Source organism: Nelumbo nucifera, chromosome 1 (genome assembly GCF_055504915.1).
Source record: "Nelumbo nucifera cultivar China Antique chromosome 1, China Antique-T2T, whole genome shotgun sequence".
NCBI classification, from domain to species: Eukaryota; Viridiplantae; Streptophyta; class Magnoliopsida; order Proteales; family Nelumbonaceae; genus Nelumbo; species Nelumbo nucifera.
Genome location: NC_142649.1, coordinates 125,637,407 through 125,775,024, shown reverse-complemented (window position 1 = coordinate 125,775,024; position 137,618 = coordinate 125,637,407). Strand labels below are relative to the sequence as shown.

The 137,618-nt window shown below is 36.9% G+C and overlaps 2 protein-coding genes, 1 non-coding gene and 5 pseudogenes across 8 annotated transcripts; 3 read left to right on the top strand and 5 right to left on the bottom strand.

Annotated features, from left to right (window-relative positions):
- Positions 1-29,486: 29,486 nt before the first annotated feature.
- On the bottom strand, positions 29,487-30,457 carry LOC148803788 (protein MALE DISCOVERER 1-like). Its single transcript, XM_088897846.1, has 4 exons — positions 30,433-30,457; positions 30,079-30,269; positions 29,843-29,975; positions 29,487-29,698 (listed from the first exon to the last, which is right to left on the bottom strand). Exons 1-4 carry the CDS (start codon positions 30,455-30,457, stop codon positions 29,487-29,489), a joined length of 561 nt encoding a protein of 186 aa, XP_088753972.1.
- A 437-nt stretch (positions 30,458-30,894) lies between these two features.
- Positions 30,895-48,368, bottom strand: LOC148803787 (protein MALE DISCOVERER 2-like; annotated as a pseudogene).
- A 2,114-nt stretch (positions 48,369-50,482) lies between these two features.
- LOC104609802 (protein MALE DISCOVERER 2-like) lies at positions 50,483-53,706 on the bottom strand (annotated as a pseudogene).
- Positions 53,707-56,639: 2,933 nt separating this feature from the next.
- LOC148803785 (phospholipase A1-IIdelta-like) lies at positions 56,640-81,296 on the top strand (annotated as a pseudogene).
- Positions 64,650-64,756, top strand: LOC148803786 (small nucleolar RNA R71). The gene has a single exon (XR_016081650.1). It is a non-coding gene; the product is annotated as a small nucleolar RNA R71 (small nucleolar RNA).
- A 673-nt stretch (positions 81,297-81,969) lies between the features above and the next one.
- Positions 81,970-88,724, bottom strand: LOC109115594 (protein MALE DISCOVERER 2-like; annotated as a pseudogene).
- A 456-nt stretch (positions 88,725-89,180) lies between these two features.
- LOC104609801 (phospholipase A1-IIdelta pseudogene) lies at positions 89,181-94,708 on the top strand (annotated as a pseudogene).
- Positions 94,709-95,292: 584 nt separating this feature from the next.
- LOC104609769 (protein MALE DISCOVERER 1-like) lies at positions 95,293-106,275 on the bottom strand. 6 transcript variants are annotated; one of them, XM_010276152.3, is made up of 15 exons: positions 105,913-106,275; positions 105,308-105,727; positions 105,094-105,226; positions 104,900-104,971; positions 99,563-99,706; positions 99,323-99,466; positions 98,963-99,058; positions 98,708-98,769; positions 98,152-98,613; positions 97,888-98,078; positions 97,652-97,784; positions 97,350-97,507; positions 97,077-97,265; positions 96,677-96,961; positions 95,293-95,538 (listed from the first exon to the last, which is right to left on the bottom strand). In XM_010276152.3, exons 2-14 carry the CDS (start codon positions 105,414-105,416, stop codon positions 96,701-96,703), a joined length of 2,154 nt encoding a protein of 717 aa, XP_010274454.1. In that variant the 5' UTR covers positions 105,417-105,727; positions 105,913-106,275; the 3' UTR covers positions 95,293-95,538; positions 96,677-96,700. The 6 variants fall into 6 exon arrangements, with proteins under 6 accessions (XP_010274454.1, XP_088750295.1, XP_088750298.1 ...); XM_088894169.1 differs by lacking the exon at positions 105,913-106,275 and having other exon boundaries at positions 96,709-96,961; positions 105,308-105,561; XM_088894172.1 differs by lacking the exon at positions 105,913-106,275 and having other exon boundaries at positions 96,709-96,961; positions 105,110-105,226; positions 105,308-105,446.
- Between the last annotated feature and the right edge of the window lie 31,343 nt (positions 106,276-137,618).

Below are 137,618 nucleotides of genomic sequence, written 5' to 3'. Positions count from 1 at the left end.
TTTTAAATTCTGGATAAACATTGAATCTCCTACCCTCGATGAATCACTGAGAACCGGGGAGGCTGCTGCAACACCCAGATCAAAATTCGACGACGGCAAAGGGAGACCCAAGCACTCCCCACCTGCCGACTCTTGGGACTACGAACATCGAACCTTTTAATCTTCCTCTTTCTCCGTGACCGTCTACAGATTGGTTCCCCCTTTCTCCACCTATGATGCCTTCCACCCTAGTTTTTTATTATTTTTTTCTACAGAGCTTTCCAATGGCAGAATGAACGAAAAAAACCACCTCTAGAAGGTAGAGTGTCACCATCCCTCAGAGTGCGACCCAATGCCCTGCCTAACACTGAGGGCATAGATAGAGAAAAACCAGACTCAAGCGCTGAGCAGGAAAACATGCAAATCTTCATTCGAACTTAGATTCATTGTCCTCTACTACAATCCTTAGGAGGTATCTAAAGCCCCCCATCATTAATTGTAATGATTTAGGAATATCTTTCACTACCCTGCTCCAAATCAGTAGACAAAGTGCTTCAAGATTTCTTCACACCGCATTGCTTGTCTATAGCGATAAAGCCTCCAAATGCATCTCCGATCTCCTTGAACACTACGGGACACCAAGCTGAAAGAGGAACTTTGAAGATTGTAATCCACCATTTTCTGAAACCATTTAGCTTATCTTTCTGAAAAGCCTAGTTGGGACCAACACGATAGTGAAACTTGTACACCATTTAACGAGGACAAGTCGGAAAAGAGGGACCCGCTAGCTTCTTCCTCGAAAGCGAAGACGATGAGCCCCTTATTCCCTTCCAACCTTCTCACCGTTGGATTCTATAGCAAAGATGAAGAACTAGACACCTTCGAAGGAACCTCTAAGGTTCTCAAACCCCATTTTCCTCCACGAAAACCTTAATAAAATTTCCCTGCACTCGCACCACCATAGATAGTATGAGACTTAGGCTTATACCCGATTGGACCTAAGTGCAAGTGGGAACTATTAAACAGTGTATGCTCTTAGCTCCAATAAGATTGATATATATAAGCATTGATTTGTAAATAAATAAAGTACATTGTTGTTTCAAGTTAATATTGGTATATTTCTATATATTACCACTGGACATTTAAGAGACTCGTATTATTTTAAAATATTATCATCCATGGATAGATTTAGGGAATTCTTCCTAACAAGGTTTACACTAGCGTGCTGCCAAGGAGTTGGAGCAGCTTGTCTCAGTTGCTAGGATTAGACCCCAAGCAAAACCAGTGGGTGTTTATTTGAAGCACTAAACCTAGACCAATTTCCAATTACGCCCTGGACGTTGAAAATATATTGGCAAAACTAGAAAGTTACACATAACACCAAAATTGATTATCGTACTACACTACGTGTTGGACTGAATTATCTTTGATATGCTAACCAGTGAGATCCATTAAGGGTCAAATACCTGGGTATGTTGGGGTAGTCTAAGAATTTACCTGAGTAGGTGATCATAGTGATAGGATCAGTCCCTTTGTCAGACAAAGTGAATATCAAGGTTTGCATTCTCTGATGGAAACCCAAACTGCTAGTAATGGATTTCACCTGTGCTTGTAATCTAGTTTTGCAAAAGTATATAAATGTTATATATACTACTATTTTATGAAAAATGTTTCCAAAAGGTTTTAATTCTGGGATCTATCTGAGTAGAGAGTGTGGCACTACATCTTAGCCAGGGGAGAGGTCATTCCCTATCGAGTAGTGTCTTGATCATTATGGGCCGAGAGGTTGTGTAAGAGACCATTACAGGGTTGATTACCTGATGGATTTTGTCTTACGTGAGTCCATTATCCTTGGATCTTCATAGTGTGGTTGAATCCAATGATCATTTATGTGTAAATGTTGGGCCCAAATTGGACCAATGTTGATTAGGTCATGCATTTACTGCCCTAAGTAGTGAATTCGACATAGCCTTTTTAAGAGGTTGGGTTGAACCCATATGAGCTTGTGTGAGGTCATTGTGGGGTCCTACACTATACAATATTGGGCCTAAAGTGGCCATGCAACACCTTGGGTCATGAGCCTTTGAAGTAAATGGGCCTAAGGCCCAAAATTTATAAAATTAATTAAGTTGGTGTCATGTGCTTTGGATAGAATTTGGGTTTGGTTTTGGGTATTGAGCACCTATCCTCTTAAGAGGACAATGTTTATCTCTTAATAGAGTCCATAAGGAGATAAAAGAGAAGAGAGCAAACTAGTCTAGGAGACTTCACACTCTTGCTCTTTCTTCTTCTCTCTTGTCTTCCAAGAAACCTAATTTGACCTAGGCTTTTAAGAACTGAGTTTTGATAAGTTTTTCTTCTAGTTTTTGCAAGAAAAAACATTGAGGAAGATCAGGTTCTTTCACCCCATTCGTTTCAAGCAAGTTGCATAGAAATTTTGGAGAAAAAAGTGTTGCTAAATCAGCTTCACCTATACATTGCACCAATCTTTAATGGATGTTGGTTTTTATGACTGATTTGGATGTGAAATTCCACCTTGGAATCTGCGCTTGTGGTATCTGTACCAGGTATAATTTCCCCATTTGATTTGGTTTCAAATCTAGTCTAGTTCAGTGCAAGATCAATCCGAAAAAATGAAGCTTTTCAAACACTAGGAAACCGATTCCCATAAGGGTTAAAGTATTTTTGAAATTTTGCCCAGCCATCTAGCATGGTTTGGCTATCTATAAGATGGATTCTAACCCTTCCAACACCTCCTACATTCTCAAACCCCTTATTCCTCCACGAAGACCTTAATAAAATCTCCATGTACTTGCACCACCATGGCACCTTCCTAAAAAATGCCTAGTTTATACTTAAGGTATTAACTCCCATTTTCTCTTATTGAATCCTATATTTAAGTTATTTTTTCACTAATAAATGCTACTAATTAGATCTATGTCAATATTTTTAATAATATAAACTCATATATTTTAAAATTCACTCAAAAATAAAACCAATTTTTATCCAAGTGGTGGCTAAGCAATTCAACCATTCAAATCAAATTGTTCAACCTATGAAGTCATAATTAGGTAATAAAAATTTTAAAATATAAATAAATATAGAAAATTAAAAAAATGTGACACATTTATGACATTTTATTAATCAAATAAAAATATAAGTGTAATAAACAAGAATTACTTTTATTGATAATATGAAATACATAATTTAGAACCGACCCAAAATGAAATTATATTATTGTTTCGAAAAGATCAATAGTTCAACTTTTGGGTCAAGTGTGTTAATGTTTAATGCCATAAACAAATAATAAAAAAGAATAAAATATAAAAATACAAAATGAAAAAAATACATAAATTTAGCCAAAAAAACATTCAGACACATGTATAATATCATATAATTATCATATTAAAAAAAGTAAGTATGACATATAAAAATTAGTTTTACACATAGGAATACAAAAAGCTTATAAAAAAAATTGAACACATCTATAATTCCATATTTACACTACTATTGAAAATATGAATAAGATTGTGGATCTTTCTTTTGATTAAAACACTCTTTTTTTTTTTTTTTGAATTTAGTCCCTATTTAATTGTAATGTTTAAATAGTAAATTAAACTACTATTTTTCACCTCATTCAATTCCCTCTACTTAAATCTTTTTTTTTTGATAGATGACCAGAAAAGATACACAAAAAAGATAAAACATTACAAAAAGAAGAATTTAGCCAAACAAGTAGGCCTGACAATGATACTTGGAACTTCACAACTCAATCCAATTAACACATATTTGGATGAGGTGTTTATGTAATCAAATTTGGATTTTGCAATTTACATCCAATTAATCATAAAAAACAAAAAATAAAAATATATATTTATACAAATATTTGAATACATTACTACTATCATTATCATCATCTAAAATTGGCATGTGCAAAGCCCATACACGCTTACTAGTTGATTTAAACATATCCTATTAGTTTTTCAAAAATACTTAAATATACCTGTATACCTTGTGGGCTAACCCCACAGGACTTAAACATACCTTCCATCAATGAAAAAGACACATATGAGGTCATTTAAAATTTTAAAAATCCTATTTTTTCCTTCTAAGAAGAAGAAGAAAAAGAAAAAAATGGTGGGGGGAGAAGAGAAAAAAAAATGGCCAAAGAAGAGAGAGAGTTTTAATGCTTCAGTTAGAGCCTTTTTGGGTTCTATGTGGCATTGCATTTGAATCACAAGGTCATTAACTAAGGTGATGTTAATTATTTTGTAAATTGGAATTCAACCATTAAAACTTAATTTAAATTTTGCAAAATGAATGTCTCCTCAATTCCAGATTTTTTTTGGAAATGCATATTAGAAGTGTTTTGTCATATTTCCCTATTTTGCATCGTTTTTATCATTGGTTAGATCTAAAACAAAACTTCTATATAAAGAAGCTCTGGTAACAAAAGATTTCCATTAAGTAAACATGGGCTGCTTACAATCCGAAACCATCATTGTCAATCGCTTGAAGAGGAATTCTTACAAGCTGACAAACCAGATTGGTGCTCTTTTTTGACTAATTTTCTTTTCATTCTTGTAATATTTGGGCATTTAAGGTTTTCTTTTAGCTTTTTGGTGGTCTTCGGTAGTTGATGAAGCTAATGGTGAACAAGTTGAAGAAGATCAAGAACCAACATTTAAGTTTAGTTTGACCAAACTTCGAATGGCGACCAATGCATATAAAACCAGTTATATCGTCTCAGAGAGCATAAAGAAATTCCTTACAAAGGAAAGCATGAGAACAATTGGTTAATTGACAATCATAACACTTGGAATCTATCATCATCATTATCATCCATGCCATACGGGATCGACTAAACGAATTCTCTTTTGCCAATTCGTTCTATTTAAAGTAAATTAGGCAATTGGGTTGGGTCAAAACACTTTGGATTGATTTCGGGTCAAGTTGAATTTCAGATTGGATTAGAAAATGTTAGAGCCTAACCCAAAATGTTGGGGTTAGGTACCTTGTACTTTGGAGGTAGTAACAGATAGGCACCCTAAACTTTTAATTGCAACACTTAAGTACCCTGAACTCCCAAAAATACACTTAAGTCCATCCGTTAGTATTCTGTCGGTTAAACATTACATAATGTCAAAGATATCCTTCTCATGTATTTCTAAGGTTATTCTCAGGTAACCAAACATCTCCCCACGATGACATTCTCACATGGACAGCAAATAACATAGTCAAATTTTCTGACAACATCATTCTCTGGTGATGATTTTACTCTATAGAATGATCTAAAAAATACACGATAAGGGTATTTTTGATATTATGTAATATCTAACTTACAAAATACTAACGGATGGACCCAAGTGTCTATTTTTGAAAGTTTAGGATATCAAGTGTTGCATTTGAAAGTTCTGGGTACCTATGTGTCACTCCCCCAAAGTACAGGGTACCTATATGTAGTTTACCCAAAAAATAACATATTTTTTAGAACAAGTTCTCAAATATGGATACAGTAAGAAATAATTTAAAAGGTTTGTTATATTCTTGGCTAAGCACTAAAAAATCATTTCAGAGAATTCAGTCTAACTCTTTTGTTTTTTCTTTTTATGTTGTGTCTCTTTGTTTGATAATATGTTTTGTTTCCCACCTTCATGTAGTTCAAGAACCTTCACTTCTAGCTACCTTACGTCATTACGCTTACCTTGCATTGAAAGGTATAGTGCATACGTTCGCACAAAGGCGGAGACACTAAATCTACGCCTCACACTGACCTCACAAGTACATCCCACCATGCATTGGGAACATCTCCCATAATTATGTGTTATTATTTATAGGTGATGTTCCCAATGCACGGTGGGATGTGCCTATGAGGTCATTGTGAGGCACCCTATGTGAGGAGCATATCCCAATTCAAAGGCGTAGTAGTCCCAGGAGTTGGACCGGCAGCCATCCTAGAAGTCCAACAAGTTGAGAAGCCTGGTGCCCCATAGGTGGCGAAGAAATCTCTTTCTCGTAAGCAGAGTCACTCTCCAATAGGAGCCTATGTATCAAAATGAGTATCCAATGAACCTTATCTTCTCTATCCATCAGTTTCCGTCGAGTCGCTACCATCTTTATTGCTAAATAAACGATACTAAATCCTCTTTCTCCAATCACATGCAAGAAATTCACAATAGACCTTAAAACACGGTTACCATCATAGGGATGCATCTCAGATGATGACATAGTTACCATCATATGGTTACCATCACAGTGACTAAGATTCTATATATCATGTGGTATCACGTGTGTACGGATTTTGATAGAACATTAACAGACACTAACGGCAGGGCTAGAGCTAATCAATTGTCAGAAACAATAGGAATGGTTTAAGACAATAGTTAAACAATAAGGGAATAATTTGTTAATTAGCTAAACAATAGGGATAATTTAAGAAATTTGTCCTTTTGATAATAATGTAAATGAAATACAAAATTTAAAACTAATCAGAAAATTGAAATTGTTTTCCTATCTAGGTGGTAGGTCAACAGTCCAATCTTTTGGATCAAATGGGTCCATGATATGATAATTGTAATAACAAAAATTTACTAAAGAAATAAACCCAAAATACAAAAGCACTAAAAATCTGTAGAAGACATTTTTGGCACATCATAATATATATTCAACAAATAAAAAAAATAGGCACTAAAAATAACAAACTTTTTAATTAACAATGAAAATCGAATATAAAATTCGAAATCAACCTAAAATCAAAATGGTTGTCCACACGGGTAGTGGCAAATTCGACCATCTAGGTTACATAGATCAACCCATGGACTCAAATTTAAGTAATAAAAGTTCAAATAGCAAAAAAAAAAAAAATACAATAAGATAGATCACCTTTTTGTTAACTAAATCAATAGTTTTCTAAAATCAAATAGTTTGGGGGTAAATCCACCAATACACTGTGTTTCCATTACTTATCTTTGTTACATGTGTTTTAATAAGATTATTATTATTATTATTATTATTATTATTATTATTATTGTTATTGTTGTAGGTACACACCACTCACTCAAACCCTTAGAGAACACCCAAACATCAAGATTAACACCAAAGAAGCACATGCGAGCAACTCACAATCAACCCCCACGCTGCAATGAACCCACAACACACCATCACCCTTGCGATGAACTCACAATACATATTGCAAAACCACGTTGAACCCATGGTTCATCAAGTCTAGACAGTGCATGAACCTAAAGAAACCATGGCCGAACCAAACTGAGGGTCCCAAGCCCACCTGAATGTGCTATGAAGCTACGCCCACTAAGGTGTGCGATGAACACGCAACCTACAAATCCACTCGCGACAACAGGATAGAAGGGATGCTGGCCGATCCCATGACGAGGCCCGCGCATACTCGGAGGCACGTGGAGTCGACAAAGTGCCACCCGCCAAACGAAAACATCACCAATGCCACATAAGATTAGTTATGATACACAAAAAGGGAGTAGCACACGTGAGTAATAAGAGATCTTAAGGATGAGGAAAATCAGTCCTTGAGAAGATCCTCATGAGATGCATGGCGAAACCTCAGTGGTGCATCCAATAATTAACAATGAATCGAATATTCCCTTCCCCGATATGGAGCGAATATCCTCATTTCCTACCTTTTAGGATCTCGGGATCTCCTCCATAAATAGAGATCCTCCTTGTAATAGAATTCATTCAATCCCAAGCATCTGTTACCCAAGACTCCCGAGTATGACCCAACTTTCCCATTCTGCATCCTTGACCAAGAAACCTTCACTCCCCTACTCATGAGACCTTTCTCTGTCTTTCAAAGAGACCGCTCCCCAACCTATCCTTACCCAACCTAAACTTACAGTTGTTGTTGTCATCATTATTGTTTCAAATTATCATGTGGAGAAATAACAACAACATCAAAAACAATAATTCAATGAAAATGAATACGATTATGATGATAATGACAATGACAATACAACATCATATCATTATTTTGTACAACAAATTGGCCAAATATATTCTCCATGTGCATCACTCTTTGATATGAGACATCAACTTAACTTGTTAGATTAATTAATACTACTATTAAAAGTATGAATTAATTTCGAATATTTAGAATCCTCTAAACTAAAGTATGCCCCTTTTTTAAATTGACTCCTATCTATTACCAAGGTAGAAAATATAATTTCCATTGGCACTTTTAGTTCATCTTATTCCCTTTCACTAAGACCTATATTTATGGTATTATCTCTCAATCTCTCTCATTAAATCTTATGTTTAAAGCAATTTCATTTCTTACTATTGAATTCCACTAATTTCCAATGAAAATTCACTATTTAATTAAATATGTAACCCATAATTTTAGAGATATAAAACCTATGTTTATAAAATTACATAAAAATTAAATAGTATTTCCATCTAGGTGGCAGATTGGCAATTAACCAATAAGGCCATCTAATTGTTGACCAAACTAGTAAGAAAATTTGAAGCTAAATATATGGTTTCGAAGGCAATAAATAGGCTAGTACATTTTAAAAGATAAATGAACTATTCAATTAAAATTTAATTCATGTTCAAAATTCATTCAAACAAAAACATCCTTGTAAAAATTATTCCTGTCTTCTAATTAGATTGTGTTAGATGTTTTAATCTTTGTAATACTTTTCATTTACTTTCCCTAATTATTAGTAGATTATTAGTGCTTATTTTCTAAATTTAAAACCTAAAATAATTTTTTATGCTATAAATAGGACACAATTAAGCAATACATAAATATGGTGCAATTTGTTGAATTGAATTCAATATACTGATATGTTATTTGGTAGATAGGTGGAACGACATGATATCATCATCCATTTATCTTATTGATAATCTATATAAATACTACTATTAAAAGTACAATCGAACTTATGGAACTTTTCTTTCTGACTAAAATATCGATATCTTTTATTTTGGTCCCACTTTAATTCTGAGGGTAAAAAAATACAACTATTTTTCACCTCATTCAAATCTCTAAAATTAATTATAATATTTAAGGTGTTAGCTTTCATTCTCTCCCATTAAATCAAATATTTAAGGTAGTTTTTATCACCAATAAATTCTACTAATTAAATCTATATCCAATACTATTTAATAATATAAAATTCATGTATCTTAAAATCAGCCAAAAGAAAATGAAACTGTTCTTCCTTCTAGGTGGAAAGCAAGCAATTCAACAATAAAGGTCAAATTCATTGAACCAAGGTGCCATAGTTAAAAATAATATGTCGAATTCACAAAGGTGCCCCACAGAGCACTCCCTATACCCACCCTACAACACATATCAACCATGTATTGTAAACATTTGCACATTGAGATGTGCATGTGGGGCACCAATTTGAACCCTAATAATTCAATATATTGCATTAAATGTAACAACCCCTAATGTCATAATTAAACAACAAAAAGTAAGGAAAAAGATAACAAACTTGAAACATTATAAGAACATACACAAATTTTATAGAAAATATTTGAACATCTCCATCAGATATTATATATTAATCATATTAATGAAAAAGAATGAATAAAAATAAGTATTGGGCTTGTCTTCGATCTAGTCTATTGTTCTATATATAGAGCATCACCACCAACCAACCAACAAAAAACTATTCCTTTTCTGTTAACAGAACGTAGTTTCATATCAGGGTGCAATGGGTGGCCTGAAAGTTGCGTTTACAATTATCTTCATATTGGGGTTCTTCTCCATGATCAGCCTTAATTTAGGCCAATCTAATGAATACTCCATTAGATTGGAACTCCAAAAGAAAGGGAAAGAGTGGGGCTCCAAAAGAGAAAGAGAAAAGATTCAAGATATTTCAAAGCAACTTAGTCTATGTAACCAATTGGAACTCCAAAAAAAAGCCAGCTGATCACAGAGTGGGACTCAACCAATTTTCAGATATGAGTTTCAACGAGTTTAGTAAGATTTATCTTTCTAAACTCAACCCTGAGGAGAACATATTAGAAGCAAGAGCAAAGCAGGCATGTTCACATCCTTCATCAATTGATTGGAGGAAGAAGGGTGTTGTATTGAACCCCATTGCTTCATTGGAATTGAAGTTGCAATTTTTCATTGATAGCGAGCTGTTGGGCATTCTCTGCAACGGAAGCCATGGAAGGAATAAATGCCATAGTCACTAAACAACTTGTAAGCCTCTCGGAACAGCAACTTATGGATTGTGATAAAAGGAACCATGGTTGTTCTCCAGGTTCCTATACAAACGTGTTTCTATGGGTCATAGATAATCAGGGTATAGCCACCGAATCTCTATACCCTTACCTTGAGTCCTCGACAGGAACGCAATTTGCAGAACTACCGTTGTAAGCAACATTTTAAAAGACGACTTGGAAATGGAATCGTTTTGGACATTGGTTTTTGAGTTAACGATCTGACTGTTCAGTACGAATGGATGGCCCGTTTTGACAATAAAATTAAAAAAAAAAAACAGTCAAAAACCATTAAACAGATCAACGGTTCGACTTGCCGGGATCAATGATTTATTGATTTTTTCAATAATACTTTATCAGATTTCAGATTTGAGATAAAACGAAACCAATTACTTAAGCGATTTTCAGACCGAATGATGCAACCGTCCGAATCAACGGCGGTTTGAAAACGTTGATCGTAAATTCTCTTGAACTTTTTCTTTTCTTTTTTTTAATTGAAGCTATTCGTGCCAAAGATAACTCTGTTGGAATTGTGGCTTGAATCCCATGCCACATATGATAAACAAATAATTTTCTGACACAAAATCTACTTCATTTGAGATGGCATATAGGGTAATCAATGCAGTACTAAAATATGTTAATACCCAATAATTACGAATCTTATAATCCCAGATTTGAATGTTGAAATTTGCATTATTTTAATTAAAATATGAATGCCATAATATATATATATAGAGAGAGAGAGTATAATTGTATATATCAATATCACATCTTGTTAGCATACAACAACAAGATCAAAATTGAACTCGAAAGAAGAACTTTAAAGAAAAAGATTAAAACGAACAGCCATCAATAATTTTTCAATAAAATCAAAATTCTGACTTCTGTTATTTGATTGATAGCCAAAAGCGGTAACAACTGACGGCTAGAAACGAGTGGCTAGAGATGAGAAATCTCTCCTTTGTGCAGTCACTCAGCAACCAGTCAGTACGTTTTACAGGATTTTGCAACGTTCAAGGTTATAAGTCAAATATTACAATAGAGATTGGATTTCCCAAACTTCAATATACTTGACGAATTATGCAGTTAATATATAGATTTTACTTTTGATAGTAACCAATTAAGATCTCTAACGAAGTACAAATTAGCTTATCGATGGCATCAACAAATCGGTATAACACAACAGTGAATCAGGCATGTAGCTTGCCCCTCAACAATATAGCTAGGGAGCAAAAGCTTTATTCATTAACTTAGCACGAGAACCAAAGAATTTCAAGAAGAATAGTAGGGGGCGAAAACCTTTGTTTGTTCTTGACTATCTCAAAATGTACTCCTTTAATCCTCTAATTGGTTTCCGATCACCGTCTCTTGATTCTCCTTAAACTTCTGATTCTTAATTTGGAGCATTTGTTTCTTGGATAAATTTGCCTTGATAGGTTTCTCACAATCGGGATTGACTTCCTTCGTAGGGGTGGTTATACATTCGGTATTCACCATTTGTATTTGTTTCACCTTGAAAAAACTTTATAAACTCATCTCATAAGATTAATTTGCTAATGAGTCTTTAACGATCTTCACCAGCTAGCACTAATTACTGTATCATTCTAGTACCTATGCTTTACAACAAACAAAACAAGTTTCAACTTTTTGTTACCACACTTGATGCCTCTTGCATTCTTGTTTCTTGACATTCATGATTACTTGCATTTTCTTCATCTTCCTATTCCTTTAGAAATCAGAATGCAACTAGTCATCTCTTGTTTGTTTTTTATATAAAGTAACTAAACAAAGTAATTTGTTTTGTTGCCTCACTTGAAACATACTTATATTCCAAGTAGGGATGGCAATTTCTGCATCCTACCCGGTGGATACGTACCTACCTCTAATAGAGTATAGTATTAAGCTAAAGCCAACCCTCTCCAATCCATATATATATTTTTCGAAGACATATAAATTTATATATTATTACATGTTGAATTTGATAATATTTTGAATTTTATATGAAGAATATAGATAGCTTATGTGTTTTTCATATGTTTTCAATCAAGTGATTGGAAATTTTGATATTTGTTCATGTTATTTTACTTGTTTATTGCTTATATATGATAAGAAATAATACGAAATTAGATGTAAGTTTTGGACTCAGTCCACCAATCTGGCCCACCCCACCCTCAAATGTGAAGAGAGTAGGGCCAGGGAGGATTTTGCATTTTCTTGTGTGGGGAGGGTTTGGATTCTAAAAATCCAACCCACTATGGGTTTTAGGGAGGGTATGGGTTGGAAGGTTTGAATTTACAAAGCCCTCCCCAAAACTGCCCCATTGCCATCCCATTTCCAAGAAGAGGCTTCACTTTGTGAGATATTTAGGATTTCTCCATCTCTTCCTAGCTTATTTTCAAAACTTATTATCTATGTGTTAATCTTGTCGGATATCTTTTTTTTCCTAAACACCTTAGGCTCAATTTGGAAAAAGTACAAATGCAAATATGTACAATACATATACATACAAAATAATACAAAATATAAGGTTTTGCACTCTACATATTTGCAATTAGTTCAAGGGTGGACCAACCCAACAAGCCCCATTACCCTCCAAGCCAGTTGGTGAAGGCAAGAATCAATCCCATGTAAAGGTTGTGATTAGGTGTGCAGTGCAATGCACTCACCAACCCCTTTACCCTTCAACATGTACCCTTTTTGTTTATCATCAAGGGCAAGGTTTTTAAAACTGAATCGGACAATGAACCGGTCAGGGGTTTGGTTCTTGGGTCGAATGGTCTAACCGTTCGAATTGAACGAGCAGCTCGTTCTGACAAAAAAATATAAATAAATAAAAAATAGCCAAAACTGTTGAACGGTTCGACTGTCTGGATTAGTACAATTTGCTGACCAAATCAACGTTTTTTCACAAAAAGAACGATTTTAGGGTAAAATCTGACTGATTCCCAGTTTTTCCGATCTGACCATCCGGTCCGGTCTGGTTTTGAAAACCATGATCAAGGGTATGCAATGCACTCACCAATTAATATCTCTTAACATGTTCTCTCAGATTTTGAACCCCATTAACTCCACCATTATGTTTCAACCATTAATTGATAACTCCATTTAAAGTATTTTAAGAAAATGGAATATGAGGCTAAAGTACAATGAGGACTTTACTAATAATACAAGGAACAAGCTTTTAAAAATTATTACATAGACAAGACTTTTTTAGCCCCAAAATTTACTCCAAGTGTGGCCATCTTGTATTTTTTTTTTCCAAAGAAGATTGTCTGCCCCATTAATTTTTTTTTTAATTCATTTCATCATATAAGAGCACCTCCTAATTGTTTTTTAACAAAAGAAAGGGGGAATTTATCGATGATTAAAAAAGATGGCATGAAACTTTAACCTCAAAACAAAATTGGGAACCAAAGCTTGAAACAGAAAGGACAAAAAGCAAAACTAGAAGAAGAAAGACTTAAAAAGAATACTAGGGCGATAGCTCTTATTTATTCTAAACAACTTTGGTTTGGTTGTTTCTTAGGCCTTCTTGGACTTGGAATTCTATTTCTTTCTCTGGTTTCCCATTATCAGTCATTCTTGATTAGAATCATTCTTCTCTTTGGATAAATTGTCTCTAATCGGGTTCTCAACAGCGTGATCACCGTTTTCCCCAAGAGTGGCTACATGATTGGTGTCTTGTTTCAGCGAGCTTGACTAAAAAAGAACTACACATTTTCATTGATTCCAATCTCCTGATCATCCTGCAACATTGATTTACCATGGGCCAAGGAAAATTAGGCCTTTCATCTCCACATTTTTTTTAATTCCTCTTGCAATCATGTTTTTTTTTTTTTTCCATTGGAGCCTTCTCAGGCTCTACAGAAACATTTGGTTGGGTTGTACAGCTACCTTTTAAGTAGTTATTCCATCACCTTTTTCATTTTTGTGTCAAATTTTTTTTTGGTTATCTTCCCTTCGCTTCATCTTCTTTCTCTTCATCTGTATCCATATTTTATCAAATACTGCTTGTGCCATCCTCTGATGTAATTAGGGGTGTCAATTAGACTGAATTTGGTCCAATGCGATCCGGTCCAATGTGAGCCCATTATAAATGGACCAGCTCCAATCTAATCCAATGAATATTTTTGATCATTTTGGACCAGTTAAATTCAATGTTTGGACCATCCAACTGTTCAAATTCATTTTAATTTAGATTGGTTTCAACCCAAACCTGGTCCATTGACACCTATATTCTTATCTTATATCAATGGATCAGATATTGGCTTAATCCAACCCAATCTAATATAAATTTATTATGGACAGACCAGGTCCAATCTAATCTAATAAATATTTTGAACCAAATTAATCCAATCCAATATGTCTTATTAGTCCATCCAATCCGTCTAAATTGATTTTGGATTGAACGGGGTCCAATCCAAAACCGGTCCATTGACATCCTTTAGATGTAATCACATGTTGTTCCTAGCCTTGCACAGATGTGACCAGATTTGTACTGATAATATCATCTAGTTCAGTCATTCCATGAAATCATGAAAATGGATTACCATCCTTGTCATAAGGATGAAGCATTTGTTCCTTCAGTTGGTTGAAAAATAGTCACCAACTTTGTCGGTTTAGTTGCAACCTTGAACCTTGGGAGCATTCTAGCTATTTAAATTTGTGTGCACTACATTAATTGTAGGGCTTTTTTCAGGTTTTTTAGCCTTTTCTCCTCTTTCTTTTTTTTTTTTTTTATTTTTTCTTCTTAATCTACAATCAGCTTCATTCGGCCCTACTTTGTTATAGAAAATGCAATAAACCAGGAGGTTTTCATAAACGATTGATTGCCAAAACCCATTCCTATTGGCGCTGACTAACAAACTTTGGGGGTTTTCTTTCAAAATATCTACTTTTACACAAACATGTGCCTTTGTAGTACGAGTAAGTCTAGAAGTCACTATATCAATTTTCAAAACCCTACTAGCAACTTTATGTTGGAAAATAATAAAGAAGGCAGATGGAACTTATCAATAATTGCTTTCTAAATCGAGAACTTGCAGGAGTGTGATATTACAGAACTGTAAAACTGAAAGAAGGAGGGCTGAGTCATGCCACTTGGTCACTCTCCTTAAAACCGCATTTTCCCCGTACATTGCAGTTGAGTGACTGCAAATCAATCGCCAAGATAAAACAGCCCACAGACTGGTAGGCGTGCAATCACTTACTAGACTTCCGCGAACCACAGAGAGATGATGCTCAAATTTGCAGAAAAGACAGAAGACTGTTGAAAATGTAAAATGGTATGTGAAAATTGGGTCGACCAATACTCCTTTTATAGAGTGTTCTCAGACCCGAATGGACACAGAGGTGTCCGTTCAGATAGGTGCCCCTTCAAAACAGTGCACTTGTTCGAAGAGACACAGAATGGAAAGAGACATGAACTTGTTCGAAAAGACGTAGAAAGAAGAGAGACATGAATAGGAAAAGAAATTTGTTCAAAAGTAAATATGAATTTTAAAGTCAAACGGTTAAACCGGTAAAAACCAAAAACTGATTCGATGTATCACACGCATATATATGCACCCACACCCACGTCCCATCTCGGCCCGGCTCGGCTCGGCTCAGCTCGGCGCACGCGTGTAAAAAGCACCCCCAACCCCCCTCACATGCATGGGATATCTATAATGCTTTCCTCATATGAGTCCCTACCCATAGAGAGAGCAAAACTATAGATATACTCTACCTCCACTCCTTTCCCAAGCAATGTGGGACAAGGAGTCTTCCCATGCACTCAAGAGTGGGAAGAGGAAAAGACAAACTAAAAAACAAGATGGGGAGGAGAGAGATTCTTGAAATTTTAAATCTCCCTCTGACACTTTAGCAATCGAATTAATGAAAGAATCATTTTAAAGATTAAAAGAAAGATGAGGAAAAGAAATCCAGATGAGAATTAGGGAAGGTTCATAGCTAATGTCATATTGCTAATGACCACTTAAAAAACAATGAAAAGGAAAATCCTTAATGCAGATTAATTGGTTCCTATAGCCAAACCCTAAGGAACTCATCCTCATCAACAGGTGAATCAAAATTGTACAAGAAACAAGAGTTGTGACTCACTTCCCAAAAGTGCATTCTTCAAAGGTTTAAACATCTTCTGAATCTCTTCCTGAAAACTCGACTACTAGTTCACCTTGTTTCAGTGTAGGAATCTTTTCATCAATCACGATCTTCTTAGGGATAACCAATGTGAGAATCGAAGATTATTTGAGCAAAGAAGCATAAGAAAATTTCTAAGGATCCCTAAGAGGATCAGGTGATGGCATTATTAGGGTTCCCATCTTTCTCCCATTTAGTGCTATTAGGATCTGGTGCCTCATTAACGAAAAATGACATTTTTATTAAACTACCAACTAACATACAAGTAGAGGTGTAAATCGAGCCATGCTAGGTTGGCATGGCATGGCCCGCATGTGGCCTGTGCAAAGTGTGGGCTGTGTCATGTTGTCCCGTGGGCCAAGTTAGGTCGTGCTTCTCTCACTTGAGATATTTTAGGGGGTCAGTCCAAGCCTGCGCAGGCCCATTCCGAGCCGTGGGCTGAGCCTTAGGCCAAGCCTTTTTTTGAAAAAATAATAAAAATTTTAACATACAAAAAATTAAAAAAGATCTTAAAATTTTATTTTATATGAATTTTTTTGTATACAATTGTTTAATATGCAATAATAAAATGAAATAATATAATAAAATTAATATATATTAATATATTATATAATATATATACATATTATATTGTATATATATATATATAGGCTGTGTTGGGTTGTGCTACAGGTTTGGTCGTGCCAGCACACAAGCCACGAGCGGCACAACCCGCTCAGTCGTGCCATGTTGTGCTGGCCTATGGACCTAAAATCCTAGGCCCTGCACAGCCCATACAATCATGTCATGCCTAGCACGGCCCGCAATCTGTCGGGCCGAGTCGTAAGCAGCACAGCCTGATTTATACCTCTATACCACAAGAAAGTTATTTAATTAAACTCAACATTCTTTTCTTTGCTTCATGAGGCTACCTAGTGATCCGTCCCCTATACCTATAACACCCCCCCCCCCCCCCCCCCAACCCTAATGGCAATAAGATTTGATACCAAGTCTCCACTACAACTAACCAAAGACACCATCAGTTGGTTGACATCAACTAATTAAATTTTCCATTTTAAATTCAAGTTTTCCTAAACCCTAGATCAACCATTCGTTTTAAACCCAAAATATTGACAATTGAGAAATTACTCATTGTTTAGTTGGTTGCGAGGCATCCCTTGTAATTAAGAGGCATGGATTCAAACTATGGATGGGTGATAAATTTTATTTAAACTGATAAGTGTGAGAACATGAGTTCAAGTTTGAAAGCAGCCACTTTATACAAAAAATTCCAAAAGTCAATATACTCCCACGAAAAGAAAGACTAGCTATGAAAAACCAAATACCATATTTCTTTATGTCATGCACCATGACCATATTTCATGAGGATAAACCTGTGAACTAAGAAGATGGATTTTATAAGGCTACGTTTGATTTGAAGGAAAATGTAGGGAAAAGAAGGGAAAGGCAGGGTTACCAATACAAGGTTTGTAAAGGTTTTCCTTCCTTTCCCTACATTTTCCTTCAAACCAAACATAGTCTAAATGTAAAAAGTGTGAAAACACACAGAAAGCATGGCATCTAGCTGAACAATATTGAAAATATCTCTCCATGAATTTAACATATAAATATGACAAATATTCCCAATGTATAATTAGATGCACTGTTTTAAGGATGTTTATACAAATTTTGCTTTTAGGAGATTTGGTCTTTGGACTAAGATAATTGACAAATAGTCCATTTGTATGACTCTTGAAGTTAGTTTACACTTCACCCTTTAAATTAAAAGAAATCTATACAACACTATTAATTCATTTTTTAGCTTCAACCTTCCCAATGGAGAACGAAAAATTGCTTTGCAGTGGAGAATCCGAATCTACTAAAAGGGTGAACAGGATATTCATTAATACTAGAAACAACATACAATACAATCATCTAGAGAAACAAACTGAAGATTCCTTAAACAGGTCAAAGACCCAAGAGGGGAAAAAGAATTTAACTCCCCCTTGTCCCAACAAAGGCCTCTTTGGGCAGTAAAGCAATTATTTAGGAGATTGAAAATCTCACATTAACTTCCAAAAACAAATGGCTCTAAATGATTCGAGGATAGGATAAGGTATTAAGGCTCAGTTTGGAAGGAATAAAAATACAAATACATATGGTGCAAATACATACAAAATAATATAAAATACAATGTTTTTTACTCTACCTATTGTTACGATACTTTGTGACTAAAGTCAATTTGACTTAGTCCATCTTAGTTGTTGCTTCTGTTAATAATTTCCTGGTTTGTAGGATTTTACTTTAGTTCAGTAACAGATTGACCACGTCTTTAGGCTTTGTAACTGTGGTAGCTTTGTTTTCGCAATTCTGTTTTGTAAGGCTTGTATAAAGCCATAGTATCTTTCATTCAATGATCATACTTTTGAGCTTCCAGTTTATTTGTATTTTATAATTAAAGCTTGAGAGTACAACAATCTGGTATCAGAGCCTCACACAGAGGCCTGGTTGAGAGAAGCTAGGAACTGCAATATCCTAACAAGAGAGAGAAGAGTGAAACACTTGGTGAGAACGAGTGAAACACCTTGAGATGGCAACAGATAAATACGTCCAAGCTGCTATTCATCAGTTTGATGGTTACTACGACCATTGGGCTATGCGCATGGAGAATTTTCTCCGATCCAAAGAGTATTGGCACGTGGTAGAATCAGGAATTCCCATAGTAGAAGATGGAGCTGTGCAAACAAAGGCACAAAAAGAAACAATGGAGGCGCTGAGACTCAAGGACCTAAAGGTGAAAAATTATCTTTTTCAGGCTATTGATCGCACTATTATGGAGACAATCCTTGACAAAGGGAGTTCAAAGAGCATATGGGACTCTATGAAACAAAAATACCAGGGGTCAACATGAGTTAAGAAGGCTCAATTGCAAGCTTTGAGAAGAGAATTTGAGGTGCTACAAATGAAAGAAGGGGAGAAGGTGGACAAGTACTTTGCTTGGACACTGACTACTGTTAATAAGATGAAAGTTCATGGAGAGAAGATGGAGCATATCATAATCATTAAGAAGATTTTGAGATCGATGACTTCCAGATTTGATTATGTGGTATGTTCGATAGAGGAGTCTAATGATTTGAGCAAACTTACCATAGATGAGCTTTAAAGTAGCTTACTTGTTCATGAACAAAGAATGAACAATCATAATAGAGGTGATGAACAAGCTTTGAATGTCTCATATGAAGGAGGAAGAGGTAGAGGCAGAGGTGGTCGGAGTGCATCTCGAGGTCGTGGAAGAGGTAGAGGCAGACAGTGATTTAACAAAGCTTTTGTGGAGTGCTACAAGTGCCACAACCTAGGACACTTGTAGTACTCTACAAAAGCTTTGTTAAATCCGTGTCTGCCTCTACCTCTTCCATGACCTCGAGATGCACTTCGACCACCTTTGCCTCTGCCTCTGCCTCTTCCTCCTTCATATGAGACATTTAAAGCTTGTTCATCACCTCTATTATGACTATTCATAATAGAGGAGCTCATTCATAAAGATTTTGTGGAGTGCTACAAGTGCCACAACGTAGGACACTTCCAATACGAATGTCCTAATTGGGAAAAAAGAGCTCATTATACCGAGTTAGATGAAGAAATGTTGCTGATGGCTCAAATGGATCTTCACAACTCTAAGAAATGAATGATGTGGTTCTTGACTCAGGTTGCAGCAACCATATGACTAGAGATAGGCAGTGGTTTCTCCATCTAGATGAGTCTTTTAGGAAGGTTGTGAAACTCGGCAATAACACCAAAATGGCAGTAATGGGGAAGGGAAGCATCAAGCTACGAGTCAATGGCACAAGTTAGGTGATTACTGAAGTATTTTATTGTCTTGAGCTTAAAAATAATCTTCTTAGTATTGGTCAACTGCATGAACACAACCTAGCTATTCTAATACAGCATGGAGAATGCAAGATTTATCATCATGAATGAGGGTTGATTATGCTGACTCAAATGTCTACTAATCGGATGTTTATCCTTCTTGCTGAAATTGGAACACAAGAAGACCAAGCTCAAGTTCCTGTCCCTGCATGCTTTAAGATCACATCCGAAGATCAAACTGACTTGTGGCACCGTAGATTTGGGCACTTAATTTTCAAGGTTTTAAGAACCCTATCCTACAAGATGGTGAAGGGCATGCCTCCTCTCAATGGTTCATCTGTAGTATGCACAATATGTATGGTAGGCAAGCAACATCGAGAAACCATTCCTAAAAGGAGTTTGTGGAGAGCTACAGAGAAGCTGCAACTCGTACATAATCACATTTATTGATGATTATAGCAGAAAACTATGGACTTATTTTTTGAATCTCAAGTCAGAAGCATTTATTATATTAAAAAAATTCAAGAGTCTAGTAGAAAAAGAAACTGGAAATGTTATATGTTGTCTTCGAACTGAACGAGGTGGAGAGTTCACCTTACTTGAATTCAATGAGTATTGCAGCTCAAATGGTATTGCTAGACAACTCACCGCAACCTACACCCCACAATAAAACAGGGTCGCAGAGCGGAAGAACCGGACGATCATGAACATGGTATGATGCATGTTGACGGAAAAGCTTGTCCCTAAAGAATTCTGGCCGGAAGCTGTCAATTGGGTTGTTCACTTGCTCAACCGATGTCCTACTCTTGCTGTAAAAGATAAGACACCAGAGGAAGCATGGTCTGGCTTCAAACCTTCAGTGGATCACTTTAAGGTGTTCGGTTGCATTGGACATGTGCATATCCCCGACAACAATAGACAGAAGCTTGATGATAAAAGTCTCCAGTGTGTCTTCTTGGGCTTAAGCCAGTAATCTAAAGCCTATAGGATGTATGATCCTATGTCAAAGAAGATAATTATAAGCAGAGATGTGATGTTTGAAGAGGACAAGAAGTGGGAATGGAGTAAAACAACTAAAGGAGCTAGTTGTGTGGGTCTTGAATGGGGAGATGAAGATAGGCCACAAGAGCATGACGCAGAACATGTACATGAAGAAGAAGAGCAGGTTGTTGATGGTGCTACTGGTTCTGGTTCATCATCAAGTGAAGAAGGTGAAAACAACCCTTCAAGTCCAGTTCAAGGGAGGGTTAGAAGGTTGCCAACGTGGATGGAAGATTATGTAAGTGGTGAGGGATTATCTGAAGAAGAAGAAAATAATTTAATGATGCTTACTGCCTCTAGTGATCCTATGTCTTTCGAAGAAGCTGTCAAAAGCCAGAAGTGGAGAGAGGCAATGGACTTGGAAATCAAAGCCATTGAGAAGAATGGAACTTGGGAATTGACTACACTTCCAGTTGGAGCAAAAAAAATGGGAGTAAAATGGGTATTTAAGACCAAACTAAGTGATAATGGGGAAGTAGATAAATACAAAGAAAGGCTCGTGGCCAAGGGATACTTGCAGCAGTTTGGGATAGACTACACCGAAGTTTTTGCACCTGTAGCTCACTGGGATACCATTCGAATGATTCTAGCCCTTGTTGCTTGCAGAGGTTGGAATGTGTACCAGCTCGATGTGAAGAGCGCTTTCTTGCATAGGGACTTTGAATGAAGTAGTGCTTATTGAGCAACCTCAAGGATATGAAGTAAAGGGAGAAGAAGACAAGGTTTATAGACTCAAGAAGGCCCTATATGGTACAGCAAAATTGAGTCCTATTTCATGAAAGAAGGTTTCGAAAGGTGCCCAAATGAACATACCTTATTTACAAAGGCAAAAGGAGGGAAATTGCTTATAGTAAGTGTGTATGTTGATGATCTTATCTTCACAGGGAATGATGAAACAATGTTCGAAAAGTTCAAGAATTCTATGAAACAAGAGTTCGACATGTCTGATCTTGAAAATGAAATACTTTCTCGGTGTGTGTGCAAGATAGTGAAGGAATTTTTATCAACCAAAAGAAATATGCTAATGAAGTGCTCGAAAGATTTGGCATGGAAAATAGTAATCCAATAAAAAACCCAATTGTTCCAGGTTTTAAACTTGTAAAAGATGAAGCTGGCGCTGGTGTTGATGCAACTGCTTACAAACAAATGGTGGGTAGTCTCATGTATATGACTGCCACTAGACCTGACTTAGCTTATGTGGTGAGCTTAATCAGCAGATTTATGGAGAGGCCAACTGAGTTGCATCAACAAGCTGTGAAGAGGGTTCTGCGTTACTTAAAGGGAACTACTGTGTTGGGAATTTTCTACAAAAGAGGTGGAGAAGAAAAGCTGGTGGCCTACTCAGATAGCAATTATGCTGGAGATGTTGAAGATCGAAAGAGTACACCAGGGTATGTGTTCTTGCTTAGTTCAAGTGCAGTAGCATGGTCCTCAAAGAAACAACCAGTGGTCACTCTCTCCACCACTGAAGCTAAGTTCATAGCAGCTGCTTCTTGTGCATGCCAAAGCGTGTGGATGCATAGGATTCTTGAAAAGCTTGGCCATAAACAAAATGAGTGCACTGATGTTTTTTGTGACAATAGCTCTACGATTAAATTATCAAAGAATCCGGTTATGCATGGTAGGAGTAAACACATTGATGTTAGATTTCATTTTCTTCGTGATTTAACAAAGGGTGGGGTTGTTAAGTTGGAGCATTGTGGTTCGAAGGATCAATTGGCAAATATTATGACTAAGCCTTTGAGTCTCGAGGTGTTCATAAGATTGAGAGAGCTGCTTGGAATATGTTTGACACCAAAGATAAGCTGACTACAAATTGCAAGTCAGTTTAAGGGAGGGTTTGTTAGGATATTTGGTGACTAAAGTCAATTTGACTTAGTCCATCTTAGTTGTTGCTTCTGTTAATAATTTCCTGGTTTGTAGGATTCTACTTTAGTTTAGTAACAGATTGACCATGTCTTTAGGCTTTGTAAACGTGGTAACTTTGTTTTCGCAATTCTGTTTTGTAAGGCTTGTATAAAGCCATAGTATCTTTCATTCAATGATCATGCTTTTGAGCTTCCAGTTTATTTGTATTTTCTGATTAAAGCTTGAGAGTACAACACCTATTTGTATTTACAAACCTTCCAAACCGAGTCTAAGGAAAATCATGTTACAGTCTGCGTGGAAATTTTTGTGGAGGCTAAATTGCAGAAAAAAAGAAAAACAAAAATAATCTTTCCTAACTACCAACTTTCTGGAGATGATGATCGTTTGATGGGTTTCATGTTTATCAACACGTTACAAATATAACAAAAAGTCAAGTATAGCAGAGAGAGTTCGGATTGGCTCCCCACTCGTATAGCACGTCCCACAGAACATTGCAGCTATGCATTAGGAACATCTCCGACATGATAAGTATGAGAGATATTCCCAATTCACACAATTGGAATGTGTCATGAGACATACTTGTGGGGAGCCAATGTGAATTTGTATAAAGAACAGGGAATATTTTTTTGGCTGCCAAAAGGGGAGAAAATTAACAGGCATGAGGTATTCTATTCCAAATATGACAAAGAAATATTCTTTTGGTATTTTTTTTTTATTTTAACTTGTGGCAAGCAATGATGAGGGGTTATGGCAGAGAATTTGGATCTGCACCTAACAAAGTGCGCCTCATAAGATCCTCACTGCACACAATGCACCGAAAATGGAGGATGCTTTAAAAATTATTTTAAAATTACTTAACATCATCTTATTTAAATTTAATTATCATTACAAACTTTTATTATCTAGGGAATATTTTGAAACAAGTCATATAGACTTTAATATAATACAAAGACAAATTTTTAGAAAATTTCTTTTCTGTGTCAATATAAATATATATTAAGCTTAAATGCGTACTTGAGAAGGCTTGAGAACGAAAGAAATGGAATGTAACAGTATTTTTTAACTTTTTTTACAAGAATGCCACTCTCTCCTACCAACTCTCTCTTACTTTTTTTTCTTTCAAATTACTTAAATGCCACTCTCTATCTTTCTTACAAATTACAAGAATGACATCTCTCTCTCTCTCTCTCTCTCTCTCTCTCTCTCTCCTATCATCTCTCTCTCCTTATAAATTGCAAGAATGCCACTCTTTCCAACTGAGGTAGTCAAGTTCGAGCCGAGTCGAGCTCAAGTCTCTAATTTGAATCGACCACTAAGGGAAACCTCGACTCGACACCTTATCAACTAAGGGAGACTTTAGCTCGACGCGTTGCCTGCTAGGGAAACCTCAGCTTGACACTTCAACAGTTGAGAGAGACTTCGGTTTGGCACCTTGGCAATCGAGAGAGATCTCAGCTCGAAACCCTAGCTCAACACATCAGGTGCTTGAGAGACCTATAATCAAAGGTAATCGAGCTCAAACTCCTAAACTTTTGACTTGAACCAAGTTCAAACTTAAGCTCAATTTTCTAATTCGAATCGATTTTGACTTGATAATTTATGAATAAACCCTGCAACACAAGGCCCTCTCCGCTAGTTAGAGGGGATTAGGGACGCATTTCAAGAACCATTGCAACCTTTGCATTGGTATGTCTTTTTCATGGTAACATGTTCCTGACGTACGGTTGCAATGATTGATGGGACCCTGTGTTGGAATTATTGGGTCATTGACGATATAATACATCGAACCGAAGGCCTTTTGAATGCATCATCTGAAGGGATGGGATATCCATCACATGGACGCCCAAGTCTTGCGGAATGGACTGGGCGAATTTCAAAAAAAATTTCTCCCATCTTTGCAGGGAATCGAATTCCCTATTTTAGAAAAATATATTTTTCAAGGATCAATCTTGAACCATGAACCAAACCAGATCTGAACCAAAAAGAGTAGGAGGGAGGATGTATCTGATACGGAGAATTAGTATCTCCTAATGGAGGTGTTCACGCCCAAGGAAGGATCCAAAGACTGCTCCCACTGAAAATGGCGCAGTGCAGGATGGAGCAGAATCAACAATGTTCTTCAAAAGAACTTGACCTTTCGCCAAAATCAACTGGATGGCTTGTGAGTACAGCTCCAATCAATCTTTTCCCAAAAGATTGGTATCAAGATCAGATCTTGATTTCTCCCAAGAACTGGAGATCGAACTGAAGGTAATGGCGGCGGCAGGAAGGAAGCGGCAAGAGAGTTTTTGCAGAGGTTGCAGAAATCTCTCTTCTGTGATTTCAGCTCTGAAGACAAGAGTCTTAGGTTGCATGTCTAAAGGCTGCTGCCCCCTCCTCCTTTTATAGATTTAAAGGGATCAGCTCCTAATCCTATTAGGAGCTGCTGATCCAAATTATATTTGGATTAGAAGTCCCATTAAGTGATAAGGGAGAACCCTTATCTTATCTGCAGATCAGATCAGCCATCTCCTAATCTAATTAGGAGGCTTCTAATTTAGATCTAGGTTTCTCTAAGTTGATAGGGTCTAGGCCCAATCCTATCAGCTGATCCATCTCAGAATTTGCCCCATTTAATTGACTACTCAAATCAGCCCAGTTCGAAATGGGCTTAAGGCCCATTTAAGATTATGTACTCACTTAGCCTTCCAAACTGCTGCCCAGTTGGGCTTCCTTGTATGGCGTGGGACCCAAACATTAATCTACACATCAGCCACATGGGTTCAGCCCAGCCTTTGTCACAAGGCCTGGCCGAATACACTGCTATGGACAATGCACCCCCTGAAACCCATCTTATGGGCTCTATGGGCCCAACACTTACCCTAAGTGGTCCCTGGGCCAAGTTACCTTGTAACACCCAAGGACTGTGAGCAGATGCAAGATTGGCCCATCAGGTATTATCCTCAATGGTCTTACACTTAATCTCTCAACCCATAATGATCAAACACTGCCCGACAAGGGAGGACCCCTCCCTTGACTGCAAGGAACAGTGTTGCAGTCTTTACTTATATGGATCCCGGGAATTAAAACCTTTTGCAAATCATTTCGAAACCATAACATATATATATATTATATATATATATATCTTTATATTAATATATTTTGCAAAACAAAATCTCAACAATTGAAATCGGCTGCCGGCAGTCTTGGTTTCCGTCAGAGAGAGTGCATCCCCGATCATTACCTTTGTCCGACAAAGGGGCTGATCTTGTCATTATGATCACCCACTCAGATGAATTCTTGGACTGTCCCAACATACCTAGGTTTTGACCCCCGCTAAGGATCTCACTGATTGGTACATTAAAAACAGCCCAATCCGACACCTAGTGTAGTATCATAATCGAGTCTAGCGGTCAGGTGTAACTTTCTAGTTTTGCCCATCTATCTCCAAGGTCCAGGGCAATACTGGAAATCTGGTCCGGTTCAAAGGTTCTATTAATCCTACACTGCATGTGCTTCGGGTCTCACCCTGGCAGCTGAGACAAGCCACCCCAACAGTTGGCAGTACACCAGTGTCAGCCTTGGCAGGATAAATCTCCCCAGACTTACCCAATGATTGTGAATATTCTAAACTAACACGAGTCTCATTAAGTATCCAGTTTAAGGGTATTACACAGAAACATACCAAGGGAACATGAATCAAATATGCACTTTTATTCATTTACAATAAACTCATAAAGTACATCATTCTGATTGAAGCTAAGGGCATACAAAACTGTCTAACATCATCCGTTCACTTTGTTGGTTAAAGCGGTGATTAAGGCTTAAGGGGTGCAGATAGATCAGAGTGCACATAGTGAGTTTGCATCCTCTTCACCCACACAGTACGAATAATAAATGGTCATGCCATTCTCTTTTTAAAACTCCTTAAATTTAACTGAATGGAGACCCGTTTCCTATCTGCTATCTCTCACAACGAGATCTCCTCACAATAGGACCCACCATGTTTGAAATGTGTGGAAACGGATCAATTTGGAATATTTTCATGTCTCTCTTAATTATTTCTTCTTCTTCCGTCCTTTCTTCAACCCAAGTACCCAACATTGTCATCGCCCATGAACACGAATCCGTGTTCACCGGATACGTGAACCCACCAATCAGATTCGGCCACGGTGATTGAGCGTGGGATGAGTAATATGGACCTGAGAATACCGCCAGATGATATGCCTCTCGCCGTCAGTGGCTTCGTCGTTCACAGGGGCGCTAGTGTGGAGTGAAAGCGCCAATGAACTGCTGTTGTGTAAAATGAGTGTAAAATGAAAATCAAACTTTTGTCTTTTTGTGTTCTGTTGAACATTATCCATCCTACACTCAATCGATGCGGCTGAATCTGATTGGTGGGTTCATGCATCCCGTGCACCCACAGGTGCACAGAATGCGAACTCCATGAACACTGTCACCGGCCGCCACAACAACCTCAAATGCCGTTGCAACGCATTCATATAGGCAAGCTTTAATTTGGTTATCTATTTATCTACTTACCATGCTTGTTGATTAATTATGTCATGTCTCATGTTTATGGCAAACAGAGGTAGACAATGATGATGTAGAGATTGTAGGTACAGTTTCCGATTTTACAAGGCATTCTTGATTGGTTTTACCCCCCTTTTTCCATATATCAGTTGTGAGAAACTTAATTATCTTTATGTAAAAATTGAAAATATTTTTGTTTTTCTTTTTCTTTTTCTTTTTGACATTAATCACTACCTGATATCCCTAATAATAATTTATCAAAAAAAGTATATAAATATGTATTTTTTATTTATTGTTTTTATTATTAATCGGATGTAAATGGTAAAATCTAAATCTGAATATATAAACATCTCATCCAAATTAATATGTGATAATTGGATGAATTGTGAAATTTCAAATATCATTGTTAGGCCTACTTGTTTGTTTAGATTATTCTTTTTGTAATGTTTTATCTTTTTGGTATATTCTCTTTTCTGTTCATTTATCAAATAAATGCAAGGTTTAAATAGAGGAATTGAATGAGATGAAAAGTAGTAGTTCAACTTACAATTTAAATCACACAATTAAATAGAGACTAAATTCAAAAATGAGTATTTTAGTTAAAAAGAAAGTTTAACAATATTCAAATTTTTAATAGTAGTGCAAATATATAATGATAAACGTGTTCAATTTTTTCTATATTTTTTTGTATTTATGTATGTAAAAATAATTCTGATATGTCACACCTACTTTTTGCTTAATATGATAATTATATGATACTATACACGTGCTTGAATTTTTTTACAAAATTTATTTATTTTTTTATTTAATGAATTTTTATTATTTATTTATGACATTAAAGGTTAAAGACATTTGACCCAAAAGTTGAATTATTGATCTTTGCCAAACAATAAAATAATTTCTTTTTTTGTCAATTCTAAATTATGTATTTTATTTCCATTATCAATAAAAATAATTCTTGTCTATTACACTATTATTTTAATTTGATTACTAAAAATATCATAAATGTGTATAATTTTTCTATATTTCTATAATTTTCTGTTTTTATTTCTATTTTAAATTTTTTATTACCTAGCTATAACTTCATAAGTTGATCAATTTGATTTGGATGATTGAATTGCTTAGCCACCACTTGGATAAAGAATGATTTTGTTTTTGAGTCAATTTTGAAATATATGGGTTTATATTGTTCAAAATATTGACATAAATCTAATTAGTAGCATTTATTATTGAAAATAACATAAATATAGAATTTAATATGAGAAAACGGGAGTTAATACCTTAACTATAAGACTTAATGAGAGGGGATTAAATGAGGTGGAAAGCAATAATTAAAGTTACATTTTCAACCCTTACAATTAGAGATGGATTAAATAGACAAATATGGTCATTTTAGTTCACATTAAATTGTAATGAATGACTTTTATACTGTTTCTCAAACAAAGAAATAGAGGGTATTTTTTGTCCAAAAAAAATTCCACTCTACACCCACACTTTTATATATATAGTATTAGTACAACATCTCATCAATAGCCTCAGGTAATCAAACAACTCTCTTCTTAGAGAGACGATAATAGCGGGATTTGAAATCGCAACAAATGTCTTTGACTAAGACTCTGCTAAATAACTAATTAAATATTAACAAACTAGTTCGTTTACCCAGTTCAAAAGGGATCCTTCCTCAGAACATTGAAGTTGTCCTGAAATAATTTCTATTATCAGCATTCCAAAGCTATAGACATTTGTTTCGGGATCAACAAGTGGAGGAAGTTCGGAATGCTCTGATTCATCTTCAACAGATGTCTTTGACTTGAATCGAGCATCTATTGTGAGGCATAGCTCTCCAATCAGTCAATAATAGAATAAAAATATTTGAATCTTTAAACAACAACAAAAATGCTAGTTAGAAATGAGTATTGCTGAAACTTTTGTACCTTAGCAGCATGATCATCTGTCAAATAGACAGAAGAAGACTGCAAATTGGAATGTGCTACAGGTGGATTCAAGTCGTGATGCATGTATTGAACACAATAAGATATTCTCATAATAATTTTCATCCTAGCATTCCAATCGAGATGCTCAAATTCTTTAACTGTAAAAATGAATAAAAATATTTATTTACAGACATGAATAAAAAATTTTATCCCTTTTAGTTATGAATAAATCTTATTTACTTATGTATTTTATATTCCTCAATAATGTATAAACAAATTATTCAAATAATTTGGGAAATTACCATGCAAATGTTCAAATAGAGTTCCATTAGGAGCATACTCAAATATCATCATTCTTGTGAAAGGCTCTTCTTCTTCACAATATCCCAAAAGATTGACAAAGTTCCTATGGTTCACTCGTGAAAGAATATCAATCTAATGTGAGGATATAGAAAATAGAAAATAAAAAAGTATTATAATTCTATTGTTTAATGTATAAACAATATAAATCATCAATTGTATAAAAAAATTTATAGACCTTTTTTCTATAAGTCTTTTCAATGCACTTTTCCCAATCTTTAAAGGATTCAATTGCAGTTGATAAAACCACAATCTCAACACCACTAAATAGAATTCCCTTGAATATTGTATATTCTTCAAAGGTGTCAATAATATTACTAAAATCTTCACAAGCTGTTTCAAGCTCTAAACGGTTCAACTTTGGCGCCCCTGTATTTAGTGGAAAAACTTACATGTGATGAATGCTTTTTGCAACTGGCCACTCAATCCAGTCTTTCAAGGAGTTATGGTTGTTACTCCTTGGCTTCGACATTTATAGAGCATGGTTGCAACGATAATAAGAAATATTCTCATCAATGCGACAATAACATACTTCCACAGTTCTCCAAATGAACCATCATCAATTGTATAAAAAAAATTATAGACCTTTTTTTTCTATAAGTCTTTTCCATGCACTTTGCCCAATCTTTAGAGGATACAATTGCAGTTGATAAAACCGCAATCTCAACACCACTAGATAGAGTTCCCTTGAATATTGTATATTCTTCAAAGGTCTCAATAATATTACTAAAATAATATCTCAACACCAGAAACTTTAGGAGAATTTCAACAATTTACCTTAAAAATAATTATTACAATGTGGTAGAGAAATAGTCAGGAAAAGAGAAAAAAATCTCAATATAGAATTAATAATTGATAAGATATGAGTATGTTGGAAAAAGGATTTTCACAACTATCTTTATGAATATACCAGCTAGAGGTAGGGCGAGAGAGAGAGAGAGAGATAGGAGAGAAGAGAGATGAAACTTACAAAGAAATAATATTCAATTAGACCTCAAGTACCTTCCACAGACAATATCTCTATTTCTGCCCACCAAAGTGGAGAAAGTCTTGGAGTTGTTGCTTCAGGTGAGATAGCAATTACTTTCCTTAGTTTTGAGGTGACCTCCCTCATTGTGGGTCTTTGCCTTGGATCCTGGTTGATGCACTCCAGAATTACCTCACAAATGATGTCAAGTTCATCTTTTTTGAAAGATTTGAGTGTGGGATCAACATCTTGTTGATATTACACTTGTTGTCTAAGTATTCAGAAGCTTAGAAATGTCATTAATTTTTCAAAATACATAATCAAAAGCAATAATAAGAAATTTAGTTAAACTAAGACTCTGCTAAATAACTAATTAAATATTAACAAACTAGTTTGTTTACCCAGTTCAAAAGGGGCCCTTCCTCAGATCATTGAAGCTTTCCTGAAATAATTTCTATTAGCCGCCTTCCAAAGCTATAGACATTTGTTTCGTAATCAACAAGTGGAGGAAGTTTGGAATGCTCTGATTCATCTTCAACAGATGTCTTTAACTTGAATTGAGCATCTATTGTGAGACATACCTCTCCAATCTGTCAATAGTAGAATAAAAATATTTGAACTTTTAAACAACAAAAATGTTAGTTAGAAATGAGTATTGATGAAACTTTTGTACCTCAATAGCATGATTATCTGTCAAATAAACAGAAGAAAACTGTAGATTGGAATGTGTTACAGGTGGATTCAAGTTGTGATGCATGTATTGATGACAATAAAATATTCCCATAATAATTTTCATCCTAGCATTCCAATCGAGATGCTCAAATTCTTTAACTGTAAAATTGAATAAAAATATTTATTTGCAAACATGAATAAAATTTTTTATCTTTTTTATTTATGAATGAATCTAATTTACTTTTGTCTTTTGTATTCCTCAATAATATATAAACAAATAATTCAAATAATTTGGGAAATTACCATGCAAATGTTCAAATAGAGTTCCATTAGGAGCATACTCAAATACCATCATTCTTGTGAAAGGCTCTTCTTTTCACAATATCCCAAAAGATTGACAAAGTTCTTATGGTTCACTCGTGAAAGAGTGTCAATCTAATGTGATGTCATAGAAAATAGAAAATAAAAAAGTTTTAGAATTCTATTGTTTAATGTATAAGCAATATAAATCATCAATTGTATAAAAAAATATATAGACCTTTTTTCTATAAATCTTTTCCATGCACTTTGCCCAATCTTTAAAGGATACAATTGCAGTTGATAAAACCACAATCTCAACACCACTAAATAGAGTTCTCTTGCATATTGTATATTCTTCAAATGTGTCAATAATATTACTAAAATCTTCACAAGCTGTTTCAAGCTCTAGACGGTTCAACTTTGCCGCCCCTGTATTTTTAAGTCAATGTATGAATTGTGAACAACAAACTTACCTGTGATGAATGCTTTTTGCAACTGGCCACTCAATCCAGTCTTCCAAGGAGTTATGGTTGTTACTCCTTGGCTTCGACATTTACAGAGCATGGTTGCAACAATAATACGAAATATTCTCATCAAAGCCACAATAACATACTTCCACAGTTCTCCAAATGAACCATCATCTAATGGTTGTTGGTTATGAGGGGCTTTAACTGGAGCACTAGCAGATTGGTGTAGAGGAGGATTTGAAGGAGAGGACAATGATGAAGGTGGAAGGTATTGTTGTTTCTTTGCATTTGGTACTGCAGGGGAAGCCCCACTATTTCTTCTAATTTGAATAGTAGGAACATCTTCAGAAATTACATTGCCACTTGCAAGCATTGCAAGGAGGTTACTAGATTTTTGAAGTAGTCTACGACATACAAAGTTTATTATTTCTTGTACATTTTGTGATATATATGGTTTCTCTAAACCTGATGGTGACAAAAACATTGTTCATTTATTGCTCTAAAGCATGAAATAATTAGTTAAAATACATCATCGTCATCATCATCATCATCATCATTATCATCATCATCATCATCATCATCATCATCATCATCATCATCATCATCATCATCATATTATTATTATTATTATTATTATTATTATTGCTATTATTATTATTGTTATTATTATTATTACTATTATTATTATTATTATTATGTAATTTCTTTTGTGAAGATAAAGAGATATGATATATATATATATATATAATACATACCGTGTAACATGTCATAGAAAAGTTGAAGCATCCCTTTAATTCTGCATAATAAAGAATTGGCCTTATTAAGATGTTTTAAACTACTCTCCCAAATGCTGCAAAAAAAATGTCTCATCAACATATTAGTCATATAAAAAGAGTATTAAATGAATTGTTCTCTTAATAAGAAAACTCATATAATTAAATGAAAATGAGTCCATCTTAAGTCATTTAAATCTTGCATAAAAAATCTTATGAACTAGTTAAGATATAAGGTTAATATCCCTTTTGTGAAACAACCATATCATCATAAATAGGCATGCTTAAAGAAATTCTTGTAGTGTTAGAAGAAGTTAAAAGCAATGCATAAAATCTCTTACCAGTATCCAATTTTTCTATTTACACCACTAATTCCAGTTAGCACATCAGATTTAAGGTTTTGATCAAATTGTAGTTCAAATAACATATTGAGATTTTCAAACTCAATTGGAATTTTGCCTTGAAAATTATTGTTGCAAAGCAACCTGAAACATAAAGAATTAGAAAAAGTCAATTCATGTCAGTGTAGATAGATCCTAGGATGTAAAACACATGTATAATTTTGTGATAAAAAGACTCACAAACGTTTCAATAACAAAATCATTCCAATTTCTGTTGGAATTGTTTCATTCAAACTGTTATCCCTTAAATCCAACAGCTCAGCCTTGTAAGACTTCAAATCTCTTTGGGAATCACACCAGTGAAGTGGTTTTTATAAAGAACACTATCAAATGCAAAAAAGAAAAAAAAATTATTGAGATTTTGGAATATTATTTTAATTTGAATCAATCAAAACAAAACAAGTACAATATGATTTCAAATCCAAAGCCCTTACAAGGGTTTTAACCCACACCACCACAAAGGGAGGGTATAGCACCAACCCTATAACCCACTGAGTCTTTTATATAGCAACTTGCCCCTTACGGGGAGCCAAAGTTGCTCCATATGTGGAAAAAAAAATCTTAAAACGTAGGTTTGTTTTAAAGTTTATCTAAATGACAAAGACTCAATTGTAATGTAGGCTTTTATTTTAGGGCAACTATTATGAAAGCAAAATTTTTTAGACATCATTCTATTTGTTTAATAAATCTTACTTTTTAGATTTTAGAGATCAAACCTAACAACATTTTTATTATTTGTTCCCAAAATACACATCATATATTTTATTCATTATTTATTATTAGTAACATACTCTTACTATATTAAACTTAATAAATGATGATACTAAAATATTAATTAAAACAATAATTTTTATTTATGATAATAATAGTATTTACTAGTAAAGTAATCATTTACTATTATTTAATTATTTTTATTTTTTTAATATTAATTTTATTTTCAAATAATGACTATTATCAATTTATAAATGTTAATTATAATTAACATATTTCTCTTATCATAAGAAACTATGGGGGAAAATTGTAAAGTAGCTATATTTAGCATTTAACATTCAAATTTCAACTTAACATTTTTTTGCATTCAGGTAACTCCGCCAATGTGAGATTGCCTTACACTTCCAATCCCAAGCCCGAATAAAGAAAGTGTGTTGAGTTAGATAACTGCACCACTTAAGTGGGCAAGAATTTGGTAGGATTGTCTCTATAAGTGACCCACCATGGCAATGGCAACACCCTACAGTGGTGTCAAGGTAAGTGTTACCGCATCGTTCTAGATGTTCGTAGATAAAGAAGCTAGTCCAATAAACACGATTTTCTTTAATCACTTGGAATATAAGAACATTAATAAAAAATTAGTAAAGTTGTAGACATTATGAAGGGAAGAAATGTTAATATTGCATGTCTACAAGAAACTAAATGAAAAGAAAAAACAAACTAACGAAATTGATGGCTACAAATTATGATAGACGGGAGATGTGAATAATAGAAATCGTGTAGTGATAATAGTATATAAGGATTTGAAAATTTGAATTATAAATGCTAAAATAATTGGGGATAGAATTGTTTTAAATAGACTTATTTTAGGTAAGGAAATCAATAGCATAATTAATGCTTATGCACTTAAACTAGGTTTAGGAGAAAACATTAAAAGGTATGTTTAAGAAAATTTAGAAAGACTAATCCAAGAAATTTAGAATGAAGAGGGAATTTTATAGGAGCAAACTTGAATGGACGTGTGGGTAAAAGTGTAGAATTATGATATGGTATATGGAGGATTTATAATTGAGGAGAGGAATGAATCAAGAGGTACAATATTAGGTTTTGCAACAACTTATGATGGCTATTTTAAACACCTTTTTTTCAAAAGAAGATGAATACTCAACAAGATTTAAAAGCATATAAAACATAATTCAAATAGATTTTTTTTCCTACTTTGAGAAAAGAACAAATGATGTGTAAAAATTGTAATGTTATTTCAGGGGAAGCTTGACAATACGACATTAATTAGTTATAGTAGATGTGCAGATTAGGAAATAGAAGAGAAAGTAGGAAAGGAAATAGGTGTCCAAGAATTAGGTGAGAAAACCTAAAAGGATAAAAGCTAGTTCAATTAGAAATAGGTTGACAATAAAAGGGAATTAAAATTTAAGTAGAAAGATTAATGATATTTGCCTTGAAATTCCAAATAATATAAAAAAGTATCAAATTAGGTTTCAAGAGAACTTAAAAGGAAATGGAAAAGTATTAAAGAATTTTAAAGGTGGAATGAAGGTGTTCAAAATATAATCAGATTAAAAAAAGTATGTTACAAAGAATGGCATAAAGCGAAAAGTACAAAAAAATTGAAAAAAAAGTGTAAAATTGTAAAAAAAAAGAAATAAAAAATAAAGTGAATGAAGCTAAATGTAGGGATTATGATGAGTTTTGGTGCATTAAATATGAAGATCAAAGAGTTTTGGTAAAATATGAGAAAATAAAAGGAAGATGAAAAATGTATTTTTGAAAATTATTAAATGAACAATATGGATATGGTGCTAATGATGGAGAAGCTAATAATACTAATAATGTTAAAAATAATGCATACTTTGATAGAGTTAGGCCTATTGAAGTAAAAAAGGCATTAAGTAAGATGAGGAAGGAAAAGACAGACTAATTATTATAATTACTATAACAAATAATATTTGATAATAATATTATCAAATATTTGAAAATAATTACTATAACAATCATAATAATATTTAATATTTTATTAATAATTAATTTATTACTCATACTAATTATTATAATTAATAATTAATAATTGTTAATTATTAAATATATTGATTAATATAATAGTTAATAATTATTAACAACTAATAATTAATATTTAATGTTTAATTTAAATTATAACTAATACTAATTATTACAATAATTAATAATAACTAATTAAATATTAAACATTAATTATAATATTAATTATTAATTTATTAAATAATAATTATTAGTAATTATTAGTTATTATTTAATAAGTAATAATGATGATGATTAATAGGTGAATAATGAATAATGTTTAATAGAATTTAATATGAGAAAACGGGAGTTAATACCTTAACTATAAGACTTAATGAGAGGGGATTAAATGAGGTGGAAAGCAATAATTAAAGTTACATTTTCAACCCTTACAATTAGAGATGGATTAAATAGACAAATATGGGCATTTTAGTTCACATTAAATTGTAATGAACGACTTTTATACCGTTTCTCAAACAAAGAAATAGTGGGTATTTTTTGTCTAAAAAAAATTCCACTCTACACCCACACTTTTATATATATAGTATTAGTACAACATCTCATCAATAGCCTCAGGTAATCAAACAACTCTCTTCTTAGAGAGACGATAATAGCGGGATTTGAATCCACACCAGATGTCTTTGACTAAGACTTTGCTAAATAACTAATTAAATATTAACAAACTAGTTTGTTTACCTAGTTAAAAAGGGGCTCTTTCTCAAAACATTGAAACTTTCCTGAAATAATTTCTATTAGCAGCCTTCCAAATGAACCATCATCTAACGGTTGTTGGTTATGAGGGACTTTAACTGGAGCACTAGCAGATTGGTGTAGAGGAGCATTTAAAGGAAATGACAACGATGAAGGTGGAGGGTATTGTTGTTTCTTTGCATTTGGTACTGCAGGGAAAGCCCCACTACTTCTTGTAATTGAAATAGTAGGAACATCTTCAGAAATTACCTTGCCACTTGTAGGCAATGCAAGGAGGTTACTAAATTCTTGAAGTAGTTTACGACGTACAAAGTTTACTATTTCTTGTACATTTTGTGATATATATGATTTCTCTAAACTTGATGGTGACAAAAACATTGTTCATTTTATTGCTCTAAAGCATGAAATAATTAGTGCTTAAAGGTATAACTATAATAGAGAGCTTGTACTCACCCGATATATCATTACAACATTTCTCCCCATAGATAGGCAAAGAGCCTTTTACAAACTTAAAACTTAACAACAAAATAAGAATTTCATTAGTTAAAATACATCATCATCATCATCATCATCATCATCATCATCATTATCATCATCAGATTATTATTATTGTTATTATGTAATTTCTATTGAGAAGATAAAGAGATATGACATATATATATATATATATATAATACATACCATGTAACATGTCATAGAAATGTAGAAGCATCCCTTTAATTCTGAATAATAAAGAATTGGCCTTATTAAGATGTTTTAAACTACTCTCCCAAATGCTGCGAAAAAATGACTTATCAACATATTAGTCATATAAAAAGAGTATTAAATGAATTGTTCTCTTAATAAGAAAACTCAAATATAATTAAATGAAAATGAGTCCATCCTAAGTCATTTAAGTCTTGCATAAAAAATCTTATGAACTAGTTAAGATATAAGGTTAATATCCCTTTTGGGAAACAACCATATCATCATAAATAGACATGCATAAAGAAATTTTTGTAGTGTTAGAAGAAGTTAAAAGCAATGCATAAATTCTCTTACCAGTATCCAATTTTTCTATTTAGACAACTAATTCCAATTAGCACATCAGATTTAAGGTTTTGATCAAATTGTAGTTCAGATAGCGTATTGAGATTTTCAAACTCAATTGGAATTCTGCCTTGAAAATTATTGTTGCAAATCAACTTGAAACAAAAAGAATTAGAAAAAGTCAATTCAGGTCAGTGTAGATAGATCCTAGGATGTAAAACACATGTATAATTTTGTGATAAAAAAACTCACAAATGTTTCAATGACAAAATCATTCCAATTTCTGCTGGAATTGTTCCATTCAAACTGTTATCCCATAAATCCAATAGCTCCAACCTTCTAAGACTTCCAATCTCTTTGGGAATCACACCAGTGAAGTGGTTTTTATAAAGAACACTATCAAATGCAAAAAATAAAAAATTTTATTGAGATCCTAGAATATTATTTTAATTTGAATCAATTAAAATAAAACAAGTACAACATGATTTTAATTCCAAAGCCCTTACGAGGGTTTTAACCCACACCTCCACAAAGGGAGGGTATAGCACTAACCCTATAACTCACTAAGTCTTGCATATAGCAACTTGTCCCATACGGGGAGCCAAAGTTGCACCATATGTGGAAAAAAAATCTTAAAATGTAGGTTTGTTTTAAAGTTTATCTAAATGACAAAGAGTCAATTGTAATGTAGGCTTTTATTTTAGAGCAACTATTATGATAGCAAAATTTTTTAAACATCATTCTATTAGTTTAATAAATCTTACTTTTTAGATTTTAGACATCAAACCTAACAATATTTTTATTATTTGTTCCCAAAATACCCTTCATGTATTTTATTCATTATTTATTATTAGTAATATACTCTTACTATATTAAACTTAATAAATGATGATACTAAAATATTAATTAAAACAATAATTCTTATTTATGATAATAATAGTATTTACTAGTAAAATAATAATTTACTATTATTTAAATATTTTATTATTTTATTATCATTATTTTTATTTTATTAATATTAATTTTATTTTAAAATAATGACTATTATCAATTTAGTAATGTTGATTATAATTAACATAAATTTCTCTTATCATAAGAAACTATGGGGGAAAATTGTAAAGTAGCTATATTAGCATTTAACATTCAAATTTCAACTTAACATTTTTTTGCATTCAGGTAACTCCGCCAATGTGAGATTGCCTTACACTTCCAATCCCAAGCCCGAATAAAGGAAGTGTGTTGTGTTAGATAACTCCACCACTTAAGTGGGCATGAATTTGGTAGGATTGTCTCTATAAGTGACCCACCATGGCAATGGCAACACCCTACAGTGGTGTCAAGGTAAGGGTTACCGCATCATTCTAGACGATCATAGATAAAGAAGCTAGTCCAATAAACACAATTTTGTTTAATCACTTGGAATATAAGAACATTAATAAAACATTATGAAATTTGTAGACATTATGAAGGGAAGAAGGGTTAATATTGCATGTCTACAAGAAACTAAATGAAAAGAAAAAACAAACTAACAAAATTGATGGCTACAAATTATGATAGACGGGAGATGTGAATAATAGAAATCGTGTAGTGATAATAGTATATAAGGATTTGAAAATTTGAATTATAAATGCTAAAAGAATTGGGGATAGAATTGTTTTAAATAGACTTATTTTAGGTAAGGAAATCAATAGCATAATTAATGCTTATGCACCTCAACTAGGTTTAGGAGAAAACATTAAAAGGTAAGTTTAAGAAAACATAGAAAGACTAATCCAAGAAATTTAGAATGAAGAGAGGATTTTATAGGAGCAAACTTGAATGGACATGTAGGCAAAAGTGTAGAATATGATATGGTATATGGAGGATTTATAATTGAGGAGAGGAATGAATCAAGAGGTACAATATTAGGTTGTGCAGCAACTTATGATGGCTATTTTAAACACCTTTTTTTTCAAAAGAAGATGAATACTCAACAACATTTAAAAGCATATAAAACATAATTCAAATAGATTTTTTTCCTACTTCAAGAAAAGAACGAATGATGTGTAAAAATTGTAAAGTTATTTCAGGGGAAGCTTAAAAATACAACATTAATTAGTTGTAGTAGGTGCGCAAATTAGGAAATAGAAGAGAAAGTAGGAAAGGAAATAGATGTCCAAGAATTAGGTGGGAAAACCTAAAAGGAGAAAAGCTAGTTCAACTAGAAATAGGTTGATAATAAAAGGGATTTAAAATTTAAGTAGAAAGATTAATGATATTTGCCTTGAAATTCCAAATAATATAAAAAAGTATCAAATGAGGTTTTAAGAGAACTTAAAAGGAAATCGAAAAGTATTAAAGAAATTTAAAGGTGGAATGAAGAGGTTCAAAATATAGTCAGATTAAAAAAAGTATGTTACAAAGAATGACATAAAGCAAAAAGTACAAAAAAATTGAAAAAAAAAAGTGTAAAATTGTAAAAAAAAAAAGAAATAAAAAATAAAGTGAATGAAGCTAAATGTAGGGATTATGATGAGTTTTGGTGCATTAAATGTGAAGATCAAAGAGTTTTGGTAAAATATGAGAAAATCAAAGAAAGATGAAAAAGGTATTGTTGAAAATTATTAAATGAACAAAATGGATATGGTGCTAATGAAGTAGAAGCTAATAATACTAATAATGTTAAAAATAATGCATACTTTGGTAGAGTTAGGCCTATTGAAGTAAAAAAATTTGATAATAATATTATCAAATATTTGATAATAATTACTATAACAATCATAAAAATATTTAATATTTAATTAATAATTAATTTATTACTCATACTAATTATTATAATTATTAATTCATAATTGTTAATTATTAAATATACTGATTAATATAATAGTTAATAATTATTAACAACTAATAATTAATATTTAAGGTTTAATTTAAATTATAACTAATACTAATTATTATAATAATTAATAATAACTAATTAAATATTAAATCTTAATTATAATAATTATTTAAATTAATTAATTAACAATAGTTAGTAATTATTAATTATTATTTAATAAGTAATAATGATGATGATTAATAGGTGAATAATGAATAATTATTAATTGTTATAATAATAAGTATTTATTAATTATTAATTAGTTATTAATAACTTTGAAATAATAATAATAATAATAATTATCCCAGAGAGCTCTAGCTCCCCTTATTAGTATTCTAAATAATATTATTTATGGTTAATGGTCTGTTAATTGTTTCTTCCAGTGCTCAACTTATGACAAAAGAATATTAACAAAATCAAAAACGGCTAGGGCAAAAACTGCCTGAAAAGCCCTGGCGCCTCTTGATCTAGCGCGTTAGCGCGCTGTAGTTTTTTAGCTTGTTGCTCCGACTTAAGAGCCAGGAAGTGAGAAAACTACAGCATAACAAGCAACGGATTAAGCGCTAGCGCTCAAGCCGTTGTGCTAACGCGCAGCCAAGCAAGCAACAACTGGATTCAGCGCGCTAGCGCGTGCATCCATTATTATTGTTGTTATTATTATTATTATTGTTGTTGTTGTTATTGTTATTATTATTATTATTATTATTATTGTTATTGTTATTATTATTATTATTATTATTATTATTATTATTATTGCATATGAGGCCCTTGAGTAATAAGGAAGGAGAAATATTTTGTGTTTTTGGGTATTATTAGAAAACAAAAAAATATAAAATTCCATTTTAAGAGATAAAGAGAAAAAGAAGAAACCAACAACTATTTTCTTCTTAAATTTGCAAGATATAGAGATAAAAGTTAAGGGGAAACAGACAACTTCATTGACAATGTTAATGTAGAAAGCCCCTTTCATTCTACAAATATCCAAATACGTCATGGGCCAATCATAATAAGTCACGTCATGGGCAATCGGAAAATCCAAATACGTCCACATTTGCAACATCACGTCAATTATTAAATGCTGGTATGCTGCCATTAAAATCTCGTTGAGGTCGAATTCAGTCGACTGAAATGCGACCACACCAGCCGCCACATATTGGCCACCGACCGTGGTCCCACGGTATGCCAGGTCAATTCAGTCACACTTTGTGACCCACCATGGCAACACCGTACAGTGGTGTCAAGGTAAGGGTTACTGCATCATTCTAGACGATCGTAGATAAAGAAGCTAGTCCAATAAATACGATTTTGTTTAATCACTTGGAATATAAGAACATTAAAAAATTATGAAATTTGTAGACATTATGAAGGGAAGAAAGGTTAATATTGCATGCCTACAAGAAACTAAATGAAAAGAAAAAAAAAAAAAAACTAACGAAATTGATGGCTACAATTTATGATTGATGGGAGATGTGAATAATAGAAATCATGTAGTGATAATAGTATATAAGGATTTGAAAATTTGAATTATAAATGCTAAAAGAATTGGGGATAGAATAGTTTTAATTAGAATTATTTTAGGTAAGGAAATCAATAGCATAATTAGTGCTTATGCACCTCAACTAGGTTTAGGAGAAAATATTAGAAGGTAAGCTTAAGAAAATTTAGAAAGACTAATCCAAGAAATTTAGAATGAAGAGAGGATTTTATAGGAGCAAACTTGAATGGACATGTAGGGAAAACTTGAATGGGCATTTTAGTTACATTAAAATTGTAATGAATGACTTTTATATCGTTTCTCAAACAAAGAAATAGAGGGTATCTTTGGCCCAAAAAAAATCCCACTCTACACCCACACTTTTATATATAGTATTAGTACAACATCTCATCTATAGCCTCAAGTAATCACACAATTCTTTTCTTACATAGACTAATAGCGCGATTTGAAACCTCACCACCGCAAGGAAAACTCATCCAATGCAGCAATTGGGCTACCCCTTAGTTACATCTCCGTTTTTTCAATATATATATATATATATATATATATATATATATATATATATATATATATATATATATATATATATTTATATGATGTTTTGGTGGGAAAAGGAAAGGCTTTGAATTTGTATAAAAAAAAAGAGTTCTTTTTGTAAAATTCAAGATTTATTTGCTCTACATTGCATACTAGTGAAGAGCAAGCAAACTTAAATTGTTTATTTATAGATTATTTAAGCGAAAAATCTTCTTGATGAAATTGTTTCTAGTTATTTGTAGTAGAGACTACGCATTGTAATATCAAATGGCAACTCACTCTTGAAATCCTAATAAGATCAAGATTGTTGTTGCGATAAGGATTAAATGGATTCTTTGTGAAAAGGAAATGAATTTTAAGATATAATTGAGCATTGAGACTTCGAGTCTTTTCGTTTGCTCTGATGTCTAACATCTGAAAGTGTAATAATTACATTAAGAGGAATATTGATATTGGACAACTTTTCTTTCCTCGGAACTCTGTATGCAAAGAATGTTGTCTTGTATTATGAAAATTGTCAAATGTCCATTTTAACCCCATATATGAGATATTTTGTTTGTCTATGTAATTCAATAAAAAATAATATTAAAAATATTATAATGATTAATAATTAATTAAAAAATAATAATTATTAGTAAATAATTTATGTTAATTAATAATAAATTATAATCATTATTATTATTTCATAATTAATAATAATTATTCATTATTATTTAATATAATAGTTAATAAATTAATTAATAACTAATCATTAATATTTAATTAAAAGTTAATTTTTAACTAATAATTATTATAATAGTTAATTAAGAAAAAGATACTAAATTAATTAAATATTAATTATTAATTGTTAATAATGAATCATAATAATGTTTATAAATTAATATTTGATAATATATACTATAACAATCATAATAATATTTAATATTTAATTAATAATTAATTTAGTACTAATACTAATTATTATAATTATTAATTCATAATTGTTAATTATTAAATATACTAATTAATATAATAGTTAATAATTATTAACAACTAATAATTAATATTTAATGTTTAATTTAAATTATAACTAATACTAATTATTATAATATTTAATTATTAATTATTAATTAGAATAATTATATATAATTAATTAAATATTAAATATTAAATATTAATTATAATAATTATATTTAATTAATTAATTAATAATAATTATATTTAACTAATTAATTAATAATAATTAGTAATTATTAATTATTATTCAATAAGTAATAACAATGATGATTAATAGATGAATAATGATTAATGATTAATTATTAAAATAATAAGTATTTATTAATTATTAATTAGTTATTGATTAACTTTTAAATAATAAAAATAATAATAATAATAATAATAATAATTATCCCAGAGAGCTCTAACTCCCCTTATTAGTATTCTAAATAATATTATTTATGGTTAATGGTTTGTTAATTGTTTCTTCCAACGCTCAACTTACGACAAAAAATTATTAACAAAATCGAAAACAGCTAGGGCAAAAACTACCTGAAAAGCCCTGGCACCTCTCGATCTAGTGCGTTAGCGTGCTGTAGTTTTTCAGCTTGTTGCTCCAACTTAAGAGTTAGGAAGTGAGAAAACTACAGCACAACAAGCAACAGATTAAGCGCTAGCACTCAAGCCGTTGCGCTAACGCGCAACCAAGCAAGCAATGGCTGGATTCAGCGTGCTAGCGCGTGCATCCACTATTATTGTTATTATTATTATTATTATTATTATTATTATTATTATTATTATTATTATTATTATTGAATATGAAGCCCTTGAGTTATAAGGAAGGAGAAGTATTTTGTGTTTTGGGATATTATTAGAAAACAAAAAAGTATAAAATTCCATTTTAAAAGATTAAGAGATAAAGAAGAAACCAACAACTATTTTCTTCTTAAATTTTCAAGATAAAAATATAAAAGTTAAGAGGAAACAGACAACTTCATTGACAATGTTATATCCAAATACGTCATGAACCAATCATAATATGTCATGTCATGGGCAATCGACAAATCCAAACACATCAGCATTTGCAACATCACGTCAATTATTAAATGCTGGTATGCTGCCATTCAAATCCCGTTGAGGTCGAATTCAATGAGATCACACCAGCTCCCACATATTGGCCTCCGACCTTGGTCCCACGGTATGCCACCTCAATTCAGTCAACACACTAAAGAGTTCAAATTCCTCTATACAAGTACAATATAACAGAGTTGAGTTGAACTTCTTTTTAACGTACGTTCGTGTTTCTAGAAAAATAATTCTTCAAATTTTAGTTTTAAAACAACTTGCTGTCACTCGGTCCTTGTCCTTGGCTAATTCCTCACCAATCATATTTTATCCCCAATAGCTGCCTAAAGCCTAGACCAATTCATTTTATACGATCCTTCCTCCATTAAATCCCGTCGAGTTTTGTTCGCATTCACTCATACCAAGCTTCTCTCTCTCTCCCTCTCCTCGACTCCCTCTAGCCAAATCTGTCATGGAGACGGGCAAGCCACAACCAACATGGGCGGAATTGCTTGGGAGCAAACACTGGGAAGGTCTACTCGACCCACTGGACCTGAGACTCCGGCAACTCATCCTCCAATGTGGGGATATCTGCTAGTGCACCTACGACGCATTCAACAGCGACCCACGCTCCAAGTACTGTGGCAGCAGCCGCTACGGCAAGCGTACCTTCTTCGACAAGGTAAAATTCTATCCCCCTCCTAACAATGGATTAGAAGTTGCTGCTTTCCTCTATGCCACCTCCCGTGTCAACGCCCCACAAGCCTTCCTCCTCCACTCCCTCTCCAGAGAAGCCTGGGGCCGCGAGTCCAATTGGATTGGATATATCGTCGTCACCTCCGACCAAGCCAGTAAGTCTCTGGGTAGACGCGAGATATATGTGGCATGGCGGGGAACCATTCGAAATTATGAATGGATCAACGTCATAGATGCATAGCTTCAGTCCATCAAGACTCTGTTGAAATTATGAATGAATCAACGTCGTAGATGCACACATTCTGGAAGTTACATTCGAATTTGGGACTCTAGGCTCTTAAATTCGAGTTGGGCTGCTTTAATATCTTGGGCTGCTACAAGGCTTTTTTGCGAATTGGGCTTCAGCTGTGAAATGGGCTTTGCTGCGAACTTGCTCCGACTTCGGGCCCGGTTTCATCTTCGATGCGGACTGGATCTGTCAAAACCTAAAACATAAAAGTTGTGGGCCTTTCTTTCCTCTTTCTGATGCCTCTTGAATTATCCAAATCGGAATTCATAATTAAGAGTTATGCCCAGATTACTGAATGGTGCCAAAACTGTGCAAAATCATCCGATTTGCCTTGTTTTCTTCCAATTGCCTTCTTGTTTGCCCTAAATCGAAATACATGAGTAATGAGTCCAATTAAGTTCTAAATTAATGTAAAAGTATGAATAATTGGGGATAAAAATATGGTACTTTTTAGTCTCATCAAATCCCCTTAAATTTAAACTTTGCCCATCCTCGAGCAAGACAAAATTCAAGCAAATATAAAACAATAACAAACTAACTATCCTACCGATTTTTAAACTCAACTCTCCTTCATCTTTTTCCACAAATATTCTAGGTGAAATATTGTGAACTGTTAAATCAACACAACCAAGCCATACACGATTCATTCATCAGTCAATCCAATTTTTGCTACTGCAAACCAAGTAGTAAACCAGGGAAAACCTTTTTATCTTCTCTCTGTTTTAATTTTCTTTTTCTCTCCTCTGAAGAAGTGAGTGCATTTTATGCTCCATCTCACTTTTGGATTACTTGGTCAGTAGGTGCATTTTATGCTCCATCCTACTATTTAAATTACTAGCTAGTAGGTGCATTTTATGCTCCGTCCTACTATCAGATGACTTGGCTGGTAGGTGCATTTTATGCTCCATCCTACCATCGGATTACTTGACTGGTAGGTGCATTTTATGCTCCATCCTACCAATTGTGGCAATGGTGAAGTATTTACCCTATTTACTTAAACCTGAATTTAGGACTAGCTTAACTGGAAATGGCTTCAGATAAGTCATGTACTCCTTGATCGTACATCATTACTAGGTTCACAAGAATTTCCCTAGAACATTGTTTCAATTGATTTTAAAAGAGTTGAGTTTTTTTTTTGAAAAGAAAAAGCAGAAAAACACTACCTAAATCAAATTTTAAAACGCAACCTAAATTCTAACATAAATTCTCTCACCCACACTTAAAACTTACATTGTCCCCAATGTGAGGTTAAATGCAAAGAAATAGCAAAAAAACTAAACTAGAAATGTAAAAATAAAAAGAAAAAGGGAAAAAAAATTTCCCTATCATGGATCCTCTAACTCTCGTAGTCACAGCTTTCGGTGTGCTCCTCTTTCATCCATCATGGACGGGTTCAAATTTGGAATAGGGGCCTGCAAAATAGATGGAAGAAGTTTTGTGTGAGCTGGAGGTAAACTAAGAGTTATAGTTTTAAAGGATTCCAACTCAAAAGTCAAATTTTGCAGTTCAAGATTCAACACAAACTCCTTTTTTGCTTGTTGTAATTGATCAGGCCCATTGTTAAGTGCAACTTTCAGTGTGTCTTCATCATCTAGTTCAAAAGTTTGCTGCACTAAAGAGTCAGTAATATCTATAGAAAAAATGGAATGTGCATAGGACGAATCTAACTCTTCCTTTATATCCAATTGTGCACTCAATTCGAGCTCCTCATTCATATCTTCTTCTTCAAAATTTTCCTTATTGGAACTCTCAGGTGGATCTTGTTATTTCTCTTCTTTCTGCTCTTTATCCACTTTCCTTGGTGAAGTAGGTTGTGACTGCAATTCCTTCCCACTTCTTAGCACCACTGCACTCACATTCTCCTTAGGATTGACTACCGTCTATGATGATAGTTTTCTAGAGTTCTACGCCTCCAACTTGCTAATAAAAGTAGCAAGTTGACTGATTTGGTTCCCTAAATTCTGGATGTAGGCCCTTGTTTCCTGTTGGAATTGTTGAGTGTTAGTCGCTAGAGCCTTAACTATCTCATCTAAAGATATACCTGAACTTGAGGGTTGATTTTGGGCTTGGGTAAGTGTTGGAATTGGAGGTTGTCTGTTGAAAGCTTGAAGCTGGAATCTCTGTGGCCCTCCTTGATTTCCATAACTCAGATTGGGATGATCCCTCCACCCAGGATTGTAATAGTTAGAATAGGGATCATATTTGCATTGAGGTTGGCCAGGAAATCCTCCTACGGCATTGACTTGTTGCATTGAATCATCTTGCAATGATGAGCACATATCCGTAGGATGCCCAGGAATTGAGCACATGCCGCAAACCTTTGTCGTTTTTAATTGCCCTGCAGCCAATTGACGAACCAAAGCAATTAGATCAGAAATTTGACTTTCCATATTAGAATAGCATACCTCATTAACACGTCTGATAGCTCCATCTGTTCTTGCTCCAAATTGTTGAGAGTTCTCAGCCATGTTGGAGATCAATTGCCAAGCCGTCTCAAGTGTTTTGTCTTCTCAATTTCAGGAATATATTCTAGTTCACCTTTTTAAGAAGAACGAGTCATAAAACAAAAGAGGTTAGCACAAACGAAAGACACGAAGCTAAGAAATTAAAATAGCTCCCTGGCAACGGCACCAAAATTTTGACGGGTTATCGAAGCCCTCAAAATTAATGCTAGTCCCACAATAAAATTTTTGTAGTAATAGTGGTACAAGGTCGAATCTCATAGGAAGCTAGGGAGTAATTTCTTAGCCGAATGCGCAATATAATAGAGTGGGAAAATTAAATAATTAAAATTTCTAAAAGAAATAGAAAGCAATAGCAAATTCAACTAACAAGATTGTAATCAGTCTTACCGAATTCTGATTCAAGGGTTCGGGTTAGTCAATTGGCCATCGATCATAGGTAGACTTCAGCAGTCTTGCAATTCAAGCATTTAACCTTAGATTTATTAGGACATCCATTGAGAATATGCACAAGAACCAACAAATACTTGAATTAAAAAAAAAAGCAAGACCTTGAGTTAAATACAGAACTTCACGATGACACAATCGAACCTCCCCCCTTGAACCAGAAAAGAAAAGCTTATCTGTTCATGATTTTCGAATCCTCCAGGCTTTGCTTCTCAGAAGGCCAAACTGATCTTTCTTGATTGAGTTGCTTGATGCTTGATTGATGGACTGATTGAGTGATGCCAAAAGTTGGTCCGCCCCCCCTTTATACAGCTTTAGGAGGAGGGCTCTTTCCAATTCCTTATAGGAGATTAACCTCAAGTCCTGATCTGTTTTGAACTAATCCTATACTATCTCTTATCTAGTGATCTAATCCAATCTTGTTATCTTTATAGGATTACATTCAAAATTTAAATCCAATAAGATTCTCCTTCTGGAAGTTACATTTGAAATTGGGACACTAAGCTCTTGAATTCGAGTTGGGCTGCTTTAATATCTTGGGCTACTACAAGGCTCTTCTGCGAATTGGGCTTCAGATGTGAAATAGGCTTTGCTACGAAATTGCTCTGACTTCGGGCCCGGTTTTGTCTTCGATGCGAACCGAATCAGTCAAAACCCAAAACATAAAAGTTGTGGGTCTTTCTTTCACCTTTCTGATGCCTCTTGAATTATCCAAATCGGAGTCCAGAATTGAGAGTTATGCCTAAATTACTCAATGGTGCCGAAACTATACAAAATCATCCGATTTGCCTTGTTTTCTTCCAATTGCCTTCTTGCTTGCCCTGAATCGAAATACAAGAGTAATGAGACCAATTAAGTGCTAAATTAATATAAAAGTATGAATATTTTGGGATAAAAATAGAGTACCTTTTAGTCTCATCAGAGTGTCAATCTAATGTGAGGTCATAGAAAAAGAAAATAAAAAAGTATTAGAATTCTAGTGTCTAATGTATAAACAAGATAAATCATCAATTGTATAAAAAAATTTATAGACCTTTTTTCTATGTGTCTTTTCCATGCACTTTGCCCAATCTTTAGAGAATACAATTGCAGTTGATAAAACCGCAATCTCAACACCACTAGATAGAGTTCCCTTGAATATTGTATATTCTTCAAAGGTCTCAATAATATTACTAAAATCTTCACAAGCTGTTTCAAGCTCTAGACGGTTCAAATTTTCTTTTTTCTTTTAGTTGTTCAAAAGGTTTGTATTCTTTTTTTTTTTTCTGTAGAAACCAGCCTAAATGGTAATTACATGTGTATTTTGGACATTTTGTGCCACTTGTTTATAGATTCTAATAGAGGGGGTCTATTTGCAACAACTATGTTACAAAGTTTAGGAAAGGTTTTTAAAATTACCAAGCTTCAAGGAAGATTTCAACGACAACCAGAAACTTTAGGAGAGTTTTCAACAATTTACCTTAAAAATAATTCTTACAATGTGGTAGAGAAATAGTTAGGAAAAGAGAAAAAAAAATCTCATTATAGAATTAATAATTGATAAGATATGAGTATGTTGGAAAAAGGATTTTCACAACTATCTTTATGAATATACCAACTAGAGGTAGGGCAAGAGAGAGAGAGATAGGAGAGAAGAGAGATAAACTTATAAAGAAAGAAGATTCAATTAGACCTCAAGTACCTTCCACGAACAATATCTCTATTTCTGCCCACCAAAGTGGAGAAAGTCTTGGAATTGCTGCTTTTGGTGAGATAGCAATCACTTCCCTTAGTTTTGAGGTGACCTCCCTCATTGTGGGTCTTTGCCTTGGATCCTGGTTGATGCACTCCTGAATTACCTCACAAATGATGTGAAGTTCAACATTTTTGAAAGATTTGAGTGTGTGATCAACCATATTTTTCATATTACACTTATCGTCCAAGTATTCTGAAGCCTAGAAATGTCATTAATTATATCAAAATACATAATCAAAAGCAATAATAAGAAATTTAGTTAAACTAAGACTCTGCTAAATAATTTCTATTAGCAGCATTCCAAAGCTATAGACATTTGTTTCAGGATCAACAAGTGGAGGAAGTTCGGAATGCTCTGATTCATACAGATGTCTTTGACTTGAATCGAGCATCTATTGTGAGGCATACCTCTCCAATCTATCAATAATAGAATAAAAATATTTGAACCTGTAAACAACAAAAATGCTAGTTAGAAATGTGTATTGTTGAAACTTTTGTACCTTAGTATCATGATCATCTGTCAAATAGACAGAAGAATATTGCAAATTAGAATGTGCTACAGGTGGATTCAAGTCGTGATGCATGTAAAAATGAAAAATAATAATTCTCATCCTAGCATTCCAATTGATATGCTCAAATTCTTTAACTGTAAAAATGAAAAAAATATTTATTTGCAAACATGAATAAAATTTTTTATCTTTTTAATTTATTAATAAATCTTATTTACTTTTGTCTTTTGTATTCCTCAATAATATATAAACAAATTATTCAAATAATTTGGAAAATTACCATGCAAATGTTCAAATAGATTTCCATTAGGAGCATACTCAAATACCATCATTCTTGTGAAAGGCTCTTCTTCTTCGCAATATCCCAAAAGATTGACAAAGTTCTTATGGTTCGCTCGTGAAAGAGTGTCAATTTATTGTGAGGTCATAGAAAATAGAAAATAAAAAAGTATTAAAATTCTAGTGTCTAATGTACAAACAAGATAAATCATCAATTGTATAAAAAAATTTATAGACCTTTTTTCTATAAGTCTTTTCCATGCACTTTGCCCAATCTTTAGAGGATACAATTGTAGTTGATAAAACCACAATCTCAACATCACTAGATAGAGTTCCCTTGAATACTGTATATTCTTCAAAGGTCTCAATAATATTACTAAAATATTTACAAGTTGTTTCAAGCTCTGGACGGTCTCAATAAAATTACACGGTATGTATTATATTTATATCATATCTCTTTCTCTTCTCAATAGCAATTACATAATAATAACAACAACAACAACAACAACAACAATAATAATAATAATAATAATAATAATAATAATAATAATAATATAATGATTGTTGGTTATGAGGGGCTTTAACTGGAGCCCCTCATAATAATAATCATCATCATTATATTATTATTATTATTATTATTATTATTATTAAATAATTGCTATTGAGAAGAGAAAGAGATATGATATAAATATAATACATACCGTGTAAACATGTCATAGAAAAGTAGAAGCCTCCCTTTAATTCTAAATAATAAAGAATTGGCCTTATTAAGATGTTTTAAACTACTCTCCCAAATGCTGCAAAAAAATGTCTCATCAAAATATTAGTCATATAAAAAGAGTATTAAATGAATTGTCCTCTTAATAAGAAAGCTCAAATATAGTTAAATGAAAATGAGTCCATTTTAAGTCAATGAAGTCTTGCATAAAAATTCTTATGAACTAGTTAAGATATAAGGTTAATATCCCTTTTGTGAAACAACCATATCATCATAAATAGGCATGCATAAAAAATTCTTATAGTGTTGGAAGAAGTTAAAAGCAATGCATAAATTCTCTTACCAGTATTCAATTTTTCTATTTAGACAACTAATTCCATTTAGCACATCAGATTTATGGTTTTGATCAAATTGTAGTTCAGATAGCATATTGAGATTTTCAAACTCAATTGGAATTTTGCCTTGAAAATTATTGTTGCAAAGCAACCTGAAACATAAAGAATTAGAAAAAGTCAGTTCATGTTAGTGTAGATAGATCCTAGGATGTAAAACACATGTATAATTTTGTGATATATAAAGACTTACAAACGTTTCAATGACAAAATCATTCCAATTTCTACTGGAATTGTTCCATTCAAACTGTTATCCCTTAAATCCAATAGCTCCAGCCTTTTAAGACTTCCAATCTCTTTGGCAATCACACCAGTGAAGTGGTTTTTATAAAGAACACTATCAAATGCAACAAATAAAAAATTTTATTGAGATCCTAGAATATTATTTTAATTTGAATCAATCAAAATAGAACAAGTACAACATGATTTCAATTCCAAAGCCCTTACGAGGGTTTTAACCCACACCTCCACAAAGGGAGGGTATAGCACTAACCCTATAACCCACTAGGTCTTGCATATAGCAACTTGTCCCATACGGGGAGCCAAAGTTGCACCATTTGTGGAAAAAAAATCTTAAAATGTAGGTTTGTTTTTATCTAAATGACAAAGACTCAATTGTAATGTAGGCATTTATTTTAGAGAAACAATTATGATAGCAAAATTTTTTAAACATCATTCTATTACTTTAATAAATCTTACTTTTTAGATTTTAGACATCAAACCTAACAATATTTTTATTATTTGTTCCCAAAATACCCTTCATGTATTTTATTCATTATTTATTATTAGTAATATACTCTTACTATATTAAACTTAATAAATGATGATACTAAAATATTAATTATTATTTATGATAATAATAGTATTTACTAGTAAAATAATAATTTACTATTATTTAATTATCATTATTTTTATTTTATTAATATTAATTTTATTTTAAAATAATGACTATTATCAATTTATTAATGTTGATTATAATTAACATAAATTTCTCTTATCATAAGAAACTATGGGGGAAAATTGTGAAGTAGCTATATTTAGCATTTAACATTCAAATTTCAACTTTACATTTTTTTGCATTCAGGTAACTCCGCCAATGTGAGATTGCCTTACACTTCCAATCCAAAGCCCAAATAAAGGAAGTGTGTTAAGTTAGATAACTCCACCACTGAAGTGGGCAAGAATTTGGTAGGATTGTCTCTATAAGTGACCCACCATGGCAATGGCAACACCCTACAGTGGTGTCAAGGTAAGGGTTACCGCATCATTCTAGACGATCGTAGATAAAGAAGCTAGTCCAATAAACACCATTTTGTTTAATCACTTGGAATATAAGAACATTAATAAAACATTATGAAATTTGTAGACATTATGAAGGGAAGAAAGGTTATTATTGCATGCTTACAGTAAACTAAATTAAAAGAAAAAAAAACTAACGAAATTGATGGCTACAAATTATGATAGACGAAAGATGTGAATAATAGAAATGGTGTAGTTATAATAGTATATAAGAATTTGAAAGATTGAATTATAAATGCTAAAAGAATTGGGGATAGAATAGTTTTCATTAGACTTATTTTAGGTAAGGAAATCAATAGCATAATTTGTGCTTATGCACCTCAACTAGGTTTAGGAGAAAACATTAAAAGGTAAGTTTAAGAAAACTTAGAAAGACTAATCCAAGAAATTTAGAATGAACAGAGGATTTTATAGGAGCAAACTTGAATGAACATGTAGGGAAAACTTGAATGAGCATTTTAGTTAACATCAAAGTTGTAAGGAATGACTTTTATATCGTTTAACAAAGAAATAGAGGGTATCTTTGGTCCAAAAAAAAATTCCACTCTATACCCACACTTTTATATATAGTATTAGTACAACATCTCATCAATAGCCTCAAGTAATCACACAATTCTTTTCTTATAGAGACGATAATAGCGGGATTTGAAACCGCACCACTGTAAGGAAAACTCATCCAATGCACCAATTGGGCTACCCCTTAGTTACATATATATATATATATATATATATATATGTACGATGTTTTGGGGGGAAAAGGAAAGGTTTTGAATTTGTATATAAAAAAAAAGAGTTCTCTTTGTAAAATTCAAGATTTATTTGCTCTATATTGCATACTAGTAAAGAGCAGGCAAACTTAAATTGTTTATTTATAGATTATTTAAGCGAAAAATCTTCTTGATGAAATTGTTTCTAGTTATTTGTAGTAGAGACTACGCATTGTAATATCAAATGGCAACTCACTCTTGAAATCCCCATAAGATCAAGATTGTTGTTGCTATAAGGATTAAATGGATTCTTTGTGAAAAGGAAATGAATTTTAAGATATAATTGAGCATTGAGACTTCGAGTTTGTTCATTTGCTCTGATGTCTAACATCTGAAAGTGTAATTATTACATTAAGAGGAATATTGATATTGGACAACTTTTCTTTCCTCAGAACTCTGTATGCAAAGAATTTTGTCTTGTACTATGAAAATTGTCAAATGTCCATTTTAACCCCCATATATGAGATATTTTGTTTGTCTATGTAATTCAATAAAAAATAATATTAAAAATTATTATAATGAATAAGAATTAATTAAAAAATTAATAATTATTAATAAATAATTTATGTTAATTAATAATTAATTATAATCATTATTATTGTTTAATAATTAATAATAATTATTCAGTATTAATTAATATAATAGTTAATAATTAATTAACAACTAATCATTAGTATTTAATTAAAATTCAATTTATAACTAATAATTATTATAATAGTTAATTAAAAAATAATTACTAAATTAATAAATATGAATTATTGATTGTTAATAATGAATCGTAATAATGTTTATAAATTAATATTTGATAATAATTATTATAACAATCATAATATTATTTAATATTTAATTAAAAATTAATTTATTACTCATACTAATTATTATAATTATTTATTCATAAATTTTAATTATTAAATATACTAATTAATATACTAGTTAATATTTATTAACAACTAATAATTAATATTTAATGTTTAATTTAAATTATAACTAATAGTAATTATTATAATAATTAATAATAACTAATTAAATTTTAATTATTGATTATAATAATAATTTTTAATTAATTAATTAATAATAATCAGTAATTATTATTTATTATTTAATAAGTAATAATGATGGCGATTAATAGATGAATAATGAATAATGATTAATTATTATAATATAAGTATTTATTAATTATTAATTAGTTATTAATAAACTTTTAAATAAAAAAAATAATAATAATAATTTTCCCAGAGAGCTCTAGCTCCCCTTATTAGTATTCTAAATAATATAATTTACGGTTAATGGTCTGTTAATTGTTTCTTCCAACGCTCAAATTACGACAAAAAATTATTAATAAAATCGAAAACGGCTAGGGCAAAAACTGCCTGAAAAGCCCTAGCGCCTCTCGATCTAGTGCATTAGTGCGCTATAGTTTTTTAGTTTGTTGCTCCGACTTAAGAGCCAGGAAGTGAGAAAACTACAACACAACAAGCAACGAATTAAGCACTAGCGCTCAAACCGTTGCGCTAACGCGCAGCCAAGCAAGCAATGGCTGGATTCAGCGTGCTAGCGTGTGCATCCATTATTATTGTTATTATTATTATTATTATTATTATTATTATTATTATTATTATTATTATTATTATTATTATTATTATTGCATATGAGGCCCTTGAGTTATGAGGAAGAAGAAGTATTTTGTGTTTTGGGGTATTATTAGAAAACAAAAAATATATAATTCCATTTTAAGAGATAAAGAAGAAACCAACAACTATTTTCTTCTTAAATTTGCAAGATAAAAAGATAAGAATTAAGAGGAAACAGACAACTTCATTGACAATGTTAATGTATAAAGCCCCTTTCATTCTAAAAATATCCAAATACATCATGGGCGAATCATAATATGTCATGTCATGGGCAATCGGCAAATCCAAACACGTCAGCATTTGCAACATCACATCAATTATTAAATGTTGGTATGCTGCCATTCCCGTTGAGGCCAAATTCAGTCGAGTGAAATGCGACCACACCAGCCACCACATATTGGCCTCCGACCGTGGTACCACGGTACGCCACCTCTATTCAGTCACACTAATCATGCCCCCCCCCTCCACCCCCGCCCCCCCCCCAAAAAAAAAAAAGATCAGAGAGTTCAAATTCCTCTATACAATATAACAGAAGTTGAGCTGAACTTCTTTTTAACATACATTGGTGTTTTCAGAAAAATAATTCTTCAAATTTTAGTTTTAAAACAACTTGCTGTCACTTTGTCCTTGTCCTTGGCTAATTCCTCACCAATCATATTTTATCCCCAATAGCTGCCTAAAGCCCAGACCAATTCATTTTATACGATCCTTCCTCCATTAAATCCCGTCGAGTTTTGTTCGCATTCACTCATACTAAGCTTCTCTCTCTCTCCCTCTCCTCGACTCCCTCTAGCTAAATCTGTCATGGAGACGGGCAAGCCACAGCCAACATGGGCAGAATTGCTTGGGAGCAAACACTGGGAAGGTCTGCTCGACCCACTAGACCTGAGCCTCCAGCAACTCATCCTCCAATGTGGGGATCTCTTCTAGTGCACCTACGACGCATTCAGCAGCAACCCACGCTCCAAGTGCTATGGCAGCAGCCGCTACGGCAAGCGTACCTTCTTCGACAAGGTAAAATTCTATCCCCCTCCTAACAACGGATTAGAAGTTGATGCTTTCCTCTATGCCACCTCCCGCGTCGACGCCCGACAAACTTTCCTCCTCCACTCCCTCTCCAGAGAAGCCTGGGGCCGCGAGTCCAATTGGATTGGATACATCACTGTCACCTCCGACTGATGTGGCTCATTGTGACACAAGAAAGTGCACTAGCCGTTCAAGTAATAAAATAGTGAGTGAAGTATCATTCCCACGAGGATTTAGGAAACAAGTATCAATACTAAATTGAGTACTTCTTATCTGAATAACAAATAAATCAAAACTTTAATGAAAGCTAAAAATCCTAAACTAAAATCTATCTAAATTATTGGCCCAATTGCCTTCAAATCAGGTTAGAAGACTAAGCAGTAAATGTCAATCTCAGAATTCAGCAATCTATCAATTTGGATCATTCGAATAAATCATGATTGAGCCTTGGTTTGGTGAAACCCCAAGGTCATGAACAGCCTCTCTCGAGCGCATGTTCAATCTATGCATGAGTGATAATCCCCATATCTCTATCAAGGATCTAATCCCCATGCATGCATTTCTTCAAACACTTCTAAAGTATCAATTCAAATCTAAATTGATCACCATTTGAATTGTGCAAGTTATCTCTAACCTTGCATCCAATTCAGTTCTTGAATAGTAGATCTGAAATCCTAGAGTCTCTCTCAAGCACTCTAGGAATTCTAAGCTTTAGATCCATTCGACCAATCTGAAATTTGCAGATCTGAATTCTCTTTCAAGCAATTCGGATCTTGCAATCTCAGATCTGAGAATTCAGATCTGAGTTTTGAAGGTTAATTGGCCGAATTAATCTACAATAACATCCTTATTCAAGAAACTTCAAGTACAATTCATAACCATTCGAATGAATCAAAAAGAATTAGATTGCTGAACCAAAATTTTACAAGCTGAAATACATCAAGGAAGAATGGAAGAAGGAGAAAGGAGAAAGAAAATATAACAAAGAAACTGAATTCAAATCAAAGAAGAATGAAACTACAATTGATTTATTACAAAAGATCTCTAAATCACAAACCCCCAATTTCGAACTCACCTTCTCTTCTTGCTTGCTTGACTTGAACTCCTTCGGCCCTTCTTCTTCTTCTTCTTCCTTGCGCCTAGCCTTCTTCTCTTCTCTTCTCTCAAGGTGGCCGAACCTCTAAGAGTGGGAGAGCCTTCCTCTCAAGCAAATGATCACCTCTCCCCCCTCCTTATATAGTTTTTCAAGGGGGCTCTTGCCCCTTCTTGAAGCCTCTAGAATGGGGTGTATTACACCCCTTTCTTGAACTTTCTAGAACTCTCTTGAAAGCCTCCTAAGGGCTGCTATTTGGGTTGCACTTAGGCTCTCTCTTAGCACATGATATTTATACTTTGAGCTGCTCTTTTGGGCTGAGAATGGGCCTTCTTTGCTGGGCCGAATTCTACTCTTAGTTAGCCTTTCTTTTCTTGGGTTTTCTCAAGGAATCCACTTGCTCTTCTTGGGCCGAAGTGCTCTCTCTTGCTTCCACAACCGGGCTGGGCTGAATTTGGTCTTTTTGAACCTTCTTTCCTTGCCTTTTTCCTTCCTTTTCTTGGATTAATTACCCCTGAAACTTATTCTTAACATTAAGCTAAATTAAGGCAAAAATTAATAAAACCGGCATAAAAATCGATGCTAAAGTCCTCAAAAATTATAGATAAATTGTAGGTTCATCAAATACCCCCACACTTAAGCTATTGCTTGTCCTCAAGCAAAGTCATTAGCCATAAATTGAACATTCCCCCTCTATTCTCACCATCTAATAGATGAATTTTTAAGATAGAAATGCATTGAGTGGTCGGGAAATTTTTGCAAGTGTTCAGCTCTTATTCTTGTAAATTACCATTTAACACATGTATAAGATCCAGGGAAAGGAGAATATGAATTTAATCAAAGTCCAGCCTTCACTCCTAATCCATATATAACTCAGCTCCTTAATTGCGCAGGTTAATAATCAAATTGCACTAAGTTTCACATCTGAAATTTTATCTTAATGAGAGTTCAAACTTTAGTATGCCCCTTTTAACCTCAGTTGTCACCATAATTACTTATTTGTAGGGGTGAGTGCATTTTATGCTCCGTCTCACCCTTTTCTTCTTTTAGTGTGAGTGCATTTTATGCTCCATCTCACACTCTTCTTTTTCTCTTTTTTTTTGTGTGAGTGCATTTTATGCTCCATCTTACACTGGTCACATGCTTGAGGTAGATAATAAGACTCGTGTTCTGAGCTGCTAGTTTTATTATTCAACTCAAAATAGTGAAGTCAATTTGGGTTGAATCTCATGTATTAGTAATTCAGATGTGCACTAGCTTCTTTGACCATTAACAATGAAATCAAGTGCTTTCATACACATGAAAGATAGTTAAGGCTAGTTATGCTGAAAGACATATTCAGCTCCCCCTTTTTTCTCATGCATATACTAAGTTGGGTCATTTGCAAGAATAAAAACTTAGCAAATACATTGGTCTCCCTCAACTCATTGTATTCCTTCTTAAAAATCACCTAATAAATAGCAATGAACTTGGGGGGGTTCCAGTTTACTTGGATATGTCATTGCCTGCAAATGTGTGTTGGGGTGAATGAGGTGCATGGCTTCAGCCCCCAAATTCTAGTTACCAGGCTCACTCCCCCACACTTAAGATGAACATTGTCCTCAATGTTCGTAGTGTTAGGGAATCACACTTGCTAGAGCAAACTGAAGAAAAGAAAAGGATGAACAGTGTCCTTAAAGAATTAGAATTTTGAGAAAGAGATCTTTATTTTACTAACTAATATTCTAAAAAGATAAATGACAAAAAAAAGATGCCTTAACCTGTTCATGAGCAAGCATAGAAGATCATTGGTTATCAAGTTAAACAGTGGATGGAGGGGGTACAGTACCGCCCATTAAATATGGTTTCAGGCGCTAACCATTTACTTTAAATGTGCCCTGAACCGGGTGGGTGATTTCTATAGCCCCATGGGGAAAAACCTGTGAAATGGTAAAGGGTTCAGACCACCTGGATCTCAACTTACCTAGAAACAAGCGGAGATGGGAATTATATAACAATACTTGTTGGCCTACATAAAAGTCCCGTCTCAGCAAGTTCTTATCATGCCAGTTTTTGGTTCTTTCTTTATAAACTTTGGCATTCTCATAGGCGGCAAGTCTGAATTCATCCAATTCATTCAATTGCAACCGCCTTTTAGCCCCTGTGGCCTGAATGTCAAAATTTAAGAATTTAAGAGCCTAATAGGCCTTGTGTTCTAATTCAACTGGTAAATGGCATGGTTTACCAAAGACCAATCTGTAGGGGGACATGCCAATGGGTGTCTTAAATGTAGTTCTGTATGCCCACAATGCATCATCTAATTTGATGGACCAATCTTTTCTGGCAGATGCTACGGTCTTTTCCAGAATTCTTTTGAGTTCCCTGTTAGCCAACTCCACTTGGCCACTAGTTTGAGGGTGATAAGGGGTAGCTAATTTATGTGTAATTCCATATTTCTGCATTAACCTCTCAAATTGGCTATTGCAGAAATGAGTTCCCCTATCACTAATTATAGCTTGCGGAGTGCTAAATCAGGAGAATAGCTTCTTTAGGAAGTGTACCACCCTCCTTGAGTCATTTGTGGGCAAAGCCATGGCTTCTACCCATTTGGATACATAGTCAACTACAATGAGGATGTACTTATTCCCAAAAGAATTCAGGAAAGGTCCCATGAAATCTATACCCCAAACATCAAAGATTTCACAGATCAAAATATTGGAAAGGGGCATTTCATTCCGTCAGGAAATGTTTACCGATCTTTGACATTTGTCACATGTGGACACGTACCTATGGGCATCTTTGAAAAGTGTGGGCCAATAAAAATCTGATTGCAAAACCTTGGTTGCAGTGTGACTAGCTCTAAAATGACCTCCTGCTTCTTTATCATGGCAAAATTGGAGTACCGACTCCATCTCCTTCTCGGAGACACATCTCCTTATGATCTGATCTGCACACAATTTATACAAAAAGGGTTCCTCCCATAGATAGTATTTTACATCAGAAAGGAATTTCTTTTTCTGTTGATATGAAAGGTTAGGAGGAAGGACTTGTGCAGCTAGATAATTAGCAAAATCAGCATACCAAGGATATGAGTATTCTTGTATTGAGTACAGCTGTTCATCCGGAAATTCTTCTTGAATGTTGCTGGTTTTCTCCTATTTTGAGCTTACCTTGTCCAACCGGGAGAGATGGTCAACAACCAGGTTTGCAGCACCCTTCATGTCTCTAATCTCAATGTCAAACTCTTACAACAAAAGGATCCACCTGATCAGTCTTGGTTTTGAGTTTTTCTTGGTAAGCAAGTGCCCTAATGCCGAGTGATCTGTGTAGACAACAACCTTGGACAATATCAGATATGAACGAAACTTGTCAAGTGCAAATATTACTGCTAGCAACTCTTTTTCTATAGTGGTGTAATTGAGTTAGGGTCCATTCAAGGTTCTGCTAGCATAGTAAATTGGCTGAAAATGTTTGTTCATTCTTTGTCCTAAAACAGCTCTTATAGCAGAATCACTCGCATGATAGGTGCATGGATCAATTTGTCTTTCAAGATGTTGGAAGCATGAAGGCATTCAATTGAAAATTCAAAAGTAACTTCTTTCTGAAGCAAGGTAGATAATGGCTTGGCAATTTTTTAGAAATCCTTAATAAACCTCCAATAGAATCCGACATGTCCTAAGAAACTTCTCAAAGAACGAACAGATGTTGGGGGTGGCAATTTTTCAATTTCCTCCACCTTGGCCTTGTCCACTTCTATACCTCTTTGAGAGATCTTGTGGCCAAGCACAATGCCTTCTTGCACCATAAAATGACATTTCTCCCAATTCAACAGAAGATGCGTTTCTTCGCATCTAGTAAGCACCTGTTTCAGATTATTCAAACATGCATCAAACGAAGAACCGAAAACTAAAAGATCATCCATAAAGATCTCAATAAAATTTTCAACCATATCAGAAAATATAGACATTATACATCACTGAAAGGTTGCTGGGGCATTGCATAACCCAAAGGGCATCCTTCGGTATGCAAAGGTACCATATGGGCAAGTAAAATTGGTCTTTTCTTGGTCTTCTGGTGCAATTGGTATCTGGTTGTACCCTGAATATCCATCCAGGAAACAATAATACTCATGCCCGGCTAGCCTCTCTAACATTTGGTCCATAAATGGGAGAGGGAAATGGTCCTTCTGGGTGGCTTCATTTAATTTTCTATAGTCAATACACACACGCATCCAGTGACGGTTCTAGTAGGGATGAGTTCATTTTTCTCATTTGGAACAACAGTCATTCCCCCTTTCTTGGGCACAACTTGCACAGGGCTTACCCAAGAACTATCAGAAATAGGATAAATGATCCCGGCATCTAACAACTTAATTATTTCAGCCTTTACCACTTCTTTCATGTTGGGGTGCAGGCGCCTTTGGGGCTGAACGGAAGGCTTGTTGTCCTCTTCCATCAAAATTCTGTGAGTGCAGATTGATGGATTAATGCCTTTGATATCCTCTACCTTCCAAGCTATAGCATTTTTGTGTTCTCGCAACACTCTTAATAACTTTTCTTTTTGTAAGGGATTTAGTGCTGCGGAAATTATTACGGAGAGATCTGATGGTTCCTCAAGGAAAGCATACTCTAAATGGGAAGGTAATTGCTTCAATTCAAGGGTGGGGGGGTTCTTGGGATGATGGCTTACCTGATGGTCCAGGCAATTTGCCTAAGTTCTCTAACTTGAGAAACCCCTTTCCCTTGAATTGAGGCTTATCATTTAGGTATGCTATCATGAGGTTTATTTCTTCATTTTCTCCTTTTTCAAGGTCTCCCTACTGGAGGCAGAGTTCAAGAGGATCAGCTAATCTACTTACTTGGTAGTATTCATCAATTGTCAATTCAATGGCATCAATCATAAAACAAGAATCATCACTAGAGGGTGCATGTTTCATAGCATCAGACATTTTAAAAATAACCTCCTCATCTTGTATCATAAGGCTGAGTTGTCCTTGTTGGACATCAATCATTGCTTTCCCAGTAGCTAGGAAAGGTCTCCCTAGGATCAGCAGGACTTCTACATCTTCTTACATGTCTAACACAATGAAATCAACTGGAAAAATGAATTTGTTAACTTTAACTAAAACATCTTCTATGATCCCCCTAGGATGTCTAATGGATCTATCAGCCAATTGTAATGCCACTCTAGTGGGTTGGGGTTCATTCAATCCCAATTTCTTAAAGATAGAATATGGCATTAAATTGATGCTAGCTCCCAGGTCACATAAAGCTTTTTCAATTTTTAGACTGCCTATAGTACAAGGAATAGTGAAACTCCCTGGATCTTTAAGTTTCTGAGGCAGCTTGTTCAGAAGGATAGCAGAACATTCCTCATTTAAAGCAATTGTAGCCACATCTCCCAGTTTCCTTTTGTTTGCCAATAATTCTTTCAAAAACCTTGCATAGTGTGGCATCTGGGCTAAAGCATCAGCAAAAGGAATATTAATGTGTAAACTTTTAAAAAAATCAAGAAACTTACCAAATTCCTTCTCCAATTTCTGTTGCTTCAGCCTATTAGGGAATGAAACTTGTGGCTGCTGGTGCATCCCTTGTTGTGATTTTGGTTGTTCCTTCTTCTGTTGTCTAGTCCCAAGGCTTGTTTCTGCCTTGGGTTCAGCCCAATTCTTCTTTTCTACCTCGGGTAACTCTTTTCCACTTCTTAAGGTAATAGCTTGCACTTGCTCTCGTGGATTCACTTCAGTGTTTCTTGGAAGAGTTCCCGACATTCTGGAAGAGATTAATTGTGCCAATTTCCCCACTTGGTTTTCCAGGTTTTTGATTGAGGTTTCCTAGTTCTGGAACCTGGTTTCCGCACTTGCTATAAATTTTGTCATCAGTTCCTCCAAATTGGACTTTGGTTCGGGCTAATGATAAGTTTGGTGGAAAGGCTTGGAAGTATGCTGACTTGGCCAGGATTGATTTGAATGTCCCCTCCATCCTGGGTGAAAGGTATGGTGACTTTGGTAACCTTGCTGTCTTGACGAATTGCTGACATAGTCGACTTGTTCAGTAGATGGCCTGAACTGATTGCCAACTTGGCAGTCGGTGTTGATGTGGCCTCCCCCACACAATCCACAAGTAAGAGGCTACACATGCATGGCAACTATCTGCATTTCATCAATTTTCTTACTGAGTGCTCCTATTTGTGCAGATAGTGTCGTATAAGTATCAACATTATGCAGGCCTTGTTGCTTCCTAGTTTGAGTTCTTTTAGAATGCCATTGATAGTTGTTGGCTGCCATTTCCTCAATAAGTGCATGGGCAACCTCAGGAGTTTTATTATTTATGGATCCTCCGGCTGCAGCATCTAGTATGGTCTTATTTGAGTCAATAAGACCATTATAGAAAGTCTGCACTTGCAGCCAAATGGGGAGGCCATGGTGAGGAACTTTCCTTAGCAGCTCCTTGTATCGTTCCCATGACTCGTATAAAGATTCGCCCTCTTGTTGGAAAAAAGTAGTGATGTCATTCCTCATTTTAGCAGTTTTAGAAGGGGGAAAATATTTAGAGAGAAAACGACTGGCCATTTCATCCCTCGTAGCTATTGATCCTGCCGGTAATGAATTCAGCCATGCTTTGGCTTTATCCTTCAAAGAAAATGGGAATAACCTTAGCCTAATGGCATCATCACTTACCCCATTGTGTTTGAAGGTGTCACATATTTCTAAAAATTTAGAAATGTGTGGATTGGGATCTTTGTGGGCCAAACCACAGAATTGCACCATGTTTTGAATCATTTGTATGATGACTAGTTTGATTTCAAAGATGTTAGTAGCAATATTGGGCCTGATAATGCTAGAGGCAGCTCCAGTGAGTGTGGGTTTGGCATAATCCATCATAGTCCTCTGCTCAACCATTTCTTGAGCTTCTTGAGCTTCTTGCTGGACTTGTCTGACTGCTCTTAGACGGACACAGAGAGTTCTTTCAATCTCCGGGTTGTAGAGGATTTCCTCCAGCTCGACTCTGCTTGTCAGAAACTGTGAAAGTCAAGGCAAGAAACAAGATAATACAAAAGAATACAATTACCTAAGCCTATCATAGTTAAGATAAGTACAATGAATTATTGTCATACAAGTACCAATCATAAATAATTTGAATTGAAATGCAATGTACACTACTGCACACATCCATTCACCTCTACTGGACTGAGGGCAGTTTATTAGAGCTGAATTGACAATGCCTTCAGAGGACATAATTAGAGCTATAACTCGACCTGAGCCAGCTTCAGGTTTGTGAGCTATGCAAGTGTATGGCTTCAAGAAATCTTGAAAACTTCTTATGACCTGAATTCAGGTCTAATATTGACGTGCATAAGCTGCTGCTATTGAAAGCAATTTAGTTCACAATGAATTCAATCAATATTTTGGTTCAGATTCCTTATGAATTCATACAAATGTCCCATAAGCCAAAAATAGCAACCCATAGTGCAACAGTAGCAAATTAATCATTCCACATATTTTCAAATTCAAGGCATTGCATTAAAACTATTGAGGCATCAAAAATTCTCAAAATAAACAAACTTTTCCTCAACCAAATCAGCTCAAATAGAGCAGAGCACAAGTTGTTTAAATACAACAAAGTCTGCCCTGCTAGGTTTGTTCACAATTCCAGTTCAGATCTGGATGATTTCAATCAAATACAATTTTGCAATTACAACAAATTTTGCAGCAGTTGAAACCAAATATAAAGCTAATTATTCAATCAAATATAGCAGCTACTTGATGCTAGGTCAGTGGATCTGCAATATGTTGTACTCAAGGTTACATCAATCAGGGCTGGAATGAGATCTGAATTGAATTAGGGCTGAGGCCCAGATCAAAGCTCCAATATTCACATCTTATTCAAAGTACTCACATCTATCATAAATAGTCAGGTTGAGATCAGGTTTGCAATGCATACAACCTGTATATGCTGCTGCAATCCGGATTAATGGCAATAGTTCAGCCCACTGTTGATTCAGCCCAGGTTTTGCATCCGATCTCATATCAGCCCCTATCTGTCTAGCTCATATATATTACGCTGTTCAGTTCACAAATTTACAGAAACCTGAAATCAGGTCTGCACTGTTTGGCATTGTTACTGCTGCAATTTAGTAGTGTTGTAGGACAGAACAGAGTCCAATTTCAGATCAAATCTCATAGCAATCAGAGCTGGCCATCTAAAACTTTGAATTTCCTAATGGACATCCAAGATTGTGTACAAGAGGTTTAAAGCAGAAACCTGAAATCATGATGGCTCAAATTAAGTAGTGGCAAAAACCTGAAATCAGGTATACTAACTGTATACTGTAAACAGCCCTGAATGCCAGTATATTACACTCATCCAGTTCAGATCTGGTGCAAGTGGTTTAAAGCTAGAAAAACTAGTCCACATATATGATTATCAGTCCATAGATATAACACAAACATTAGTCCACAGACAAACAATCAATCAGATCGGATGAAAGTAATTTAAAGGATAACAAAAACATCAGTCCATAGATATGATTTCAGATCATCAGCCCACATACTGCCTCATGTCATCAGTCAATCTATAGTAGAAATCAAGTGCACTCTGATATCATCACTCATTGCTACTATTTCATCAATGATGCAGATCTGATTTTTACACATTTTTGGTATACTACTACAAGTCCACATTAATGAAGCATCAATGAAATATACTACAATCAGATTTGAGTTGAGTGGGTTCATACCATCATCCGAATAGGGTGCAGATATTGTACAAGATTTTCATACAATTGGATCTGAAGTTTATGAGAGTAAATGCAAGAGTTCTATACACCTTCAGATCTGTAATTTTTGCTTTTCAACAGGTACTGATGCTAAGTTCAGTAGCTAGAACCACAGTTCAGGTCTGAAATAACATTGATCTGAATTTCATCAAACAAAGCTAACCAATTGTTCATGGGGGATAGCAGATATAACCTAGGGTGAATTGGGGTGATTATAACCCCCAATTACCCTTAAATTTACATCAGTTCAGGTCTGAGTTCCGGGGAACTCAGATCTGAACTGTTGCAGATCTGCTACAGCATAACTCAGATCTGAATTCAGATCTGAGTTCTGATCCGAATCCTTGGCTCCCATTCTTTTGGTTATATGGTTCTCTCTTTTTTTTTCATATTATATTATATAAATTTTTTTTCTTCTATTTGTAATGAAAGAAAAGAATAACAAAGGGCTGAAATATGAACAGATTTTGTCAACATGAGTGTTGCAGTTCTGCTATAGTAGATCTGAGTGCCAAATGCAACTCAGATCTGTAACACTCATGTTTTTTAAAATTTGTTTTTCTTTTCTTTTAGAAGAATATAACTTCGAGATAAAAAGGAAAATAGGTCTTCCTTTATTAAAATTAAACTGAAATAGGGAAGAGAAAGTAATCTACTAAAACAGAACTACAGTAGTACAGTAGTTGCAATCCAAGCTGAAATGAAAAATTAAGCAAATTAAACCAACTACGAATGCAATGCTAAATGAGATCAGATTAAGAATGCCCAATGTTTCCTAATATTGTTTCCCTAAATCCCTGGCAACGGCACCAAAAACTTGATGTGGCTCATTGTGACACTAGCAAGTGCACTAGTCGTTCAAGTAATAAAGTAGTGAGTGAAGTATCGTTCCCACGAGGATTTGGGAAACAAGTATCAATACTAAATTGAGTACTTCTTATCTGAATAACAAATAAATCAAAACTTTAATGAAAGCTAAAAATCCTAAACTAAAATCTATCTAAATCATTGGCCCAATTGCCTTCAAATCAGGTTAGAAGACTAAGCAGTAAATGTCAATCTCAGAATTCAGCAATCTATCAATTTGGATCATTCGAATAAATCATGATTGAGCCTTGGTTTGGTGAAACCCCAAGGTCATGAACAGCCTCTCTCGAGCGCATGTTCAATCTATGCATGAGTGATAATCCCCATATCTCTATCAAGGATCTAATCCCCATGCATGCATTTCTTCAAACACTTCTAAAGTATCAATTCAAATCTAAATTGATCACCATTTGAATTGTGCAAGTTATCTCTAACCTTGCATCCAATTCAGTTCTTGAATAGTAGATCTGAAATCCTAGAGTCTCTCTCAAGCACTCTAGGAATTCTAAGCTTTAGATCCATTCGACCAATCTGAAATTTGCAGATCTGAATTCTCTTTCAAGCAATTCGGATCTTGCAATCTCAGATCTGAGAATTCAGATCTGAGTTTTGAAGGTTAATTGGCCGAATTAATCTACAATAACATCCTTATTCAAGAAACTTCAAGTACAATTCATAACCATTCGAATGAATTAAAAAGAATTAGATTGCTGAACTAAAATTTTACAAGCTGAAACACATCAAGGAAGAATGGAAGAAGGAGAAAGAAGAAAGAAAATATAACAAAGAAACTGAATTCAAATCAAAGGAGAATGAAACTACAATTGATTTATTACAAAAGATCTCCGAATCACAAACCCCTAATTTCGAACTCACCCTCTCTTCTTGCTTGCTTGACTTGAACTCCTTTAGCCCTTCTTCTTCTTCCTTGTGCCTAGTCTTCTTCTCTTCTCTTCTCTCAAGGTGGCCAAACCTCTAAGAGTGGGAGAGCCTTCCTCTCAAGCAATTGAACACCTATCCCCCCTCTTAGAGACCTCCTTATATAGTTTTTCAAGGGGGCTCTTGCCCCTTCTTGAAGCCTCTAGAATGGGGTGTATTACACCCCTTTCTTGAACTTTCTAGAGCTTTCTTGAAAGTCTGCTAAGGGCTGCACTTAGGCTCTCTCTTAGCACATGATAGTTATACTTTGAGCTGCTCTTTTGGGTTGAGAATGGGATTTCTTTGTTGGGCCGAATTCTACTCTTAGTTAGGCTTTCTTTTCTTGGGTTTTCTCAAGGAATCCACTTGCTCTTCTTGGGCCAAAGTGCTCTCTCTTGCTTCCACAACTGGGCTGGGCTGAATTTGGTCTTTTTGAACCTTCTTTCCTTGCCTTTTTCCTTCATTTTCTTGGATTAATTACCCCTGAAATTTATTCTTAACATTAAGCTAAATTAAGGCAAAAATTAATAAAACCGGCATAAAAATCCATGCTAAAGTCCTCAAAATTTATAGATAAATTGTAGGTTCATCACCGACCAAGCTAGTAAGTCTCTGGGTAGACGCGAGATATATGTAGCTTGGTGGGGAACCATTCGAAATTATGAATAGATTAACGTCGTAGATGCACAACTTCAGTCCATCAAGACTCTATTGAAACTAGAAACCCAGAACTAGGACCAAGAGCAATACTACAATTGGCTTGATGGTCTCTAATGCGGCATGATCCGGGCACTCCTAGCTGGTTGCTGACTGGCTCCTTGTTGGCAACGGACGGCACCTGAGAAGATGGAAAGAAGGATTCCCGGGGATTTACCCGGTGGGAATACTCCAAAGCTTAAGTCAGAACGTTGGGGAAGGAGAAGAAAGAGAGTGCAAAGGCTAAGAGTGTAGGTGGCGCTTTATCAATGTGCTCGAGAGATTAGCTCATGAGCAAACAAAGACTCAGGTTGAGTATATGAGTGCGGAAGTATTCAAAAGTCTGTGAGCCTTTCTCTTTCGTCTCAAGGGCTTTTATAGGGGAATTACTGTCAAATCGAGTGTAACCGCCATTGGGCCCCTACTGCAGCCGTTACCTGTCAGGGCTGCATAGGTGATCATTAAAATGTACCTCTCGCTCGGATGAGTGACACGTGTTAAAGAGGCAGGCACACTTCCGCCTGCTGAGAGACGTGGGTGCAAACTGTCGAAAGAGCAGGGGACTGCGCCGTTAGTTAAGAGACGTGGCGTAGACTGATCGGTACGGTTTGTTAGGTAGAAGCTTCTTGAGAAACGTCCGCGCCGCTTACTCATGATCTACTTTGTAGCGAGCTTGGGAATACTTCGGGGTTGCCCTTACTAAGGTTGTTCTCTAGGGTGACTTATTCGTTCGGGGACTGGAGCGAGCTGGTTTCCCTAGTATGCGAGCTAAAGCAGTCTTGGAGTATCCCCTTCTGGGTAGCTCGGGGAACCCGGAGCTCGTGTTGTCACAAACTTCTACAACGAACTATGATATAGCGAGCTGCTTTATGGGCTTGTTACTTAGCCGCGGTCAGGCTACGATGCTAAGTTGTTGCCCATGCTGAGTCAGGTCCACATGTCATCATTTCATAGGTCGGGTCATGTCATCCTCCATCAATTGCCCCCCACTCCTCAAGCTAATAGTGTTGCCTTAGCACAAGGAGTTCATGAAGTATGATGGACTGATTTGACCGAGATTGAAACTTGATTGACTGCTCACATTAAATGCGTTCGCGAGAATCGGAAGATTTTCTGACCTTTCGTATTCCGAAAACGTGCTGGGGTGGCTTTTAACTCTGGATGTCGTGCAACCGTCGTTACCTCAATCATGGGAGACGTGTAGGCAATCGCTTTTCGGTTTCAGAAGGCGTGCGGTTAGCACACCTGCGAACCGTCCGATCTGCCTTAATCCGGGCCATTGATTCAGAGGCGTAGAGCCTATAAATAGGAGGGCCTTCTGGGTCTCTCTCTCACGCCATCTTGCTGTCTTCGGATTCTGAGGTCGCACACCTGTCAAGTCTACTCGAGTTCCTCACTTTACTTCATCCCGTCCTTTTCGGTGAGTCTCGATCACTATCAGTCATGTCAGGGTACCCATACCATAGTCGCCATCGGGGCGGTGGCTAGGGTGACGATGCTCCCTTGAGTTCGGGGGGAGCTTGGGAACAGGGCCCGGGAGACCTTCGGCGATGGAGCCTCCACTTCCCGGGGAAGGGAGCCCGATACTTTCGGCCCTTCCTCTATGACAGAGGGGAGGCTTAGGTCTTTAATCAGCTATTTCCACCTCCCCAAGGACCTTGTTTACTGTCTTCCCACCGGTAAATTTCCATGGGAGCATGGTCCCAACGAGATAGTTATCTATCAGGAGCAACTCAAAGCTGGCCTGTGTCTCCCCTTGCACCCCTTGATAGTGGAAGTGCTAAACCACTTCAACGTCACTATCGATCAGCTTTATCTCAACGCCATTCGGAACATGGTTGGGACTATATCCTTGTGCTGTGAATACTGTCTTCCTTTGAACCTTGACATTTTCTCTGCTATCCTTTGTATAAAAAATGCCACTCCCAGGGCTCCACCGAAGAGGCTTCTCTACTACTTCTCTCCCCGTCATGGTTACAAGCTTTTATATGAGCTTCCAAATAAAATTCCCGCCTAGAAGCGGGATTATTTTTTGGTCCGCAACCCAAAGGGGTGGCCCTTCCCTACTTCTTGGAGAGGCGCCATTCAGGACTCTGGGGTCGAGCTGGACCCCGATACTCAAAAAATGATGTTGTCTTGCGCATCAGTTGGCTTCCTCTGTTCGGATTACTTGACCGAGGAGAAGCTCACGCTGGCCGGTCTGAGCCCGGGTAGGTTGCCTCTTTAGGTCGCATAGTACCTTGTCACTGTTGCGTATATACATATACTTTGTTCTTACCGAACTAATTCCTTATGGTTTCTTCTTGGCAGCCATCATGTATGGTGTTGATTCGCGCCGTCTTCTGTCGAGCAACCAGAGGCGCAAAGCAAAGAGGTCATGCCCCGACTAGACTCCCCCCTCTAGGGGTACTGAGTACGGGTTTGCTGAGTCGGGCTTCACCTCTCCACCGCCCGAAGTTCCACCACCTCCATCCGAAGGGGGTGCCGGCGGGGCCAGCCTCGATGAGGGCGAGCTCCCGCAGCAAGAGGTAGTCCCCCCGGGTCCTTCTCGGTCGTTTCCCTATCCGTGGCTCCCAGTGGGGAACTGGGAGGGCGTAAACGACTTCATTGTGGCTCGTAGGAGGAGCCAGAGAGCGATCTGCAATGAGGAGGTCGCTAAGTGGGGAGCGATGGAGCTTGGGGATCTTGCCGCGCTTGCCGCCTCTCAGTGTATGGTGGTAAGTGGTCATTCTATCTTCCTTTGTCCTTTCCTTTTTTGCTGTCTTTTGACTCCCGTCTCTTGTTGGCAAGTAAACACCACCATACATGCCATGGCCCTCCAGACGCATGTCCTCTCCTACAACGCTCATAACTAGAAGGTCAACATTCGGAAGCTTTAGGGCGAGCTCGACCAAACTCGGGGCGAGCTCCTTCACACTCACAAGGGGAGCGAGTCCCAGGAGCTGCTCATCCGAGACCAGGAGGCGCAGATTGCCAGGTTTTCTGAAGAGAGCGCGCGCTACAGTGAGGAGTCGTTAAGGGTGGTAGTGGAGAGGGAGCTCCTTCACCAATAGGTTTGGGACTTGGAGTCCACTCTTTTGGACCAAACTCGGAATTTCGACAACATGGTGGAGGCCGAGCGAGAGAAGGCGGTCTGGGACTTCAAAGACTCCCAGGAATATCATGACCTCTAGGTAGAGTATGGCTCAAGTTCGTACCGCTCCGGGTTCAAGCTTTGCTGGTGGTTGGCCCAGAAGAAATTCTCTGGGCTCAACCTCGACGGCATCACTATGAAGGGCCTGTCTCCCGAGACTGCGGACCAGGCGGAGGAAGAGGAGCCAGACTCTCTGGAGGACGAGGAGGAGAAGGCGGATTCCTGAGGCTTCGGCGGCGTTTGTTTGGACTTCTGGTGGCTCCCGGGTGCCATAAACCCGGTCTTGAAAAGATCTTTTGTTGGGAGGTTGTGCCCTCTCACCTTCTGTCAGACTTTCCTGAGCTATTTAGCTCGGTTATTACTTTGTCATTTGCTATTTTCCTTTCTTCTTTTTTTTTTTGAACCAGTAATGAATTTTCCTTTTTGCCAAAATGATCTCATCGTTTCAAGTTACTTAAAGCTACTTACTCGAAGTAGGACCCTTCAGTCATTGTTGTCTCGAGCCGTCTTTTGACGTTTTAAGGCATCCCCATGGTGCCACGCATACCCAAGCTATGTGTTTTTCGGTTGTTCCGTAGTTCATCCAACGCACTGAGATGAGCCGTGCTTCGTAGGATTAGAACCCGAGCTACTTACGCCTCTGCCATTTCACGCTTTGCTTGCACCGCCGAAGTGGCCAAGTCTTTCTTAATGCTGAGTTTTTGGTTAGCTCGGCACCTTAGCCCTTAGGCTGAGGGGGTGGCTTGCAGTCTGTCTTTGAAGTTTACCCATGTCGCGGAGGCGACTAGGTCTTACTGTGCCGAGATCATGTTAGCTCGGCATTTTGGCCCTTAGGCTCTGGGAGTGACTCGTGGTCTACTCAGTAGTTCGTCCATGCAATAGAGGCGATTGGGTCTTACTACGCCGAGATCATGTTAGCTTGGCATTTTGGCCCTTAGGCTCTAGGAGTGACTCGTGGTCTACTCAGTTGTTACAGGTAATATTGTCTTAAGTTGACAATATTCTAGACCCAAGGTACTTGTTTCCCTTCGAGGGTCTCGAGCTCATATGTTCCTTTCCCGAGAACTCGTTTCACTTGGTAGGGTCCTTCCCAATTCGGTCCGAGCTTGCCAATGCCAGGTTCAAGTACCATAACTTTTTGAAGGACCAGGTCGCCAACACGGAGGTTCCACTTCTTAACCCTGGCGTTATAGTATCGGGCTACTCTTTGTTGGTAGGCTGCAGTCCTGATATATGCAAGGTCCCTTACTTCATTGAGTAGGTCGAGGTTGGTACGTAGCTCATCTCCATTTTCCTTGTCGTCGTATGCTTCCAATCGTAACAAGGGAATCTTAATCTCAACTGGGATGACTGCTTCAGTGCCACAAGTGAAGTTGAAGGGAGTTTCTCCTGTGGCGGTCTTTTCTGTAGTTTGGTAGCCCCATAAAATGTTGGGTAGTTCGTTTGCCCACAGTTCTTTAGCTCAATCTAGGCACGCTTTCAGACCACGAAGAATAGCTTTGTTCATAACCTCTGCTTGACCATTCGCTTAAGGGTGTGTGACCGAAGTGAAGTTCTGTCGTATCCCCATGTATTGGCACCAGTTCTGGAATTTTATGTCCTCGAACTGCTTGCCATTGCCAGAGATTAGCACCCGAGGTAAACCAAAGCGGCATACTATGTTCTTCCAAAAGAAGTTCTAGACGTTTCGAGTTGTGATTGCTACAAGAGGTTCAACTTCTACCCACTTGGTGAAATAATCTACTGCTACCACTAGGAACTTCCTCTGGCCTGTCGCTGGTGGGAACGGCCCAAGAATGTTGATACCCCATTGTGCAAAAGGCCATGGGCTGGTGAGGTATTTGTGGTCGGCAGCAGGCTGATGATGGATGTTGGTGTGCTTCTGGCACTTGTCGCATTTCCAAACGAGTTCGGTGGCGTCTTCTTTCATTGTCGGCCAGTAGTACCCTTGTCATAGTGCTTTTTGGGCGAGAGCCCTGCCCCCCAAGTGTCCGCCACACAGGCCTTCATAAGTGTCATGGAGTACAAGCTTGGCTTCTGAAGGTCGCAGGCAGTGCAGATAGGGAAGCGTGTAGGATCTTCGGTATAGCCATTCGTCTATTATGACGTATTTGTTTGCCTGACGCTCTACCCTTCTGGCAGCATTGTGGTCCGCAGGGAGGGTCCCGTGTAGTAGGAATCTCGCGAGCGGGTCGATCCAGCTCGACTCTGCTTGAACAATGGGAGTGACCTCTTCTGCCCCCCCGAGAATGCTAGGCCGAGGCAGGTCCTCTATTTACACGGTCCTCATGGTGTTATCACTGGTGTTGGCTAACCGGGACTGGGAGTCGGCCTCAGCGTTCTCCGACCTTGGGATTTACCTGATTAAGTATGACTGGAAGTTGAGCAGAGCCTCCTATACTTTGGCTAGGTAAGCGATCATAGTCGGTTCACAGGCTTCATATTCGCCTGTGACTTGGTTGACTACAAGCTGAGAGTCGCTGCAGATGATGATGTGTTTGGCTTCCACTTCTTTGTCTAGGGCTAGCCCGGCTATCAGTGCTTCGTACTCCGCTTCATTGTTGGATGCCGCAAACTCAAAGCGTAGTGCATACTCCAACTTTGTGCCACTTGGGCCATGAAGAATTATCTCGGCTCCACTGCCCTGCTGGTTGGAGGAGCCATCTACATGAATGATCCAGGGCTCCTCATCCCAGTTCGCGCTTGGCCTCATTGGGAGAGATGCCGCACTGGTTGCTACCTCACGGCGCTCGGACTCAATCGGCTTGGGAGCTTCGAGCTCACCTGGACTGGGGCCCTCGTGCTCAACCGGCCTGGGGACTTCTGAGCTGAAAGTGCACTCCGCAACGAAATCCGCTAAGGCTTGGGCCTTTATAGCAGTTTGTGGCTTATATCGGAGATCATACTCGCTGAGTTCAACGGACCACTTCGTTAGTCGACCGGAGACCTCGGGCTTTGAGCAAGACCTGCCTCAGAGGTTTGTTGGTGAGGACAATAACAGTATGAACTTGGAAGTACAGGCAAAGCTTTCGGGCTGTGATAACCAGTGCGTAGGCTAGTTTTTCTATCTCTGGATATCTCGTCTCTACTCCCTGCAACACTTTACTAACGTAGTAGATAGGCCGTTGGGCCCGATCTACTTCCTTTACTAGTACCGAGCTGACCACTTCGTCGCTGGCCGAAAGGTACAGCTCTAAAACATGCCGGGTTAAAACCAGAATACTGGCGAGGTACCTTTTGAGCTCGTCAAACGCGAGCTGGCAGTCTTGGGTCCATTCGAATCCTTTGCTTTTCATTGCCTTAAAGAAAGGCAGGCAGCGGTCTGCCGATTTGGACATGAAACGGCCCAGAGCGGCTATCCTACCATTCAATCTCTGAACCTCCTTCACTTTCTGAGGTGGTCTCATGTCCAAGATGGCCTTTATCTTGTCCGGATTGGCCTCGATGTTGCGCCGATTCACAATATACCCTAAGAATTTGCCTGAGGCGACTCCAAAGACACACTTGTTCGGGTTCAACTTCATATTAAATTTACGCAGAATCTCAAAAACTAAACTCAAGTCTTAAATTAAATCACAAGAAAGTTGGGTTTTGACAACCATGTCGTCTACATAACATTCCAGCTTTTGGCCAATTAATGGCTCGAACAGTTTATTTACAAGTCTTTAGAAGGTCGCCCCGGCATTTTTTAACCTGAAGGGCATGACCTTATAACAGTACAGGCCGAGTTTGGTTTTGAAAGTAGTTTTCTCCTCGTCTGCTGGGTCCATCCTGATCTGATTGTAGCCCGAGTAGGCATCTAGAAAGCTCAACAACTCATGCCTCGAGGTCGTGTCCACTAGGCGGTCAATCCTGGGAAGTGGGAAGCAATCCTTTGGGCAAGCTCGGTTTAGGTCGGTGTAGTCGACGCACATGCGCCATTTACTGTTAGCCTTTTTCACTAGAACGAGGTTGGCCACCTAGCTTGGGTAATGGACTTCCTTGATAAAATCGGTTGTGAGGAGCTTCCCGACCTCCTCATCGACTGCCCTCCATTGCTCTAGGGCTAGGTTGCATTTCTTTTGCTTAACGGGCCTAACTACAGGATCAGTATTGAGCTTATGAGTTACAATGTCGGGGTCTATACTGGGCATTTCTGCCACGGACCAAGCGAAAACATCTAAATTCTTAAGTAAAAAATGTATTAGTTCGGACCGCAAGGGCTCCTCGACGGAATCGTCGATTTGAAGCGTTCGGGCAGGGTCCTCTGCCGAGGTCAGAATGGAGACTGTCTCCTCCGTGGGCGCAGCTCGTTCCTCGCTCTACTCCACAAGTCGCTCGAGCTCGAGGTCGTCAGCCACCTTAGCTTTTCCCTTGAGGGCGGCAACATCGCACTTGTGGGACTCAAGCTGGTCGCCCCTCACTACCCCGATACCGAAGTCCGTAGGGAACTTCATGGCCAAGTAGTAGGTGGACACCACAGCTCGTAAGGCATGGGTAATCGGCCGACCTAGAATGGCATTGTATGAGGAGGGGGTCACGACCACCAAGAAGTCGTGGTTGAGCCTTACAACGCTAGGCTAGGTGCCGAATTCCACAGGTACTGTCACTCTTCCTAGGGGCTGAACTTCTTCTCTGTTGAAGCCAATCAGGGGAGTGTGTGAGCTTTAGGTCGCTCTCCTAAAACTGGAGTTTGTCGAAGGCCACCTTGAAGAGGATATCCGCCGAATTGCCTGAATCAACAAGGACTCGCTTGACTTTGAAGTTGTTGACCCTCATCTTTATGACGAGTGCGTCATCATGAGGGTAGTGGACCCCGCATGCATCGTCCTCTGTGAAGAAGATGGGGTATTCTGTCCTTGGCCATTTTGGAGGGCTCTGCTCTTCCCTGCTGGATTCACGAGCTGTCGCGCGAGCTGCTGCTGAAGTGCAACCCGTGACAATCGATCCTCCGACTATGACATGGATGATCACCCGAACTGGTCTCTCTTCGGGGGCTGCTTCTACGGTTCCTCCGCTTGTCGGCTGGATTCGGGGGTGTTTCTGCCTTGCTCCCCCTGTCGACCTACTTTATTATTATTACTACTATTATTATTTTGTACAAAATTTTGTAAATATCCATGACGGATGAGCTCTTCTATCTCATCGCGGAAGTTTTTACAACTCTCGGTACTATGACCGTGATCTTTATGAAAACTAGAATACAAATTCTTATTCCGGGTGCTAGGGCCTGCCTTCAGCCGAGGTGGCCACTTCACATACGGGGTGTCCTTGATTGCCATGAGGATCTCGGCCCGTTTGGTGTTGAGGGGTGTGTAGTCCCTTTTTGTTGCTGGGACCCGGGTGGACTGAACCAGCCTTGCCCCCTGAGCTACATCCTTCTTCTTCTTTTTGTCGCTTTGGGACGGGGCCTCCGACTCCCTCTTTCTTTTTTCTGGGGCCTGCTCGCCCCTCTGGTTGATCTCTTCCTCTGTCCCAATGAACCGGTCCGCGAGTTTAAGGAACTCGGTCACGGTTTTGGGTTGGTTGAAAACCACATGCCATTTGAACTCCTTATGGGTGATACCTCGCTTGGCTGCCATGAGGCGAACTACAGGGTCCAGGTCGGGTATCTGCAAACAAGCATCATTGAACCACTTGATGTAGCTCCGGATGGATTCCCCTTCTTTCTGCACTATGCTGAGGAGGCTCTCTTGGGTTCGTGGGCACCTCATGCTGGTGACGAAGTGAGAGACGAAGACCTGCACGAACTGTGCCCAGCTTCTTATCGACCCTGGCGTGAGGTTCCGGTACCAGGTGCAGGCGACTCCCTTGAAGGTGGTGGAGAAGGCCACACCCATGCAGGACTCGCTGGCTCTGGCCAGATGCATCTAGAATTGGAAGGTGTTCACATGGTCGTTTGGATCGAAAGACCCATCATACTTATCTAGAGGAGGGAGCTTGAAGTCCCTTGGCATGGGGACAGCAAGGAGTTCGGAAGATAGCGGGGAAGAAATTGAGAGGAGGGGGGCAGCTCTTACTTTGCCAGAGCATACCTCCTCTTTCCTTCTGAGCTCGGGAGAGTCTTTGGATGCGGTGCGGCGGGCTCGCCGGTATCTTCGCTGCTGCTGCTTTGCCGGTTCGGCATTGGCGCTTTATGCTTCAGTGTTTTTGAGCTCGATGGGCTTGGACTGTCAGCAATGACTTTGGACTGAAGGGCCCTGTCTGGGATCCGTGGCCAAGACCTCGAACAGATTCTCTGTGAGCGGGAGCTCAAACTGTGAGGGTTGTGGCGACGTGGGCCTAGTTGGCTGGGAGGCCCCGGTCCTTCCTATAGGCTGGGAGGTGGGGGCTGTCGGGCTTTCCTTCTTGCTACGGGAAGAGGCTTGGCTCCTGGCAGGATCTTGAACCTGGGACACCTCTCCCCTGCGAGATCGCTCACCTCAGCAGGACGGCTTGGCCTGCTTTGCGGCTGGGTACCGGGGAGGAAGCGGCTGTTGGGCCTGAGGTAGCGAGGAAAATTGCTATTGGTACTGGTACTGGGAGATCTGGTGCAGCACTTGCTACTAGTAAAGCTGGAACTATTGGAACTGTTGCATTTGACCCTGCATGGCCAGCATGCACTGCACCAAGTCCTCCAGTTGGTTCGGGTTGGCCGTCGGGGGCACAACCAAGGGTTCAGTAGGGGTTGCTCCTACAGTAGAAGGGAGCGGAGCAATGGCGGGTGCCACTGTAAGAGGCACATTCAGGCTGGGGACTCCATCCGCTGAGAGGGGGACGGTAAACTGCCCGATACAGACAGTAGGAAACTGGGGCTGTTCCTCGGCGACGTTCTGGCTGGTGCCACGTCCGGCATTGCTGGAAGAAGCCATGAAGAATGATAAGTTTTTTGGAAGAGAAGTGTTGTAAAAGCTTCGAGGAAGGCTTTTAGAAGCGGTTCCCGTAGACGGCGCCAAATGATGCGGCACGATCCGGGCACTCCTAGCTGGCTGCTGACTGGCTCCTTGTTGGCAATGGATGGCACCTGAGAAGATGGAAAGAAGGATTCCCGGGGATTTACCCGGTGGGAATACTCCGAAGCTTAAGTCAGAACGTTGGAGAAGGAGAAGAAAGAGAGTGCAAAAGCTAAGAGTGTAGGTCGTGCTTTATCAATGTGCTCGAGAGATTAGCTCGCAAGCAAACAAAGACTCAAGTTGAGTATATGAGTGCAGAAGTATTCAAAAGTCTGAGAGCCTTTCTCTTTTGCCTCAAGGGCTTTTATAGGGGAATTACTTCCAAATCGAGTGTAACCGCCATTGGGCCCCTACCGCAGCCGTTACCTGCTAGGGCTGCACAGGTGATCGTTGCAACATACCTCTCACTTGGATGAGTGACACGTCTTAAAAAGGCATGCACGCTTCCGCCTGCTGAGAGACGTGGGTGCAGACTGTCGAAAGGACAGGGGACTGCGCCGTCAGTTAAGAGACGTGGCGTAGACTGATCGGTACGGTTTGTCAGGTAGAAGCTTCCTAAGAAACATCCGCGCCGCTTACTCGCGAGCTACTTTGTAGCGAGCTTGGGAATACTTCGGGGTTGCCCTTACTAAGTTTGTTCTCTGGGGTGACTTATTCGCTTGGGGACTGGAGCGAGCAGGTTTTCCTAGCACGCAAGCTAAAGCAGTCTTAGAGTATCCCCTTCTAGGTAGCTCGGGGAACCCGGAGCTTGTGTTGTCGCGAACTTCTACAGCGAACTATGATATAGTGAGCTGCTGTATGGGCTCGTTACTTAGCCGCGGTCAGGCTACGATGCAGAGCTATTGCCCATGCTGAGTCAGGTCCACGTGTCATCATTTCATAGGTCGGGTCAAATCATCCTCCATCAGTCTCCTCAGCAAAATTCACAACAAAGCCAATGGCAAGGGCAGCAGTGACAGTGAAGATGACGACGAAAATGCGCCCATGGTCATGAAAGGTTGGTTCACCATCTACACTTCTGACGACCCAAGATCCCCCTTCACCAAACTAAGTGCCAGAACTCAGTTTCTAACCAAGATCAAAGAGCTAGTGGAGCAATACAAAGGTGAGGAGCTAAGTCTAACGATAACAGGCCACAGCCTCGGCGCTTGTCTGCCCATCTTGAGTGCTTTCGATGTGGTTGAAAATGGGCTGTGGATGATCCCTGTGGCTGCTATTATGTTCGGTAGCCCACAAGTGGGAAACAAGGCATTCAATGACAGGCTCAAGGCATTTCCAAACCTCTGAGTGCTGCACGTGAGGAATGAAATAGATCTGATTCCACAGTACCCAACCCAGATACTGGACTACCAGTACACAGGTACAAGCTCGTGATCGACAATCGGAAATCGTCGAGCTTGAGAGACTCTAAGAATCCCAGTGACTGGCATAACCTTCAAGGAATGCTACATGTGGGCGTAGGGTGGAATGGAGCGGACAGAGACTTTGAGTTGAAGGTGAAGAGGAGTATTGCTCTAGTTAATAAGTCCGGTGATTATCTAAAAGAAGAGTTGTTGGTTCCTCCGTCATGGTGGGTCGAGAAGAACAAAGGCATGGAGCTTGATGAAAGTGGGGAGTGGGTTTTAACCCCGCCATTTGATGATGATAATATCCCAGTTCCTGAGTTTTGAGCTATGTACTAATATGGAAAAATTCTCTGTAAATTTCATTTAGCAATTAGGATTAGGTAATCTACTATTGGTTAATTCAACCTAAATGACGATATGCTCGTATGGATGTTATGGCCTTTGACTTGGCCCTAGTCGACCCAATTGGATATTTATTAGATCTCTTTCAGCCTTTCAGGTACCATAGTTTCAGACATCCAGTGGATTGTTTTAGAATTCAGATGTTCCTTTCAATTCCAAGAAACAGATACATCCGATATCATTCAAACAGGGAGGGCCGGATAGGGCTACAAATGGGTACCCACTAATTCTATTTCGAATCTGATCTGATTAAGGCAATCTGGCAGTAACTTTCTTTCTTCTCTTTGTCTTGTTCTGTTCTGTTTTGTTCCGTTCTGCTATATATAATCTTTTAATTCCATTTCCACCTTTTTACATACAATGTATTCCAGTTCAAGATGGCTTGGCAACGAAATACAATTGAAATGTTTTAGAAGAATATTGTGTCTATTTGCGGGCAATTGCAAGCTAAGATGGTTTCCAAAAGGGTTGAAGAATTTATAATAATTCCATGATCTCATGTGCCTCTGTTCTTTAATGAAAACTCCGTTATTTTCTCTAAAAAAAGATAAAAAAAAGGGTTTTGTTCATTATATTTCTTTTCACACCGAAGACATTTTAATCCGAATTGTTAAAAAAATCAAAAATCACGTGAAGAGAAAGAAATTCACATGGTTAAGCAATTACAGGTTTCTTTCACTATATGCTACAGAAATGACTTAGGCATCATGTCCAGCGTCAGCAATATAGAGATACCAAAACGTCTACAAATACACGGGCTTCTCGGTATCAGCCAATAGCCTGCACATGTAAGATAGGTTAATGCACTAATGTTCATGACAAATACTTAAGCACCTTAGGCTTTAGCATGGCGGCCCTCTCATATTTAAAGGTCGCTAGGTATTAGCAAGAACAAGTACAATTTATTCGGAGAAAATCATGAAAAAAATAGATTGAATTTTGCAAAGTTTTTGCAAGATTTTAAATAACTTACGATCCCCAACAATTTTATTTATAAGAAACAATTTACAAGTTGAAGTGACAACCGATGAAAGGCAGAGATTTCAATACTTTCTTATCATTTTTAACATCAGAGTCTCTCCTCTCAAAGTTAAGTACAGATCAAGAGGAGATACCCTCGTGTGAAACCTTCAATGCATTGGCGACGGGAAAAATAGAAAGGAATCAAATAAAAATATGGGTAAATTGTGTAAACCTCCCCTAAAGTCTCAGGTTCTTGCTGAAACCTCCCTTGAAGTTCGGTAAGTACAAACCTCCCCTGAACTTTCTGACATAGTTGCAAATAGACCTGCCCCCCACCTTTAGAATCTTCTAAAAAGATGCATAAAAAGTCCAAAATATCCATAGACCAAATGTTTATTTTCCACATTTTCTCTTCATATGAATTGCTACCCCAAACCCTTCCAATCTCTTTATCTGAAATTGATTTATTTTTCAAATTTTCCCTTCATATCAATCACTCAAAGGTAAAGCTACAACTTCAAATTTTCTTTTCTTTTTATTTGTTCAAAAGGTTTGTATTCTTTTTTTCTGTAAAAACCAGCCTAAATGGTAATTACATGTGTATTTTGGACATTTTGTGCCTCTTGTTAAAAGATTCTAATAGAGGGGGTCTACTTGCAACAACTATGTTACAAAGTTTAGGAGAGGTTATTAAAATTACCAAGCTTCAAGGAAAATTTCAATGACAACCAGAAACTTTAGGAGAGTTTTCAACAATTCACCTTAAAAATAATTATTACAATGTGGTAGAGAAATAGTCAGGAAAAGAGAAAAAAATCTCAATATAGAATTAATAATTGATAAAATATGAGTATGTTGGAAAAATGATTTTCACAACTATCTTTATGAATATACCAGCTAAAGGTAGGGCGAGAGAGAGAGAGAGATAGGAGAGAAGAGAGATGAAACTTACAAAGAAAGAATAGTCAATTAGACCAAGTACCTTCCACGGACAATATCTCTAGTTCTGCCCACCAAAGTGGAGAAAGTCTTGGAGTTGCTGCTTCTGGTGAGATAGCAATCACTTCCCTTAGTTTTGAGGTGACCTCCCTCATTGTTGGTCTTTGCATTGGATCCTAGTTGATGCTCTCTTGAATTACCTCACAAATAATGTCAAGTTCATCATTTTTGAAAGATTTGAGTGTGGGATCAACCATCTTGTTGATATTGCACTTATCGTCCAAGTATTCAGAAGCCTAGAAATGTCATTAATTTTATCAAAATACATAATCAAAAGCAATAATAAAAAATTTAGATAAACTAAGACTCTGATAAATAACTAATTAAATATTAAAAAACTAGTTTGTTTACCCTGTTCAAAAGGGGCCCTTCCTCAGAACATTGAAGTTGTCGTGAAATAATTTCTATTAGCAGCATTCCAAAACTATAGACATTTGTTTCGGGATCAACAAGTGGAGGAAGTTCGAAATGCTCTTATTCATCTTCAACAGATGTCTTTGACTTGAATTGAGCATCTATTGTGAGGCATACCTCTCCAATCTGTCAATAATAGAATAAAAATATTTGAACCTTTAAACAACAAAAAAGTGCTAGTTAGAAATGAGTATTGTTCAAACTTTTGTACCTTAGCAGCATGATCATCTGTTAAATAGACAAAAGAAGACTACAAATTGGAATGTGCTACAGGTGGATTCAAGTCGTGATGCAAGTATTGAAGACAATAAGATATTTCCATAATAATTCTCATCCTAGCATTCCAATCGAGATGCTCAAATTCTTTAACTGTAAAAATGAATAAAAATATTTATTTGCAGACATGAATAAAAATTTTTATCCCTTTTAGTTATGAATAAATCTTATTTACTTATGTCTTATATTCCTCATAATTTATAAACAAATTATTCAAATGATTTGTGAAATTACCATGCAAATGTTCAAATAGAGTTCCATTAGGAGCATACTCAAATAACATCATTCTTGTGAAAAGCTCTTCTTCTTCGCAATATCCCAAAAGATTGACAAAGTTCTTATGGTTCACTCGTGAAAGAGTATGAATTTAATGTGAGGACATAGAAAATAAAAAATGAAAAAGTATTAGAATTCGAGCGTCTAATGTATAAACAAGATAAATCATCAATTGTATAAAAAAAAATTATAGACCTTTTTTCTATAACTCTTTTCCATGCACTTTGCCCAATCTTTAGAGGATACAATTGTAGTTGAAAAAACCGCAATCTTAGCACCACTAGATAGAGTTCCCTTGAATATTGTATATTCTTCAAAGGTCTCAACAATATTACTAAAATAATATCTCAACACCAGAAACTTTAGGATAGTTTTCAACAATTTACCTTAAAAATAATTATTACAAAGTGGTAGAGAAGTAGTCAAGAAAAGAGAAAAAAATCTCAATATAGAATTAACAATTGATAAGATATGAGTATGTTGGAAAAAGGATTTTCACAACTAGCTTTATGAATATACCAGCTAGAGGTAGGGCAAGAGAGAGAGAGAGAGAGATAGGAGAGAAGAAAGAAGATTCAATTAGACCTCAAATACCTTCCACGGACAATATCTCTAGTTCTGCCCACCAAAGTGGTGAAAGTCTTGGAGTTGCTGCTTCTGGTGAGATAGCAATCACTTCCCTTAGTTTTGAGGTGACCTCCCTCATTATGGGTCTTTGCCTTGGATCCTGGTTAATGCACTCCAGAATTACTTCACAAATGTTGTCAAGTTAATCATTTTTGAAAGATTTGAGTATGGGATCAACCATCTTGCTGATATTACACTTATCGTCCAAGTATTCAGAAGCCTAGAAATGTCATTAATTTTATCAAAATACATAATCAAAAGCAATAAAAAGAAATTTAGTTAAACTAAGACTCTGCTAAATAACTAATTAAATATTAACAAACTAGTTAATTTACCCAATTCAAAAGGGGCCCTTCTTCAGAACATTGAAGCTTTCCTGAAATAATTTCTATTAGCAGCATTCCAAAACTATAGACATTTGTTTCGAGATCAACAAGTGGAGGAAGTTTGGAATGCTCTGATTCATCTTCAACAAATGTCTCTGACTTGAATCGAGCATCTATTGTGAGGCATACCTCTCCAATCTGTCAATAAAAGATTAAAAATATTTGAACATTTAAACAACAACAAAAATGCTAGTTAGAAATGAGTATTGTTGAAACTTTTGTACCTTAGCAGCATGATTATCTGTCAAATAGACAGAAGAAGACTGCAAATTGGAATATGCTACAGGTTGATTCAAGTCGTGATGCATGTATTGAAGACAATAAGATATTTCCATAATAATTCTCATCCTAGCATTCCAATCGAGATGCTCAAATTCTTTAACTGTAAAAATGAATAAAAATATTTATTTGCAAACATGAATAAAATTTTTATCTTTTTTATTTATGAATAAATCTTATTTACTTTTGTCTTTTGTATTCCTCAATAATATATAAACAAATTATTCAAATAATTTGGGAAATTACCATACAAATGTTCAAATAGAGTTCCATTAGGATCATACTCAAATACCATCATTCTTGTGAAAAGCTCTTCTTCTTCGCAATATCCCAAAAAATTGACAAAGTTCTTATGGTTCACTCGTGAAAAAATTTCAATCTAATGTGAGGTCATAGAAAATAGAAAATAAGAAAGTTTTAGAATTCTAGTGTTTAATGTATAAACAAAATAAACCATCAATTGTATAAAAAAATTTATAGACCTTTTTTCTATAAGTCTTTTCCATGTACTTTGCCCAATCTTTAGAGAATACAATTGCAGTTGATAAAACCGCAATCTCAACACCACTAGATAGAGTTCCCTTGAATAATGTATATTATTCAAAAGTTTCAATAATATTATTAAAATCTTCACAAGCTGTTCCGAGCTCTGGACGGTTCAACTTTGGCGCCCCTGTATTTTTAAGTCAATGTATTTCATTCTTTTCATACATACATACATATATATATATATATATATATAATGAATTGTGAACAACAAACTTACCTGTGATGAATGCTTTTTGCAACTGGCCACTAAATTCAGTCTTCCAAGGAGTTATGGTTGTTACTCCTTGGCTTCGACATTTATAGAGCATGGTTTCAACAATAATAAGAAATATTGTCTTCAATGCCACAATAACATACTTCCATAGTTCTCCAAATGAACCATCATCTAATGGTTGTTGGTTATGAGGGGCTTTAACTGGAGCACTAGCAGATTGGTGTAGAGGAGGATTTGAAGGAGAGGACAACCATGAAGGTGGAGGGTATTGTTGTTTCTTTGCATTTGGTACTGCAGGGAAAGCCCCACTACTTCTTGCAATTGGAATAGTAGGAACATATTCAGAAATTGCATTGCTGCTTGCAGGCATTGCAGGGAGGTTACTAGATTCTTGTAGTAGTCTACGGCGTACAAAGTTTACTATTTCTTGTACATTTTGTGATATATATGGTTTCTCTGAACCAAATGGTGACAAAAACATTGATCATTTTATTGCTCTAAAGCATGAAATAATTAGTGCTTAAAGGTAAAACTATCATAGAGAGCTTGTACTCACCCGATATATCATTACAACATTTCTCCCCATAGATAGGCAAAGAGCCTTTTGCAAACTTAAAACTTAACAATAAAATAAGAATTTCATTAGTTAAAATACATTGTCGTCATCATCATCATCATCATCATCTTATTATTATTATTATTATTATTATTATTATTATTATTATTATTATTATTATGTAATTGCTATTGAGAAGAAAAAGAGATATGATATAAATATAATACATATCGTGTAATATGTCATAGAAAAGTAGTTTTAAACTACTTTTTTAAGATGTTTTAAACTACTCTCCCAAATGCTGCAAAAAAATGTCTCATCAACATATTAGTCATATAAAAAGAGTATTAAATGAATTGTTCTCTTAATAAGAAAATTCAAATATAATTAAATGAAAATGAGTCCATCTTAAGTCATTTAAGTCTTGCATAAAAAATCTTATGAACTAGTTAAGATATAAGGTTAATATCCCTTTTGTGAAACAACCATATAATCATAAATAGGCATGCATAAAGAAATTCTTGTAGTGTTCGAAGAAGTTAAAAGCAATGCATAAATTCTCTTACCAGTATCCAACTTTTCTATTTAGACAACTAATTTCAGTTAGCACATCAGATTTAAGGTTTTGATCAAATTGTAGTTCAGATAGCATATTGAGATTTTCAAACACAATTGAAATTCTGCCTTGAAAATTATTGTTGCAAAGCAACCTGAAACATAAAGAATTAGAAAAAGTCAATTCATGTCAGTGTAGATAGATCCTAGGATGTAAAACACATGTATAATTTTGTGATAAAAAGACTCACAAAAGTTTCAATGACAAAATCATTCCAATTTCTATTGGAATTGTTTTATTCAAACTGTTATCCCTTAAATCCAATAGCTCCAGCTTTCTAAGACTTCCAATCTCTTTGGGAATCACACCAGTGAAGTGGTTTTTATAAAGAACACTATCAAATGCAAAAAATAAAAAATTTTATTGAGATCCCGGAATATTATTTTAATTTGAATCAATCAAAATAAAACAAGTACAACATGATTTCAATTCCAAAGCCCTTATGAGGGTTTTAACCCACACCTCCACAAAGGGAGGGTATAGCACTAACCCTATAACCTACTAAATCTTGCATATAGCAACTTGCCCCTTACGGGGAGTCAAAGTTGCACCATATGTGGAAAAAAAATCTTAAAATGTAGGTTTGTTTTAAAGTTTATCTAACTAACAAAGACTCAATTGTAATGTAAGCTTTTATTTTAGAGCAACTATTATGAAAGCAAAATTTTTTAGACATCATTCTATTACTTTAATAAATCTTACTTTTTAGATTTTTGACATCAAACCTAACAACATTTTTATTATTTGTTCCCAAAATACCCTTCATAGATTTTATTCATTATTTATTATTAGTAACATACTCTTACTATATTAAACTTAATAAATGATGATACTAAAATATTAATTAAAACAATAATTGTTATTTATGATAATAATAGTATTTACTAGTAAAATAATAATTTACTATTATTTAATTATTTTTATTATTTTATTATCATTATTTTTTTTAATATTAATTTTATTTTAAAATAATGACTATTATCAATTTATAAATGTTAATTATAATTAACATAAATTTTTCTTATAATAAGAAACTATGGGGGAAAATTGGAAAGTAGCTATATTTAGCATTTAACATTCAAATTTCAACTTAACATTTTTTGCATTTAGGTAACTCCGCCAATGTGAGATTGCCTTACACTTCCAATCCCAAGCCCGAATAAAGGAAGTGTGTTGAGTTAGATAACCCCACCACTTAAGTGGGCAAGAATTTGGTAGGATTGTCTCTATAAGTGACCCACCATGGCAACACCCTACAGTGGTGTCAAGGTAAGGGTTACCGCATCATTCTAGACGATCGTAGATAAAGAAGCTAGTCCAATAAACACGATTTTGTTTAATCACTAGGAATATAAGAACATTAATAAAAAATTATGAAATTTGTAGACATTATGAAGGGAAGAAAGGTTAATATTTTATGTCTACAAGAAACTAAATGAAAAGAAAAAAAAACTAACGAAATTGATGGCTACAAATTATGATAGACGGGAGATGTGAATAATAGAAATCGTGTAATGATAATAGTATATAAGGATTTGAAAATTTGAATTATAAATGTTAAAAGAATTGGGGATAGAATAGATTTAAATGGACTTATTTTAGGTAAGGAAATCAATAGCATAATTAGTGCTTATGCACCTCAACTAGGTTTAGGAAAAAACATTAAAAGGTAAGTTTAAGAAAACTTAGAAAGACTAATCCAAGAAATTTAGAATGAAGAGAGGATTTTATAGGAGAAAACATGAATGGACATGAAAGGAAAAGTGTAGAATATGATATGGTATATGGAGGATTCATAATTGAAGAGAGGAATGAATCAAGAGGTACAATATTAGGTTTTGCAGCAACTTATGATGGCTATTTTAAACACCTTTTTTTTTCAAAAGAAGTTGAATACTCAACAACATTTAAAAACATATAAAACATAATTCAAATAGATTTTTTTTCCTACTTGGAGAAAAGAACGAATGATGTGTAAAAATTGTAAAGTTATTTCAGGGGAAGCTTAACAATACGACATTAATTAGTTGTAGTAGATGTGCAGATTGGGAAATAGAAGAGAAAGTAGGAAAGGAAATAGGTGTCCAAGAATTAGATGGAAAAACCTAAAAGGAGAAAAGCTAGTTCAATTAGAAATAGGTTGATAATAATAGGGAATTAAAATTTAAGTAGACTGATTAATGATATTTGCCTTGAAATGCTAAATAATATAAAAAAGTAACAAATGAGGTTTTAAGAGAACTTAAAAGGAAATGGAAAAGTATTAAAGAAACTTAAAGGTGGAATGAAGAGGTTCAAAATATAATCAGATTAAAAAAAGTATGTTACAAAGAATGACATAAAGCGAAAAGTACAAAAAAATTGAAAAAAAAAGTACAAAATTGTAAAAAAAAAGAAAAAGAAATAAAAAATAAAGTGAATGAAGCTAAATGTAGGGATTATGATGAGTTTTGGTGCATTAAATATGAAGATCAACGAGTTTTGGTAAAACATGAGAAAATCAAAGAAAATGAAAAAGGTATTTTTGAAAATTATTAAATGAATAATTTGGATATGGTGCTAATGAAGGAGAAGCTAATAATACTAATAATGTCAAAAATAATGCATACTTTGATAGAGTTAGGCCTATTGAAGTAAAAAAGGCGTTAAGAGGAAGGAAAAGACATACTAATTATTATAATTACTATAACAATTAATATTTGATAATAATATTATCAAATATTGGATAATAATTACTATAACAATCATAATAATATTTAATATTTAATTAATAATTAATTTATTACTCATACTAATTATTATAATTATTAATTCATAATTGTTAATTATTAAATATACTAATTAATATAATAGTTAATAATTATTAACAACTAATAATTAATAATTAATGTTTAATTAAAATTTAAATTATAACTAATACTAATTATTATAATAATTAATAATAACTAATTAAATATTAATTCTTAATTATAATAACCATTATTAACTAATTAATTAATAATTATTAGTAATTATTAATTATTATTTAATAAGTAATAATGATGATGATTAATAGGTGAATAATGAATAATGAATAATGATTAATTATTATAATATTAAGTATTTATTAATTATTAATTAGTTATTAATTAACTTTTAAATAATAATAACAATAATAATTATCCTAGAGAGCTCTAGCTCCCCTTATTAGTATTCTAAATGATATTATTTATGGTTAATGGTCTGTTAATTGTTTCTTCCAACACTCAACTTACGACAAAAAATTATTAACCAAATCGAAAACGGCTAGGGCAAAAACTGCCTGAAAAGCCCTGGCACCTCTCAATCTAGTGCGTTAGCGCGCTATAGTTTTTCAGCTTGTTGCTCCAACTTAAGAGCCAGGAAGTGGGAAAACTACAGCACAACAAGCAACGGATTAAGCACTAACGCGCAGCCAAGCAAGGCTGGATTCAGCGCACTAGCGTGTGCATCCATTATTATTGTTATTATTATTATTATTATTATTATTATTATTATTATTATTATTATTATTATTATTATTATTGCATATGAGGCCCTTGAGTTATAAGGAAGGAGAAGTATTTTGTGTTTTGGGGTATTATTAGAAAACAAAAAAAATATAAAATTCCATTTTAAGAGATAAAGAGATAAAGAAGAAACCAACAACTATTTTCTTCTTAAATTTGCAAGATATAAAGATAAAAGTTAAGAGGAAACTGACAGCTTCATTGACAATGTTAATGTATAAAGCCCCTTTCATTCTACAAATATCCAAATACGTCATGGGCCAATCATAATAAGTCACGTCATGGGCAATCGGCAAATCCAAACACGTCAGCATTTGCAACATCACGTCAATTATTAAATGCTGGTATGCTGCCATTAAAATCCCGTTGATGTTGAATTCAATCGAGTGAAATGCAACCACACCAACCGCCACATATTGGCCTCCGACCGTGGTCCCACTGTATGCCACCTCAATTCAGTCACACTAAGTGACCCTACAGTGGTGTCAAGGTAAGGGTTACCGCATCATTCTAGACGATCGTAGATAAAGAAGCTAGTCCAATAAATACGATTTTGTTTAATCACTTGGAATATAAGAACATTAATAAAAAATTATGAAATTTGTAGACATTATGAAGAGAAGAAAGGTTAATATTGCATGCCTACAAGAAACTAAATGAAAAGAAAAAAAAAACTAACAAAATTGATGGCTACAAATTATGATAGACGGGAGATGTGAATAATAGAAATCGTGTAGTGATAATAGTATATAAGGATTTGAAAAATTGAATTATAAATGCTAAAAGAATTGGGGAATGAATAGTTTTAATTAGACTTATTTTAGGTAAGGAAATCAATAGCATAATTAGTGCTTATGCACCTCAACTAGGTTTAGGAGAAAACATTAAAAGGTAAGTTTAAGAAAACTTAGAAAGACAAGTCCAAGAAATTTAGAATGAAAAGAGGATTTTATAGGAGCAAACTTGAATGGACATGTAGGGAAACTTGAATGGGCATTTTAGTTAACATTAAAGTTGTAATGAATGACTTTTATATTGTTTCTCAAACAAAGAAATAGACGGTATCTTTAGTCCAAAACAAATTTCACTCTACACCCACACTTTTATATATAGTATTAGTACAACATCTCATCAATAGCCTCAAGTAATCACACATTTCTTTTCTTACAGAGACGATAATAGCAGGATTTGAAATTGCACCACCGCAAGGAAAACTCATCCAATGCACCAATTGGGCTAACCCTTAGTTACATCTCTATTTTTTCAATATATATATATATATATATATATATATATATATATATATATATATATATATATATATGTATGATGTTTTGGGAGGAAAAGGAAAGGTTTTGAATTTGTATAAAAAAAAAGAGTTCTCTTTGTAAAATTCAAGATTTATTTGCTCTACATTGCATACTAGTGAAGAGCAGGCAAACTTGAATTGTTTATTTATAGATTATTTAAGCGAAAAATCTTCTTGATGAAATTGTTTCTAGTTATCTATAGTAGAGACTACGCATTGTAATATCAAATGGCAACTCACTCTTGAAATCCCCATAAGATCAAGATTGTTGTTGCTATAAGGATTAAATGGATTCTTTGTGAAAAGGAAATGAATTTTAAGATATAATTGAGCATTGAGACTTCGAGTCTGTTCGTTTGCTCTGATGTCTAACATCTGAAAGTGTAATTATTACATTAAGAGGAATATTGATATTGGACAATTTTTCTTTCCTCCGAACTCTATATGCAAAGAATGTTGTCTTGTACTATGAAAATTGTCATATGTCCATTTTAACCCCCATATATGAGATATTTTGTTTGTCTATGTAATTCAATAAAAAATAATATTAAAAATTATTTTAATGATTAATATTTAATTAAAAAAATTAATAATTTTTAATAAGTAATTTATGGTAATTAATAATTAATTATAATCATTATTATTATTTATTAATTATTAATAATTATTCATTATTAATTAATATAATAGTTAATAATTAATTAACAACTAATCATTAATATTTAATTAAAAGTTAATTTATAACTAATAATTATTATAATAGTTAATTAAAAAGTAATTACTAAATTAATTAAATATTAATTGTTAATAATGAATCATAATAATGTTTATAAATTAATATTTGATAATAATTACTATAACAATCATAAGAATATTTAATATTTAATTAATAATTAATTTATTAGTCATACTAATTATTATATTTATTAATTCATAATTGTTAATTATTAAATATACCAATTAATATAATAGTTAATAATTATTAACAACTAATAATTAATATTTAATGTTTAATTTAAATTATAACTAATACTAATTATTATAATAATTAATAATAACTAATTAAATATTAATTATTAATTATAATAATTATTATTAATTAATTAATTAGTAATAATTAGTAATTATTAATTATTTTTTAATAAGTAATAATGATGATGATTAATAGATGAATGATGAATAATGATTAATTAGTATAATAATAAGTATTTATTAATTATTAATTAGTTATTAATTAACTTTTAAATAATAAAAAATAATAATAATAATTATTCCAGAGAGATCTAGCTCCCCATATTAGTATTCTAAATAATATTATTTATGGTTAATGGTCTGTTAATTGTTTCTTCCAACGCTCAACTTACAAAAAAAAATTATTAACAAAATCGAAAACAGCTAGGGCAAAAACTGCCTGAAAAGCCCTGGCACCTCTCAATCTAGTGCGTTAGCACGCTGTAGTTTTTCAGCTTGTTGCTCTGACTTAAGAGCCAGGAAGTGAGAAAACTACAACACAACAAGCAATGGATTAAGCACTAGCACTCAAGCCGTTGTGCTAACACGCAGCCAAGCAAGCAATGGCTGGATTCAGCGCACTAGCGCGTGCATCCATTATTATTATTTTATTATTATTATTATTATTATTATTATTATTATTATTATTATTATTATTATTGCATATGAGGCCCTTGAGTTATAAGGAAGGAGAAGTATTTTGTGTTTTGGGGTACTATTAGAAAACAAAAAATATAAAAAACCATTTTAAGAGATAAAGAGATAAAGAAGAAACCAACAACTATTTTCTTCTTAAATTTGCAAGATAAAAAGATAAAAGTTAAGAGGAAACAGACAGCTTCATTGACAATGTTAATGTATAAAGCCCCTTTCATTCTAAAAATATCCAAATACTTCATGTTAATGTATAAATCCCCTTTCGATGTGGTTGAAAATGAGCTGTCGACGATCCCTGTGGCTGCTATTATTATGTTCGGTAGCCCACAAGTGGGAAACAAGGCATTCAATGACAGGCTCAAGGCATTTCCAAACCTCTGAGTGCTGCACGTGAGGAATGAAATAGATCTGATTCCACAGTACCCAACCCAGATACTGGGCTACCAGTACACAGGTACTGAGGTCGTGATCGACAATCGGAAATCGCCTAGCTTGAGAGACTCGAAGAATCCCAGTGACTGGCATAACCTTCAAGGAATTCTACATGTGGTCGCAAGGTGGAATGGAGCGGACAGAGACTTTGAGTTGAAGGTGAAGAGGAGTATTGCTCTGGTTAATAAGTCCTGTCATTATCTAGAAGAAGAGTTGTTGGTTCCTCCGTCATGGTGGGTCGAGAAGAACAAAGGCATGGAGCTTGATGAAAATGGGGAGTGGGTTTTAACCCCGCCATTTGATGATGATAATATCCCAGTTCCTGAGTTTTGAGCTATGTACTAATATGGCAAAATTCTCTGTAAATTTCATTTAGCTATTAGGATTAGGTAATCTACTATTGGTTAATTCAACCTAAATGACGATCTGCTCGTATGGATGTTATGGCCTTTGACTTGGCCCTAGTCGACCCAATTGGATATTTATTAGATCTCTTTCAGCCTTTCAGGTACCATAGTTTCAGACATTCAGTGGATTGTTTCAGAATTCAGATGTTCCTTTCAATTCCAAGAAATAGATACATCCGATATCATTCAAACAGGGAAGGCCGGATAGGGCTACAAATGGGTACCCACTAATTCTAATTCGAATCTGATCTGATTATGGAAATCTGGCAATAACTTTCTTTCTTCTCTTTGTCCTGTTCTATATAATCTTTTAATTACATTTCCACCTTTTTACGTACAATGTATTCCAGTTCAAGATGGCTTGGCAACGAAATACAACTGAAATTTTTCAGAAGAATATTGTGTTTACTTGCGGGAAATTGCAAGCTAAGAAGGTTTCCAAAAGGGTTGAAGAATTTATAACAATTCCATGATCTCATGTGCCTCTGTTCTTTAATGAAAACTCCGTTATTTTCTCTAAAAAAAGATAAAAAAAAAAGGGTTTTGTTCATTATATTTCTTTCACACCGAAGACATTTGAATCCGAATTGTTTAAGAGATCAAAAACCACGTGAAGAGAAAGAAATTCACATTGTTAAGCAATTACAGGTTTCTTTCACTATATGCTACAGAAATGACTTAGGCATATGTCCAGCGTCAGCATATAGATACCAAAACGTCTACAAATACACGGGCTTCTCGGTATCAGCCAATAGCCTGCACATGTAAGATAGGTTAATGCACTAATGTTCATGATAAATACTTAAGAACCTTAAGCTTTAACATGGCGGCCCTCTCATATTTAAAGGTCGCTAGGTATTAGCAAGAACAAGTACAATTTATTCGGAGAAAATCATGAAAAAAATAGATTGAATTTTGCAAAGTTTTTGCAAGATTTTAAATAACTTACGATCCCCAACAATTTTATTTATAAGAAACATTTTACAAGTTGAAAGTGACAACCGATGAAAGGCTGAGATTTCAATACTTTGTTATCATTTTTAACATCAGAGTCTCTCCTCTCAAAGTTAAGTACAGATCAAGAGGAGATACCCTCGTGAAACCTTCAATGCATTGGCTACGGGAAAAATAGAAAGGAATCAAATAAAAATAAGGGTAAATTGTGTAAACCTCCCCTAAAGTCTCAGGTTCTTGCTGAAATCTCTCTTGAAGTTCGGTAATTATAATTACCTCCCCTGAACTTTCTGACATAGTTGCAAGTAGACCCGCCCCCTCCTTTAGAATCTTCTAAAAAGATGCATAAAATGTCCAAAATATCCATAGACCAAAGGTTTATTTTCCATATTTTCTCTTCATATGAATTGCTACCCCAAACCCTTCCAATCTCTTTATCTGAAATTGATTTATTTTTCAAATTTTCCCTTCATTTCAATCACTCAAAGGTAAAGCTACAACTTCAAATTTTCTTTTTTTTTAGTTGTTCAAAAGGTTTGTATTCATTTTCTTCTGTAGAAATCAGCCTAAATGGTAATTATATGTGTATTTTGGACATTTTGTGCCTCTTGTTAAAAGATTCTAATAGAGGGGGTCTACTTGCAACAACCATGTTACAAAGTTTAGGAAAGGTTATTAAAATTACCAAGCTTCAAGGAAAATTTCAACGACAACCAAAAACTTTAGGAGAGTTTTCAACAATTTACCTTAAAAATAATTATTACAATGTGGTAGAGAAATAGTCAGGAAAAGAGAAAAAATGTCAATATAGAATTAATAATTAATAAGATATGATTATGTTGGAAAAAGGATTTTCACAACTATCTTTATGAATATACCAACTAGAGGTAGGGCAAGAGAGAGAGAGAGAGAGATAGGAGAGAAGAGAGATGAAACTTACGAAGAAAGAAAATTCAATTAGGCCTCAAGTACCTTCCACAGACAATATCTCAAGTTCTGCCCACCAAAGTGGAGAAAGCCTTGGAGTTGCTGCTTCTGGTGAGATAGCAATCACTTCCCTTAGTTTTGAGGTGACCTCCCTCATTGTGGGTCTTTTCCTTGGATCCTGGTTGATGCACTCCTGAATTACTTCACAAATGATGTCAAGTTCATCATTTTTGAAAGATTTGAGTGTGGGATCAACCATCTTGCTGATATTACACTTATCGTCCAAGTATTTAGAAGCCTAGAAATGTCATTAATTTTATCAAAATACATAATCAAAAGCAATAACAAGAAATTTAGTTAAACTAAGACTCTGCTAAATAACTAATTAAATATTAACAAACTAGTTTGTTTACCCAGTTCAAAAGGGGCCCTTCCTCAGAACATTGAAGCTTTCCTGAAATAATTTCTATTAGCAGCATTCCAAAGCTATAGACATTTGTTTCGGGATCAACAAGTGGAGGAAGTTCGGAATGCTCTGATTCATCTTCAATAGATGTCTTTGACTTGAATCGAGCATCTATTGTGAGGCATACCTCTCCAATCTGTCAATAAAGAATAAAAATATTTGAACCTTTAAACAACAACAAAAATGATAGTTAGAAATGAGTATTGTTGAAACTTTTTACCTTAGCAGCATGATCATCTGTCAAATAGATAGAAGAAGACTGCAGATTGGAATGTGCTACAGGTGGATTCAAGTCGTGATGCATGTATTGAAGACAATAAGATATTCCCATAATAATTCTCATCCTAGCATTCCAATCGAGATGCTCAAATTCTTTAACTGTAAAAATGAACAAAAATATTTATTTGCAAACATGAATAAAATTTTTTATCTTTTTTATTTATGAATAAATCATATTTATTTTTGTCTTTTGTATTCCTCAAAAATATATAAACAAATTATTCAAATAATTTGGGAAATTACCATGCAAATGTTGAAATAGAGTTCCATTAGGAGCATACTCAAATACCATCATTCTTGTGAAAGGCTCTTCTTCTTCGCAGTATCCCAAAAGATTGACAAAGTTCTTATGGTTCACTCGTGAAAGAGTGTCAATCTAATGTGAGGTCATAGAAAATAGAAAATAAGAAAGTATTAAAATTCAAGTGTCTAATGTATAAACAAGATAAATCATCAATTGTATAAAAAAATTTATTGACCTTTTTTCTGTAACTCTTTTCCATGCACTTTGCCCAATCTTTAGAGAATACAATTGCAGTTGATAAAACCGCAATCTCAACACCACTAGATAGAGTTCCCTTGAATATTGTATATTCTTCAAAGGTCTCAATAATATTACTAAAATCTTCACAAGCTGTTTCAAGCTCTGGACGGTTCAACTTTGGCGCCCCTGTATTTTTAAGTCAATGTATTTCATTCTTTTCATACATATATATATAATGAATTGTGAACAACAAACTTACCTGTGATGAATGCTTTTTGCAATTGACCACTCAATCCAGTCTTCCAAGGAGTTATGGTTGTTACTCCTTGGCTTCGACATTTACAGAGCATGGTTGCAACAATAATAAGAAATATTGTCATCAAAGCCACAATAGCATACTTCCACAGTTCTCCAAATGAACCATCATCTAATGGTTGTTGGTTATGAGGGACTTTAACTGGAGAATTAGCAAATTGGTGTAGAGGAGGACTTGAAGGAGAGGACAACGATGAAGGTGGAGGAGGGTATTGTTGTTTCTTTGCATTTGGTATTGCAGGGAAAGCCCCACTACTTCTTGTAATTGGAATAGTAGGAACATCTTCAGAAATTGCATTACCGCTTGCAGGCATTGCAGGGAGGTTACTAGATTCTTGTAGTAGTCTACGACGTACAAAGTTTACTATTTCTTGTACATTTTGTGATATATATGGTTTCTCTAAACCTGATGGTGACAAAAACATTGATCATTTTATTGCTCTAAAGCATGAAATAATTGGTGCTTAAAGGTATAACTATCATAGAGAGCTTGTACTCACCCGATATATCATTACAACATTTCTCCCCATAGATAGGCAAAGAGCCTTTTGCAAACTTAAAACTTAACAATAAAATAAGAATTTCATTAGTTAAAATACATTGTCGTCATCATCATCATCATCATCATCATATTATTATTATTATTATTATTATTATTATTATTATTATTATTATTATTATTATTATTATTATTATTATTATTATGTAATTTCTATTGAGAAAAGAAAGAGATATGATATAAATATAATACATACCGTGTAAACATGTCATAGAAAAGTAGAAGCCTCCCTTTAATTCTGAATAATAAAGAATTGGCTTTATTAAGATGTTTTAAACTACTCTCCCAAATGCTGCAAAAAAATGTCTCATTTAAATATTTGTCATATAAAAAGAGTATTAAATGAATTGTCCTCTTAATAAGAAAGCTCAAATATAATTAAATGAAAATGAGTCCATCTTAAGTCATTTAAGTCTTCCATAAAAAATCTTATGAACTAGTTAAGATATAAGGTTAATATCCCTTTTGTGAAGCAACCATATCATCATAAATAGGCATGCATAAAAGATTCTTATAGTATTGGAAGAAGTTAAAAGCATTGCATAAATTCTCTTACCAGTATCCAATTTTTCTATTTAGACAACTAATTCCATTTAGCACATCAGATTTAAGGTTTTGATCAAATTGTAGTTCAGATAGCATATTGAGATTTTCAAACTCAATTGGAATTCTGCCTTGAAAATTATTGTTGCAAAGCAACCTGAAACATAAAGAATTAGAAAAAGTCAATTCATGTCAATGTAGATAGATCCTAGGATGTAAAACCCATGTATAATTTTGTGATAAAAAGACTCACAAACGTTTCAATGACAAAATCATTCCAATTTCTGCTGGAATTGTTCCATTCAAACTGTTATCCCTTAAATCCAATAGCTCCAGCCTTCTAAGACTTCCAATCTCTTTGGGAATCACACCAGTGAAGTGGTTTTTATAAAGAACACTATAAAATGCAAGAAATAAAAAATTTTATTGAGATCCTGGAATATTATTTTAATTTGAATCAATCAAAATAAAACAAATACAACATGATTTCAATTCCAAAGCCCTTATGAGGGTTTTAACCACACCTCCACAAAGGGAGGGTATAGCACTAACCCTATAACCCACTAAGTCTTGCATATAGCAACTTGCCCCTTACGGGGAGCCAAAGTTGCACCATATGTGGAAAAAAAAATCTTAAAATGTAGGTTTGTTTTAAAGTTTATCTAAATGACAATGACTCAATTGTAATGTAGGCTTTTATTTTAGAGCAACTATTATGAAAGCAAAATTTTTTAAACATCATTCTATTACTTTAATAAATCTTACTTTTTAGATTTTAGACATCAAACCTAACATTTTTATTATTTGTTCCCAAAATACCCTTCATGTATTTTATTCATTATTTGTTATTAGTAACATACTCTTATTATATTAAACTTAATAAATGATGATACTAAAATATTAATTAAAACAATAATTATTATTTATGATAATAATAGTATTTACTAGTAAAATAATAATTTACTATTATTTAATTATTTTTATTATTTTATTATCATTATTTTTATTTTATTAATATTAATTTTATTTTATAATAATGACTATTATCAATTTATTAATGTTGATTATAATTAACATAAATTTCTCCTATCATAAGAAACTATGGGGGAAAATTGTAAAGTAGCTATATTTAGCATTTAACATTCAAATTTCAACTTAACATTTTTTGCATTCAGATAACTCCGCCAATGTGAGATTGCCATACACTTCTAGTCCCAAGCCCGAATAAAAGAAGAGTGTTGAGTTAGATAACTCCACCACTTAAGTGGGCCTGAGTTTGGTTGGATTGTCTCTATAAGTGACCCACCATGGAAACACCCTACAGTGGTGTCAAGGTAAGGGTTACCGCATCATTCTAGATGATCGTAGATAAAAAAGCTAGTCCAATAAACACGATTTTGTTTAATCACTTGGAATATAAGAACATTAATAAAAAAATTATGGAATTTGTAGACATTATGAAGGGAAGAAAGGTTATTATTGCATGCTTACATTAAACTAAATTAAAAGAAAAAAAAACTAACGAAATTGATGACTACAAATTATGATAGACAGGAGATGTGAATAATAGAAATCGTGTTGTGATAATAGTATATAAGGATTTGAAAATTTGAATTATAAATGCTAAAAGAATTGGGGATAGAATAGTTTTAATTAGACTTATTTTAGGTAAGGAAATCAATAGCATAATTAATGCTTTTGCACCTCAACTAGGTTTAGGAGAAAACATTAAAAGGTAAGTTTAAGAAAACTTAGAAAGACTAATCCAAGAAATTTAGAATGAAGAGAGGATTTTATAGGAGCAAACTTGAATGGACATGTAGGGAAAAGTGTAGAATATGATATGGTATATGGAGGATTTATAATTGAGGAGAGGAATGATTCAAGAGGTACAATATTAGGTTTTGCAGTAACTTATGATGGTTATTTTAAATGCCTTTTTTTTCTAAAGACGATGAATACTCAACAACATTTAAAAGCATATAAAACATAATTCAAATAGATTTTTTTTCCTACTTGGAGAAAAGAACGAATGATGTGTAAAAATTGCAATGTTATTTCAGGGGAAGCTTAACAACACGACATTAATTAGTTGCAGTAGATGTGCAGATTAGGAAATAGAAGAGAAAGTAGGAAAGGAAATAGGTGTCCAAGAATTTGGTGGGAAAACCTAAAAGGAGAAAAGCTAGTTCAATTAGAAATTGGTTGATAATAGAAGGGAATTAAAATTTAAGTAGAAAGATTAATGATATTTTTCTTGAAATGCCAAATAATATAAAAAAGTATCAAATGAGGTTTTAAGAGAACTTAAAAGGAAATGGAAAAGTATTAAAGAAACTTAAAGGTGGAATGAAGAGGTTCAAAATATAATTAGATTAAAACAAGTATGTTGCAAAGAATGACATAAAGCTAAAAGTACAAAAGATTGAAAAAAAAAGTATAAAATCGTAAAAAAAAAGAAATAAAAAATAAAGTGAATGAAGCTAAATGTAGGGATTATGATGAGCTTTGTTGCATTAAATATGAAGATCAAAGAGTTTTGGTAAAATATGAGAAAATCAAAGAAAGATGAAAAAGGTATTTTTGAAAATTATTAAATGAACAATACAAATATGGTGCTAATGAAGGAGAAGCTAATAATACTAATAATGTTAAAAATAATGCATACTTTGATAGAGTTAGGCCTATGGAAGTAAAAAAGGCATTAAGTAAGACGAGGAAGGAAAAGACATTAGAACCCGATGAGATTCCAATAGAAGTGTGGAAAGGCTGGGGAGAAGTCTTCTTATTATGATTAAATAAGCTATTTAATATGATAGTAAAAGAAAAATAATATGTTTGATGATTAGAGAAATAGTATAAAAGTGTCCATATTTATGAACAAAGGTGATATACAAAATTGTAATAACTATTGAAAAATTAAACTCATGAGCCATACTATGAAACTTTGGGAGATCAACCAAGGAAGCTATATTTCTTTTGAGACGATTGATAAAAAAGTTCAAAAAGAAGAAGAAAAGCCATCATATAGTAATCATTGATCTAAGAAAGGCCTATGATAAAGTTCTTAGAGAGATCATATTGTGGGTCTTGGAAAAGAAAAGGGTTCAAAATAGGTATGTGAATCTAATTAAGGATATGTATAAGGGGAACAATAACCAATGTTAGAATACCAATGGGAGAGACTTTAGATTTTATAATTATGGTAGGTCTTCCCCTAGGTTTAGCATTTAGCCATTATCTTTTTGCATTGATCATAACTGAATTGACTAAACATATTCAAGAAGTTCCATGGTGCATGTTGCTTGCAAGTGACATTGTTTTAATTAATTGACAAAACTAATGAAGGATTAAATTCAAATTAAGCTTATAGACAAATGCTTTAAAAACAAGAGGCTGTAAAATAAGTATGACTAAAATAGAATATATGACATATAAATTTAGTAATAGTAGGAGTATAGATTAGGATACACTTAGGATTAGAAACCAAGAGATGACTCAATGTGACCATTTTTGGTACCTTGGTTCAATAATTCATAACAAAGGAGTGATTGAGGAGGAATGGAGGATATCACCTAGAAAATTAGAGCAAGTTAGGCAAAATGGAGGGATGCATCTAGACTTTGTTTGATAGGAAAATATCACTTAGATTTAAAGGAAAATTCTATAAATAATTGTAAGGCTAGATATGTTGTATGGAGCAGAGTGTTAAGTAGTCAAGAAACATGTTTAAAAAATGAGTATGGCAGAAATGTGAATGTGCTAAGATGGATGACTGGAAAATTAATATATATATATATATATACATATATATATATTAAGAATAAAGCCATCCGTAGAAACCTAGGAATAATTCCAATAAGTGATAGAGAGAGAGAGAGAGAGAGAGAGAGGGAATGCTAAAATGGTGTTGGTCACATGCATAGAAGACCACCAACAACTACATCTAGAATAAATGAGTTGTTACAAGTGGAAGGGAATAGAAAAGTTAGGTGTATACCAAAAAGGATATAGATACAAGTAGTAAAAATGATTTAAGCACTAATAATTTTAAAGTAAATATAGTTTTAAATAGAACTGGTTGTTAAAACATGATTCATGTAGCCAATCTACTACAGTTGAGATCAGTGGTGGAGTTAAGAATTTTCTTTTTTCTGGGGGAGGGGGGAGGGGGGAGGGGGGCAAGTTAAACAAGAAAATGAAATATAGAGTAGAAGTAGGGTTTTGAGAGAAACCGAATAGGAAGGTTTGGGTCTATTAAATAAATTTTTAAAGAAAAAATAAACAATTTTTGTTTTTAATTTTGGGAGTTTGATGAGCATTAAAGAACGGTCCTTAACATCTTATTTCAAGTTTTGGGGAGGCCAAAAACCCACTTTACTATCTTTTTAACTTTGCTTATACATACTACTAACTATATAAATGGTGGGTGGGGGGCAGCAATATACTTGGCTCGACCTCCTAGTTGGGATAAGGCATGGATATCAAATAAATATAAAAAAAAAAACTACCAATCTTTAAAATACTATTTTCCATAGCATTTTTTCTTTTTAAACATCGACTTCAAACCAGTATAAGGACACCTTAGATTTCAAATTTTAGTGTCAATCTTATATTACTAATATAAATTAGCATTTTAGTTTTAAATTGTTTTGTATATTACTTTCATTACTAGAGATATTTTGCATTTGTAAATTGTTTTTTTTCTTATAATAAAATATCATATCTAGGGGTGGATTCGAGCCGAGCCAAGCCGAATAGTACCAGGCTTGAGCTTAGCTTGAGACTATTCTATAAGGCTCAAGCTCGGCTCGGCTCGGCTCATTTTATATTTTATAAATATTTTATTATAAAAATGTTTAAAAAATATTTTATAAAAATAAAAATCATATATAAAATAATTTTTATTTTATATTTAAAAAATTAAGAATTATAATAATTAATAATTATAATATTTTTATTTTATATTTAAAAAATTAAGAATTATAATAATTAATAATTATAATATTTTTATTATATATATTTATTATTTTCTATAATTTTATTATATATATTCGAGTCAGCTCGCGAGCCTCATGAGCCGAGCTCTAGTAGGCTCAAGCTTGGCTCGTTTAATAATCGAGCCATTGAATTGGGCTCGAGCTCGACCGAGCTTGAACAACTTGTGAAAAGCTCGGCTTATTGCCACCCCTAACCATATCTAACTAAGTGGGTGGGATTAGGGCTGTAATCAAGATAGGATTTGGATTGGATTCAACCAGATATAGATCCAATCAGATCCAATGGTCTCAGATTGGATTAAATCCTATGGGGAAAAAAGAAAGAATTCAAAACTCAAAATTTATTAATTAAAAATTTTATAAATATGTACACACATAATTATGTAATATGTATATCATAAAATCCAATTGAACTCGGAGCTCAATTGGACCAAGTTTAGTCAAATCCACATATTTCTCACAAATGTGCATTGATCAACCAAAATGCAATGGCAACGCAATACCACTCTACCAAACAGCTCCTATAATATAATTGATTTTACATTTTTACATTTGAAAAGCAGAGCTACATTTAACATTCTCCTACTTACAGAGATTTTAAGTTGATAAGGTTCCCAAGATCAGGTGCCAGTATCCCTCCCAAAGAAAGCCCTTGCAGATCCCTACATAGATTGTGCAGTGAAATAAGTTTTCCAAATTTCAGAGAAGTTCTATGAATTTCTGAACAAAATTGAAGAAATTCATCAGCCTGGACAAATTCGGAAAAAGCCCAATCGGAACTTACAGCATTTGCACTTTACCGTCTACACAATGAACGCCAGACCATGTACAGGGGTTTCTGTCATTGGGGTTCCAATTTGAAAGAACACCGTAAGGATCAGAGTCGATTCTTGCCCGAAACTCCAACAAAGCCAATCCTGCATTTCCAGAAAATTACCTATCGAATTATTCAATCTTAACCAAACCATAAGAATTCAGCAAAGTTTACCAATAACTACCTTCAACGTTAAGCGTCCAACACTGCTGAATTTCCAGAAGCAGCATCATGAAGAAGAAGCAATTCACCATGTGGAGCTGGAATCCAAAAGGATTCCATCTAACATCCATTGATTGATTGCCCGAATGCTGTGTCGGTGGTGTTAGTACCAATTAGTGCCTAAGCTACGCGAAATCGCCAGGTTTCTTTATTTTTCTTTTCTATTTTCTTCTATACAGATTACCCTCTGGTCCTCAACCGACCCGTGTAAGAAAATAAATTAAAAAAGGAAATTAAGCTATTGTCGAATCCAAGGTACTTGATGGGTCAACCTTCCAATCTGAGTTCCTCATTGTTTTTTACGATTTAATTCACGTTACAAGCCTTATTTCGTTAATGGTTGCGGAGCTCGGCTCGACAGAATCTCAACAAGCGATAAAAGCTGGAAAAAGTAAAATCTGAATGAATCTTCAATATATCCACCAGCTAAAAGCTACCAAAATAAGGAATTCTTGCATGAAAAGGAGGTTGCAGAGGCACCCACATTCGCAAGCAATCCAAATAAAATGAAACGTGAGCTGAAAAGGAGAAGGAGATTGACAAAGACAGAGATGGGGTAAATCTTACCGAAAGAGAGGGGAAGAAAGAGAACAGAACAAGGAATGAATTTTTTCTTGTCGCTGCTGGTTTTGTCTGAAACAGAGTTGAGATTGAATCTTGGGGTGAAACGGTGAAAGGGCGGGAGGAGAGATCAAGAACGAGGCAGCGAAGAAAAAAATTTAATAAAATTTAATTAATTTTTTTTTCTTACTGTCCTTTTCCGACTTTTCTCAACACCTCTCTTCTTCCATGTTTTTTCTTTCTTCCGTCAAGGGAGGCGCCGGCTCCTCTCTCTCTCTCTCTCTTTTTTTGTTTCCTCGCTTCCTTCCTCTGTTTCCTTTCTCCTCCAACCCCACCAGCCACCACCACCCCCAACTGTTCTGTTCTTTTTCCTATTTTTTCTTTTTCTCTTCGGCCCCACTTTCTTTTACTTTTTTTACTTTTTTCTTTTTCTTTTTTTTAGATTTGGACTTTTTGGAGACCCACGTTTGACCGCCGTAGTTCAGACCGTTAACCGTCACCGCCGGCGTCATATCCTTTCCCGCGTTTTCTTGTGGTGCTGATGGGACCCACATCCGATGTCCCAGGACGGGCTAAATTTTGTTCCTCCCCTGTTGACCAGGGGCCCCAAAATTTTCAATTAGTATCTCCTTCCTTTCTTGGTCCCCGGTCCCCGCATTTCAAGCCTTGGATCCTAATCGGAAGGTTACGGAGCAATATAGAGTTCTAATTGGTAGAGTATCAATAGACTCGCTGCTTCCAATTAGACAATATCATAATCTGGTCAATTTGCCACGTGGATACTTTAGTCCACGCTGGACATCCCTATTTTGAATTCACATCACATCTCCTGCGGGACTGATCTGAACTCCCCTATTTTTTCCTTTCATATTCTTCTAAATCATCTCTCTAGTCTTTAGCACAGCCAAACCCTTGCTTTCGCTTTCTGGCCGTCGCTCACAGTTCACCAACCCCGAAACACTCTGTTGTTGGTGTAGCAATTGACGCTTGTCTCTCTCGCTTGCTTTTGTGGTTATACATTGGGGTGTAGAGCCTCACTTGCTCGCTGTTGTTCGCAGCTCTCTGTAGAACTTTCACCTATCGTTTTACCATAGAAGAAGATGCAGCCAGGAATTGGTTTCTGGGTTTCTCTTGTTGAAGTTTGATTTCTCTATCAGAACTTTGAATCTCAGTGAATCCTCCCTCTTATCCATGAGAGAAAGGTTCCCTCATTGATGCTTTCTGAGTTGATGACAGGCACAGGGAAGACCATGGATCAGTTTTCTCGCGAGTTCTTACCATCTTTGTAAACATTGAGATAAGGGTAAATTTCTCAAATTTGCAACACCGACTCACATCCATGAGAGAAATGTTTTTTTTTTTTCCTTTTTCTTCTAATGGGTTTTGATTCCTTTCACTTCTTTTTTCTTAACTTTTCAAAGGTTTTTTTTTTTTTAGATTTTTTAGTCTTACTCCCTAGTTTTAAATAGGTAGTTGTGAGAATATTAATTTACTTACAATCCTTTTTACCTATATGAATCCCAACTTCGTGAATGTGGGTGGATAAGCTGTTAGTATGTTAACGGTGAGATAGATTTCGAGCTGAGGCCATCAGTGTTATTCGCCATAGGTTTTGTATCATGAAGCTACACATCTCAAAATTTTCCGGAACATTATTGTTATTCATGACCTTGTTTCTAATATATTTCGTGGGGATATGAATCGATTAACGCATAAAAATTCCAATTTATTGAAAAACCTGCAGCAGCGAAATGTATTAGTTTTCTTGGTAGAATTTTATATGTTGAACTTGCTTTTGGAGAATGGGCATTTACGGAAAGGAGTTAATGTGTTACCAAAGTGATACTTCGAGCATACAGAAATTGCGAAATTGTGAGGGGAAAATATATGCCTGGATAGGGTTGAGGTAAAGTCAAGATTCAAGCTTACCTTGAAAGCTTTTCAAAGGAATATCCAGCTTGCATAAGATTTCATTGTTTTATACATAAGGTATCCCAAAGTATGGCTGCCACTGTTAGCATTGTCTGGAAATGTCTTCGGGAAGGTTGTTTGTGCACCGTATCCAAGCCACATTATGAGAAAATCATTTAGGTTTAACCTATTGAAGTGCTCAACTCTTGGTGCATGGGCAATGGCCAATGTAGTATCTTTTCCTTTTCTTAAGGAAATGGGTAATGTAGTACCTGTTAAATATAAGTGCATACATGAATCTAGAGTTAATGGTAATTAACTTAAAACTTTTATAGAGGAGGGTGCAATTCAATCAATGCTTCTATGAAAACTTATGTTACTAATAAAAAGAACCCTATTGTATCCTGATAGCAAGAGCATGGATGTACAAGGTGTTGCAAGTGAAGTTTGTAACCCTAGAGAAGAAAATAGCAGTTCGCCACCTTTTTCTCTAGCATTTTCCTCCAACAGCCGCCACCCTTTTCTACCAGTTCGAGAAGATCAAGAAAGGTTCTTGATTGATCGTGTGGTGCTCACAGTCTTCCATCAAGTTCTTCAGAAGAGCCTGGTTCGTGGGACGAACACTGCTGGTTCAGCTCCATCATCACTGTGTCATCTTCAGTGGGAGTTGATCTTGGGATCTTCTATAGGCGTGAACACCAACTTTGGGATATACTACTTCTCTAGATCAGGTATAATCCCTCCCTTGTCTTTTGGTTCAAATCTGATTTGGTTTGGTTCAAATAGGATCATTGAATTTTGATTCTAAAATAAGGGAATGTGATTCCCAGTTGGAAGAAAAGGCAGGAAATTTTTGAAATTTGCCCACCCAATCCACAACCTTTTTGTCATCTATACGATGGATCCTACCATTTCTTTCAGTGGTATCAGAGCCACAGGTTCGAATCTTGAACCAAGAAATCATATATGAACCTGCGCAATTCGGCAGAATCTGTTCTGTCCGAGTATTGCGCAGATTGTTGTTTTATTCCAAGAAACTGTTTCTTGTTGAGGGCGATTGATCTGAAATTAATTTTGTTAAATCTGAAATTTATTTAGAATTGTTCTTTATTTATTTTGATTTAATGGACTGTTCGTACCTGGAGATCGAAGTGCAGAATTGGCACAGATTGTTTGCGCATTCTTTCTTTGCAGTTTCTATTCAATTCGGTCTGTAAAATTTTTTTTTTCTAGAGTGGATGTATAGGATTCAATCAAGGATGTAATTAATTAATAGAAATAGGATTTCTGTTTTTTTTTTATTTTATTTTCTTGATTGAAGAAGGTGGCAGAGCTGGAGATTTGTAGATAGAGGGATCGCATTCTGCGTTTTGCAGTTTATGAAACTACAACCCTAGTGACTAACCTCTGTTTTGCAAGTGGTGCAAACAATCCATGTCTGATTTATGATTGTCTAAAATCATAAATATATCAATTTCATATCTTTCCTGAATTAATTCTTGAATTGAAAATCAATTTTGGACCATCTCGGACCAGATTGGACCAAATCAGTTTGGACCGAATCTAGGGTTCAAAAGGGGACTGTTTCCAGTTCAGATTTCTCACATTTTCAGGCCCAAATTTGATGTTCAATTGTAGGGATTAATTCGGCCCAACCTGTAAAGCCCAGTTTTAAAGAGTTAAAACTACAAAAGCCCACTTTTGTGAGAAAAGCTATATGGGCCGAACTGCTAACTGCTATTCAGCCCATATACCTAGATGATATTAATTGTTAATATTGTGGTTTTGTTGGGCTGGTTAATGGGCTTTACAGCTAGTGATTGATTGGATCAATTCTTCTAGATCATGTGATGTGTGGATGTTTGATGTGCTGCAACCGTGGGCCATAAGCACTTGGCCCATGATGATTCGTTAGTGGCTCTTGCGCACACCATGGCTGAATGCACATCATTGCCATGGTGTCCCCTAAGGTCATTGGATGACCCCTTCCTTTCATGGTGGGCCCCACAATCCTGAAAAGGGACGCGTGTGGAAACCCTAGCCGATTTGGATCACCATAAATCTGACTTTATGAAAGTCAGTGGGAGACGCTTTGGTTTGACCTAAATTAGAACTAGGGCGTAATTTTGTTCCCTCCGATAATATGAGTGCATGTGATAGGGAGATCCATATGATGGACTCTCTAAAGGCCTTCCATCATTAGCATGATGATGGGTCATTCAGTAATGAGAAAACGCACCATAAAATTGGGCTATCCATTTGTTGTTGGGTTTGTCAGAGTGTTTTATAAGATGATAGGGGCGTCATAGACCGATGTGGGAGGGGCTTCACTAGAAAATGGGAACTCTCTCACGGTACCTTGGCGTAACCTGAATATGATGGGTGAGCACTCACTGGATAGAAAGGTTTACCTGAAAACGGCTCTGAACCTTGTCTAACAGAGGCCAAAGGGAAATTCATATGATGAGTGGATGTGATCCGTCATAAAAAGGTGGTGGGGTTATGCAGCTGAAACAGTTGGCTCCACGCACCCTATGTGATTTCCCACATTTCCAGAGACATTTCGTCGTCTCCGTCACTGAGTAAGGAGGGAAATCTCAGAGATGGACAAATGGAAATGGAACATAGATTAAAAGTCATATCTATGTAGGTAACATGAATCAAACTAAGGTTGTGGACTAACGTTTTGTTGTTTTACCAGAAAATGGAAAACGGACAATTTGCTAAGTTGTTTGATGACAACAAGCTTAAGGAACCCAATTATGCCGACTGGTACAGAAATCATATGTTGGTCTTGGCTTCAGAAAAACTAGATAAGGTGGCTAAAAATCCTGCTCTGGATCGTCCGGGGGACAGGGCTTTTGAGGCCCAAAGGAGAGAATACCAAGAATGGGAGGATAAAAACTCCCTAGCCCGCTGCTATATCATAGTCTTTTTGGACAATCCGATACAGAGGCAGTTCGATCAGATCGAACTCGCTAAAGACATATTGGATAGTTTGAAAACTATGTACGAAGAGCAGAATCGTTCTACACGACAGAAGGTCCTGAAACAATTCATGACCGCGCAGATGACTAAGGGGCAACAAGTGCATGACCATTGTCTTCGGATGGTGGGTTACATAAACGAGCTGGAGGCCCTTGGTTCTGGGCTAGATCTGGTCACACAGATCGATGCTATTCTCAACTCTCTACCTCCGTCCTTCAACCCGTTCATTATGAATTATAATATGAACAAGTTGAATGTCAGCATCCAAGAGCTCAGCAATATGTTGCAAAGAGCTGAGGAATTAATAAGGAAGGATGAGCCGATAACCATGCTTGTTGAACCTGGCAAATCTAGCAAGAAGAGGAAGGCAAAGAGAAAGCCCCAAAAAAAGGCCACCAAATCTAAGAAACAAAAGAAAGACAAGGCATCCGATGCCTGTCACTTCTGTAAGTAGGCCGGCCACTGGAAGAGGAATTGTCCTGCCTACTTGGAATCTAAAGGTACTTTCGAAACTTGTGTCATGGAAACTAATTTATTAGTGACTTCTGTGTCCTGGTCTGTTGAATCAGGGGCTTTAACTCATGCGTGTAACTCACTACAGGGGTTCAAAGTAAGTAGAAGGCTGAGTGAAGGAGAGGTGACACTTACTTGGGGACTTTTGCAAGTGTTGCAGCTACGACGATATGAACCATAGAATTAAGTTTTAGAGAAGGGATTCTTGTACTGAAAGACTGTCTTTATGTACAAAATCTAAGAATAAATTTGATTTCTGTTTCTAAACTGTGTGTGGATGGATATATTGTCTCTTAAAGTAATGTGATTACTATCAAAAGGAACAACAAATTCATCGCATGCGGGGAACTGGAGAACGGTCTCTATGTTCTACATCCTTCTTTAGAAACTAACTTAACCGAAACTACGTCGGTCGAAATACCCAAGAAAAGGACTCGTGACATAGTTAGTCCCAAGTGCTTGTGGCATTACCGACTTGGCCATATCGGTATTGACCGAATCACAAGACTAATAAAGGATGGTCCTTTGGGTTTTCTAACCGTAGAAAACCTTCCCACTTGTGAGCCTTGCCTTAGAGGTAAGATGACAAAGCGGTCATTTAACGGTAAGCCTGAAAGATGTACAGGCACACTTGACCTTATACATACTGATGTATGTGGTCCCCTAAGTGTCAGGACTCGTAACCAACACGTGTACTTCATCACTTTCACCGATGATTTTTCACAATATGGTTACGTGTACCTGATGAGACAGAAGTCCGAATCCTTTGAAAAGTTTAAGGAGTTTAGACAATAAGTCGAGAAACAGTTAGGGAGAGAAATTAAGGCCCTTCAATCAGATCGAGGTGGCGAGTATCTCTCTGATGAATTCAGGGACTACTTGAAGGCCAATGGGATTATCTCACAGTTAGCTCCTCCTACAACACCCCAGCTTAACGGTGTTTCAGAGAGGAGGAATAGGACATTGTTAGACATGGTCCAGTCACTTCTCACACGTTCGGAATTACCTGCATCCTTTTGGGGATATGTGTTAGAGACCGCAATTTACGTACTGAATCGGGTTCCAACCAAATCGGTTCCGAAAACTCCATACGAACTATGGACCGGAAAGAAACCAAGTGTCAGACACTTGAAGATTTGGGGTTGTCCTGCGCACATTAAGAGAACGAGTGCGGACAAGTTGGAATCCAAGACTAGTCGTTGCCTATTTGTAGGCTACCCAAAGGATTCAGTGGGTTATCTTTTCTATGACCCAAGTGAGCAGAAAGTGTTCTGCAGTCGAAATTCCCAGTTCTTAGAAACTGATTACATCCTGGACACCCATCGTCAGGAAATAGTTCTTGATGATGAAAGCTCAGGAGCAGTGGGAGATGTCCCACAAGTTCTAGGTAGTGACCAACCTAGAAGATCCACCCAAGTATCCAGGCTACCAGTCCGCTATGGTTATGACCTGGATAGTTACCTGGTGGAAGCCTTGACTAGTGAGGAGGATCCCATGACTTACGAGGAATCTATGTTGGACATAGATTCCTAGAAGTGGATGGAGGCCATGAGAGCTGAGATGGACTCGATGGAGGCCAATGGAGTATGGACTCTAGTAGATCCGCCCTCCGGGGTAAAATCAATTGGTTGCAAATGGATCTATAAGAGGAAGAAGGGCCCCAATGGCAAGATTGAGACCTACAAAGTTCGTTTGGTGGCGAAAGGGTATACTCAAAAAGAAGGCATTGACTATGAGGAAACCTTTTCGCCTGTGGCCATGCTTAAATCCATTAAGATCCTGCTAGATATAGCAACATACCATGACTACGAGATTTGGCAAATTGATGTCAAAACCGCATTTCTGAATGGAGATCTTAGTGAAGATATCTACATACAACAGCCGCAAGGCTTCATTGCTGCTGGCCAGGAACACATGGTATGTAAACTTAATAGATCCATATGGACTTAAGCAAGCTTCTAAGAATTGGAACATCCGTTTTGAATCTACCGTCAAATCATTTGACTTTTAGCAGAATTTGGATGAGCCCTATGTTTATAGGAAGTCCAATAGGGATAAGGTCACCTTCTTGGTGTTGTATGTAGACGATATCCTACTCATTGGGAATGATGTAAGATTGTTGACTTCGGTTAAGATATAGCTTTCGCAACAATTCTCCATGAAAGATCTTGGAGAAGCTTCCTATATACTAGGTCTTCACCTCTATAGAGACAGGTCGAAGCGGATAATTGGATTATCCCATGCTGCTTACATTGACAAAATTGTCAAAAGGTACAGCATGGAGAACTCCAAGAAAGGAAACGTTCCTTTCAGGCACGGAATCACTCTCTCCAAGAAGATGTCTCCCAAGACTTCTGAGGCGATTGAGGGCATGAAAGATGTTCCCTATGCCTCAGTCGTAGGGAGCATCATGTATGCCATGCTGTGCACTCGCCCTGACATTGCTCAGGCGGTGAGTGTCATAAGCAAGTTCTAGGCCATCCTAGGGCAGGAGCATTGGACTGCTGTGAAGAGCATACTCAAATACCTTCAAAGGACAAAAGAGTTTTGTCTGGTATTCAATGGTAGTTCACTACAAGTTATGGGGTATACTGATACCGATTTCCAGTTGGATCCAGATGATAGAAAGTCTACATCTGGATATGTTTTCACGATAGGATCGTGTGCTGTTTACTGGAAAAGCAGCAAACAGGGGTCCACGGCAGACTCCACAACCGAAGCCGAGTACATTGTCGCATGTGAAGCTACCAAGGAAGCTGTGTGGATGAAGAAGTCCATTCACGAATTAGGAGTGGTTCCATCTAGCACATCACCCATCTCGTTGTTGTGTGACAACAATGGAGTGATCGCCTAGGCTAAGGAGCCTCGGGCTCACTCAAAATCAAAGCACATCGAGAGGAAGTACCATGTACTGCAGGAGATCGTTGGTAGAGGGGACGTCCTGATTTAGAAGGAAGCATCAGCGGATAATGTGGCAGACCCATTAACTAAGCCACTCACACAAAAGGTGTTTGAGAAACACGTGGAAAGTATGGGACTCCAGCTTGTACCAGATTGGACCTAAGTGCAAATGGGAGTTGTTGGACAGTTTTTGTATGCCCTTAGCTTCAATAAGTTTTGATGTACTTTTGATATTTAATGTAAATAAATAAAGTACATGTTTGATTCATGTTGTGTGGTATACTTCTGTGTAAAACCCTAAAACTAGACACTTAATGAGACTTGTGTTAGTTTTAAATGTTCACAGCTATTAGATGAGTTTGGGGAGATTTATCCTGCCAAGGCTGACACTGGTGTGCTGCCAACTGTTGGGGTGGCTTGTCTCAGCCGCTAGGGTGAGACCCAAGGCACACGCAATGTAGGATTACTTGAACCCTTGAACCAGACCAGATTTCTAGTATTGCCTGGACCTTGGAGATTAATGGGCAAAACTAGAATGTTACACCTGACCCCTAGAACCGATTATGGTACTACACTAGGTGTCAGATTGGGTTGTCTTTGATATGCCAATCAGTGAGACCCTTAGCAGGGGTCAAAACCTGGGTATGTTGGGACAGTCTGAGAATTCATCTAAGTGGGTGATCATAGTAACGGATCAGCCCCTTTGTTGGACAAAGGTAATGATCAAGGATGCACTCTCTTTGATGGAAACCAAACTGCCAGCAGTTGATTTCAATCGTTGGAATTTTGTTTTGCAAAATTTATATATATATGATATATAGATATGTATGTTTTCAAATTGTTTGCAAATGGTTTTAATTCCTGGGATCCTTGTGAGTAGAGAGTGTAGCACTGTTCCTTGCAGCCGAGGGAGAGGTCATTTCTTGTCGAGCAGGGCATGATCATTATGGGCTGAGAGGTTGAGTGTAAGGTCATTTAGGATAATACCTGATGGGCTAATCTTGCATCTGCCCACAGTTCCTGGGTTTTTATAAGATGGCTTGGCCCAATGACCACTTAGTGTAAGTGTTGGGCCCATAGGGTCCATGTGATGGGCTCAGGGGGTTCACTGGGCTCTCTAGTGAATTCGGCTAGGTCTTATAACAATGGTTAGGCCGAACCCATGTGGCTGGTGTGTAGATCAATGCTTGGGTCCCACGCCATACAAAGAAGCCCAACTAGGCAGCAGTTTGGAAGACTATTGAGCACTTATTACATAATGGGCCTAAAGCCCATTTCGATCTGGGCTGATTTGATCAGTCACTTAAGGGGGCGGATCTAAGATTAGGTTAAGCCCAAAAGCTTATCTAATCTGCAGATAAGATTAAGAAGAGTCCTAATCCAAATACAGATTTGGATAAAGGCAACTCCTGATATGATTAGGAGGTTTTCTTAATCATTAAGAAAGAGGAGGAAAACCCTAATTCGAATTACTTGAATTCGAACCCTAGGAGTTTTCAAGAGACAACTCTGCATTCTTGAGAGAGGATCTCTGGTAACCCTAGAGAAGAAAATAGCAGTTCACCACCTTCTTCTCTAGCATTCTCCTCCAGCAGTCGCCACCCTTTTCTGCCAGTTCGAGAAGATCAAGAAAGGTTCTTGATTGTTCTTGTGGTGCTCACAGTCTTCCATCAAGTTCTTCAAAAGAGCCTGGTTCGTGGGACAAACACTGCTGGTTCAGCTCCATCATCACTGTGTCATCTTCAGTGGGACCTGGAATACCAACTTTGGGAGATACTGCTTCTCTGGATCAAGTATAATCCCTCACTTGTCTTTTGGTTCAAATCTGATTTGGTTTGGTTCAAGTAGGATCCTTGAATTTTGATTCTAAAATAAGGGAATGTGATTCCCAGTTGGAAGAAAAGGTAGGAAATTTTTTAAATTCGCCCACCCATTTTGCAACTTTTATGGCGTCCATACGATGGATCCTACCATTTCTTTCATTATCACCCAGGGGTGATGATGGGTTGGTGGTGAGAAGGGTGCTTTATTTGGTTATGGGAAGGGGGATTTTCTTGGTGGTGTCTAACATGTTAGAATAACTTATTTTTTTTTGTAATTGTGCAAGGGAGCCCCTGATGTTGTCTTGGATTCTCTTGGTACTTAGTCTTCCAATATATATATTGTCATCTTTGTGTGTGGTCTGTTCTTCTTGGTGGCCTAGTTCTGCCTCTTAGGTAGGCTTGATGTTGCACTTTGCTACTCTCTTTGGGCTAGCAAAGTTACTGTTGTCAACCTAGAAACAAAGTCATATTTTTTTTTTTAATTCTTGGACTATAAGTCTTAGATTTCCACAAAGAATGAGTTGTTATGAATTTTATTTTAGTATATGTTCTTTAGAAAGTCAAAGAAGCTGTCTAGGGGTGGGCTGCTTACTATCCATTAGATTCAATAATGAACTCTTACTGAATTCAGATGTTATATAACATGAATAAATTAAACTAAAAATAATCTGAACATTTTATGTTATCTATTCAGAAGAACATTACAAATTCCATAGAAGCCTTGGTCTTAGTCTGATTAATTCCTTGAGAGACTGAGAGCAGCGCCCCTATAAAACAGTATGTGGCTATTACCTCATCTTTAATAAAATTTGGTTTTTTGGGGGATCCTCTTGTATTACCTCATCTTTAATAAAATTACCTTACCTCTTTTCAAAAAAAAAAATCATAATACAAAACATGGCTTTGACACTATGGATCTGAATGTTATCTCCATACCATATGTTCTCCTAACATCTCACTAAAACCCCATATCAATCCATTAAAATCTTCCAGAATTTAGGGATTCCTCAGGCCACATTTGACCCTGTTTTGGTAGAAATGTAGATGGTTGAGGCCTTATTACCATCACACCCCTTTACATCCATACGTGGTATTGTGGTTATAGCTACCCATCTCCATCACTCCATGGATTTTCTAACTTTGCATTAAATGACCATTATCTTCTCATATGCTCCATATTCCTTACTTTCATGTTAGTCAAAACCAAAATTGATCATTGCTTTAGGAAAGAATATCATCCTTGAAGATAATAAATGTTAAATTTTTTATCACATAAGATTTTTCCACAAATGATCTTCGAGTCTGGTTGTAAAGCTGGATATAGAAAAAGCATATGACCATGTAAATCGGAGGTGTCTGGATCAGGTGCTGGAGAAAATGAACTTTGGACAGAAATGGAGAAATTGGATAAAAGTATGTGTTTCTTCTCTTAAATTCTCTCTGTTGATCAATGGCCAATCAGTGGGGTTTTTTGATAGTTCAAGGGGTCTTAGACAGGGGCACCCACTCTCTCCTCTGCTCTTTATCTATATACCAGAACTCTTGACCCAATTCTCCTTAAAGACAGCAGCTAATGGTTTGTGGGATGGTTTTGCAATTGATCCAGAAGCGGAAAAAATCAATCTATTGCAGTTTGCTGATGATACTCTTTGTTTCCTTGATGCCACTTCTGACCAGGTGGATGTTCTACTTGGTATTCTTTGCTGGTTCGAAGTAGTATCAGGCCTTAAAGTTAATCTTCATAAAAGTAAGATAACCCCAGTGGGCCCCGTTCCTAATCTGGATTCTTTTGCTAGGTTGATGGCCTGCCAGGTGGATTATCTTACGGATAAGTACCTTGGCCTCCCACTAGGTGGCAAATGTTATTCTTCTGCTATTTGGGATCTAGTAATTGAAAGAGTTGGGAAAAAATTGGCCTCCTGGAAGGCAAAATATCTGTCTATAGGAGGGAGAGTGACCCTTATCAAGAGTACCCTTGCCAACCTCCCTACCTACTTCATATCCATGTTTCCTAGGCCATCTAAAATTGCAAAGAAACTTGAGAAGATACAAAGAGATCTTCTTTGGAGAGGGTGGGAAGAAGAGAAGAAGGTGCACCTTGTGAATTGGGATCAAGTTTGTCTTCCTAAGGCTGTTGGTGGTTTAGGTCTTAGAAGATTAAAGGTGGTTAATTCGGCTTTATTGAGTAAATGGTGTTGGAGATTTGTTGCAGAAAGATCTTCTTGGTGGAGGTCCCTAATTGCAACAAAATTTGGTGTGGATTGGGGAAATTGGAAGTCTTTGGATCCATACCCAACATGGGGTTGTTCGATTTGGAAAGGGATTCTAAAATCTCTTCCTGTGATGTACGAGGGAATAGGCTGAAATTCTGGAAAGATCCCTGGTGCATGGATAGACCTTTAGCTGAGGCATTTCCCCTTCTGTTCCAATGTACAGTAAATCAAGAAATATCAGTGGCAGAGTCTTATGTGATTTCTAACAATTCAGTGATCTGGAGTCCTCAATTCAGAAGAGAGTTATTTGATTGAGAAATAGAAGGTGTGATGCAGCTTCTGCAAATTGTATAGGAGCAAACGATAGACATTGCAGGTGAAGATGAATGGAGCTGGTCCTGGAGTAAGGATGGTTGTTTCTCAGTCAAATCCCTTACTTTGAAGCTTAGCAGTACGGGGGTTACTGAGTTCCCCTACCAGCAAGTATGGAAGTCTTGTGCTCCCTCGAAGTCTATAATCCTTGTTTGGACTATGGTACTGAACAAATGTCTCTTAAGACTCAACCTGGACAGAAGGGTATTCAGCTCCCTTCTCTGATGTGTGGGTTGTGTGGCTTATTGCCTGAGTCCACAGACTATCTATGCTTACATTGTCCTATTTCTTCGAGAGTCTGGTACCATTTCTTAGGTGCAGCTGGTCTTCATTGGGTCATGCCAAATTTGGTGAAAGACCTGATGCTTTGCTGGAATCTCCAAGGTTTGAAGAAAAAAGGAGGTTTAATTTGGAGAACTATTGCTGCGGCAGTGATGTGGGTAATTTGGTCTGAAAGGAATAGAAGAATCTTCAGCAACAAAGCTAAGAGCACTGGGGAGATAGTGTAGCAGGCGGTCAGCAAGCTGATTTCGTGGGTGTCTGTTACACCTGATTTTAAAGAGTTGAATGTTCCTGAATTATTTAGATCGATATCCATTTGGGATCTGTAGCATGTCCTGTTGATGAGACTGAAAAGAACCCTATTTTTGTCCCCTAATTTTCATCTTTTTACATTACTTTAGCACTTAAATGAACTCATTACTCTTATATTTCGATTCAGGGCAATAAAGAAGGCAATTGGAAGAAAACAGGGCAAATCGGGTGATTATGCATAGTTTCGGCGACAGTCAGTAATCTGGACCTAACTCTAAATTCCGAACTCAGAATTGGACAATTCAAGAAGCATTAGAAAGATAAAAGGAAGGCCCACAACTTTTATATTTTGGGTTTTGACAGATTCGGCCCGCATCAAGTACGAAAATGAGCCCGAAGTCAGAGCAAGTTCGTAGCTAGGCCCATTTCACAACTTAAGCCCAACTCGCAGAAGTATCTTGAAGCAGCCCAACTCGAATTCAAGAGTCAAGAGTCCAATGAATTAATGTTGATCTTCCTACTGCTATCCATGATTTCGGTGATCCGTAATTGTCACGAATAATGGTGTAAGTAGCAATTAGGTTGATTTCTTTTTGGGTTAATTGTTCGTGACAGCCTTTGACCAATGTTTTAACATGGTTCAAACTAAAGGAATCGATGGAACAAGATTCAGTAATTGCAACTATCTCAATTATTGTTATTTTGGTTTAACTATTTTCACAAATCTTAATGCTATCACTGTTTAATATGGACGCTATCGTACCCAGTTGAGTGGTGATAAGTGTTGATCGAATGTTGGGTTTGGTCAACTGAATTAGGAAAACACAAGGTTTATTATGGCTATCCTAATAAATCTAAGGTTAAATGCTTAAATTGCAAGAATGCTGAAATGTACCTAAGATCAATGGCCAATCGATTCAACCCGAACCCTTGAACCAGAATTCGGTAAGACTGATTTTCTCTTGTGCATTTAGTTTGTTATTGCTTTCTTATTCTTTTAATTTTAGTTATTAAATTTTCCCACTCAATTACTTTTTCCATTCAGCTAAGAGATTACTGATTTTCTCCCTGTGGGATTCGACCTAGTACCACTTTTTACTACAATTATTTGATTGTGGGACTAGTACTAATTTTGAGGGCTTCGACAACCCGTCAAAATTTTGGCGCCGTTGCCGGGGAACAACGTTAATTTCTTAGCTATTACCTTCTTTTTGTTAACCTTCTTGTTTTATGACTCGTGCTTCTCAATGAGGTGAACTCGAGTACAACCCCAAAATTAAGAGGACCACCTGTCGTTTAAGGAAGGAGGCTAAGCAAAGGAAGGATCGTTCATCAAAAAGGGTGAACTCAGATTGCGAATTGCCCACTTGTGATTTTCCCATCTTCGAAGAAGGAGAAAGAATGGCTGACAGAGAGAGGACATTGAGGGAGCTGGCTACACCGATTATGAACCAACAACCCTTATGCATCACGTACCCCACTCTTGAGGTAGCTTTTGAATTGAAATCTGGTTTGATACAATTATTGCCTATATTTCATGGTTTTTCAGGAGAGGACCCTCATAAGCATCTAAAGGAATTCCATGTCGTCTGTGCAAGCATGAAGCCCCAAGGTATGACAGAGGACCAGGTAAAACTCATAGCCTTTCCATTTACTTTAAGAGACAAAGCAAAGGATTGGTTGTATATTCTTCCTCCCGGTTCAGTACGCACATGGGATGAGATGAATAGGATATTCTTGGACAAATATTTTCCTGCATCCCGGGCTGCAAATATAAGAAAAGAAATATGTGGAGTTCGGCAATTTGGTGGTGAGACACTATACGAATATTGGGAGAGATTTAAACAACTTCTTGCTAGCTGTCCACACCACCAAATACCCGAACAACTGTTAATCCAATACTTCTATGAAGGGCTGCAGCCCATGGATAGAAGTATGGTCAATGCAGCCAGTGGAGGAGCCTTGGTGAACAAGACACCCGAAGCGGCCAGGGAGTTAATCTCCAACATGGCCAAAAATTCACAGCAGTTCGGTGCAAGGACAGACGGTACCATTAGACGGGTTAATGAGGTAAGCCATGTAAATTTAGAAAATCAGATTTCTGACTTGACTGGTTTGGTAAGACAACTCACTGCAGGACAATTACAAACTGCCAGGGTGTGTGGTATCTGTTCGATTCCTAGCCACCCTACGGACATGTGTCCATCATTACAGGATGGATCGATGCAGCAAGTGAGTGCCGTAGGAGGATTCCAGGCCAGCCCCAACGAAAGTATGATCCCTACTCCAATTACTACAATCCGGGGTGGAGAGATCATCAAAATCTAAGCTACGGGAACCAAGGAGGACAGCAGAAATATCAGCCCCAGCATTTCAGTCGACAGCCCCAATTTTCAACACCCATCATAGCGCAAGGCCAACCCCCGAATTCAGGTATGTCCTTAGATGATATAGTTAAGGCTCTCACTACTAATACTCAGCAATTTCAGCAGGAAACGAGAGCCAGCATTCAGAATTTGGGGAACCAAATTAGCCAACTTGCCACTTCCATCAGCAAGTTGGAGGCACAGAACTCCGGGAAACTACCCTCACGAACGGTAGTTAATCCGAAAGAGAATGCAAGTGTGGTGGTGTTGCGGAGTGGAAGAGAGTTGCAGTCCCAACCAAGTTCACCATCGAAGGCAGCCAAGGAAGAGAAAGGACAAGGGTCAAACAACAACCCCATTGAGGTAAAATCTGACCCCCCTCTCCCTAAGGATACTAATGTTGTACCACCTTTTCCTAGAAGGTTGGCAAGTTCAAAGAAAGAGGAATATGAACAAGAAGTGTTAGAAACCTTTAGGAAGGTGGAGATCAACATATTTACATTATTATTATAAGTAATTATAATTAATACCGTTATTGTTCTCCAATAAATATTTCATTTAGTGAAAGTTAAATTATAAACTTTCAATTATTCATTATTGTTAAACTAAAAGAATTATAAAAGCAATTATTATTTCAAGAGTTAACTAAAAATCGTAATTATAACAAATTAATTACTTCATAATAATAATAATAATAATAATAATAATAATAATATTAATATTAATGATGGAGGGTGATTTGGCCCGACCTCGCAGCACGGGTACACGTGGGCGTGACCTTGCTCAAACAGTGACTCAGCATGACAGCGCAACGAGCGTGAGCACAACTCGGAGGGAAAGTCCCATCGAATTCAGCTCGGCAACTCGGCAAGTAAACTACTCACTGGGAGTCGCCTTACCCGCACCTCCTCCCCGGGGTTAAGGCACTTCGGGGGGTCCCGAGTTCAGGGCACCCTGACCCCTTTTAAGACCCGAGCTCCTCCCAATGGACCTCAGGCCACTCCCAGGCACCTCGGGTCAGCTAGCTCGGCACAACCAGCTACAGGCGGCCTGTCACTTAAGGGATAGCCCGGCTCAGGGTAGTTCGGTATACCACTGGAGGGCTTCCTGCTCGACCGCCGTACCTGACAAATCTGTGGACAGTAGGCATGTCCCTCTCGCCACGCCTGCCACCTTTAGAAAGGTGTCCCGCACCTGACAAATACGTACCCTGCAGCGACGGCCCTGCGCGTGCCACCTCAGCCTTGCCTGTAACGACTGTGGTAGACTGACAGTGGCGGTTATACCTGCCTTGTCAGAAGTCAGAGGGCCAGAAGCAACGGAATTCAATTATAAGGGGCTTATTCTCAAGGAACAAGGTATCTTGGAATCATCTGTGCAACTTGCACTCTTAGCCTTCGTTTTGCTTTTGCTTCTTGCACACAATACTAACTTAAGCATCTGGGTGTTCCCGCCGAGAAACCCCCCGGGAGTTCTTCCTCTTTCCTCTCGTCTCAGGTACCTCTTAGGAGCCACGCGAGCGCCAGGTAGGAGTGACCGGATTGCGCTACATCATTTGGCATCGTCTGTGGGAAACGCTTCAAAAGGCCTTTCTCCCTAAGTTTTCGTAGTTATGTTCTTCCTCGAAACAATCCAACGCTCATGGCTTTCTCTAGCAACGCCGAACGAAGCGCGAAAATGGATTACTCCAGGGAACAGCCCTAGCTTCCTACTGTCTGTATCGGATGGTTCACCGTCCCCCTCTCAGCGGACGGAATCCCCAACTTGAATGTGCCCCTCACAGTGGCACCTGTCATCGCCCCACTCCCTGCTACAGTCGGAATGACGTTCACCGAAGCTTCGGTTGTGCCCTAAGCGGCCAGCCCACGCCAACTGGAGGACTTGATGCAGTGCATGCGGGCCATGCAGGCCCAAATGCAACAGTTCCAGCAACTTCAACTCTATGAACAACACGTATTGCACCACGTCTCCAAGTATCAGTATCAGCAGCAGTTCCCCCAACTACCTCAACCTCAACTTCAACCGCAATTCCCGCCTCGGCACCCAGCCTTGCAGCAAGCTAAGTCTCGCCGCCAGGACGAGCACCCTGTTGGCCAAGGAGAGGCCCCCCAAAACCTCCCAACAGGCCTCCCCCCGCGGCATGCGAGAGAGACCGGCTACCCCAGTCTCGCCGCGGGCAAACAAGTCAGGAGGACCCCAGCTCGCCAGGTCTACATCACCTCGGCAATCGAAATTTGAAACCCCGATCCTTGAAAACCGGTTCGAGATCCTGGCAACAGACTCCAAGCAAGACCCCTCTGTCCGCAACCATCACTAGCAGACCGGGCTACTTCCTACGCAAACCATTCCAAACAGCGCAGAGGTGAGCAGCACGAACGTCGAGCCCACCAAGAAGCAGAGACGCCGCCGCCGGGCTCGCCGATCTGTCACCCGTGATTTGCCCAAGCTCATGGGCAAAGAAGAGGTAAGCTTGGCCGAAGTCAAAGCTCCCCTCCTCTCGGTTCCATCCCCCTATCTTCCAAACTCTTGGCAGTCCTAATGCCCAAAGACTTCAAGCTCCCCCCTCTCGACAAGTATGACGGGTCATTTGACCCGAATGATCATGTAGATGCCTTTCAGTCACAGATGCACCTGGCGAGAGCTAGTGAGTCGTGCATGTGCGTAGCCTTCTCCACTACTTTTAGAGGAGCAGCCCGCACATGGTACTGGAATTTGGCACCTGGGTCGATAAGAAGTTGGGCGCAGTTCACACAAACCTTCACGTCCCACTTCGTTACTAGAAAGCAGTGTCTGCGAACTAAAGAAAGTCTCCTCAGCATATTGTAGAGAGAGGGAGAATCCATCCGAAACTATATCAAGCGGTTCAACAATGGCTGTATGCAGATACCGTGCCTGGACCCCGCCGTACACCTTGCAGTAGCCAAGAAGGGCGTGACACACAAAGAGTTTAAATGGCACATGATCGTCAACCAACCAGCGACTATAACCGAGTTTCTGAAGCTTGCGGACAGGTTCATAACCACCGAAGAGGAGATCAACCAAAAGGGCGAGGGCACGCCCGAAAAAAGAAAGAGGGAAGGAGAGCTTTCCAATCAAGGGGACAGCCGAAAGAAAAAGGACACAACTCGGGGGGCAAGGCCGGGCCAATTGTTCCGACCTCCTGTAGCGGACCGAGCTGATTACACCCCACTGAACGCGAAGCGGGCTGAAATCCTGATGGCGATCAAGGACGCCCCGTACGTGAAGTGGCCACCCTGTCTGAGGGGGAATCCCAATGAAAGAAATAAGAATCTGTATTACAGTTTTCACAAAGATCACGGTCACAGTACCGAGAGTTGTAAAAACCTCCGCGATGAGATAGAGGAGCTCATCCATCGCGGATATCTAAGAAACTTTGTACAGAATAATAATAATAGTAATAAAACAGGTCGGCAAGGGGAGCACGGTAAGGATGCTCCCGAGTCCAGCAGCAGGCCGGCTGAACAACCGTAGAGGTAGCCTCCGGAGGAGAGGCCAGTTCGGGGGACCATCCACATGATAGTGGGAGGTTCGATCGTTGCGGGTTGCACTTCAGCAGCAGCTTGGACGTCAATTCGTGAGGCCACCCGGGAGGAGCAGAAGCCCCCAAAGCGGCCGAGGACAGAAGAGCCAATTTTCTTCACAGAAGATGATGCGTGAGGGGTCCAATACGCCCACGACGACACGCTCGTAATAAAGTTAAGAATCGACTTCGAGGTCAGGCGCGTACTCGTCAACTCAGGCAGCTCAGCCGACATCATTTTCAAAGCTGCATTTGACCAGCTTCAGTTGTAGAGAGGCGACCTGAGGCCTACAGACACTCCTTTGGTAGGCTTCAGCGGAGAAGAAGTTCGACCCCTAGGTAAAATAACAGTACCTGTAGAAGTCGGCACATGGCTTTGCGTGGTCAGGTTCAAGCATGACTTCCTGGTGGTCGCGACCCCCTCCCCCTACAATGCCATAATAGGTTGACCGATCACTCATGTCCTACGGGCGGTGGTATCCACTTACCATTTGGCTATGTAGTTTCCAACAGACTTCGGTGTGGGGGTAGTGCGGGGCGTGATGAGACTGAAAAGAACCCTATTTTTGTCCCCTAATTTTCATCTTTTTACATTATTTTAGCACTTAAATGAACTCGTTACTCTTGTATTTTGATTCAGGGCAATAAAGAAGGCAATTGGAAGAAAACAGGGCAAATCGGGTGATTTTGCACAGTTTCGGCGACAGTCAGTAATCTGGGCCTAACTCTCAATTCTGGACACCGAATTGGACAATTCAAGAAGCATTAGAAAGATGAAAGAAAGGCCCACAACTTTTATGTTTTGGGTTTTGACAAATTCGGCCCACATCGAGTACGAAATTGAGCCCGAAGTCGGAGCAAGTTCGCAGCCAGGCCCATTTCACAACTTAAGCCCAACTCACAGAAGTACCTTGAAGCAGCCCAAGTTTTAAAGCAACCCAACTCGAATTCAAGAGTCAAGAGTCCAAATCTCGAATGTAATCTCTAAAGAGAGAGTCTTATCAGATCTAAAGTCTTGAATGTAATCCTAGATAGATTGAGATTAGATCATTAGATAAGAGATAGGATAGGATTAGTTCAAAGAAGATCAAGACTCCCTAAAGATAAGATGATCTCCTAGGAGTTGGAAAACAGCCCTCTCCTTGGCTATATAAAGAGGGGGGTGAACCAGCTCTGCCATCACTCACTCTCAGATCCAAGAGATCATCAAGAAGACCAAGAAGCTCAAGAAGGCAGTTCGGCTATGGAGAAGCAAAGCGTGGAGATTGCGCGAAACATGAGCAGCTAAGCTTCTTTTTCTGGTTCAAGGGGGGAGGTTCGATTGTGTCATTGTGAGGTTCTGTAGTTAATTTATTTTCTTGCTTTTTAATTCAAGTATTCATTGATTCTTGAGAATATTTTTAGTGGATGTTAATGTTAATTAGTTTGACAAACTAAATTAATATTGATTTTCCTACTGCTATCCATGATTTCGCTGATCTATAATTGTCACGAATAATGGTACAAGTAGCAATTAGGTTGATATCTTTTTGGGTCAAATGTTCGTGACAGCCTTTGACCAATGTTTTAACATGGTTCAACCTAAAGGAATCGATGGAACAAGATTCAGTAATTGCAGCTATCTCAATTATTGTTATTTTGGTTTATCTGTTTTCACAAATCTTAATGCTATCACTGTTTAACATGGAACGCTATCGTACCCAGTTGAGTGGTGATAAGTGTTGATCGAATGCTGGATTTGGTCAACTGAATTAGGAAAACACAAGGTTTATTATGGCTATCCTAATAAATCTAAGGTTAAATGCTTGAATTGCAAGAATGCTGAAATTTACCTAGGATCGATGGCCAATCGATTCAACCCGAACCCTTGAACTAGAATTCGGTAAGACTGATTTTCTCTTGTTTGTTTAAGTGCTTTCTTATTCTTTTAATTTTAGTTATTAAATTTCCCCACTCAATTATAGTATCCATTCGGCTAAGAGATTACTGATTTGCTCCCTATGGGATTCGACCTAGCACCACTTTTTCTGCAAATATCTTATTGTGGGACTAGTACTAAATTTTAGGGCTTCGACAAACCCGTCAGGGCGACCAGCTCAAATCCCGCAAGTGCTATGTCACCGCCCTGAAGGGAAAAACCAAGGTGGCCGATGACCTCGAGCTGGAGCGGCCTATGGAGCAAGGCGAGGAACGCGCCCACAGAAGAAACAGTCGCAGTTCCGACCTCAGCAGCAGACCCAGCTCGGACGCTTCAGATCGGCGCTTCCGTCCAGGAACCACTATGATCCGAACTGGTAAGTTTCTTACTCCAAAATTTAGATATTTTTGCTTGGTCTGCGGCAGAGATGCTCGGTATAGACCCCGAACTCATAACTCACAAGCTGAATATTGATCCTGTAGTTAGGCCCATTAGACAGAAGAAACGCAACTTAGCCCCGGAGCGGTGGAAAGCGGTCGGCGAGGAGGTCGAAAAGCTCATCGCAGCTGACTTCATAAGAGAAGTCCACTACCTGAGCTGGGTAGCCAACCCCGTCCTGGTAAGGAAGGCCAACGGCAAGTGGCGCATGTGCGTCGACTACACCGACCTGAACCGGACTTGCCCAAAAGACTGCTTCCTGCTCCCCAGAATTCACCGATTGGTGGACGCGACCTCAGGGCATGAGTTGCTAAGTTTCTTGGACGCCTATTCGGGCTATAACCAGCTTGCCCAAAAGACTGTTTCCTGCTCCCCAGAATTGACCGATTGGTGGACGCGACCTCAGGGCACAAGTTGCTAAGTTTCTTGGATGCCTATTCGGGCTATAAGCAGATCAATATGGACCCGGAGGACGAAGAAAAGACTGCCTTCATCATGGAATTTGGCCTATACCATTACAAGGTTATGCCCTTCGGGTTGAAAAATGCAGGGGCAACTTTTCAAAGGCTTGTGATAAATTGTTTGCGCCATTAATTGGCAGAAAAGTAAAATGCTATGTAGACGACATAGTCGTTAAAACTCAATTCTCACATGAATTAATACAAGATTTGCGTTCCGTTTTTGAAATTCTGCATAAGTTTAATATGAGACTGAACCCAAACAAGTGTGTGTTTGGTGTGACCTCGGGCAAGTTCCTAGGGTACATCATTAACTGGCGCGGCATCGAAGTCAACCCGGATAAGATTAAGGCCATTTTAGATATGAGACCACCCTGGAAGTTGAAGGAGGTCCAGAGGTTGAATGGCCGCATAGCCGCCCTTAGCCGCTTCATGTCTAAATCGGCGGACCGCTGTCTTCCATTCTTTAAGGCAATTAAGAGAAAAGGGTTCGAATGGACCCAAGACTGCCAGCTCGCGTTCGACGAGCTCAAGAAATACCTCGCTAGTGTGCCGACCTTAACCCGACCCGAGGAGGGCAATGTTTTAGAATTGTACCTCTCGGCGAGTGACGAAGTGGTCGGTTCGGTACTAATAAAGAAAGTAGATCGGGTCCAATGACCCATCTACTATGTTAGTAAAGTATTGCAGGGAGCAGAAATGAGATACCTGGAGATGGAAAAGCTAGCATACGCATTGATAATCGCAGCTCGGAAGCTCAGCCCGTACTTCCAAGCTCATACTGTTATCGCCCTCACCGACAAACCTCTGAGGCAAGTATTGCTTAAGCCCGAGGTCTCTGGTCGATTGACGAAGTGGGCCGTTGAGCTCAGGGAGTACGACCTCCAGTACAAGCCACGAACTGCCATTAAGGCCCAAGCCTTAGCAGATTTCATAGCCGAATGCACGTTCAGCTCCGAAGTCCCCAGGCCGGTTGAGCACAAGGCTCCCAGCTCGGGTGAAACCGAAGCTCCCAGGCCGGTCGAGTCCGAACCCCGTGAGGTAGCAGCCAGTATGGCATCTCTCCTAGCTCGGCCAACCGCGAGCTGGGATGAGGAGCCCTAGATCCTTCACATAGATGGCTCCTCGAACCAACAGGGCAGCGGAGCCAGAATAGTTCTACACGGCCCAAGCGGCACGAAACTGGAATACGCGCTACGCTTCGAGTTCGCGGCGTCTAACAATGAAGCCAAGTATGAGGCGTTGATAGCTAGACTAGCCCTAGCCAGAGAAGTAAAAGCAAAGCACATTGTTACCTGCAGCGACTCTCAGCTCGTGGTTAACCAGGTCACCGGCGAGTACGAAGCACGCGAGCCAACCATGATTGCCTACTTGACCAAAGTTAGAGAGGCCCTGCTTGACTTCCAGACACACTTCATCAGACAAATCCCTAGGTCGGAGAACGCTGAGGCCGACACTCTGTCCAGGTTAGTCAGCACTAGCGACATCACCATGAGAACCGTGTACAAAGAGGACCTGTCTCGGCCTAGCATTCTTAGGGGGGTAGAGGAGGTCGCTCCTGTCGTTCAAGCAGAGTCGAGCTGGATTGACCCACTCACGAGCTTCTTGCTACATGGGACCCTCCCTGCAGATCGCAATGCAGCCAGAAGGGTGCAATGCCAGGCAGCCAAATACGTCATGATAGACGAACGGTTGTACAGGAGATCCTACACGCTCCCCTATCTGCGTTGCTTGCGGCCTACTGAAGCTGAGCTCGTACTCCGCGACACTCATGAGGGATTGTGCGGCGGGCACTTGGGGGGTAGGGCCCTTGCCCAGAAAGCACTTCGACAGGGGTATTATTGGCCAACAATGAAGGCAGATGCTATTGAGCTCGTTAGAAAATGCGACAAATGCCAGAGACATGCCAATATTCACCACCAACCCGCTGCCGACCTCAAGTATCTCACCAGCCCGTGGCCCTTTGCACAATGGGGCATCGATCTACTCAGGCCATTCTTGCCAGCAACGGATGGAAGGAAGTTCTTAGTTTGTAACGATCACAGCCCGAAATGTCCAAAACTTATTTTGGAAGAACATTGTGTGCCGGTTTGGATTACCTTCGGTATTGATTTCTGACAACGACAAGCAGTTCGAGGATATCAAATTCCAAGACTGGTGCCAGGACATCCAATAGAATTTTACTTCAGCTGCACACCCTCAAGCAAATGGCCAGGCAGAAGTCACGAACAGAGCCATCCTCCGTGGACTAAAAGCACGACTGGACCGAGCTAAAGGATTATGGGCAGATGAACTACCCAGTGTTCTATGGGCCTACCGGACCACGGAGAAGACCGCCATGGGAGAAACACCCTTCAATCTCACCTACGGCACCGAATCGGTGATCCCCGCAGAGATCGAAATACCTACGCTACGATTAGAAGCATACAGTGATTAGACAAACGAAGATGAGCTACGCACCAACCTCGATCTACTCGACGAAGTAAGGGACCTCGCGTACATTAGGACCGCAGCCTACCAGCAAAGAGTAGCTCGGTACTATAACGCCAGGGTCAGGAGACGGAACCTCCGCGTTGGCGACCTGGCCCTTCGTAAAGTTATGGTACCTAAGCCCGGTGCTGGCAAGCTCGGGTCCAACTGGGAAGGTCCCTACCGAGTAAAGCGAGTGCTCGGGGAGGGAACCTACGAGCTCGAGACCCTCGAAGGGAAACAAGTACCTCGGGCATGGAATATCGTCAACCTAAGACAATATTTGTAAGAATTGAGTAGGCCACGAGCCACTCCCAAAGCCTAAGGGCTAGATTACCGAGCTAATATGACCTCGGCACAACAGGACCCAGTCGCCTCTATGGCATGGGTAGACTCCAAGAGCGGGCCACGAGCCACTCCCCCAGCCTAAGGGCTGAAACGCCGAGCTAATGAAGGAACCTCGGCAGCATACAAGGCTGAGTTGCCCCATCAGCACAAACTAAGCGCCTGAGGTACAGCCGGTTCGGGCACGAGCCTTACGACAAATAGCCTGCCCTGGCATGCGAAGAGTTAAACCCGTAAGGACAACCGAAAGCAAACTACTTCGGGTACAGACAGGTCGGGCATGAGCCCTACTATGCCCCTCACCCGGGCATACACAAGGCTACCCCTACTAAACAATTCGGGGCCGCGATGGCCGTTAAGGAACTCCCACCTCAGAAGTTCAATTCGATAAATTAACAACTTGACGTGAATGGCCACTTCAACAAGATGGAGTGCACAAAATTCTTGGCAAAAAAGAAAAAATCTCTTCATTATGGGAAGTTTGGTACACAAATTTCATTAAGAACGTCTTGATTACAAGGGAGATTAAGTTTACAAATACAGAGAGCAAACTACTTTGGAAGCTCGTCGCCTCTGTTAGGGACCTCCTCGGGGGCAGTAACTGGGCCAGCATCCTCTGCTTCATCTTCGGCACCCTCGTCTTCAGAATCTGGATCATCTCTTGATTGGCGCACGATGTCATCAGTGATCTGTGAAGTGGTGATGGTGCTCGTGTCCAGGTCAGGGTAGAGGTGCCTGATCAGCCACCGACTGAGCTTGAAGCCCTTACGGTAGGCCTCCGTCATCACGTTGTCAAACCTTAAAGAGTTGACGTAGTCGATGACGGCTTGAGTCTTGGCCTCCTCGAGAGCACCCTCGAAGATTGCAGTCTTCTCCCTTATGTCCTTCTGGAGGTACCCCACTTCATGCTCCAGCTTCCCCTTCACCTCCTTGAGGCCTTGCACCTCGAGCTTCAAGGCATCCCACTCAGCCTTGAGGCTGCTCACCTCGAAACCTAAGGCCTCCTGACCGACCTTGAGGTCGTTCACCTCGGCCCTTAACTTGTCTTTGTCTCGGGCCAGCTCCCCCTTCTCTGCCATTAACACCTCGATGAAGCTCTTTTGAGCCGAGGCGTCACTCTACAGGCGGTGAACTTGACAACGAGTTGCCCTTAACTCAGTATGGGCTGCGCGAGACGACTTCTCAGCCTCCAGAGCCCGCCTCAGGTGCCGATCTGATTGAAGGTTCAAGGCCCGAATGGCGGTGTTCACCTGCAAAAGGGAAACCGGTCAAAAAAAAAAGAGAGAAAGAAGAAGAAAGACTCACCACCATAGTATGAGTGGCAGCTCGGGTGCCGAGCTAACCAGGAGTGAGTTCGGCCCAATCGCTGACCTCCCCCGAGTATGCAGCCAGCTTGCTCTTCTTCAGGCTGCATTGGGGGTTCAGTACAGTTTGGCAACCCTGACCCTCCGAGCTGGAAGCTGTCATCTCCACATCACGAGTGGAACCCTCAGAGGCCTCGGCGGCAACTTCGGCAGGATGAGCCCCGGCGGCAGCAGCATTGGCCTCGGCAACGCTTTATCCCGCAGGTCTGGTGGGCTTGGTAGCAGGCTCGGTGGACTTAACGACAGGTTCCGCCATCACCTCGGGCCCCTTAGGCACGACCCCTTCTTCCAAGTCGACAACGGGCGCAACTACCACCTCGGGCCCCGAGGCAGAAGTTTGCGGAGGTTGGGGCTCGGCTGAAGCTTGCAGGGACTCAACGCACGCCTTCTTGGCTACGCGTTTCTTTCTCTTCATCTGGCGGAAGAGCTTCTGGTTGTCTATTCTTTCCGCCTCCATGGGACCTGCAGTGAAACACGACATTAGCAACCCGAAGCAAACATGTAAACCTACCCGGGCTCAAGCTCGCCTGGACGAGCTTCTCCTCAGAAGTGAAGTCTTTATAATTCAACCCGAGCTGAGCCAGTGATTGGAGCGCCTTCTTGGTCTTCCTGTCAAGGATGACACCAGGGTCTTGAACGGCTATCCTCCAATCGATGGGGAAGGGCCACCCCGTACTACTCCGGACTACGAAGTAGTCCCGCTTCCAAGCTGGGACTTTGCTCGGGAGCTTCTGCATGAGTTTGAAACCCAGGTGGGGGGACAGGTAATAGGACCGCCTATGCCCGGGGAGAGCGCCTGAAGCGCTCTTCTTTATAGCCAAAATTGTACTAAGAACATCTAAATCTATAGAGAGGGAGCGATCGAAGCAAAGAGAGATGGACCCCACCACATTCCGTATGGAGTTTGGGTGGAGTTGGTCCAGGGTGATGTTGAAGTGTACCAACACCTCAACGATCAGAGGGTGAAGAGGAAGTCGGAGCCTGGCTATCAGTTGTTCCCTAAAGATTACAATCTCGTTGAGACCGTGCTCCCATGGGAAGTTGCCGGTGGGAAGGCTATATGAGTATTCCTTAGGGAGGCGGAACCTCTGTATGAGGTCCTGAAGCCTCTTCGAAGTCATTATGGAAGGCCCGAATTGATCTAGTTCCCGACCTCGGTGGGAGGTGGACGCCAGATGACCCGAAGCCACCCGTACTTCGGATGGCTGGGCAGCGGAGGAGACACCCCGAGCCGAGGTACCTACCTCGGGCTCGTCGATAAGACTGTCTATGCTAGACGACATAGTGAACTAAAAGGAAGAAACAAATTGAAAAGGGGAAGGAAGCTCGAGGAGACTCACCAAAGGAAATGCGACCGGACTGGGAGAACAGGACAAACCGGAAGACCCGAGCTAAGAGACCTCCGACGCGAGCTCAAACGATAATGACGAGAGCTTGGTGGCGAAGAAAATGGCCAAGGGTCCCCGTATTTATAGCCAAAGCTGCTAGTTCCTCGAGGCGAAAACGGTTGAGCGCGTTTTTTGACGTCTGCGAAGTCCAAATCGCGTGAGATCCGCGCATAACCCAGACGCGACTCGAGTCTTCTCTGATTAAACTGGGCGCTAGACCGGTCCAACTAGATGGAGCGCGCGACACAGCGGCATGAATACCGATGCCAAATCCACCCAGCGCGTCATGACCTCCCCGCGTTGGGTCACCGCCGCCAGCGCAGGGAGTGGGGGGCAATTGATGGAAGGTGATTTGGCCCGACCTCGCAGCACGGGTACACGTGGGTGTGACCTTGCTCAAATAGTGACTCAGCATGACAGCGCAACGAGCGTGAGCACAACTCGGAGGGAAAGTCCCACCGAGTTCAGCTCGGCAACTCGGCAAGTAAACTACTCACCGGGAGTCGCCTTACCCACACCTCCTCCCCGGGGTTAAGGCACTTTGGGGGGTCCCGAGTTCGAGGTGCCCTGACCCCTTTTAAGACCCGAGCTCCTCCCAATGGACCTCAGGCCACTCCCAGGCACCTCGGGTCAGCTAGCTCGGCACAACCGGCTACAGGCGGCCTGTCACTTAAAGGATAGCCCGACTCAGGGTAGTTCGGTATACCACAGGAGGGCTTCCTGCTCGACCGCTGTACCCGACAAATCTGTGGACAGCAGGCATGTCCCTCTTGCCGCACCTGCCACCTTTAGAAAGGTGTCCCGCACCTGACAAATACGTACCTTGCAGCGACTGCCCCGCACGTGCCACCTCAGCCTTGCTTGTAACAGCTATGGCTGACTAACAGTGGCGGTTATACCTGCCTTGTCAGAAGTCAGAGGGCCTGAAGAAACGAAATTCAGTTATAAGGGGCTTATTCTCAAGGAACAAGGTATCTTGTAATCATTTGCGCAACGTGCAATCTTAGCCTTCGTTTTCCTTTTGCTTCTTGCACACAATACTAACTTAAGCATCGAAGCGTTCCCGTCGAGAAACCCCTCGGGAGTTCTTCCTCTTTCCTCTCGTCTCAGGTACCTCTCAGGAGCCACGCGAGCGCCAGGTAGGAGTGACCAGATTGCGCTACATCAATTAATATTAATAGTAATAATGATGATAATGATTTCAAAATCAATACACACATAATAATAATATATTATTAGTAAATAATAGTAATAATAATATTCTTATTATTATTACTGATTTCACAATTATTAATATATTATTAATCTATATTACTCAATAAAGACAGAGAATAAAAAAATATCCATATTACCACTAAATGAATGAATTAAAAATCTATGATTATTCTAATTGACTTGAATTTGACACATCAACATGCCCAAAATTATAATTTCATCCTACATTTTCTATTTCTATCTCTCAATTCCCATAATTCAAACATACCATTAGGTTATGTATAGGTTTCCCTACCTTTTTCCTAAGATAAATTCTAGCCAGTCTACGTGCATTGTGGGGAGCCTAGACTTAAAATCCATAACCATGATCAACCAAAAGAAGTGTTGCCACCTAACTTGGAGTTGACTTCCATACCCAGGATGGTCCCATTATTCTCCTTTCTTTCATGTTACTTCTGTTGGATGGGCTTCAGAGTCCTAATTATATTATCAGTTGATTGTAGCCATACATGATGATGATTTGATTGTAGTCATATATTTTTCATCTCTTACTTTAGAGGATGAATGCATCTATAAATGTTGTTTGGCATGAATTGTTTTTCTTAGCAGCTCTTTGAATGATTTTCTTCCTTCTTTGCCTTTTTGAATGGATATCATAAATGCTTTTTATCCATGGTAAGTCTTTGCCTTCTTTGCCTAAATATTAAGCAATATTGGTGGTATTGTTGTAAACATCCATCTAAATTTACTATTTTATAAATAGATTAATGATTTCAAAGTGTTTTTGATAGTTTTTTGGGGGTAGGTTGCTCAACATTGATTTTTTATTGTTAAATGGTAAATTTCAAATTAAATGATACTAATTGCCCCTTACTTAGTATGGGGTCATTGTCTAGATAAAACATGGTAAGTCTCTTAAATTAAATAAAGAGCCTACCCTAAATGTCTATTATAAATAATTAAAAAAATGAAATAATTCAGATTAAATCAAAATAATTACATACTGAATAAGTAAATAATAATAACAATCAATTATTTATAGAAATAATTAATAATAATAACAATCAACAAGTACTTAATTAAGTAAATAATAAAAAATGAAATAACAATCATCAGTTATCATTAATGTTTATTCAAAGCATGCCCCATAATAATTACCAAATACAGTAATTAAACCTTAAATAAGAATCAATATTTATTGGCAATCATTAAAATTGTTAAGCCAAATCATTAATGCTTATTCTTAAATGGAAAATATGAATTAACAAATCTCTTATATAATAATTATACTAGGTTGGAAAAAATATTTAAAGTAAATATTTAAATAATTACAAATTTAGTTAATATTATTACTAAATAAAAAAAATTAAATTAAATACTAAAATAAATTAATAATAATAATAATAAGAATGGTTAAATTAAAGTAATAAACGTTTCAAGTTGAATTTAATGACCCATATAATTTTAAGGGTTTGACATATTCGGGTCAATTTATGTGGACCTATAGACTTTATGAGTTAAGAAATGGCAGTTTATAAATAGTAAAAAAAATGGTAATAAAAATCATTAATGCTTATTCATATATAAAAATGGTTAACTTTTCCTTTACTTAGTATAGGGTCATTCACTAGTTAGGTATTAAAGTATGTGTTTTCTTTTTACTAGTAGGGAACCCATGGGATGCACAGGAAAACCCAATGTCTAATTTGCTGGTAAAAAGAATCAAAAGGATATATTGAATGTCGGCTCCTGGTAAATTTCCAGAAGTATATATACTAAATTATTGATTTTTTAAATATATTAAATAATTTATTTTCTTTTTTTAAATATATCATTTACAAAATTACACTAATTTATCTTTTATTTTTCAATATAAGTTAATTAATAATTTCCTTTTCTAAAATTTTCTAATATTATACTAATTTATATTAATAACGGAAATAATTTGTGATATTGGTTCAAATTAATGTTTTCCTTTACCAATACTAATTTATCTTTAATAATTTAAAATGAAAATAAGACAATTTTTAAATACTTTTCCAAAAGCTATCAAATGTAGTAAAATTTCCCAAATTTCCAAAATATTCCAATAATTTTCAATAATTATTTACTACATTTTAAAGAAATTTTCCAAAATTACATTAATATATATATTTTTTCTTCTCCAAAATTTTCCAAAATTATGATATTTTGTTTGCCAATTTGCAAAGTCCACCAACTCTTTCCTGGAGCTATAATTGTTGAATTTATTTTTCAATTTTATAAATTTTAATTAATTTTAAATGACATTTATAATTTCATTGAAAATTTTGTATATCCATTGATTTCTAGTAATTTTTCTGGAAAATAACACAATTTAATTGTTAGTGTAATAAAATTAATTTTAAGAAATAGTAACTATAGTAAAACATTTATTTTAATGATTACTCTATTTAATTACTACACCAAAATTCCAATAATAATTATTAGTGTAATAATTATTTTGAAAAAATAATTAATTTAACTACCCTAATAATTATTATTGGATTTACAGTTATTTCAAAATAACTGTAATTACAGTATTTTGAAAATAACAAATTTTATATAATAATTAATGTAGCTTAATAATTATTATTACACTAATAATAAAATTACATTAATAAATTTCTGAAAACGTAAATTCCAATGATAATTATTACTGTAATTATTATCAGCAACAAAATTCCAATAATAATTATTGTTATAAATTTCCGAAAAATATTAATTTACACTAAAATTTCAAAGATAATTATTTCTGCGATAAAGTTAATATGAACAACAAATCTGTAATTAGAAATAAAATTTTCATTACAATAATTATTGTAATTGAATTATTACAATTAAATTCCAATAAGATTTATTAGTGTAATAAAACTATTTTGAAACAAACTGTAATTATTACACTAATAATTATTATTGGAATTTCTGTATTTCAAA

Coding starts and splice junctions, on each gene's coding strand:
- LOC148803788 (XM_088897846.1), bottom strand. CDS start 30,457: ATGGTTCATTTGGAGAACTGTGGAA. Junction 30,270..30,432: donor TCATTTGGAGAACTGTGGAA/GTATGTTATTGT, acceptor CACTAAATACAG/GGGCGCCAAAGTTGAACCGT. Junction 29,976..30,078: donor AAAAGACTTATAGAAAAAAG/GTCTATAAATTT, acceptor TCCTCACATTAG/ATTGATATTCTTTCACGAGT.
- LOC104609769 (XM_088894169.1), bottom strand. CDS start 105,416: ATGGATGTTAGATGGAATCCTTTTGGATTCCAGCTCCACATGGTGAAT. Junction 99,467..99,562: donor ATTTTGTCATTGAAACGTTT/GTGAGTCTTTTT, acceptor TTTATGTTTCAG/GTTGCTTTGCAACAATAATT. Junction 97,785..97,887: donor AAAAGAGTTACAGAAAAAAG/GTCAATAAATTT, acceptor ACCTCACATTAG/ATTGACACTCTTTCACGAGT.